This window comes from Falco rusticolus, chromosome 14, assembly GCF_015220075.1.
Source record: "Falco rusticolus isolate bFalRus1 chromosome 14, bFalRus1.pri, whole genome shotgun sequence".
NCBI lineage: Eukaryota > Metazoa > Chordata > Aves > Falconiformes > Falconidae > Falco > Falco rusticolus.
In genome coordinates this window covers 15295783-15416104 of record NC_051200.1, presented here as the reverse complement: position 1 = coordinate 15416104, position 120322 = coordinate 15295783, and the positions used below count along the sequence as shown (strand labels likewise).

At 46.2% G+C, this 120322-nt stretch overlaps 3 protein-coding genes, 3 long non-coding RNA genes and 1 other non-coding gene across 12 annotated transcripts; 5 read left to right on the top strand and 2 right to left on the bottom strand.

Moving 5' to 3' along the window:
- Window positions 1-677: 677 nt before the first annotated feature.
- On the bottom strand, window positions 678-10750 carry LOC119157404. The gene is made up of 2 exons (XR_005107526.1): window positions 10574-10750; window positions 678-3528 (listed from the first exon to the last, which is right to left on the bottom strand). It is a non-coding gene; the product is annotated as an uncharacterized LOC119157404 (long non-coding RNA).
- Window positions 10751-10805: 55 nt separating this feature from the next.
- Window positions 10806-25594, top strand: MOSPD1 (motile sperm domain containing 1). Of its 2 annotated transcripts, XM_037407705.1 has the most exons (7): window positions 10806-10937; window positions 16235-16491; window positions 16672-16747; window positions 19960-20186; window positions 22135-22296; window positions 22873-22976; window positions 24487-25594. In XM_037407705.1, the coding sequence occupies exons 2-6, from the start codon at window positions 16338-16340 to the stop codon at window positions 22950-22952; spliced, it is 699 nt and encodes a 232-aa protein (XP_037263602.1). In that variant the 5' UTR covers window positions 10806-10937; window positions 16235-16337; the 3' UTR covers window positions 22953-22976; window positions 24487-25594. The 2 variants fall into 2 exon arrangements, with proteins under 2 accessions (XP_037263602.1, XP_037263604.1); XM_037407707.1 differs by lacking the exon at window positions 22873-22976.
- A 6698-nt stretch (window positions 25595-32292) lies between these two features.
- Window positions 32293-49336, bottom strand: LOC119157155 (protein FAM122A-like). Of its 3 annotated transcripts, XR_005107410.1 has the most exons (11): window positions 48912-49336; window positions 45467-45545; window positions 40731-40787; window positions 38648-38691; window positions 38514-38568; window positions 38001-38093; window positions 37392-37480; window positions 36668-36732; window positions 35607-35703; window positions 34977-35045; window positions 34358-34439 (listed from the first exon to the last, which is right to left on the bottom strand). XR_005107410.1 is itself a non-coding variant. In XM_037407704.1 (10 exons), the coding sequence occupies exons 1-10, from the start codon at window positions 49025-49027 to the stop codon at window positions 34283-34285; spliced, it is 849 nt and encodes a 282-aa protein (XP_037263601.1). In that variant the 5' UTR covers window positions 49028-49336; the 3' UTR covers window positions 32293-34282. The 3 variants fall into 3 exon arrangements, 2 of the variants coding, with proteins under 2 accessions (XP_037263601.1, XP_037263600.1); XM_037407704.1 differs by lacking the exon at window positions 34977-35045 and having other exon boundaries at window positions 32293-34439; window positions 36668-36729; XM_037407703.1 differs by lacking the exon at window positions 34977-35045 and having other exon boundaries at window positions 32293-34439; window positions 48912-49335.
- A 3117-nt stretch (window positions 49337-52453) lies between these two features.
- LOC119157318 (protein FAM122B-like) lies at window positions 52454-63880 on the top strand. 3 transcript variants are annotated; one of them, XM_037408129.1, is made up of 10 exons: window positions 52454-52929; window positions 53328-53406; window positions 54751-54807; window positions 55186-55229; window positions 55310-55364; window positions 55591-55692; window positions 56955-57043; window positions 57612-57676; window positions 60115-60211; window positions 61317-63880. In XM_037408129.1, the coding sequence occupies exons 1-10, from the start codon at window positions 52814-52816 to the stop codon at window positions 61465-61467; spliced, it is 855 nt and encodes a 284-aa protein (XP_037264026.1). In that variant the 5' UTR covers window positions 52454-52813; the 3' UTR covers window positions 61468-63880. The 3 variants fall into 3 exon arrangements, with proteins under 3 accessions (XP_037264026.1, XP_037264025.1, XP_037264027.1); XM_037408128.1 differs by having other exon boundaries at window positions 52694-52929; window positions 57615-57676; XM_037408130.1 differs by having other exon boundaries at window positions 52694-52929; window positions 57598-57676; window positions 61317-61430.
- Window positions 61089-61234, top strand: LOC119157585. Its single transcript, XR_005107585.1, has one exon. It is a non-coding gene; the product is annotated as a small nucleolar RNA U109 (small nucleolar RNA).
- Window positions 63881-109207: 45327 nt separating the features above from the next.
- Window positions 109208-114612, top strand: LOC119157539. Its single transcript, XR_005107559.1, has 3 exons — window positions 109208-109287; window positions 110894-111055; window positions 113437-114612. It is a non-coding gene; the product is annotated as an uncharacterized LOC119157539 (long non-coding RNA).
- A 39-nt stretch (window positions 114613-114651) lies between these two features.
- Window positions 114652-116195, top strand: LOC119157545. The gene is made up of 2 exons (XR_005107561.1): window positions 114652-115074; window positions 115293-116195. It is a non-coding gene; the product is annotated as an uncharacterized LOC119157545 (long non-coding RNA).
- The last annotated feature ends 4127 nt before the right edge of the window (window positions 116196-120322 follow it).

Sequence of the window (120322 nt, the reverse complement as noted above, 5' to 3'; positions counted from 1 at the left end):
TTTCAAAGCCTTTCTTGAAACACTACAGAGAGCTGCCTGTGTGCAAACATTATACTCAGCTGCTCCTTTTCCCAGTAGATAGGCAAAAGAGTGCTATCTAATTTCATAGGCCTGGTCTACACTATGCCTTCTGTCTCAAAATGGAGCGTTTCCCCTAATATTATTAAAATAAAGCAAACCTATCTACAAAATGGGACTTTTTGCGGACAATGAACTTCAGGGGTTTGCTAACTGTTCTTTCCTACTGAGGTTTATTTTCTCATCATAGCCTAATCATTAGTTTTACAGAGGTACAGAATACACACAGCTCAGCAAGGCAGCTGGCAGTGGCCACATCCTGCCTCCTGCCAAAATCCACTTATGAGGATCTAAACAAGCTTGGTAAAAATCCTCATTTTGTGATTGCTCTCCAACCAAGAAAGCAGCCAGGAATGATTCTGTCACCACCAGGTCTTCCCACACACCCTGCTTTCATCTTAATTTTTATTCATAGGATCATGCACGTTTCCTATGACATGGGCTGGAAGTTGCTTCTGTTGCATTTCCAAAAGGCACTGGAGGATTTCAGCATCAGTCACTGTCTCACACAGGACATAAAACAAATTTTAACAGACGATAGTGGAAAAAATCCTGAACCAAGACCTAGCACAACAAATATACAGAGAAACTCAGTCCTCCCTCTGAAAACACTGTTGTTTATTGCTGCCAAGGTCAATGAAAACTATACGCAATCTGCTTTAGCAAACCCATCAGATTTACATATACCGATAGTCTGCATTGTTAGTTCTGAAGATATTTGATAAACAGTTAAAATTGGAAGTAGGCAGGCCTCAAAAACAGCAGCTGAACAAAAACTCAGTGGGCTTGAACAGCATCGAGGCCAACCTGCTGTTTCAACAACACATTCCCTTTCCTTTTCAGTCTTGGGAGGGAGAAACATGTCAATTTTCAGAGAAATCAGTGAAGAAAATACCAATTTCTGGCCTCAAAGGCCAGGGACTATTTGTTACTCCCTTAAGGGGACCCAAACTTTATCCAGTGGCTTAAGCCATCCCAGATGTCCACCCCAAAATCCTGCAGAGCAAGGAAAGAAGGTCCAGTTAAACCCAACTACTGCCAGACTAAAAACAGCTCTCCAGATGAGCCCAGATCTGGTTTAGCATCATAACAAAGTCAAACACTTCTACCTAACCATAGTTACAGGCTTGTCATGCAGTTCTAGTACTAATTAAATTATTAGTTTGTGTGAAAGTCAGGCCTTTTGTATCTCAGCAAAATTTAAAGTGGAGCATAAACAACCAGCAAGACTGAAAAACTGTGACACTTCCCTATTACTTGTGTACTTGCCAATATTTTGGTTTAGTGACAAATATTAATCCCAACTGTTAATAGTCCTCTAAACTAACTTACATCCAACATGCCTCACATGGAGTGTTTTATTCTCATTCACTGAGGGAGAAATCAAAGTCCAATCAGTAGGAGCCAAAAGCACTTCTGTCACTGAAAATCACCTTGACTGCTGTGTACCTCCTTTTCTTCACCAGTAGACATAATTTTGACTATTAGTTACAAGTTTGAGGGGTTTTGGAAAAATTTTACACTTCCTGCCTTTTTAATTTAAATTAGGTGACATTTGCAGTCTGGTCTTCAGCAACTTACACAGGGCAATTCAGGGAATATAAGGCAGAAATGAGAGCAGGACCTCTGTTTCCTTCCCTACAGCTGTGAGCTTTGACCACTTTTCAGTGCTGCCTCCCTTACTGAAATAGTAAAGTAAAAATGCAGGCAGTTCCAGTTTTCAGATTATATGATCCCAGCCTTCCTCTTTTGTTGTTGCTCATTCATCCTTTTTATGTAACTGTTGCCTTAGCTGTGAAAACCGTAAAGGTCAACTTGACACTAAACCGTATCCCTGGGAAGAGTTATCAAAGTTGTGGACAAAACATAAAAGGCTGCCACCTATTTTCTTGATTTTGGGGAGAAAGCATGTTGGTAACTTGTTCTGAACACAACTGTTCCAGAGAACTGCACTCTAAGTACTTCTGCAATGGAATTTACTCCCTAAGATTCTGTGTGCAATGGGGGGAAGCAGTAAATAAATGGCACAGTCTTGCTGATGACTGTATATAGGGCAGAAGTAAGATCAGATAGCAGATCTGTTGTTTTCAATGAAATCAGTGGTTCAGATTTTTATCTCACATTGCTATAATTTCAGTGGTATTAGTTTATTGACTTTTATGCTAATATAATCCACAGTATCCCAAATGTACACTGTTTCTCTTAGTCACAAATTTCTTGTGAGTGTAATAAGACTCCGGTGAATTTATCAGTATTACTACAAAAAGTACAAAGAAACTAACAATAAGAATACACCAAGTGCAGTATCTATGTTGTCTACACCGAACTGTGCTGTTAGCATTGTACTGGGGAAAGGAGCAACCCAAAGGCTGCAATAGGCCAGAAGTTTTACGAGGATCCGTGCTTCACGTACGCTGGAAACACCTTTCCCATCAAAATCCCACTTTTACTATAATTAAATGCTTCAAGCAATCAGTAATTTTGTCAAAATTTCATTTTAAGGGGAAAGGAAAAATTCTGAGAGCATCTGGTGTCTTGTTTCAATGTCTTCCCTTCAAAATAATTTTACTCTGTCATGTAGCATGGTGCCTATAAATACGGTGTATACCATACTCTAGTGCAATATATTCTAAATTAAAACAGACATTTCAATTTATCCATCATGCCTTTATTTTCTGAATGCTGCAATTTTACCCTAAATAACAAATTAAACTTCACAAAACCAGTGAAAAAGATCTTTCCTTCCAGCATTCATCATGGACTTTCCTGGTTTTTTCCATTCCTCTCTGGAGCAAGGTGGGTGCAGTCCTGCAAGGAGAACATGGCAGGAAGGCTGCTTTGGGGGCTCACTATCCATGAAGAGATTTGCAGCTCAGGCTCACGTCACCTCGCTCTCCCCACGCTCGCTCCCGAGCTGGCGCGCTGGTGTCTTGCTGGGCTGCGCTCATCGGGCAGAGCTGAGGAGGAGGTGAAAAGCAGCATGTGGAAATGCAGTGGGAAGCCGAAGCAGGCCGTGCCGATTGCAGCGGGAGAGCTTGCGACGGCCGCAGCATTGCGATGGCACAGCGGGCAGTTCCCACAGCAACCCGCTGCTCCCTGGCTCCTCTGCACAGGCAGCGCTGAGCTGGCAGAGCCTTGCTCTGAGCATGTCAGACAGTTTTGAAAGAAAGGTTACAAACTTCAAACAGACAGAGATTATGCTCCAGCAGGGCTGTAGCTAGGTATAATTCAGCGAACCTCTGCCACCCCCCACAAAAGACCCACCACTGCTGAGCTGAGCCATCCCGTCGGCTGCACTCAGGCTGCGTAGGCACTGCAGGTCTGCCACTGAACCCCAGGTTACACAGCATTCTCCTGCCAGTCCCAGAGGACGTGTGGGAGCTATCCTTGTCCCCTCTGACATTTTCCTGAGTTTCAAAAGGGTGGTTCATCTGATAGTTGGTCATCACACTGAAAAAAAGGAAATTAATTTTAAATAAATTTCGTAATGTTTGCATTTCAGAATAAATGTAAATTTGCACCAGAACAAAAAGCAATGTGGAATAAGGCTTTCAAATGTGTTGGTACAAGCTTGCACATGAGGCAGTCACAGATGATTGATATGATGACTGATACTATAATTTAGCTTTTTATGCAGTTTAAATGAGCATTCAATTCTGTACCCTTTAATCACAAAGTGGCATTTCATCTCATGAGTAGCCAGCTGTAGTTCGATAAAAGAAAGGCTACCCAACAGGAACAGGCAAAGTAGGCTGAGGCCTCAAAAAAACCCCAGATCAAAAACGTTATTTGAAAAATGAAATATTAATATGGGCAAGGCTTCCAACTAAATGTTTCCTTTGGTATTTGCTCAAGTGAATGTTATACCTCTAGTGGCAGTAGAAGTGAATTACTTAGCATAATGGCTATGGAAAATTCAGACTACAGTTAAATAGTTTCTACATCTTGGATATAGGTATGTACATACAAAAATGTATGTCATTTTTGAAAAATGAAATCTTAAATCCCCATGTTGGTAATTCACCTTCTCAGAGCCTGAAAGTCGAGCAAGAGACATAAGCAGGCCTTTCCAAGTTAAATACTGTAATTTGTCCAAATAAAATGACAGAATGCAGGCTCACACCCAGTATTCGGATGCGGCCATGGCTTCTGCTGAAGTTACCAGATATGTCCATTACCTCAAAGGAAAGTTTGTTATAAAAATGCTAATGCACAACTCGTCCCTGCAGGCACAGGGGAAGGCAAACTGCATGCTACAGCTGCAGAGGAGACACACTGCTCTGGAGAGGGAGGCACATGGCAAGACTGGTTTAGGCTGCGACAGTTGCGGAGTCTGTCTGTGGACAAGTATCTCCTCCCAAATCCAGCTGTGTTGACAGCAGAGTCCTCCCCCAGTGTGCCCAGAGGCTGCTGAGCATTGCCCTGCAATAGGTTACCGCCCCTCTGATCTGGATTTACTTGTTTGAACACTCCCTAACCTATTTCATTGAAAATCAGCTGGGCCAGCAAACTCTTATTACTTAAAATGTTAGGCCAGGGTTGCAGACACGTTTTCTTCCCTGCAAAGCAAGCTCCAGCTATTTCTATTCCCCCGATCTTTAGCTACACTTCGGCTCTGCACCCCCCACCCCATTGGTCTATGCACTATTTTATCTATTTTTATAAACCAAATTTGTTGGGGTTTGGGTTTTTTTAAGTTGGATTCCCCCATGCGTCTGATTCACTTAACTAAATGTTATGGTCTGTGCCAACCAACAACAGAGGAGATGGCATGGGGCTGGAAAAAATGGCCAGGAGGTCCCTATATCACATTTGTCTTCAGGATAGAGGTCTGCAGGAATCCATGGTCTGATACTTCCTAATCCCCCTCTGAATTTGGCTTTTGGTAAACTACATGACTCGAGACATTTTACAGTCGTCTCATCAACGATCTCAATCTCTTGTTAATGTCATACTCTCCAGATCCACCAGACTCAGTAGGATCTCTACAATCAAAGTTGTTTTTTTTTTTTTAGTCTGGGCCTTCATTTAAGTAATTCGGGATGTGGCTGTTGCCAAGTTGTACCGTCCCATACACAGTTCAGAATATGCCCAAGGCATGTTGCTTCTAATGCCTTGAGTCAAAGGTCACATAATACCAGATGGAGAAATAAACTCTAACCTCTAATTTGAGTGTGTGCAATTCAAGCGCAAGTAGGATCTGTGCTGACAGTGTCCTCTTCAAGTCAGTGCACGTATATTATCTGCACTGTAAACTTCTCAGTCGTTGGTGGCAGCAAAGCCCAAATCCAGACGTTTTTTGAATTTCCAGGTCACAGATCAACTCCAGCGTGCTCACCTCCCAGATCTCTATTCTGCAGTGTGTCTGCAACATACCAAAGGCTGCACGAACTAAGCATGAGACCATCTGCTTAGCAGCAACAACAGCTTCTTGGTTTTGACTCCCAGCCTTTTTAAATCCCTTGTCTTTGTCCTGCTGACCATTATAAGGAACGAGTTCAGCAGGAAGGACAAGTGGTTTCCAGAGTAATTCCCAGAAGAACTCCATGAGGGAGCCTGGAGCACGCCTTGGTGCCATGCTCAAGAAACAGAGCGTGCAATGTGGAGGGCCCTTCAGAGAGGGCCAGGATCAGAAAGAGAAGGACAAATGGTGCTTGTGGTCAGCTTTTAAAGACAAATCTAAATATCAGGGCAGGTATTTGCTAACACGATAGCAAAGCCATCAGTGAGGCTGCCCTGCCTCCCTCTGTACAGCTGCACAAAGACTTAATACATTGCACACGTAGAATGCTTGAGCAGCAGAGGTGCAAAATGGATTGTATTAAGTGAAGCTTTTAATAAGATTTTGATAACAGTGATTTTTATGTTAATCTCTAAAGAATTTGCTTTTGTAACATTTAACTGATAAGCATATAATCTAGTTTTAATTTAATCTCTGCAGGTGTTTCCCAATAGTAAATGTTAAAATTTTATTGCTTCCTTAGGCAGTAATAATAGGGAAAAATCTGTAAGGTTCCTAGCGTCCATTTGTATGCAGATAGCATCATATTTTATAATGGCTGTAAATCTGACAGGATAGCCTCTTACTTTTGAGATGACATTATAAATACGTGTCAACACTGAAGTAAACATTCAGAAGGAAAATGAAATAGAGATGTTATTAGAGGTCTAATGAAACAACCATAACTGCTTATTTATAAGAGATGTATATGCACATCCTTGAAAGAAGTAGAGCCCATGCTGGGTTTGCAGGTTTCCGATGAGCAGGACAATGGAGATTCTCAGCAGGGTCCTACAGACGATGCAGAAATAGATCCTACACTTCATAAAGACGATGACTGTCGATAAAACTCTAAATGTTTGCTCCCTCTGAGGTTTCTAAATGATTATAAATACCATGGTATGTCTAAGACTCAATTATGGCTTCTTTCATACAGCTTCACAGAGCAAAGCATAGGTCAGGAACTCCCACACGAAGAACCATGCGACACCCAGTACAAGGAACTGAACGCTGATACCTGTCTGAAGTATAAAGCATACTTTGGGCAAAATTCACTCAGCACAAGGCCCGAGAGGGACTTGAATGATCACTTAGATCTTACATCGGCCTTATTCTCAAGAATGAGCATGCATGAAACCTGCCCTTGTTTTACATTCAGTGTTTTAAAGACAGCTACAATTTAGGCTGTATTTTCGCCAAATCATTTTATCTGTTCTGCAGCAAATATGTCACTCTGGCATGCTGTGCTCACCGTGTCCATAGGTACATCTCAGGGACCCATCAGCACGGGCAGAGAGATAAGCTAAAGGACTTCTAAGGTGGAACTGGCTTGCCTCCAGCCATTGTGGAACATGGGCAGAGAGAGCTTTGAGCTGTCTTTACTCTCCTGTATAGGCATGCCCTGAAAGGGATTACACTTTAACAGAGGTCTAGGTATTTCCTCAACAGTGCTTAGATATGTGGCTCCCAAGGTCCACATTATTAGTCATAAAAACAAAGTCTAACCTCTGACACAAAAAACTGCATGCTAGTACATTTAAGTCCCTAGTGACACAAAATGGGAATACAGCATGCTGCCATTTGCAGGGGGGGAGGAATCTGAAAAGCTGCCATATAAGCAAGCAAAAAAAACCCCAACCAAACCTTACCGGTGAATTAAAGTTACTAGAACAGCTTGGACTATTTAGGCTGGGCAATTCTTGCTTCTGTTACAAGTCAGAATATGTATGCTGCTTTAAGGTGGCAGTTTGAAAGCAGTATTTTGTTTCTTTTGATAGTCTCTTAAAGTGAAAAAAAGATCTTTTATTATGAGGGTTTTATAAATAGGTATTAATTAGAAAGAAAACTCAGTTTTCTACAGAAAGACAAGACAAAAACAACACAACACGGGCGTGAATAGAAATGCAGATACCTCACTTCATTTCCTGAGTTACTTCAAAGTCAAAGAGGATCTGCCATGTTGTGCCATGGAGAAGGCAACCGTCAAGAAAAACAAAATATCCTAATAAGAGTATTGCCTATTAAGGATTAAATGCATTAAGAGCTATAGGTTAGATTCAGATATATAAAATGTTTAGGTCTCTCCTGTCTGCACACTAGTTCTTTTCCTGTCAGAGTTTGTAAAAATACAATTTATTTTGTGTATAAAGAATCTGAGGATTCTTTAAAGGAGGCCCCCTCATAAAGTGTTTGCAGTCAGCCTCTCCAGCTGCACAACTATCACACATGTGCCAATGTTACAGGCACACTGGGCTAGTGGTGACCACAGAACCCAAGTGCTGTACCCTCTGTACCTAAACACTACACAATCTCCTTAAGCCATGGCAGACAAAGTGGAACTTTTTGCTAATCAGGTGTGAAAATTACAGGAATCAGGCATAATGCTGTGTTTCTCACAACTTAAGAAAGTCTCCTCCATGATAAATGAGTTGAGAATCTCCCATATGAAGTATTTAAACAGATGGATAATCACCACAGCAACCAAAACCGACATAGTCATTCAGGAGCATTCTGTATCTACAGACTCCAGTCTCACGTTTCATGCTGCAAGGAGGCAGTATTTGATGTAACCGAAGACTAACCAATGCTTTTACGTAGCTTGCAGTGGTTTCTAAGGTAGGTAAAAAAGCAGAGGACCAAACATTAGCTACAGGAACAGAACTTTTTTACACCTCAGGTCCTACTTAAAGTGACCTCACAAACTTGTCGCAGATTCTCTACTGCATCGTCTATTTCTACTCCTTAGCATCTGTATTTCAGATTTCTTCATCCACATTTTCTCCTCCCGTCTTTTCTCTGCTCTAACAGCATCGTAACAAGGACTGCAACCTCAATCTGCCTCTGATCCTAGAAATCATTAATTATTTGGGCGAAATAAAGTAGCCCAACCAGGAGAAAGCAAAAGAAACAATAACCTAATGATAAAGGAGAAAACTTCCCACAGATCTGAGATACTACTAGTTACTGCCACCCATGGCAGTAGTCTCCATCTCCCACGTTGCAGATGAGCAGTCTACCCACAGTACACGGCATATGGACACACTCATACACATCCTCTCAACGATTTTTTTCATCCACCTAAAGCACCGAGCCTTGCTGGCATGGCAGTGAGAAGGGCAGTAGGTCTGTGCCAGGCCAGGCTTTGGGCATGCCCCAAAACCAAAAATCTCGGCACCAGTGAGTTTATCAAGCAGCTCTGTAATATTTTCACATACGTCAGTGCTGGTTAAATAGTGATGGCATATATGTAACTTTAGTAGTGTCTGGGATGGGGCATAAATCTCTCTCAAGGGCACATTATTGCACAATTGTCAGTGATGTGGGGTTTGTGCTCTCTGAAGCATCAGGCACTAGCAACAAGAACAGAAGAACACTGACTCCTACTTGTATGCACACAAACTTTAATTGGAGTTAACACAGGGCTTTTAAAATAACAAAATAACCTAAAACCAAGCTTCAGCAATAGGTAAGAGGAGACTGGCATGATTTCTGATTTTCAACAGGTGGCCAGTGGATGCAAACATTATTAAATGTGTGATAGATAAACCAAAGTTGAATCCTGGTAAATTTATAAAGGGAGACCTAAAACTTGTTTTCAGAGATTCTGAACTTTCTTTGTAAATGAGCTGGGTGAATTGGAAACCATCAGCTTAGCTAATTAACGTGCTTCTAAGTCTAGCCATTTTAAATTATGTTTTTTCTAATTTGATCATTCTGTTTATACAAATTTGAGTATCTCTGAAGCATGTTTATGTCTGCTGCTTCTCCCGAGACAGGTTTGCAAAATCAGCAACACCCTGCATTTGATTAATACTCAGTAAAAACAATAATCTTCTGAATGTATCCTGAAGGCTGATGTCTGATAAGTCTGTTTAAAACCAAGAATTCCAGTTTATTTATAAACATGTTAAACCCCATAAGCTGATTGACACTTGTCAAGAAACAAAATATTTTGCCAGTTTTCACTGCATGCATCTGCAGAAATTCTGACAAGATTGTTATTTCTATATATAACAATTTAACTGTAATATTATGTGATTTGTGGCTGTAAGACTGAAACTTAATAAACTATTAGCAACTACTAGATCTGCAGAAGTTTTTTTTCCTGATCTACTATCAGGAAAAAGGTGAGCACTAACACATCTTGGCTAAAGTGCAAAATGGATATTTTTTTTATTATTTAACATCTTACATTATTTTAAACAGACAAAATACATTACTTCCTGTCCTGGATTGTTTCATTATTTGTTTCACGATGTTATTGTGAAATACTAATGGCTGTTGTGTTTATTTCACCACTGAAGTGTGTTCATTTCACTGGTGGGTAAAGCCTGGTAAAGGGTCAAAGATTTTGCAATCCTGCTGACTGGATGGCTTAATATAAACCTTAATTATTCACCCAACATACAACAAAAGTATTTTGCTGCATTAATAATCGGAAAGTTGCAGATGATCTTAGGTGACCATTACGCTGCTGCGTGTTTTTTAGATTATACAGGGCTTAAAAGCCCAAGCGAGGAAAAAACCCAGCTCAAGGTGACAGGGGATATGCATAAAATGGGCTGAAGCCCAGTTTAACAAAAACACACCAGTAAGAAGACTACAGAAGAAAGGTAACAGAAAGAGGAACAGTTTAGAGACAACATGCCCCATTTAAGCTGTTCTGCTGTACGATCAGAGCATCACAAACACACGTCCCCCTTGTTTTATCCTGCGCTGAGGCTGACCCCCGCCGGGGGACGGGCAAGGGGCCGGGGAGCCCGCAGGCCAGGACCCACGGCAGCCCCACGGCCAGCGAGAGCGAAGAGCGGCCGGGAACCCTGAGGGAAGGGGCCAGCCCTCAGAAACCACTGGATGAGGGAAATTATTCCTAAAAGACACCGTCCCGCGCGACAGGCGCGCCGGGCCGGTTGCAGACCCCCCCACTTCCCGCCGCGGGGCCTCCCCTCGCTCTGCGGCCGGGGCAGCGCAGCGCAGCCCAGCCCGGCTGCTCACCCCTTCCCCGCGGCGCCGGGGCTCCCCGGAACGGCGGCGTGGCACGGCCCCAGACCGTGCTACCGGTTGGGGATGGAAGCAGCCGAGAAACGAGGCCCCGCCGCCAAGGGCAGCACCAGGCCCTGAGCGCCGCCCGCCCAGGCTGGCATGGCGGCGGCAGGGAGGGGGCAGTGACGGTGGCGGGCGAGGGGCGGGGCGCCGGCACATCTCGCGATAGCTGGCCGGCCGGCCGGCGGCGGACGGTAGCGGGTCCGCCGCGATCCCGGCAGCCATAGCGACGACGCTACCTGCAGTGACGGGAGCAGGCGGGGGGGGGCGGACAAAGGGGGCGCCGCGCGAGCCCGCAGCCAGCGGCCCCGGAGGGGTGAGTTCGGGCCCGCGGCGTCGGGCGACACCCCCGGGCTGGGGCGCGGGGCGGAGGAGCGGCACCCTGGGCGTGAGGCGGCGCCGGGCCCGGCAGCAGCGGCTCTGGCCGGCCGGGCCCCCCTCCCCTCCCCTTCCTTGCGGTGGGGAGCGCGGAGCTTTGCCCCGGCAGCTCCGGCCGTGCGGGCCGGGGTGGGGGCGCTGGTGGCGCCGCGGCCCTTCCCCTCGGCGGCGCCGTCGTGAGGAGGGAGGAGGGGGCGGCGGCCGCGCTGCCAGGCCCCGGCGCCGCCTGCCCGGCCTGGCCCCTCGCACCCGCGGCGGGGAGCGGGGCAGCAGGGCAGCGGGGTCCAGGCGCTCCCACCGGAGCCGGGGGGTGCGGGCCGGCCGGTGCGGGGCCGGGGCTCGCCGGAGCTGGCTCCGAGCTGCCGGTGGGGAACGGGGCGGGACGGGGCCGGTGCTGGCAGCGCGCTCGTCACGGGCAGGGCAGGCTGCGGGGAGAGGCCGTTAGCGCGCAGATACCTCAGCCTTTATCTCTGCTGCTCCTTGTTGGAAAACAAAGAGGGTCAATTAAGTGTGTGCGGTTATTGCTAGTTCCCCTGCCTTCGGCAGGTGCGCTGGGAGGGCCGGTCGGGGTGCCTTTCTTCTCCGCTCGCCGGGGAAAGGGGGGTTTGCTGTCAGTCTGTGGCACCTCGGCATTGGGGCAGAGTATTTGAGCCTGGCCTGGGATAGGGGGACAGGCCACGTAGCGCTAATGAGCACTAATACACGTTTAAAAACGAGTTGGGTTTAATGCATCAAACACGACCTGAAAGTGAGAAAACTGAGACTAAAGTAGGTGTGCCCTTGAAAGCCTTCCATAGGGTTCTGATCCGTTCTACTATACGGCTCAGAAGAAGCAACGCGTAGCTGTTATTTCATATTTCCCTGCTTTCACATGTCTCTTTAGTTGCATTTGAATAATGTTTTTTGCTACTGTCACCTTTTCAGTATCTGAAAAAGTAAAGGAAATAAGTAATGAGGTCCTGGTAAATTTTGCTGTCAGTATCAGCATGATTGATGCATGTTGTAGTCATCTGTGCTAATAGGTAACGCTTTGAGACTATTTCATTTTACAGCATACTGGAGACTGTTACTAATTACGTTTCCCATCACCCTGCAAAGAGGTAAACGGTAGCATATTTTGGCCCAGGCTTTGCAAAGTGTCAGAGTGGTTCTGCCAGTTTAAATGTGACTATCCGCCTACTTAAATGCTTTGCGGAATATGTGCCTTCATAGATTAGCAAATTGAGGTGAGGTTAACCAACTTGCTCAAGGTCATGGAGTGTCGGTGACAGAGTTAGCAAAAATGGAATCCAGCCATTCTGGCTCCTGGGTCTGTGCTCTAATCATTGGATGACTCTCCCAAATAATTGCAGGTAGTTTAAACATTGGTTTGCGTCAGTGCATGTTAAGGCCTTCAAAAACTTCTGGAGAAACAGAATGTTAATAGATCTGCTTTGGATTCTATGTCATATTTACACGTAGCTCAACTTGACATAGGAGGGAATTTTGAAGAAGGTTTTGGCTTGTTTTGTAAATATGCGCTCAAAAGGCATGAGTTTTATTGAGCAGATAGTGTAGAAGACCTTATTGGGTAGAATCAGAGGGTAGATCATGAGATCTAACAAAGATAGATTACACTGCAATGAGACAATTTTTAAAAGGAGGATGTGGAGGCTATGACTGTAAAGAGGTTATCTTCTGAATAAAGTGTTTACCAGATGACATTCTGTAGAGTTATTTGTAGTCATTAGGAAAAAAACCCAACCAACAAATGCACTCAGAAGCCATGGCGATAAGGCTGTTGGAAGTTACAATGGGAACAAAAAACTTCCTGACTTGATTTATTTTTTCAGCAGATACTTGTTAAGTAAAAACAAATCACAAATGGTGTTATTTCAGGTCCTAGAGAGAAGATACGTTTCACTTCATGTTTTTCTCTGTCAAGTTTAAATTTATGAGGAAAGGGATTTCAAAGGAAAAACTGGCAGATCTGTCCTATTGTGACACCAGCAGTATATATTTAGTAACTTCAGGGAGGAGAGATCCTTATTGTGCTAAAAAAAAAAATCAGTGACAATTGTTTGTCTGGACTTCAAAGAGCGTTGGAAAGCAAGCTGGCATTGTTCAGGTGTTGTACTTTGGCCCATGTCCAGTAACGAGCATTACATTTGACAGATTCCTGCACCTGCAGGGAGTTTCGTTGGCAGTACTAGGAGAAACCCATCTGTGCAGCGTAGGTCACAGAATCGAGACCACAGATCTCAGTTTTGTATGGGTTGGTTTGTGCTTACCTTTATGTTCTGCAAGTAATCACGGTGACTTGGCTACAAAATGCAGCGATTGTTGTGAGGATCTGCTGAGCTACAGCGCAGAAGAGCAGCAGCCAAGTTTCTTTTAAATGAACTGGCTGGGGTGCCAAAGGCAGCCAGCTGCGTAGCTTTATTCTGAACATGAGTGCTGCTTTAGGGTTCATCTGCGCAGAGAAGTTGTGATGAGACAGGCTTTCTCTGAAAGTCTTTGCAGTTTCTTGGTGATGAGTGCTGTATGAAAGGTATGCTGTTGTTAATACTAAACCGTCAAATCTTCCCAGCATATGTACAGTTTATAATGCAGTCTTTGGGAAGAGCGCTTCTGCTGATGTTACTTGGGGAGATATCCCAGCGCTGTGACTTTTAAGCCAAAGTGATGGTCTTAAAAAGGATGCTGGTTGCTTGCTTAGAAATCCAGACATTTATATCCTGAATGACGCTGCTGTGTCAGCAAACGTGTCTATTATAAGTCTGGGTTTGCCAGATTTTACTTTTGCCAGTTTGGGCGGTACCTTCTTATCCAGCCAAGTTAAATAAGAAAAGGAAGCAATAACGGGATATACTTTTTTAAGATTGGTGGCTTTCCGCCTGCAAGTTGTGGAATCCTGGAAGGTTTATGCACTGTGTTTTTAATGGCTGCATAAGAAAAATGAGCCTGTTGATAGGCTTTAGTGATCTATACCTCCACTGTTGTTGTGATTTGTGGGGTTTTGGACACCTAAACACCTGGCTGAGCTGAAGAAACTGGAGTTGTGATATGATGACAAGAATCGGAATGAAACATGTGCAGTTATTAAATAAAAAACTAAAGCATTGAAATAATATTATTATACAATTTTTTAAAAAAATATTACATATAGTCACTTAAATATATAGCAGTAGTTTGCTATTGGGTGTACAGTAGTTTAAAACACTTATTAGGAAAAAACCAACCTGTTAATTTCAAAGATTGCCTCTATTTCTATTGTGCATAATGTATGCAGTATAGATATGCATAAGGACCAAAGATTCTCACATATGCTTACTGTATACTGCAACGAGCTAACTTTTGGGGACCTCCCCCTTCAAAAAAAACCACCCAAAACCCAACAACAACAAAAAAAGACCCAAAACAGACACCTTCACCCATCTGCCTATGAGAAGTTTCAGAGTAAGTAATTTTGTATTGCTGTGAGCTGGCAGGCTTTCCACATTAGTTCTTCATATAGCCTTAACATATTTGAATGGAACAATGAATCTCACTTTGCAATAGTACATTAAGTTGTTAAAGTAATGATACGTACACTTGCTGCATGAAGTGATTCCAGAGTTTAATTCTTCTGAAACAAAAGGGATCCACCAAAATTCTAAGCAGCACTTGGAACCCAAGTGGCCACCTACAGAGCTTTTTTTTTAGACTCTTAATAAGGTAGCAGGACATCAACTTGGAACACTATCTTTGGGGATTTGTTTTCAGAATATTATTAGTAGCATTTCAGTGCAGTGGAAACAAACCTGTGCTCTGAAAAGAAACTGGATCTTGGGAAAAGACATTCCAGTGAGAGCCATGAATTTAAATTCTACAGGGATGATTTGCTATTTAAAAAAAAAACATGTAAATTTAGAAGCTTAGTTTGTGAGTAAGAATCAGAACCTGTAAATCTGAAGATATGACAGATATACTCAAGTAAACACCTAAACCTGTCTCATATTTCAAGGATGAAACACATAGCTGGTGCTTGGAAACATGAATATCATGATGTTTAGAATGCAAAAATAAGCATTTGGTTTTGATTGTTCACGATGAGGTTATTCACTGCTGGGAAGTCCGGAGACTACATTTCATAAGGTGCAACCAGATCAGTTTATTAGACGGGAGAAGAGCTGAAATGGACCTTGTTTTATAAAACTTCAATGGAGGTGGAAATGACAGCTGATGAGTCAGTAGGAACCTTTTGTTCTTCTAATATTTTCTACTATACAATAAAGTTAAACCTCAAAGGACACTTTCAGTTTGATAATTAACCTATAGGAGCTACAGTAAAATATGACGTTCTTTGGGGACAGATATGTAGCTGTTTCGCTTTGTTCTGTCTGTAGTGTGTAAAGTCAATGGTATGTGTGCTGAGGAGTCTGGCTTTAATTTTATTTTATGAATTACATTTGGGATTGTTGCTTAGTTGGGTCATGGGTTCTGGTTTAATTCTGGAATGTCACTCAAAATAAAACAAAACTGTAGGGATGGCAGAGGGAGAATTACAATGGTAATACTTTGGTTAGAGGCAGTGGTGGTAGAAGACCTGTCTTATTTTTTAATCAAATAGTAAATCCCAAATCTGTTTGGTGTTATTCATCCCAGTTACTTTTCAGTTGGTTGCCTGTAACTACCATGCAGTTGTAACAAGAGTTTAGTTTAAGCAAGGCGTGAGGGTGTTTCCCATTCTTTTGTTCTGAATCTCTGGGATTTGACATACCTCAGTGGCTGTGTGAGCAGATACCTAAGTTGTTACACCTCATCCGGGAAGGTCACCACTGCAGAAGGATTCCTGCCTAAGCAGTGACTACTGCTGCCTTACATCTTTGTGTTCCCTCATTTCTGCTCTGTTTCTTCTCGCGTGTTAGTGTCCTGAGGACAGGATGGGATATCTTTTTTGTTGTCGTTGTTTGGTTTGTGTTGCAAAGACCCAGCATAAGCAACCTTAGTTGTGGACTGGGACCCCAAAATGCTGCCGCAATACTTTGAAGAAGTGCTTATCCATTTATTTTATAGCAGTTTGTTAAATAGGTGGAAACTGGATGCAAAAATTTTTTCTATTTCCGTATTTTTCAAGGAACTTAAATAGAGGTGGATTCATAACCAGGCATCGCATTTTTGTATTTTCACACCTTTGTTGACTGCCTCAGTTTAGTATAGACTTATGGAAATAATCTTCTTGCCTTTTCTCTTTTTTCCCCTTTTTTCCTTTAGAATTGCCAAAATGCTTTGGAATTCTTAAACGATTCAAAAACTGAAGTCTCTGAGGATACAAAATCATAAGAACACAAGAAGCAGCAAGGAGGATTCAGTGCCAATGCAGCAACAAAAAAGACAGCCAGAGTTAGTGGAAGGAAATCTTCCTGTTTTTGTTTTTCCTACAGAACTTATATTTTATGCAGATGACCAGTCAACACACAAGCAGGTGTTGACTCTATATAACCCCTATGAGTTTGCCTTAAAATTCAAAGGTGGGTTTCTTAGGTTAAGTTCTATTTAAGGGTCAGTTGGTGCTCTTGAACAGTCCAATTATAATTCATGTAACAAATCATATTTGTGACAAAACCAAACTCGTGTCTTTACATGTATCTGTTGAAGTTGGTGAGGTATTAGTTCATGATTTGTTACCACAACTGTCCTTTTCGTTACAGTTCTTTGTACAACTCCAAATAAATACGCAGTGGTTGATGCTACTGGTGCAGTGAAGCCGCAGTGCTGTGTTGATATGTAAGTAAAAGTTGGTTGTCGGTGGTTTTTTTTCTAATGTAAAACATCTGATTATCATAATTTCTTTTATTATTTAAGAGGTAAATGACAGCACGCAGAGTATAAACTATGTTGGATAAAGATACAATATTTTCTTAATCTTCTGTGTTCTTGTGGCCATCTGGTCTTGGCTGTTCTTTCGCTCTAGGGCAGAGGTGTTACAATGTTGGAGGTAGTTCCTTCTTTAATTTGTCTTTAGGCAAAATAAAATGCTACTAAATGCACCTGTAGTATAGTATGTAAACCAGCAGTGAGAGTAATGTGAGCCTCTTCTGAGTACTTCTTTGTACAAGATAAATAACAAGAAAAGCAAGACCCCCAGGGTTGAGATTTCTTTGTGAGAAGTGTTTGTTTGCAGATTGGCAAAATGAAAATGTGCGCAGTCCTACTGAGCACATTTTCCTGGGCCACATTTAATAAAGGTACTTTTGTCTACCTTTCACCCTGGGTGCTGCACTCCCGTTCTTGGATCTCTCAGTCTCCCCTTTACTTGTTTCTCCTGTCAGGTCCCAACTCAGTAACAGAGAAAATAAGAAAGCCAGTTAAGTAACCACAGCAATGTACAGGGTCTGTAGGCTGTTATAATTCAATGTAGAGTAGGTATTTAGGCTAAAATAGACCAACTTTTTTCATCTTCCATTTGCCATGTTATTTCTGTGCTGATGTACAGATAAAGAAAGTATGAAGTACCTAAAAGTGCAGACTGAGCTTTCTGAATAGAAATTTGCAAACTGTAAAACACCTTCTGGAATCTGTAGCTAACAAATGGTCATATACAAAACACTCCACTGCTGAATGATCCGTCTTTTGTTAGATAAATAATGCAGTGCTTGGGAATGGCTCTTCCCTGTAGGCTGTTTTCCTTAGGTGTAATTTGGAAGATGCCAAGGACTCGCCAAATAAAAGGGAAGTTTAAAACGTGGAACTGAAAAGTTTAAATGGGCAGGGGCAACAATCCTAAAAATGGAACAAAACAGGTTAGAATATACCGGTGTATCAGTGAAGATTCCAGTCTTTAGCAGACATTTACACAAGCTTGATTACATGTGGTTAATTTTAAACAAATGTCTTTTGTTAAATAAAAAGATAAGACATATGCGTGTTTCCAAGGCAGTTTTTTTGTGTGGTAAAAACTCCCATCCCATTCCAACAGTTGCTGTCTAAGGGCAGTGTTTACTGCTAGGATATGAGCAGTACTATGCAAGTATGGCCATTTGCCAGATAAACAGATATTCTACAGAGCTTCCAATTATGCAATGGTCTCTAAAAAGTAACAGGAGAATGTATCTGTTTATAAGGGTCTGCAAAAAATATCTCTTTGCTTGGCAGCAGATGCATGTTCTCATAGCACAGTGTTATGTAAAGATTCTGTTTAGTTTGGTAGTTAGTGCCCTGGTACTAAGAGTAGAAACAAAAATTTAAAAGGAAGTGTTAAAGGAAGAAATAAAAGAGTTGAGTCTGCTGTTCTGATGTGCTGAGAGTTGTATGTATTAGGATTGGCAGGGGAGGAAGCCTTTTGTTTTAGTGAAGGCAGTTGCCCAGCCAACACCCAGCTTCCTGAAAGCCTGTCATAAGCACGCTCTTGCCTCTGAAGTGACTTAAAACTCTGTACATTCCTGCAGCCTTTTTGCTTGGGGGTTGACTTAGTCTCTGTTTCCTTGCTGAACAGTCTATTCAGACTAGATACTGGTTACAAACACTGGCTGTATTAATAATTGTAGGTATCTTGATGTGATACAGTTCCTTTAACTGAAGACTGAAACACAAAACGTGTTTCTTGAAGCGTTTAAATGTATATATTATCACAAAGTTAGGTTTCTTGAAGCAATTTTGAGACTACTATCCTGTATCACTAAGGGTAGAACCATTTTTTTTCCCCTCTTGAAGCCAAACTTCTTGAAGCCAAATCACTGATATGTAGGTATTTTTCTAACCTAAGATTGTTACCTTAGAAATTTAAAATAGCCTTTCACAGAAGTTTTCCACTTTGGAAAAATAATTAAAATCCATATTAACCCTAAGAGCTGATATGACTTCAGAACCTAAATGTTACAGCTTTTTAATACTAGATACGTATTTTCGAAATGAATCGTAAACGTAGAGATGAGGTAGTTGAGCAGAGCACTGCTTAGAGGTCTGTATTGCCTTTGATCAGTGCTATTTTAAAACCGTGCCTTTTGTAGGTCCAACATATAATTTTTCCCACAAAATGCCATAAAACTAGGAGGAGTGCAACAACTATCACCCTGTTTTACTGTTGAAGCCACCTTGGTCCATGTATTCAAAACAGTAGAGCGAGAGTGGTTGCTGGACAGTGAGAAGGTTTACCAAGAAAATAACTGACTCATAGCTATAACTCGGATGTCTACACTGCATTCTGAGTTGTGATTGCAGCTTGTGTAGCTACACCCGGTAGCTAGTCAAGTATCTGCAGCATCATGTATTTCAGTGACGGCTACAAAACATGCTCAAGGTAGCTAGATTGATGAGCAAAGCTGTGACGGCACAGAGCTCTGCTGTTGATATCCAGGTTTATTTCACCGAGGACAGATAAGAAATGTTTGTGTAGATACACAGGCGTCAACATGCTCTTAATGGTGGGCCTCTGACTGTAAAAATCCCTTTAAATCTAGCTGAATCCTGTCTGTAAAGTGAATGAGTTTTGCTTCTGAGAAAGTATAATTATAAAGCTTGGAGCCTGGTTTCCTCAAAAAGCTAGACTTGTGCCATCACCTATCCAAGTGGTTGGCAGTCCTACTTTCCTTCTTTCCTTCCCTGTCCAGTCCAGTCCCCCCATACCTTTTAAAATCATTGGCCAGCGTCAAACAACTTTGATAAAGGAGAAGGGGGGTTTCGTGCAATTTGGCAGCTAGGCCTCAGATCAAGGCAAAGGTGTGCCTGAGGTAAAGAATTAACTGTTCTTTTTGGCCAGCCAATTGGAGAATATAGATTTGGGAACCAGAACAGACGTAAGGAGGGAGGAGGGAGAAAGAAAGAAAGCAAGACCAAATCTTAAAGAACATTGAGTGATGGAGGAGGTAATGGGGATCTGGACTGTCGCAGTCTGTCTGGGTGGGGGGTCAGAGGGGAAACATTGGGCTGCAGGATGTAAATCCATAGGAGACATGCTTCTTGTTAGTTCCTCTGTTTGAAAATGCTGTTTTCCTCTGCAGTGTGATTCGTCACAGAGATGTTCGGGCTTCTTACTATGGTGTGATAGATAAATTCCGTCTACAAGTGTCTGAGCAGAGCCAGAGGAAGGCATTAGGGAAAAAGGAGATTATTGCTACTCTACTTCCGTCTGCAAAGGAACAGCAACAACAAAAGGAAGAGGAGGAAAAACGAATAAAAGAACACCTGGCTGAAAGTGTCTTTTTCGAGCAGACTTTGTGTCAACCAGGTAGCTGAAATCTTTTACCCCTCCTGTCTTCTGAATCGGTTATGAACAGCTCAAGTGACTAGAAAGACTAGATTAAAATAAACTGTAAAATAATTATTTTTACTTAGCTGTAAGACTGCTGTCTTTATCACTGGGGGATCCCAAGAACCCAAACTATGGCTGTGCTGCTTATGCTGGCTTGATTAATTAAGACCCTTTGCTGCCCCATGTTTACATGTCATACCTTGGAGAGTACCTCCTCTGTTCCTCTGGTGCAGAAGTTCTGTTACAGCCAGTGCGAATTTATCTGCAAAAGGTTGGTAGTTATTTTTTCCCCTGGGTTTTTTCAGAACATATGCCCCTTCTGAGTTTGTTCCAAACCCTTAATCCTCCATTTCCTGATGAGCAGGAAATAGTGCCAAAACATCTTCTAAAGTGCTCCTTGTTCTGAGCCATCTCCTTTGTCTGTCTCACAAGTACAGAAAAGCACAGTCGCTAGCTGAAAACTCTTTGCATCTTTCATATGTGAGGAAGTGAATCAACAGTCTTGGGGAAAACCTGGACCAAATTGTTAAACTGAAGTGGTAGAGGGAGATACAAAAAATACCAAGTTTTACCAGAACTGAATGTAAACTAATTCTTGACTTGACAGTCTACGTTCTTGTTACTTCTGCTGATTTATACTGTAATATTCTTGCCGCTGTTTTATTTTTCATGACAAGAACAAAATCAGTTCCAGAAAATAGATGAAACTGCTTGAGAGCGTTCCTCCTGTTAAAGCCAAACTGTTCCACTATGTTTATACATAGTTTGTTGACTGGTGAAACACCTTTTACTAAAAAAAAAAAAACCCCAAACCCTCAAGAACAGGTATTACTAGGCTACATGGTTAAAGCAAACCTACAAAGATCTCTGGGTTCAGGGAACAAAATGTACTATGATAGTTGTTCCGGTAAGAGGGTTTGAACTGTCCTGAACAATCTGATACTGGTCTTCATCCAGATGGTATTTCTCTGCTTAAAACCTTGTTGACTACACTGTATTGCTTGCTTACAGAAAAACAGTAAACAAAGCAACTACAGTCTTTGCATATAACCTGCAGCCTAAAAATAACAGATTTATGGAATTGAAATAGGACACATATTGCTAGTCACTGAGGATAGAAAAACTTTGTAAGAACATTGGCTAATTTCCAGTGGGTCTTAAGAATTTGGTTAGAGGTATTCAACTACCATGTTAACAGCTCTTTTCAAAGATTACAGTGTGCCTTTGAGCAGGTTCCAGCTATTAAACTGCAGTGCGATAAAAAGCATGAAGGACAGTTCATCTGTAGTTTGCAATTCCTTATTTTGGTGATACTTGACTGTCAAAGTGGTTCGTTCTCAGAGGTTTTAAAGTAAAATTCAAATATTACTGATTTGTGGCATGTAAACTGGTTCTGGCAGGTGCAGCCCTTAAATCCTCTAAAGAAATGAGGGGAACTCATCTGGCCCAAGAACCTGTGCTCTTGCTATAGCCAAGTTTTGTTCTGGAGGCGTAAGCAGTTGTCTGCCTGTGCAGCTCTTTAGGTGCTCTTTCCCAATTGATTACTAATCACTGAAGGGAAATGTCAAGGAGTGGAGTCAGGCCGCATGGTGAAACCTGAAGTGCAGCTGAAACATCCAGCTGTCATGAGTGTGTCTGTATAGCTGCTGGGCCTGGCTGGCTCTGTTCCCCCAGACGGGAGAGGTTTGGGAAGTCACGTAAAAACAATTCCCAGCATCACACCAGGCAGCAGCCTTCTCCACTGCAAAAGGCAGAAGCTTCAGAAGGGTGGCTTGAAGAGTTGTTTTCCACCCCCTCCAAACTCCAAAGGAAAAAGAAAATCTGAGGATATTGCAGCTCCATTGCACTGCAAGTATTTTTGCAGAATCTATAACACTTCTATTGGTTAGGTGTTCCTTACAGTTGGTACTGTCTTGTTTTTCAGAAAACAGAACTGCCTCGTCGGGACCTAGTTTACTAACAGTCTTCCTAGGAATAGTGTGTATTGCAGCACTAATGCTACCTACATTGGGGGAAATGGAATCCCTGGTGCCTCTCTACCTCCACTTAAGTGTGAATCAAAAGTTAGTAGCTGCTTATGTTTTAGGTAAGTATTTGGGATTTTGTAAATGTTTTCTTGCAACTTCTGTGATTTGGGAAACTTCTGTGTTTGCCAGTGGCTCCAGGAAACTTGATGGAGACAAAGCACCACGTTACATTCTGGTTTACATCTCCACTTATATTTTAACTTGCAGCCATAGTGACATCAGGGTAAATCAGTTATCGTAAGTGTTTTAGACTAGAGTTTAGTTGGTATTATATACAGGCCCCTACATGTTAATTTCACCTTCATTTGATGACTGGCCAACTGTAGTCATCTGCCAACAACACTGAATGGAATGTGCTCTTTCTTATTCTTATGTTGAAACAGAGAGTTACTCTCCTGCAGAACCTAGATCTCTTTTGTTTTGTTACTCTCTCCAACCCAGGTGAGCTGGCCTGAAAGGCTCCATTCACTACCTGCCTGATAAGCAGTTGAAATGTGTGGAAATAAGTTGTTGTAAACCCTAAGAGACCACTACCATCCACAGTTCTTCCTGATGTGTAACTTGCTCCTCAATTAGCAAACGTAGAGAAGTTGCACATTTTACTTGTTATGACTATTTTCCTGTAACTATTTCAGATTTGAAGAACAGTCACACTAAACTCAGTTCTCCTGTCCCACTACCTGGCAGAAATGAGGATTTAAAGGAAACGAGCTAGGCAGCTTCAAACTGATAGCTAGAGGTGAGGTAGTGATGGGAAAAGATGCAAGTTCTTGATGGTTAACACGCACACTCCCTTGACTGATTGACTCCTGCAAGTCAGTCTGCTGAAATGGTTTGAAAACTGACTTGTTGCTCTTTGCCTGAGCTGATGGTGATGTATTTTCAGATCAGGACCTTGCAGTAATCCTTGCTTGGTGTTTGTCTCTAGTTTTGGAGATTACTTCAGTTTCTGCTGGTGCCAGCTGTAGTATTAAGTCATTTGACTTCATACACTTGCAACAACTTAACCTGTTCCTCTGGTAGCAGCGGTTTTAGTGTTCATGAAAGATCATTCTGTGTGCAACTCTTGCAGAAAGCTGATTGCTCTTGAGAAGAAACCAACTGGGCACACTTGACAGTTGAGGAGTATTTGCTTTACAGACATGAGTCAAACCCTTTATTGCCGGAAAGCCCCTGTACAAGTGGTGTAGGCTGTCCTGTAGCACCTTCCAGAAGCCTCTGTTACTACTCTACAATGATTTAGATAATCCAAGCTAAGGCCTACAGCAGTTGTGGCAGTACTGATTGTCTAAGCTTAGATAAATACATATATATACATACACATATATAAAAAATTATATTAATCATAATATTTTAAATATATATAAAATAGCTAAGCTCTCTGCAGTGAAAGGCTGCTATATTGACGTCATCTGAGCCTGCAAGAAAGTTAGATTGCCTAAGAACAGATAAACTACTATTTTGGTGTTATGTAAGGTTGGAATTGAGGGAGCCCGAATGTTTTTCTGTATGCCTTCTTGCTTTCTGCCATGTAACTTATGGCTAAAGAACTTGCAGATTTGCACTGTATCAGCACATAATTAAAGTGAACTTTCAGCGAGTTATGAGTAGGTTTATTAGCCCCACATTTCCTGCTTTCATCTGTTTTTAATTGTTTTTAACCTCTATCAGAGCAGTTCTTTTTTTCTTCCTCCCTCTTTAAAGGTCGTCACAAAGGCTCTGTAGAAAGCTCCCTGTGCAGACTGACAAGGAAGCCTAACATCTTTGTCTAAAACTAATCTTTGATCAGTTATTCTGCACAGAGCAGGAACAAAAATGTCTTGGAGCCTTGAGCTAATCTGCCTTACTGATGATTCAGCATGCGAGTTACACTGCCCATAACTAGCCCCCACGAAAACGGGTGGCTTGTGTGCTAGCGTTACACTTACGTAAGTTAAAATCTTAACGTTAAGATTTTCCAGTAGTGAGATCAGTAATTGTCTGGAGTATTTATAGCTGCTTTGGCATTTAGTTACTAGATATACTGCCACTTCAGTGCAGTTTGGTTTGGTTTTTTTCCCCCCCTTTTTTACACAGTTTTTGACTACATCAACATTTGGAGCAATACTTCTAGTATTTAAGTGAAGCGTATATATAAACTCATTCTGCATGTATTTATGCACTGGCCTGTGACAGGGTAAACTGAATTTTAAATATTTTATTAAGTGAAATTAAAGCGTTGTGTTTAGTTCTTAATTCTTGTCTTTCAGGTCTCATCACCATGGTTATTTTGAGAACATGAGCAATGAGTTAATAGGATGTCAAACACCTTACTGTATATTCACATCATGAATGTGGACTGCCTTTTACTCCCATTTGGCTCATTAAGATGCTAGCAAAACTGTTCAGTGATTTAAGATACCTTCAGAAGTGTAATATATTTTAACTATGTATAATAAATGAAAGACTCAAAGCACTTTTCGGTGCTTCTGTAACAGACAGCTATGAAATGTTCAGTGATACCTGTGAAAATAATTTGAAAAACTTTTATATCTACGCCTACTGTAAAAAATCCTTATTAAAGCAACATTTGTTATTTTTAGTCTATGTTCACATCAGTGCGTGATCACTACAAAAGCAAACTGTCTTATGTAAAATGTTCATTTGGTTTGTGGTTGTACATGCTGAGGCTGGTGCATAACACTTCTGTATACATACCAGAAGGATGAGAGTCATGACTAATCATTGAAGAAAATTAAAAATTCCATCAGTGAAACTATGAAATAAACCATGAATTTTAGGTGAAGAATTAACTCTCAAAATTCCTTACTTCATTATTTCCGATGTAGCATTGAGTGCTCGTTTTCTTACCTGGGGAAGTAATTTCTGCAACAGCCATTTTGTATCACAACTGTAGACAATAAAACCAAGTTCTGTAATCAGATCCTTTCATTTCTTAGGGATGCATGCAATATGTGAATTAAGTGGCAGTAACAGAAGTTGCACTCACGCTGCACACTAACACAAAATTCACCATTTTTATGATTTTAGAGACCAAACTCAGTACAGCAACACAGGCATTCCTTGACACCATCCCTTCACCCCCAGCTAAGGTAGGGGATTTCCTTTGTATCAGAAACTCCTGCTCAAATGCCATTTTTAACTTTAGGTGAATATTTGTCTTGTTTCATATAGTAAGTATTTCCTTTCATTTGACATTTCACTGTCAAGATGTTAAGTTTAAAAATATTTCTGCTGAAGGGGCACTATTAATGCATTTGATTCATACATGCAAATCTTTGTTTATAAGAAGTCTATAATATGCTCTGATCTGTATAAAAAACACATTTTGGAAATTAAACCTCCTTTCCCCCTGCATGTTATGGGTCGCTTTTCTGCTTATATGTGGAAGTACAAAGAAACCATGCAGGTAACAGTGTTGCTTTAAAAAAAAAAAAAAAAAAAAAAGGTTGAATTCCAGTTGTTAATCACTACATTTTTTTCTTATATATAAGACAAGTAAGTTTTTAAAGGACAATAAAATGTTGCTTCAGCTTGATTCTCAGAAGAACCGAAATTGTGTCATCTATCAGTGTCAGATGATAAAGAAGAGTCAAACATTAACATGCATTAAAAAAAAAAAAAGTTATTAAGTGGTTTGAGAACGTTGTGTCCCAGAGCGGTGCTGCAGACACAGCACTTGCCTCCAAACACTGAGATCGTATTTTTTTTTTGGGTGACGGTGTTTTCCTACCACTGCGGAGCTGCATTCTTGTAGTTTCTCTGTTAGGTACCTACGCTGTCAGTTCTGGTTTCCACGAGGCCGTTGAACCTGCTGCTTCTTGAGGAAGGGGAGGGAGCTAAAACCACCCCATGGTACATCAGCCTGGCTGTTAACAAGATATGTATTCAAGTGATTTAAAAAAACCCTGAACCACGAAACACACCCAAACCCACCTTTTTTTGCCCCATATCCTAGAGTTCTAGTCATGGGCTAGGATCATGTTTTCCCAGGCACTTGCAGAAGTACAGAAGAGAGAGAAGCCCACGTGTAAGAACCCGGAGTTGCTACAACCAATCCTGACACCTGCAGCTGCCTTGGTCCTGCAGGACAGGGCACGCACCAGCCTTGAGCAGGGAGATTACAGCCAACAGAGACCCTGCCTGCCAGCATTCGGTCTCAAGGAAGTTAAGAGGTGATTGGTTTAGAGAAACATCTTGACCAAAGAAATTGGTAACAAAAAGTTATCGGCACCTAAAACATTGGACCATGTCTTTTCCAAGGGCATGCAAGGAGCAATACACCGATAAGAAAGATTAAATGCACAGTGTAACTCAGCAAATGCAGATAAAACTGGTGCTTGGGCAAAGTAAGCATGACAAATGTGAATTTTGACTTCTTTCTGCTCCAGGGAGATTACAGCACACTGTGTAATCACAGATTTATTCCAGTTTGGGGAGAATGAGACCTGAGGACAGTGTCGGTTCAGCACTGCAAGGGGAATATATCAAATCATGTTACGGTACGGGCACAGGGAGACAATTTTACCAGGTGGACATGGAAGATTTACAAGATAATTCTGATACATAATATGTATATATACACGCACACATCTCTAGTACTTCATAGGGTTATGGAGAACACCGAATGCCTTTGGAAATAAGACCTGAGACAGTGAATATGCCTCCTCTTAAAAACACCAGGAAAAACAGTTAAGCCTTCACGTCATTTCCCATTCCTGACTCTTTAAGACAAACAAAAGAGTCATTTCCTTGAAATGGAAAAGTATTTTCAGCAGACTGCTAGGAAGGCTTTAAGATCATCCAGCAGAAACAATTACCTTGTTTACCCAGCACTTGCTATGGCACCGGTATCTCAGGGGGGCAATGCCAGCAGGCAGGGGCTGGGACTGCTGCCGAGATCACCTTCACCAGGGTCACTCCGGGCAGCTGTGGGCTTGGTACGTGCTCTCATCTAGGTGTTTGCACTTGCCTGCCTCAGAAAACACTTGGACTTCCCTATTTTATCTAAAGGAGCAAATCACAGAACGCTTCAAACTGTAATAGACCCAATATAACTGTTTCAGAGCTCCAGGGATCATCAGTTTCCAAACTTTCTGATCATCAGTTCATTTCACAAGGGATGGCAGGGTATGGAGCCCCCCCAGGCTGGGGAGCGGGGGGGATCAGTCTCCCCTGGAGCTCACCTGCAGGCAGACCCGGTCCCTGCAAAGGGAAACGCTGAGCTGCTGCTGCCGCTGCTCAAGTGCCACAGGAAGGTAACCGAGGGGGCTGGCGGGGGCAACGGTCACCACGCGCCTTTAACCAGCTTTAACAGCAGCATCTGAGCTGCTTCTAGAGACACCCATGCACAGAGCCGTGCCTTCAGCAACGCAGCGGAGAAATCCTTCCTGGAATCAACTGGCTAAGAACTGTCAAAGCCAACTGTACAGTATTGCATTTTCTGTTCACACCTAAGTAGTATGTGATAACCAACAAGCCTCAACTGGAAAGAGGCTGCCAGATCAGTTTGGCAATAAATCACCGTATTTTAGCCCTCATTTGTCTGTATATGTAAAATACCTCGCTTTCCTCACAAATGCCAAGTTCCATCCTCCCTTTCCTTTGTCAGGAGCATGAATCTCGTGCTTCAGACCCACGTGCACTGGTATCTCATCCCACTGCTGGGGCCAGGCTACAGAAGGAAACTTGCCTGAGCCAGATCCAGGAATACTTTGTTTACAGGAAAAAAAGTTCTTGGGTGCCAAGCGATGCATGCTTCATAGGGCCCGTGGGGATCCAGGGCAACCTCAAAATTCAGGGACCAAGCTGTACGTGAGGTCTTAAACCCCAAACCTTAAATCACCTCCCTGCCAGGAGGGAGTTTGGGCTCTTGGGTCAGAGCAGCTCAGGTGCTTTCTTCACCCTCTGACCTTGTACGAGACCCTCCCGGGGGTCCTGTGAAACGGGGCACTTCCCTCCTCTCCGTAGTGCTATGGATGGCACCGTCTCCCACCGGAGTGGAGGAGAAGGAGACGAAGGTAACGGTGCTGGCGCTGGGCTCCAGGTTCCCTGCAGGCGTAGCTTGCTGCCCGAGGAAATGAAACTACGGCTGAACCTGCTGGAGGAGAGCGGAGGGCACTGCTGCCCGCAGCAGATCGCCTGCTCAGCACTGCCACATAAGCCAGAAAACCCGGGGAAGCATCGCCACGCAGCCCGGCAAAAACCATTTAAAGATAACACACGGATAAATGAAAGGAGCCTGGAGAACCTCTGTATCCACAAAAAACGAGTGCTGGAGGAATGAACACAGGCAGGCAACACCGTAACAAGTAAAGCCAAGTAAGGGGATACACTCATTTTTCGGGTCTATTTTTGTCTTCTACAGAAGCTCTCTTCTGTATGCTAACTAGCTGTTTACTTTGGATAACGAACTGTAGCTAATGCATATGAGCTCTTGAAAATTTGCAAAGCTTTAACCACGCTGACAATATAACGTGGCATTACGTGCAGGCAAAGGCAGGCACCTTGGTCCCTGAAACAGCAGAGACTCTGCAAAGGAATAATTTAGAGCACAACCATGACCACAGCAGCACAATCAAAGCAACAGAGGGTCTCCTGGCCCTGAGGAACAAGGCCCGCCTCGGTGACCAGCTCCCTGTGACACCTCAGTTGTGGAATATCAGCTCAGACACACGGAACTGCCGTCACCCTGATCCCTGCAGAACAGGAGATACCAAGGAACAAGATGCTTGATAAAACTCCTATCAAAGACAAGGAGTAAAAGAAAAACGAGTCTGTAACGGATCTTAAATCCACGTTAACGGTTTTTAAAAAAAACCAAACAGAAGAAGAATTAACAATACAATTTACAGTAGCAAAATAATGAAATATGAACAATAATGAAACGAGAGCATTCTTCTCCAGGAAACTGCAGATACTCTTGGTGGCTTTGAGGTATGAACAAGGTGGCATCAGACAAACAAGAAACCACCATCAAGAGATAAATAAAACTCTGCAGCAAGGCTCTGGAATCCCACATTCCATCAACATCACCAAAGCCATTAGCGCCTTTCCCTCAGGAATCTCCAAAATCAAACCTGACGGCTGAAGTGAACATGCTTCAAATGAAAGGATCCCGATTTACTTTTAGCAGGAAGTTTCTTTCAGCAATTTCAGTGCCACACAGCCCGATTTCAGCCAGCTTGAAAGACAACGCAGCACACTGTTTCGGTGCCACAAAACACCACGTACGATACACACATCACGCCTTTGATTTTTTCTCCACACAAGGGGAAAAAGCAAATCACGAGAACCATGTTTCCAGATTAGTACCTGCAGCAGAAAGTGCTCCTGCTTGAGCAGCTCTTCCTACTTAAGGTGGCATCCAGCAAAATTCTAAAGCTGACATCCAGCAAAATTCTAAACATTTACACACCATTATTAACCATGGAAGGAAGTCTTACATAGTGAGCATTTTCCAAGGCTCTTACAAAGCAAGTAAAAGAAGAAATTAAACAATCAGAAGAATTTAAAATTTGGTAAATGGCAGATTTGTCTGAGGAATCTTCATGAGATTCCTCCCCATGAGACTGGGGAAGCCTCACGGTTCCCTGGCACACAGGACAATGGGCACGAGGGCACGGAGAGCCCGTGTTTGCTTTTGGTTTGAATGCGCTCAGCTCCTCCCTCCTTGGAAATTTCTGTTCCCGAGCCAGTTACTGAAAGTCAGACAAGGTTATTCTCCTTCAGTTGTTTATTCCCCTCCCTCCTCTCTCATGCTTCTACCACAAAGCCCCGACAGGGGAAGCAATCTGCCTTTTGCTGCGTCTTTTAGGTGTAGGGCAGCTGCCTGGAGCCCGCTGTGACGAACGAAAGGCATCTCCGGACCGAGACCCAGGCTGGCTGGCAGCTGGCCTCAAGTTTATCATTAGGATGCTCGTACCAAATATAAACAAAATAGGAAGACTCTACTGTTACAGGTAAAGAAAAAACCAACAAACCATCATCCAAGACATACTTTTAGGGAACAGACTCCAAATAAAAAAACGTGAGGTGACAATTTTTCCATCTAGTTAGTGAAAAGGGCTCTTGCAAGCTCCCCTCTGTATCAGTAAGGTTTTAATTGTTGTACTGTAGCTGTAAACATTCATTTACATTTACAAATATTTTAACTTGGTGCTTCCAGGAGAAGAGGGATCAACTTAAACTCCGTCTGCCAGCTGGTGATGAGAAAGGTTGCTTAAAACAGGGTATGAAGAGCTCACACATTTTAATTACAGCTCCTGAAGCTCTCTATTTTAAGCAAACGAGTTACGACTCCGACATATGCACTAACGCAACAGCATAAAGTGAACATTTCTGAAACGCTAAAGAAATGCACAAGCTGTTCTGAGGCTGGAAAGTGGCTCCCGGAGCCCCAGAGGTCACTCCTGCCTTCAGTCACTTCCCTAGCAAACCCGCTCACCATAGCGGGGCCGGACTCACAAACACAGCACTAATATTAGAACCACAACACGCATTTATACATCACGGTATTTTGGTCTCACCAATACAACCCTTTGGAGACCTGTTTTGTTGGCACAGGCTGGAGATCACTTAGACTCAAGTTTTCTGAAGAAAGGTGAAAAGAACAAATTTAGGATTAAGTTCTTATGCTGATCTCGGGAGGATGTGGGCAGCCGTTCAGTTGAGTATTCGGATCGACTGGCTTGCTGGCGACACGCAGAAGACCCCAGCAAGTTAATCTGGCTGATGCACAGGCTCGTTTTTCCTGGCATTTGTACCTCTCTTCTAGCATGAAGTATCTATTCCTCTGCTAAATGCAGTAACCACCAAAGCGCTCATTCCAAAAATACAGTCCCCCGAGCACTGGCACGGTTATCGATGTTCCCTCAGCAAGTGTGTCATTCTGGAGAAGGTGGAAGGAAGAAAAACACCGATCAGTTGTCGAGGAAGACACACGGGCCCAAGACCTGGGTTAAATGCCAACAAACGCTACAGGATAGTTTTCAACCAGACCAGTCAAGTGCCGATCACAAGCACGACTGTGGCAGGGTGCCATCCGAGAGGAGTGGCAGAACCCCAGAAACAGCTGTATGCCCCGAAAGAGTCACAGAATAAAAAAAAAAAAATAAATTGTATGGTTATATATACTTATACTTTCAGAGATATGTACGTATATATAATCATAACACTTCCAATATGGCCTGAGACAAGAAAGCTGCCCATTTCTTCTCAGAGGAAGACAAAGGCATAGACACTTGTAACACAAACTCAGAGCAGTTAAGGAATGTGTTACGCAACAGTCCTGTAACCGTGACATCTAATCAAGCAATCAATCATGTGTAAATGGGGAATTAGCAAAATGGAGCTAGTACTAACAGTATGAGTTACCATGTGAGTACAGGGTTGATGATGCACTTTGTATAGCACCCTAACTCCCTGAATCCAGATATATTTTTTGAAGGGTAATATAGTTCCAGAATCTAGTATTTCATTTCAGTGGAAAAACCCCTGTACGTCTCCTGACTCCAGGACGCAAACCCACAGCTTCCCAATGACACGGATGGACAAGAAACCAAGGTGCCTTTTTCCACAAGTTCAAGGTGGTTTCTGCTTCGCAAAAGCAGGGGAAGGACCAACTGCAGACTTGTAACTGCTTCTCTCTCCCCCAACAGCATCAACTGCCCTGTTAAAGCAAGCCACAGAGACCCCCCATTTCTTCCCCAAGAGGTGAGAGCCCTGGTGCTGCCCACCAGCCAGCTGTAGCTTCTATCTTCCAAACTATCTCGCCACGACTTCCTCCAGGTATAAACTAGGGCCATGCTTAGCTACTAAAGGCTTCTGCAAATGTTTGGGTTTATTCTTCAATGTTCCCAGAGTTGTCACAGAACTTTAAGATAGCACTGCACTAGGAAAACAGAACAGTCTGCCGCAGGTTTTAAGGCCAACTTCAATGTAAACTAGACTGGGTGGAAGTGGGTTACAATAGATATTCCGATTTAAAAAGGAAAACATTTAATCACAGATGAAAACAAGAACGTGGTTACCTCTCTAACAAAGTGCAGAAACAGTAAAACACATTTATTTTTCCATTTATTGGCACTTATTTGAAAAATAGCATAAATATTCAACAGAAGAGAGACAAGTTGACCCACACGCAACTATTAAACTCCTCTACTGATGCACCTTTTAAAAAAGACTGGAAGAGACACCAGGAGGTTCAGTCTTAAAAAATAAGCAAGATTTAAAAAAAAAAAAAAAAAGTCTCGCCCTCACCACAAAATAGTGAATGCACAGCGACTCTTTGGCACATACCTGAAATAGCGAAGCAAACTATGCCATATTAGACAGAGCAAACAGACATTAAACACAAGCTTGTCCATCTGCCACAGGGATGAAGGACAGTCTGAATTTAAAAAGGAACTGCAATTGGGACGTTGACTATTACAATAACTTAAGAGGAATGAAATCATAACTAAACCGTGTCGTATCTTACTTGAACTGAGTAACACTATTAAAATACATTCTATTTTCTTTCTACGATAAGGACACACAGAAACTGGTCACCGGCCCTCAGGTCAGCAGGCCTTTGCCCTCCAAGTCATCCATTTCTAATTCTGATGACTGATGTCAATCAAAACTTCATCCATGTGAACCTTTCACAGCAGAGTTCAAAGTGAGCTTTTCTCCAACCTCAGGAAGTTTCTATACCTCTCTCAGTTCAATACACATTACAAAGATTCAGTGTTTAAAAATAAAACATTTTTCTTACTAACCGCTCTGAAGAGAAGGCTTAAAACCACATAGTACAGACACACACAGATGTACAAATGGGGACGCAGCTGGGGACACTCAATTGCTTAACAGGAGACAACCACCAAAATGAGGTTCCCACTGGAAAATCTGACACGTGGCTTATGGTGGGGTTTGCAGATTTCTCCTCCTGTCTGGGGAATTTCAGAGTTGAGCTCAGGATGCCTCAACGCACTGACTTTTCAAATACAGTAAAAGAATCCTGAAACATCTCAGATTACCAAATTCTAGGCTTCCGATCAGTGTCTGACATTTTCAACAGCAGAAATAACTTGATGCCACTGTTTGACGAAGTGGCATGAGACTAAACATAGATTAAACATGTTTGATCACCTCAGCCTGTAAAAAGGCATTCAAGATTCCTCACTGTATTTGTCCAACAGAAGTCATATGAGGATGAATACTGTCTGGTAAAATAAAGCACTTCTGAAGTACTAAATACTAAAGCCTCAGGATTTAACGTTTTATTCCAAACATTATTACTATTTTTCCCTATCAAAAGACCTTTAACAGAGCATCTACCACTCTAATACATCATCTAAATGGGGAAGAAAAAGAAAATAATACAAAAACCCAGAGGAGTGTTCCACACCTCATTTGAATTTAGTCACAATAGCAGTCATGATCATGAATAAAATCCAACATACAAATTTAAGTTGACAATTCACCAACTTGTTCTTTTGACACCTATTAGAACACAGATTTAACAGCCAATCAGAACACAAGAATCAATTCCGCCCCCCCCCGAAACTCCCCCTTTCATATGAGGAATAAAAACCATAAATATCTTACACTCAGGGAATAAAAAGAAATTAGTAAGCTGCTTCTTTAGTTTCAGACTGAGGACAAACGCCAAAGTTATCTGCTACTACATAAGCACCAGCTTATGTTAGTGAGGACACTGCCTGGTGGCTGTTGGAAAGCCAAGCCTTCCACAAGCAGAACATACACACATTCTGTACGTCACATTTTGTAACTTACGCCAACAAGACAATATCCATTATAAATCAACAGCTTGCTTACTGATGATAGCATGAAATACGTCTGCAATTCAAATGCTTACTGTATTTTAGTAAATGTCATACAAATCACTAGAAATGTGAATTCCTCCTCAAGGAACTATTCTGGAAGTTTTCTAGAAATAACATTTCTGGAAGTTCCTATGAGGAACAGAATCAGTTAAACACAACAGAAAGTCTTGTTGATATCCAGCTTGTTTCCTGGTGTCCATTAGCAGACTTCTGTTTCTCAATTAATAGGTAACTTAGCCATAAGATCTACTGGTAAAAAAGATCTGGAGTCCGATAGTGAGACTGGAGAGTCTGTGTTGGTGCCAACTTCAGCTGGTGAGTCACAGGAAGAGCCTGCACTGCTTCTGTTGTCATCAAGAGCATGTGACGACAGACTGAAAACAGAGTAACACGGAGATATGAGGAATGTAAGGTACTCTTTCTGATAAGTTTCAAATACTAGCTTCCATTCATTATAAAGCCATTTTAAAAAATGGTCGCCTTTGAAAAAACAGTAAAGCCCTATGGTTTGAAATAAATCTGCACCCTGCAGTTACTTCCAAACAGATAACATGATGCTAATTTCCTCCTTCAGCTCACACAGGAACGATGTACAGATTAGAAGCACCAGGCTGAGCAACCCATTGCAAGCTCTACCCCATCTCCTACAAGGTCCTGGGCTAGCATATATTCAGAGGCCTCTTTTGCCAGGAGAGCTGACGATAAACTGTATGCACTGGAGTTGTACTGTTCACTATGTATTTCACAGGACACAAAATTGTAACTACAGGTGATAATGATCAGTAATAGCATCGAAGTGTTTGTTTTTTTTTTTTAAATTACCATCTTCTAAACCAAGATGCAGCAACTGAACCTGCACTGCTGTGCCTGCTGTGGATAGGGTGTGCAAAAATGTGATGTCTTGAAAGTACCTTTAAAACACCTGTTTTACTGCTGCCACTGCAATGGGCTCAAAGCTCGTGCACAGCTATGTACATTAGCTGTAAGGCAAAAAGGACAGAAGTACCGTAAACAGCCCTGCCCTGACAGTTGTGTGAGCACTCCCTAGGTATTACTAACCTCGTGACTGAAATACTAAATCAAAATCTCTTACTATGCAAAATCATTATGATTTTTTAACCTAGTATTTTTTATCTCTTCCTCACAGAGAGGGTCAGACAGGCTAATTTTCCCATGCGACTAAGAGCAAGGAAAAAGAAAAAAGAAGAAAAACACCCCAATCTACCCACAAGTAATCAAACATGAATGCTAATGCAATTTGAAACTCAACTCCAAAAATTGCCAGCCATGAGGTATCTTTTCCTAAACAGGCCCAACTTCCACATGTGAAGCATGTTAACAATCAGTCCCAGAAATCATAAAATTGTAGCAAATATTACTCCCTGTTTACCGTGGTAATTTCAGTGCTGCAAAATTATGAGATATCTGTATTAAAAGAACAAAAAAACACCCCCCCCCCAACTTCAAGCATAATCATTGCGAGATGAAGAGACTTGTAATGCTTCTGATGAGATCAACACAATAAATAGCAGAGCATTTACCATCCCCCAAGGTCCACCTGATGTGAAACTTCAGGGGAAAGCATGTTGGTGGATCCTTGGAATAATCTTTTTGGATGATCTTCTATCTCTGTTACACCTTTGGTAAGAGATAAGGAGTGATAAAAATTACTACTCATTTAAACTAAAATCTACTTTCAATGTACTCTACAGAGTAAAGAGAATAGAGGTTCAAACTTATTACAATAGATGAGAGATTATTTTATATGTATAACATAGAAGTTTGATGCTGAAATTTTAAAGACTATTTCTTGGAAACATTTTACTCCAACCTTCAGTAAAGTTTAGTGACTTATGAACTGAGGTTTAGTTATCAGATATTTATTCTTCAGTAGCAAAGCAAAATCTTTTCGTTTCAGTTCATGCAGCGATCAGTTCACCGACTAGCTCCACCAACGCAGAGAAGCCGAGAATAAGGAAAGCTTGTCTTCCTCTTGCAATCAATAAAAACAAGGTTCAGGATTATCACTAAACTTACATATTGATTCCCAAATACTCTAGAAGAAGGGAGAATAAATATGTGCTTAAACTGGCTACGACAGAAATCTGATAAAAGTACTTTTAAAGTTTTCTCAGAGCCAGAAGTGTTCTGTTACAAAGGTGAGGCATGAACATATAAAAACAGATACAATAAAATTACCAGAAGTTAAACTTGAAGAAAAACGAAGGAAGATAAAGAAACACTTCCCGGTAAAGCTGTAAGGTGTCTACTAGGTCTCTGCATAAGCTTTTGGTTTTGAAGAGTGATTTTAAATCTATAGTACCTGTGTGCTTCAGTTAGCCAGGACTTTCAAAATTTTCTATTTGTTCAGTTAAATATACCAATAGTTGTATTTCTTGTTTTGTTAAGCAGGTTACATTAGCTTTATCAGACTGATATGAATACAGCAATGGAAAGGCATTTGAACAGAACAGCTATTCATTTTATGGAACGGTAAAAACTGATTTGTCTGCTTTATCCCTACCAACCATTATGTTTACTTGGTTATCTGTAACACCTTCTATTTCTAGTCACTCTGAAGCGCCAGCACCAAATACTGTACCTTTTCTTTTTATTGACCCAAGAACACTTGGTCGAATGCAGTTAATTGGACTCTGGCTTCTCCTGCTAAAAAGAAGGCATATGCTATACTGATATCACCACTAATAAAGGAAGACTGAAAACATGTAAAAAAATATACTCTGATAAACTACCAAGTGGAAAACATTAAGAAAATAGGCATTAAACCAGCTTATCCAAAATAAGTCCTTCCCACCCCCCTCCCGAAGACAGACGAGGAAGTATAGACCCTAACAGAAAAAGTTTAATCACATTATTTCACAGCTGGCGCAGTCTAAAAGCCACGTCTAGGCACTGACCAGATCTTAGTCGACAGGCTACTCTGCTGAGCTATTAGGGCCTAATAAAATTTAATTGTTTGCCCACGTCACTCAAAACAACATCCAATGCAGCTAAAACCAGAATCAGAAACAAACTGAATCTGTTTGCTTTGGTTTCATTTTCCCTTCAGAGTCAATTCAGTTACATAAATGTGATTAAGAACAATGTAGAAACTACACTGAGAAGACAGATGCCACGACGCAGTCCATTTTCCCAGTTTTATGACATGAGGATTTTTAGAGCACTGTAAAATCTAAAGTTTACATGAATATATAAAGTTTTATTTCTAATCACAAATACATTACGTATATAAATTTCTGGTATTTCAAAAGCCTACTGTGAACAAGCTATGCCAATTTGCTATTATTGACATGATTGGTACTTACCTTGAAAATCGCCTTGTTGGACTTGGGCTAGGACTTGGAGGTAATCCACTGCTACTCACCAAACTTTGCAAAGAGGGTGAGAAACATTGCTGAGAGTAAAACAGTTTGAGTTATTTATGTATAAACACTATCACACCCACATGGTAACAACTGATCCTTATGGCAGGTAAATAAGCAACCCATTAGCAATTTAAGCAACCAGTCAATACGGCTGGGTATACTGAGATACCACTTTTTGTTACTGAGCGTTAAAAAATGGGACAGGTTCATCTTCATGCAGAATACATGCAAATTGAAAAGGATTTATTTCGCAAAATAGGAACGTATGCCCCTTCCTCTTATTCCAACAGGAAGGCAAGTAAAGAGTAAGGTCTATTAACCACAGATTAACAGTTGAACAGTCTACAGAAATTCACATCCACAAGATCTGCAACTGCTAGCTGGTATTTTCTGTTTAGGGGTTTTAGGGGTTTTTTTTTTTGTTTACTCTCTAGTTTCTTGTTTGCAGCTGAGGTAGAAAGGAGCAGGTGGCTTAATCTTTTGCTACTAATTCAGTTGCATTATTTAGCACTACTCCAGTTAAAGCCATTATTCCCACATTTTGCTCACCTTGCCTATTCCTCTGGTAGGTGAGGGAGCTGGAGAAACTGGGACAAAGTCTACTTGCTTTGGTGATGATGATTTTTCAAAATCATTGTCGCTCTGTAAACAGTACATGTAAATAATCTTATGAGCAAGTACGGCAACATGAAAAGGACTGATTGGTGTGGAATTGAGTACAATTCCAAAGTTATCCTCCACCATGTTAACAATTTTTAGGTAGCCATTTATAAGCTTACACTTAACAACAACAACAAAAAAAGCAGAACATGGAAGAAAATTCAAACAGCCAGACATCCATGCAATTTTCTTTTGACACACCAGCCCAAGGAAACCACATGTATCCTTGAACAACGATAATTCTGGGCCTTGTTAGTGTGAAAAATTGTTGATCAAAAGCAGTGATATACTAACACCTTAATTGCAGGTCAAACTGTCAAAGAAAATATTGAGATGACAGAGTCTTTAGTGTCCTGATACTGATAATAGAAATACAAATTAAAGCACGAATGCATGCATTACCAGGCTCAAGCTCTCCTCCCATGAGTGGCTCATCTGCATTGCTACTTGCACTTCCCTATAAAGAAGAAAAGAAATTTATTGTCCTGGGCCCATAGAAGACTGCATTAAGTATTCTAGTTTGCCTTAATGCTTACCTTTCACGTACTGTTTCTCTGTTCATCAAATTCATTCCTTCTTCCTAAAATATTAGCAGATGAAAAATTAGATTTAAAAAAGTGCTTTGCTACAGCAAATCAGAAAAGCTCTAGTTTCATTTCACTTTGGTATGCAGAAAATTTAATTCAACTCAGTTAAGCAACAATAACCTTAAGCTCTCACTACACAAAAAGGAGCCAGGGGGAGAGGATGGGAAAGAGATATAGCAAAAGAGACCACTGCATAAAAAGTGCTTATGTGAGTTGTTATTTCTCAACCAGCTTTTTTATTTTCATTACTATCCAAGAGGTAGTTACAAAACTGAACAATGATATTATGAACCAAAAATTCTGCACACTCTAGAGTATCTTTATGCAGACTTGCATAATATTATTTCACAAAATGGAAACTGGTACAGATAATCCTCAAAAGCATGGCTGAATTCTTTACCTTATTCTAACTAACTAGACACTTGTCAGCATTTCATTTGCAATACAGTGCATTGTACACAATGAATTTGGGATTTAGTAGGTTTTTTTCTAAAGTACCCATAAAATATTACTAAAATGGATCAAAGGTGTAAAATTAAACTAAACATTAACACCAAGTTGAAGTACAAACTTGACTCAATCCCCTCGAGATAGATACCATTCCTTAAAACTAACTGAATGCTACCCAGTCTGTTGAGTGAATTAGCGTTCCCTAATTCAGACCAGTTCAAGAATAGAAGTTCAACTAAACATCTTCACAATCTTCATCATATGAAGAGTCTTACTACGTGTGATTATTGCTAAGATTTGAAAGACATCAGAAGTAAATCACACAGGTTCCCATCTCTGCAAGTATACAAGATATGGAATTTCAACTTGTGAATTTAATGATCAAACATAAATTAGAAAATATAATTGTTCACTTTATTAAATGTATGGAACAAGTATGAATACAGAAGTATTTTCCAAAAACTGAATTACCAACTTTACTTCATGTAATATAGCAGAGCCATAGGAGTTTATTCCCTTGCTCTCATCAAATTCACATATTAATCCTAAGCCTTTTTATGTTGATGAAACAGCTCTACAACTGACCCGAGTGCTCAAGTCTCTCTAAGCCAGTAAATAATTTACATAAAAGCAAGCAGTTATTTTCTTCAGGTTTATTATGCATACACCTCAAATACCTGAGGTGGGAAGCAGAAATGCCTTCCATCACTTCAGATGTCATACCCTGAAAATGCTGTCCAAAGTATTAAATCATTTTCTTAACTTTTCACCCTGTAAAAATCAAGCCTATCCATTGAAAACTAGCAAGCTAAAAAAAAATAAATAATACATATGTATAAAAAAATCAAGCCTCTCCAAGCCAATTTAATAAATATTCTACTGTCAAAAAGTGGACATATAAAATGGAGGAGCCACAAGAGTTTGAGCTTGTTGATTTTAAAACTTGACCCTTGAGACTGTGGTCTTTGTCTGGTAGCAGTGCTATTTAAGCCTACCCAGGTATTTGCTACACACCCCCCCTCCCTTCCTAAGTGTTTGCTCTGGTGCCCTTCCCCCTGTGCTCCTGCTGTGACAGCACAAATACAGTGATCTGGATAAGAAAATTATACAGATGAAAAATAGCCCAGCCAGAAGAGTCCAAACTATTTTTTAGCCAGAGTGCTTCCTTATCCAGTTCATTTTCTGGCTGCACAAAAGTCTTGTGGCAACACAAGTTAAGGAACACTTTGTTATTGGCCCTGAATATTTATGCTGGCGCTGCTGCCAAAAACTTGGTGAAACTACCCTAAGGGTTTACATTAAAGGCTTCCTTTCTAAAATGGCCATTTTAAGATTCCTCTTTCTCCTCAAATCTTCTTCTTACTATAAGATGTGTGCTAAATCATGAAATTTGCAACTCTGCAGACAAGATACAGCTTTTACTTTTGGGAACACCTTGAAGTGACAGACTGCTGCAGACTCTACTACAGTTTCAAAGTAAAATGTATAATAACCATTTGAAGGACTTACACGTTAACTGCAAATAAACCAACCACCTCTAAAAAATAAAAAAAAAATTTAAAAAATTAGAATCTGTGCTTGCCTGTTTGATTTGATGAAGACGGCTGCTAGGAATACGGATAGGAGATGATGGCACAAACTGCAAAACAAAGCCACATACAACTGAAACATGCTTAGAAACTACAGGAGAAGAGAGGGAAAGGTGCAGGAATGTTAGTAACCATGCTATAGTGCCATCCCAAATGAAAAAAACATTAACACCACCAAACCACTTATAACGCTCTCAGGATATATAAACTACATTAATTACTTACAAGGACATGATAATATATATTCCCATATTATACTGCTTTGTATGCTCACAGATGGTAATTGGTATCGGTTTGGCTTTCACTTCATTTCCAGGCAACCAGAAGTCACAGCCTTCTCTGCAGAATTAAGCTGTGTTCAACCAGCACACTGCCACTCTTAATATATACAGTCGCATAAATATTTTCATTTAAGTGATTCAGAATATTTTCATTTAAGTGATCCAGAGGACTCCCCAAAGATCCTTAAAAAATACAAACCCAAAACAACGCGTTGTGCAAAAAGGTTTCTGGATTGTTGTCTGCCTATAAACAAGTACTTGGACAGGTGAAAAAAAATCAGCTACTAGACAGCTAACAAAGAATTAAAGACCTTCTTTATGGTTTCTTAAAAGCTTCACCAATTGGGGTGAAAACAGAGAAGATGCCACTGAAAATGGTCTTCTGTTAATTCTGTCAGTTTTGCGTCAAGATCCCACTGGAATACTAGGATCCAAAACTGCACACTCAAACCCAAGTAATTAACAATTATTATTTTACCAAAATATAATTACCTTTCATATATTTTCCATCCCTCAAGTATCTGACTGTCATAACCCATTCAGGGATAAAAATGTCCAAGCTACAGCTTTGAACAGAGGTTTAACTTCTTTTCTGTAAGCTGACAACCCCTCCAAAAGACAAGATGTCTTTTTAAGTTGGATGTGCGTTCAGCAAGTAAGGTTTGTGCTATTACTAAGTGTTTATATACTTTATGCAGTATGAAGCTTCCTCCCTTCACAAAACAGCTCTTCATTATGCTAATGCTGGGAAACTAAGAAACATTCAGTTAACCATTTACTGCAACATCTTCACGGAGAACACAAAGATTTTGCGGCCTTACACAAAAGATTACGGTAAGTTATCACAGACTATTAATGCTTCATATATCCAGAATCCTCCCGCTAAAAAAACAAACATCAAGACATCACGCCCTTCCTCTCACAAAGGATACTAGCCTATGAGACTCACACAGAGGATGTCAAATGTATGTGCCAGAATTTAGTCGTCATAATATATACTACTGAAGTCTAGTAGCTATAATGTCTTGATTTGCTACTTCTCAAGTCCAGTTTAGGTCAGCTTTACTATTACATCAGGCTCCCCAAAATCCAGTGCACCTAAATAACAATTCCTCCAAGCTGTACCAGCCAACGTGGACCTTGAGTCGACCTCGATTCTCACACAGGGAAAAGGATTCAGACAACAGGACATTCCTGCCTATTCACTCTGTCACTCCACAGTAGAAATTTGTTCCACTCATTCTATTCTAATTTTATGACTGTGCTCTACATACTTTAAGGTTTAACATTAATAGAATATATATGAAACCCGTGGCTCACAGTGTAAAATAAAAATAATCAAAAGACAGTTAAGTGTTGTTTTGCAGGATCTAATGCACTGACTACACCCACTAACTCTGAGGATCCTACATCTCATCTCCAACAAGTAATCATCCTTATTTTGTCCGTGCTTAAAATTCACTTTTCCCCATTCATAGTCCTTTGATTTAATTCTCCTGAAAAGAAACCTCAGACTTTTTTGAACGGATACTTGCTAAAGCAGACCGAACCATTTGTTAAAATTACACTACCCAAATCCCCAGTGTTTTAAGTGAGCACAAAGTTTAATAAAAACCATCACAAACTATTAGACTGTCATATGGCAGAGAAACCCCTTCCCCAGTAGGTTAAACAATGTTTTCCACTGAAGGTAAAGTTTCAGAAGCGCCAGCCTGGCAGGCACCACTGCCAAGGTCCCCTGCCCCACGCGCCTCTGCCCTTCCTTCCACTGCCGCCCCTGCAGTGCTCCCTTGCTTCTGCCAACACAGGCATTTCTGGGGCTTCAAATAAACAAATAAATACATCAACCAACTTTTGCTGAAACAGTACCTAAACATCTAACCACAGGCTAAAACACTTTGCTTAAACAACAAACCAAAAACCCCAACCACACACAAAAAAACCACCCCAAAACCCCCAAAACATTTATTCACTAGAAGCCACTGATACCTTCTGGAAGGAAATCAACAGCAGACACTGAGCCCAGCTGACCCTTCCTCAGCAATTACATACAGTGTCAGAAACCTGGAGATTAAGTCCCAGCCAAAATGGCATAGCTGCCCCTGCAGTCATCATTACAAAAGAGCTGGAGTCTGAGACTTGGAGAAGCTACCCAAAAAAGAAAAGATTTTAGAATTCAGCTGAGCAACTGGGACAAGCACAATAGCCCTGAAGATGCAGTTAGATAGGATATAACCTTTAGTTATCAGAGTATTTTAGCAACTCCCATTGTTTCCATGACAGTGAACACAACCCAGATTATACAATTAATCATTTTTTTTTCCCCCAAGGTTTAACAAAACATAAAATTTTAGCTGTACTTATAATAACTAAATTAACAAAGTTTCAGTCACTTACTGAATCTTTTCACCTCTTTATTAGACCTTAACACTGCAATAAAACTTGAGTTAGTTTTCCTAAACACAAAAAAATTTTTTGAAGTACACTTTATCCCCTATTTATTGTAAAATCTAATTTACCAAATTAGATGTCATCTAGCTCCTTAGAATATCTCTTCAGATCATAAAACTACACTTACGTCTTTGCTACAGCAAGAATACCAAGTGAGGTTGCTTACAGTCCTTAATGCTGAAAGTTTAATTGTTTTCACAAAATCATTTATCTACAGATGATCCTGGTTTAAGACCACAGAAGGATGAGATAATCTCTACACTCTTTTCCAATTCCATCCTCCCTGACATTTTCAGGAGAACCATAAACTAGACCATAACCAAAGAAATATTTCAAAGTGGACCAGGCACTGATCTAGCAGTCAATGGAACACTTGATTTTTAGCGTAAGTAAAATAACTGTATTTTGTCAGCACCTGGTCAGCTTGGAGTGAAGAAAGTTAACTTTCAGGATGCTTTTTAATAATCTTAAAGTGAGGTGAAGGGTTAAGGACATCATCCCGTGAAGATGGGAACACTGGTTCAGTCCAGAAGGCTGCAGCTTCTGTTAGGGACAGCCAGCCAGAAGAGCCAGCCCATCAGTAAAATAGTTCCTGCTTCCCAGCAAGTTCCAGGCAATGCATCCTAAATTAGCATCTTTTTTGCCCAACAGTTGTGGATCTTCAAGAAGTAAACACAATAAACTGAGATTTCGCCTTTGTTTCTCCTTTCATCTGACCACAGGCATAAACAAATCTAACCTAAGCTGCCACTCTAAAAAAGTATATATAAAGAGACTGTTTAAGAAATCTTTACTGTAATACATTCTACCAGGTTTTATACCCTAGCAGGAGAAAGGCTTTTCCACCAGCCCTCCTAGACTTTGACATAACTGTTCTGGTTCTGATACAGATGCAAACCTTTACTGAAGTAGTTGTCCTGATTTTAAACCAGAATTTTAGCTAAAGGGCATCGGTCGAGAAAATAGGAGAGTAGTATTTTTCAACCAGTAACATGGGGCTAACAAATTACTTCTAAAGCATCTTCAAAAGGTAATTAAGAAACAGGATAATTGCTGTTAGCATTACAGGGACTTTGTTTCCCATACTTAAACTTGATACCCCTTGTCTCACACTCCAACATAGCTTAACTTTTCCAGAACATTAATAATCAACTGAATGTAGCTGGGTGTTATCCCACATCTACTGGCTTCTTAAGGCTGTCTTACGGGAAAAGTTACGTTTCTGGTTATACATATAAGTCTGACCAAAAATTCCTTTTAGGCAGGGGAAATAACTACCCTGTATACCCTAACCATTTAAGGGTTAGCAAACCACACTGTCTATGTGAACCTGTGCAGGTGTTCTAAATCAGTCAAAAGCACACCTTTCTACCACAATTTGTACAATACTAAACCAATACAGTATTTTGTCTGGGTTGCATCACCACGGGTCTAGATTATTATTTTAAAGACTCAGATTTTGGGAGCTGTAATAATAGAAATCAGAGAAAAGTTGAAATCACAAACGAGCATCTGTAAGAGATATGGAATCATTAATTCTGGAAGTCTCAAGATCCATGTTCTATCATCCAGTTCCATCTTATTGTATCAAATTGTTGATTACAACGGTCTATACAGTCACTACTATGCAGAAGACAAATTAAGATCAGAGCATCACTGTCTTTTTTTAAACATCAGAAATTATTAACACATTGATTACTGAACAATACATCCACATAATTAATTTTCTTTGCAAACTACCTTTCTTTATCTTAGAACATATGCTTGCATTTTATGAACAAAGTTATGGTCACAATGAAACGTAAGTACTCTCTAAGGCTAAATGGTCTATAAATAAAATTTCACTATAGCTACAGCATATTAATGTCACAGTCTAGAGCCTTGTTTCTGAAAACACGTGGTATTAGTTTCACAGACTACAATCTCATTTTCTTCTTTAATCCTGTATGCACACTTCTGCTTTGGACCTAATGTGGTTAGTCTAATAGTTTTCTTACCAGACTATGACGATTCATAACTGTGGTACTGTTCCTGCGGGTTCGCAAAACGTTAGCCTGGAACACCTGTGAATTATCACTGTGAAAAGAAACACTTGTCAAATGCAGAAGCCATCTCCCTCCTATCAAAAAGTACCTCTTAATATAAGCTCAGTTTCAAATGCTATGACCGCTACCATTTCAAGACAAAGCACTCGAGAGACAGATACATAAGAACTCTTCTAGCTTGTTGGCAGAGTGGAAACCAAACTGCTCTTCCCCCAAGTCCCAGCTACCTCAGTAAATGATTTTAATTAATCATACCGAGTCTTCAGAATAAAAGAAAAATTGTTAAGGCTAATCACTTCTGTGGGAATTTATTATGTTTGGAATGGCTGCAGCTTGCACATTGCTTCAAACGTCATTCAACAGAACAAATTTATAAATGTTACATAACTAGCAACTGAAACCACCATAGATAAAATAGAATTTAAAAAAATACAGTATCTCGGTAAGTCTTATCACTACAAACACTTAACAAGTTCTGAACTTTTTTCCAAGAGAGGTTAAACTAAACATACAGTCAAACCAGTTTTTAAAGCCCTAAGACTTTTGACCACAGTCAGGCTTCTAACCAGGAAGCAGCACATCCATTTAAAAACGCAGGATTAGCTATCTGATATAAAATGAGCTCCTTTCTCAAGGCAACTTTAGTTCTATTGCTTCCTAAAGCAAATTTCACTGGTCAACACCAGTGTAATCATCAACCATTGATCAGCATTTAATGAATGTGACTGCAGACATTCAGTTTTATGGTTGCTAGAATAAAAATTTTGAGCCACAATCCTACAATCCCCACGCCTAAAATTTACCAGCACAGGCCAAGAGATCCAAATATAAGATTGTAATTAGATCTAAATTACAAGAAGTCACTGGATTGCATCTTCTTGTTTCAGCTGCTAACTTGGGATGAATGAAAGCACTACACAAGTACAATTTCTTAAAACTAATCTGACCAACAGAATTACCTTGTTCTAAAGATTGATAATCATTATGCATTTTCAAGACACAACACTTTCCGAATCCTCCAGTTTAAAATGCACCAGTTAGACACATAAGTTTTAGATCACTTTTAGCTGGTTGTAAATAAACAACGCATACTGTGAAATAAAAGCCAACAGCAACTGGCATACGCACTGTGCCTTTCACCAAGAAGAATGCAAAAACTCTCTTTCTCCAAAACTTCCAGTACAAATGACCAGACACAATTTACAATTTTCAAAGAGGTTTTACTCAGTCTACACCCACAAGAGATCAAACAGTTGCCATTTGATAGAGGGTGGAACAGGTAAAATTTAAGGGAACCATGACATCATGTTTAGATATGAGATTTACTGGCTGAGGCCAACAGATAAAACTAACTTCTTTTTAGTGTAAGTGTACTGGTTGGTATACAAACGCAACACAAACAGTACATCCTGAAATCAGGGGTCTGAATCAAGAAAAGAGTTTGGAATGATTCTGTAACACATTACCATAGGCTGAGTTCAATATCCTGTGCTAACTAAAACAGAAGAGAAGGAGAGAAAAAGCTCTGCAGATATCCTTACCTTTAATCTCCCTTGCAAACACATCAGAGATGGTCAGATCTCAGACTTACCTTTCACAGAAAATCCTTACAATTCCTATTGAAAATCAATTTTATTTGGCATGAAAACAAGAGTCAGAAGTTCTGTGCAAGGTAACTTCAGTGATCTAAAATACTGCGCTTAAAAACGTTCTCTGGCTCTATGGTAACTCATTCTCCAAGCTCCTTACTAAACCTGTTAATGAAGACGTCAAAACAGGAGGCAAAGTAGAAAAAGCAAGCTGTTCAAGAGCAAGAGCTTTTCTTTCAGTTTACCCAACAAAACCATTCCGGGAAAAACTGAAGTTTCTTGCCAAGAGCTGCAACCTTGCAAAAACAGTATTCTGCTGGAAAATTCCTAATAAACAGGCAAACCCCCTGCAACCACCTCAAATTAGTTTAATGACATTTCAGTTTAATTTGTATAAAACCCTAATATATAGCGTATGCACAGTTTTGAGGCAAAAGCTGAGGCTTACCATTCTACCAGCCTGAACCCCGAATGAAACAATTTGTTTACAGCATGGTTATGGGATGCTTATTTTTTTTAAGGAGCAAAGGGTCTCACAGTCCATAAGAAACAACTTGTAAAAGGCTGAGAAACATCTCACCCCGTTTACAGATAGTTTACCTGGTCAGAAATCTCCCTGAGGAATAACTGCCACTCACAATACTTCTATACTGCATTAAAATGTAAACTAACAGTTGTTTTCTTACGATTGTGTAAAAGAACCACAATTATGTTTACTTAACATTAAGTCATGACTGAACAGGCAAGAATCAGTGTCTTCTCCGAACTGTTAACTCACCGTTAACCATTTTGGTACAGAAGATCTATGAGGTTTGTCACTTGATACCTAGTCCCTTACAGAAACACAAAGTTGAAGAAAAAACCTGAAGTATTTATCACGTATTATACTACATTTAATGAAGTTTATTGTCAATATGCTCTCCCAAACTGCAGACATACTACTAGCAGAAGCACAAGGACTACCTCAGATGGTAGCCACACCATGTAGCTGATGGGGGCACCTCCCAACTGCAGGACAGCCCAGAGGAGGCAAGAAATAGCACCCCGAGTTAGAAACTTACGGAAACACAAAACTATCCAAGAGACCATGCAGATCTGAGAGCGTTACCCCCTGCCCTTGCCTGGGACTGCCACTGCCTCTGCTCCATCAGCTGCAAGAAAGCTAAACCTGGAACGCATGGCAAACATCCAACCCCCCTGGCAGGTACCACCTGCCACAGGCCGATGGCAACAGCCTGGCAAAACTGCCTGCACCGCTCCTTGTGTTTCTCCCCAGGACAACTGACACGCTGTTTTACACTAAATGTAAAACTTTTTTCTCTCTCAAGGCGCCATGAAATGACCTTCAACGAATTCACCCGGCTGTTCTGAAGGCATTTACTGCAGTAAGCACACGCGGTGCAGAGGTATTTCGGGGTCAGACTTGAACCATGAGGGAAAACGGCAGGGTCGGTGCTTTAGCTACAGCAACGGCCACGGACCTGGCAACACGGCTGTGCGCTCCTCAGCTACACAGCACAGCCGGGTGACAACAAGCCAGGCGTTTTAACGAAGCTACAGCACCGCGGCCGCGGCGCCCTCGCAGCCCCGGGCACCGGGAGGGGCACCTCGCCGAAACGCCCCCGGCCCGGGCTGAGCCCCGCGTCTCCCTGCGGGACGCCGGTGAGGAGCTGCGGCGCCCAGCGGGGGGGCCGGGCAGACACGGGGCAGCCCGCGGGGCGGCGGCCAAGGCGGCCAAACCCCCCGGGCCGGGCCCAGGCGCCGCCGGGGCTGCGGGGCCGCCGCGGGCCGGGCCGCGCCGCGCTCACCTGAGCCCGTGGATGAGGGGGGCGCTGTTGGATCGCCTCAGGCCGCCCCCGTCGCTCGGGGCCGCGGCGCTCCCCGGCGGCAGCTCCAGGTCCAGCTCCATTTTCTCCTGAGCCATCGCGGCAGCGGCGGCTCCGGCTCCTCCCGCTCCGCCGCGATGCCCATTCACTGCCGGCGGCCGCCGCGGCTCCTCATGCCGCCGCTCCCCCCGGCCAGGCGCGGCGCGGCCGCCCCTACAGGCCCCGCGGGCGGCGCCGCAGGCAGAGTCCGGGGGCGCGCCGGGCCCGGCGAGGGGGGCGGCCCCAGCAGCGCCCCATGCCGCGGGCGGCCCCTTCCCCCACCCGCTCTCGCCGACAGACGAGCCGCGCCAGTGCCGCCGCCTCAGGGAACGGAGCGCCTCGGCCCGGAGACCCCCCCGCGGTCGCGCCGCGCGCATGCGCCACAGGAGCCCCCGCACGGCGGGGCCGCGGGGTAACGCGCCTGCGCCCTGCGCCCCCGCGGCGGCCGGGGCTGTGCGGGGCTCGGGGCGGCCGGCCGGGTGCGCGGGGGCCGCGCCCTTGGAGCTGCTGCTCCCGCCGAGCCGCGTCGGGCCAGGGCAACCACACGTCGCTGGGAGGCGGGCGGGAAAGGCAGAGCCCTCGCCGTGAGGTGAGGGGGCCCCGGGGCCGGCGCGGCTGCCGCAGAGGCACGGGGACCCTGTGCCACAGAAGGCATCTGTACCTTTTTTTTCCATACCATAGTTTCTGTGAAACCGAGTCTAAACGTTCGTGTAGAAAGCCATTCTGCCCTTGTCCACTTGCCATCTTATGGTCTATCACCATATACCCGTCCATCTAACTGTAGTTAAATCATTTTATCTAACCATAGCTAGGTATGTACAACTCGGATGTAAATATTTTAGGTGTCTAAAGTATATTCATTAGTACTGCCTTGCTGAGTGCTACAATGCTGACCTTTAAATATTGAACGCTGAGCATCTGGGTTAATACCTAACCATTGCTGCTTCTCAGAAATATGGTTGATTGCTCTTTGCAGGCCCAGATATCCCTTCGTCACCTCGTATTCCATGTGAGATTTTCAGACAGTCTCTAAGGACAAAAATAACTGGAGAGGAAAGGTAGATTGTAAGTAGCTAAAATCTTTTTTTGTGGGTCACATGCCTACCGAGGCTAATGGCATTTTGTAACTTTTGAGTGGCTGTGTTTATTTTACCCACAGGGATATTTCCCTGATACTGTCAAATATCTCCCGCATCATTGCCCACACCGTAACTTCATGCCTACCAGTCCCTCTGTACCACTGTACCCACCTATCTTCTCCTCCCAGCCTGTATTTCCCCGCTTTGCATCTCCATCCTTCACCTGTATTGTCCCAAGGCTCTGTTTAACATATACTCTCCTTTCTTAGTCCCTGTTGCCATGGTCATTTGCGCTGTTTCTCTAACTCGGCAATCTGTGATTTCATTTCCATCTTTCACCTCATTCTGTTCCATAGCACAACTCCCCCACATCCACATCCCTTTTTCTCTGCCTTTTTACCCTTCTTGGGCCTTTGAGGGTCACCTCGACAGTACTCACTTTCTCTTGTAGATATTATTCCTGTGAAGGTTCTCTTGGTTATAGTAAACCGTGGTTGGACAGTAGGCTGATGGTGTTGATGCCTGGCACTGAAAAATTTGAGTATACGAAGCAGATGTTTTTGAGCTCGCAGCCACATTTTGGATATTGTTGACTTTTTCCTTAACAGTATTCTGGTACATAGTACTTGAAGCTTTTTTCTGTCCGTAGCGGCAAAGACATAATATCACAACTCCACCATAATCACAAATAGCAAAATCCACATAGTTTGGTGATGTAATCAGATTCTGCAGGTGGCTTTTGTATTAGCAGAGCCAACATACATGCGAGTAGATTTCCGTTCAGAGCTAGATGCTTTGCTAGATACTGTCATTTTGAATTGCCTTTTGGGCACTCTCCAGCCATGGAGAGTGAAGCTGTGAAAGCTATTACAAGCTACAAAATGCTTGTGCTTAAGCATTAGACAAGGAAAATGGTGCGGGTTCCGTATTAAATGTGTGGTGTTGCTTTTAGGGAATAGTGGCAGAGGAGGTTGATTAACAGTGTTTTCCTTTTGTAGCAGCAGATCTTAATTTTCCAGTGAATCAGACTGATCATAATTCTTAGAAATCAAGCAAAAGAAAGTTTTAGATATTTACTCTCTTGATCTTTGCAGGAGATGGCAATTCTGTATCATTTCACAGGAAGGTGTCATTACTGGCTACAGTATATCACAGCATAAGCGGTGGTACAGGGCTGTGAAAGTTTTTTCTTTCTGCAGTAATACAAGGAATTTTCTCTCCAGGTTTTTCAATATAAATACGTAATTGAGAAATCTTGAAAATATTTGAAATGTAATCTTGTGGGTCTGTTAACTCATCTCAGGTACTTAATAGGTACAAAGTTCTTCATTAATAGTGTCAGTATAATGCAAGAAATGGGAGCATCAACAAAAAGTTGATGAGACATATACACTGTCTCTGAAGGTAGAAGAATGGAATATGCTCAAGTCAGTCTTGACTAACAAAAAATGCAAGGAGGTACCATAATATATAGCAAGCGATATATATATATCTGCAGTAGCTCTACTCGGCTATCTAGGAACATCACATCACCTTCAATGATTTTGTAGCAGCACAATAATTCATCTAGCCATGTTCCCATTTAAGAAAGGTGAAATGATTAAAAATCCTAACTTCTCTGTCTTAGCAGTCTCTGTACTTAGTGCGCTGGAAAAGGAATTGCTGTTTCCCAGGAGAAAATGAAAGACCTTTTAAAATTTGGTGCTGGGAAAGACCCTGAATAGCCCACGCATATAAGAGACAAATGTCTATGTTGTCGATGTTGCAACTGTCGTTATAGAAACATATTAGAGAATAAAAATCAGTAAGTACAAACTTAGATACTTTGACCACTTAGAATGGAATTGTAGAGGTCGATCTAAAAACCTAAATACTGCCAAGAACTAAAATCACATGTTTCTGAACAAATTTAATGCCAGATTTCTGAGAACAGAGCAGAGGCCGATGTCCTCGTTACAAACACAGTCTGTTCATTGGGTGGAAAAGACGCGTGATTTCATTGGGAGAGGGAGACCGTAACCCTAGGCAGGGTCGCAAAGCCCTCGCACGGCTGGCGCTGCGCCTCGCCAGGGCAAAACAAACCCGGCCCCGGACTGACCCGGTTAAGAACACACCGAGACATGTGCCCGCCGTCGGACCCGGCGCCACGCCCCGGCCACGCCCCCGCCCGACGCGACCCGACGTCCGGTGCTCATTGTCCCGTTTCAAACACACGCCCTGCCCCGCCAGCCAATCAGCGCGCGCTCCACGGCCGGAGGTTGTCGGGAGCCCACACGCCGCAGCGGCTGGGGCGCCGGCCCGATGCCGGCCTCGGGGGCATGCGCGGTGCCGGCGGGCGGGCTCAGGGCGCAGGCGCCGGGGAAGGCGGGCAGCGTTGCCTCCGCCCCGCGGTCCGCGCATGCGCGCTGCGCGGCGGCGGGCGCGGGGGGGTCTCCGGTCCGAGGCGCTCGCTCCCTCGCGGAGGCGGCGGCACCGGCGGCGCCACCGGTAGCGGAACCGCGCTCGGCGAGCTCGTCTGCCGGCGAGAGCGGGTGGGGGAAGGGGCTGCCCCCCGGGCCGCCCACGGCATGGGGCGCTGCTGGGGCCGCCCCCCTCGCCGGGCCCGGCGCGCCCCCGGACTCTGCCTGCGGCGCCGCCCGCGGGGCCTGTAGGGGCGGCCGCGCCGCGCCTGGCCGGGGGGAGCGGCGGCATGAGGAGCCGCGGCGGCCGCCGGCAGTGAATGGGCATCGCGGCGGAGCGGGAGGAGCCGGAGCCGCCGCTGCCGCGATGGCTCAGGAGAAAATGGAGCTGGACCTGGAGCTGCCGCCGGGGAGCGCCGCGGCCCCGAGCGACGGGGGCGGCCTGAGGCGATCCAACAGCGCCCCCCTCATCCACGGGCTCAGGTGAGCGCGGCGCGGCCCGGCCCGCGGCGGCCCCGCAGCCCCGGCGGCGCCTGGGCCCGGCCCGGGGGGCCTCGGCTGCCCGCCGGGCCCTGCGCTGGGGAAGCGCGCCCAACCCCGCTGCGGGCCCTGCCCGGCCCCCCCCCCGCTGGGGGCTGGAGGCCGCTGAACGTGCCCGTGGGTTCGGGGGGCGCTGGGGCCGGGCGGCGGGTTCCTTCGTGCCGCCGTCGGGCCGGTAGCGGGGAAGCGCCTGCCGGGTCCTGCAGGGCAGGCGGTGCTTCTGTGCGGGTAAAAAGGGCGTTTTCAGCGCCCTGGAGACGGGAGGCAGCGCTGGGTGGTTCAAGGAAAGCACACCTCACAGAGTTGTTCACAAAACTTTTTTTTTTTTTTTGCCCCTCCAGTGACAACTCCCAGGTTTTTCAGCCCTACGTGTTGCGAACGCGCAGGAACAGTACGACAGTTATGAGCCGTCACAGTATGGTGAGGAATCTGAAGCATGTTTTGTTTACACCCAACAAGAAATAATTGCGCTGGAGAAATGAAGTTAAACTTGATTTGTATTTGCACTGAACATCCTAGCAAGCTTCCAGGCTGCAGAATACGCGGTTTTTCCCCCGCCCTGCAACCTACAACAAAATAATTCTGGTGTATTAACTCTGTGTCCCCAAGAAGACAGCGGTGGCTTAAACTGTGTGTAATTCCCAGTATTAAGTTCAGCCTTAAAGTTAATTTGGACCCGACTGTGAGCTGGAAAATGCTGTCACAATTAAAAGTCGTGGAAGGGTGTTTTAAGCTGTTGTAAAAATGGAAGAGAGAGTCATTAGTCTTTGTTGACCTGTTTGTTCAACACTGTCACATTTTTTTTAAAGGCTGAATACTAAACATCAGAAAATGATTTAAAAAAGAGGAATTTATTTACTGAGTGATACTTTCTCTGTTACAGAAGTCTGGTAGTGTACAGTATTGCAGTTGTTTAACTTTTCAGAGATGTTACATTTGTTTTTTTCACCCTGGCCTTGTCACCTCAGGGATCTACATGCTCTTTTCCACTGAAATTTTTCTTTCTCGTCTGAGAGTAGTGTAGACTAGGTATTGCTTTTTTCAAAACCTGTAGAACTTAAAGTCCTGAAATGGGCTTCTTTTGTGTCTTCTATTATGTTCAGACTAAGCAAGATGAAATTTTAATTCCAGATCTTCTTCTATGAGATTTCTTAAAAATAAGGATGCAAAATTTTGGAGCTCAAGTCAGTAGGTGTTAAGAGTAGACACATGGGCATCTTGAGTGGGAACCGTTCGCACATTTGTATGTGATGGTAGCCAAAGTTCCAGAGGAATAGATGCATAAAATTGCATGCAATTAAACATTTGCAAAAGTAAAGTTTTAGGGATTGTTGTTCAAGGCTGAGCTGAAACACTGAGATTTCTACTCTGTAATAGCCAGCTGGCTGAGTAAGTTAGTACAGGAGTTTGTCATCTTACCCTAGGCAGTAGGGCATTGTATAATGTTTGTAGTTTCATTTATAATTATAATATCTCTCTTGTCTAAATGTCATATATAGCTGTTAGTATATTTGAGATGCTAAGCAGTATCTGCTTGCAAGTTTGAGATCCATGTCACTTACTGAGTGATAGAATGAATTCGTAAGTGGTAAAACAAGTCTTTTCTCTTGAAGGTCAATGTTTTCTTTTTGCAACATTGAGTCATCCACATGTAGTTGTACAGCTCATTTTTAATTCACTAAGAATGTATTTGATGGTAAATGGGATGTATGCAAGCTGTTGAGGTGTGATTTAATCACTGTAGTTGTCATTTTTTTTTTTCAGCTGTTGTCATCATCTCCTATTCGTATTCCTAGTAGCCGACTTCATCAGATCAGAAGGGTAAGTATAGTTTTTATCTGTATGTTTAGATACAGAGCGAAAAGTATTATATAATATTGAAGTACTTACATAATGGGAGTTTCTTTCCTATTGGGATTTTCAAGTACTAGAGGAAACAAATCTTTTTTTAAGACTTACTTTCAGTGAGATAGCATTCTTGCAAGGCTTATTGTTGTCAAGTTTAAACTACCTTGCATTTTTGAAGTCTTGTTTCATTCAAGAGAAATGGTGAGCTGGGCTGGTAGCAGTCTTTTCCTGGAGTGGTTCTGCTGTTCCTATTTCAATTCTAATGGCAAATTATTGAATCGCAAGGGTTATTCCAAGTATCGGTGATGAATCAAATGTTACAGGAAAACTTATGACATTTATCTCCTGCAGGAGGAAGGAGTGGATTTAATGAACAGAGAAACAGCACATGAAAGGTGAGTGTTACTGAAACAAGAGGATAAAATAGCCAGAGTTATCCTCTTTGTAGCTACTGATGGGGTTTTTTGTATTCTAGGGAAGTGCAAACAGCAATGCAGATAAGCCAGTCATGGGAGGAAAGCTTGAGCCTGGTAATCTCTTTATAGATGTTTCCTATTTAATTCTACTTTTACACTCAACTGACGAATTTAAGGGAAGGAGAGGAATTAACTGTGAAAATAATTTAAGAAGAACTTAAGTTCATCTGCTGTAGCTATTTTGTGCATTTGGTCTGGTCACTTTCCATTAAAAGGTTGTGCCTTGGATTCTAAGGTAATGTCCTGTGCCAGTGTTGAGTGTGAAACCTTGTATTTACAGAGTGACAATGACTTGGACAAGTCTGAGAAGTCTTCCTCTCCAAAGAGAATAGACTTCATTCCAGTTTCGCCTGCACCTTCACCTACAAGAGGAATAGGAAAGGTAGGATAAGTGAAATACCAAACTGAGAGAACATTTTAGAACTTTAGGCCCAGGTGAACCGTTGAAGACACACGTAACTTCACAAATTGTTTGGAAGTTTAAAAAAACCCAACCAAACAACAACAACAAACCCGAAACCCACTTTATATTGATTTCTGAGAATCAGATGCTTACCATCTTAGAGCTGCAGAGTTTAAGCAGTGTGTCTGTTCTGTCACACTGAGTGTTGTCAGTTGTTGATATCTGTGCAATGTTTGGACGGGTTAGGGTTCTGTTTCTAGGGAAGCTGGAAGAGGTTGTTAGAGTAATCAGATTAGCGCATGATCTCCAGCTGCTTAAGTTGGGGATGCTGGGGAAGAGGCGACAAAATGGCAGTGTATCATATGTAGATTAAGAGTGTAGGTAAAGACCAGAAGCTGCAAATCTGCGTGGTGAGGAGGATGGTAGTATGTCCATCAGGGAAAGGAAGGCATGAGCTCACTGTGAGGGGTGACTGGGGCATGCTGAACTTGCCCTAAAGGCTGATGGCAGATGCTGAAGAAGAGGAAGAGGTGGATCTTAAACTACTTTTTCCAGTGAGGATTGGAAAACTGAAATGTAGCATAGAGAAACTGGCAACAGTGTTTAAAGATTGGCTGCTGCATCTTGTTTCCTCCTCTTCTGTGGCCCTGCTTTTGTACTGCTACTGTTATATTGCATGCCTCTACTAGTATTGCTGCATGGAGCAGCCACATACTAGCGCTGGGTAAATGTGCTCCCAATATAACACTGTTGCTGACAGCTGGTCCAGTACCTTTGGAATCTGACTGTAAAGACTTGACAAACATTTTTGTGCTTAGCTATGGGCATTCGTGGCTAAGCTCAAATTAGCTGCAGAACTGCAGAGCTCAATACTCTGGAATTCTGTGTTAAATTTTCAGGTCAGATGTATTTTGAGTAAACTTGTTTGTATAATAAGTTCCTTGAAAGAAGTAAGTCCTGAGGACTGTACTGCTACAGAAACAACTGTCTTGTTTGGAAAACAGTGTGTATTTAAATTTCATATTTCTTGTGCATTTGAATTTTCAGTTAATCTGAGCGGTATTGCATTAACCAGTACATTTTTTGCAAGTTAGGTTGTAATGCTTCTAAGATTGAATTTGGTCATCTCTGCCTTATTCTGTTACTAGCTTTTTTTTAATGGGCTGTTTTGTTTGGAGGGTGGGGTGAAACACCTGAGTAAAAGGAAATTCTGAAGCGTCTTGATGTGACTTTTTCTGCAGCAATGTTTTTCACCATCATTGCAAATGTTTGTGAGCAGTAATGGATTACCTCCAAGCCCTATTCCCAGTCCAACAAGGCGATTCTCCAAGTAAGTGACATCTGCAAGTAACAGGTATACATTGTCTTAAATTCCAAGGCTAGCACTAAGTTTAGTTAAATCTGATGTTCAGGCATTTTAATGCCTTTAGAGACTTTAGTTTTACAATAGCTGAAGTATTACCACGTGAAAATGCTTTGAAAGTTCAGCCTTTACCAATGTTAGCTTTATGTGGGTGCTCTTTTACGGGCCTGTGTCTTTAAGCTAGACTTGGTAACTTGTGGGGAAATTTCTAGGTACTTCAAATGAACTTTAACTCTGTCAGCATATTAATTCTATATAGATGTTACACACAATTTAGAAACGAGGATGTGACGCAGTAAGGGAGGGAGAAAACCCTAGAAAGTTTACTGCAAATTTATGTGGCAGATAACAAGAGTACTGCCTATTAGAGCACGTTAGCTATGTATTTAGATTCCCTAAGCCTTCCAGTTGTGCAGGAATAGCTTTTAAAAAAGTGTGTTATATGATGTGGTGGTGGTGATTCGATGCTAGGTATGGTGGTGTTCAGACTTGGAACCTTTACAGGCCTGATTGTGTATCAGTATTCTCTCTCTAGCAGGAGGAGTCAAAGTCCAATCAACTGTATCAGGCCCAGTGTTCTTGGCCCCATTAAAAGAAAAGGTATGTGTATCTACATTATCAGGTGGTTTAATATGGATGTCGTTTTGCAGCTGCATATACTTCTCTCTTCCATACTTTTTTGTTGTTGTTCTGTAAATATAATGCACGTGTATCCCCAGTGAGTTGGAAATTGCCAGCCATAACTAAAAATACAATGTAAAGTAGCTAGTCTAAAACACAAGAATGAAAAACGTTAAAAGCAGCTACTGCTTGAAAGAGGCAAACTTTGAAATGAAAAGCTTCAAATTAAATGTTACGAATATTCGTAAGCCCTGACATTCCTAAGAGTACCACTGTATGGTGCACACCCTTCAGATCATCTTAGGAATGTTGCTTATCGTGCAGTATCTCTAAACTTAGTCGTGAATGTTTGTTTTTACTCTGAAAGTTCAGAAGGTGAGTGTTTAGAGAAATTGAATGGATCAGTGCCCTTTCCTCCTGAAAGGGGAAAACTGCATTCTTTCCTGGAAGTATTCCATATTAAGGATATTCGAATTGCATCCCAGAACAAGTCTCCATAGTAGGACCGTAGGACTGAGATATTTACAAGTGTGCCTCTAGCTATGCTTATTCTTTCTGAATATTTTTTTTAACTTGGGCATTCTTAACTGCACCAAAAGCATGCCCTTTTTTTTTTTTTACAAGACTTATATTTAGCCTTCAAGAAAAGCTACTGTTCGTTGGGGTTTTTTTAGGACTGCTTGTCCTGTCATATAAAAGAATGCTATCTAATTTATATTGTGTTAACAGGGGAGAGAGACCAGTTTTCTCATGGATGCCAATTCTGTCTTGGCTGTTACTGTCTATGAATTTTGGAGGCATTAAAAATTAAACAAAGAATTGAGCAAAATGGAAGTTTATCAAGCTCAATGATTAATAGGGAATAGGTATTCATACTGCATTGTTTTATGTTAAACATTGTACAATAGACTTTACACAGATTGTGTGAAAACAGGGTGGGTAAAGGGCAGGCTTTCCTTGTCCTATCCAAGTGCTCTTATGGAGCATCTTTTACAAAGTGGAGATAGGAGTTTGCCTTTTTTTACTTGAAATAACAAGGAATATTCAAAATGTTCCTTAATTGTAAAACATCTAATCCATTTAAATGAACCTAATTTCTTTTCCTAAATACATAATCCTGTTTTCTGAATTTTAGCAGTAGCATTATGGTTTATATTCTACTGATATTACATGGTAACAAATTGACACTGTAATATGTGGGGGGAAGAAAGCAATGTGTTGAATAACATTTCACTGCTCTAGGGAATTAATACTGGTGTGCACTGTGTTGTAGCAGTGCAGATTTGTCTTTGTGAAATTTCAAGTAGCAGAAGTTACCCAAGTTGTTGGTTTGGGTTTTCTTCATTTTTGTATAAGAAAGTGATCTTATAAATGTTTTTTGCCCATTCTGCTTGATAGTTAGTCTGCTTGCCTGTTAGTCCTACCCTTCAAAGAAGGGAATGTATCCCTGTGGGATAAAGAAATAGGACATTTTGTGGAGTTATCAGTCTTCTATAAAATGAGTGGTAGTATAATTCTCTTGCGTAACATATTATAGCAAACCAGTATGTATTGATGCTTAACCTCTGTCAGCTTTTCAAACTGATGCCACAACTGCTGTGAAGTGTAGGAAAAAGCCAGAACATTTATTTCCATTTCATACGTTTTTTGTTGCCAAACTAAAAATTAAAATATACTGTAGCTGAGAGGGTTTCCTTTTTTTTTTTTTTTAAGCTTGTTATTGGCAAGTTCATGATATTTCCAAATGTTTCTATTGTACAGAAGCTATTCATGAGCTAGCTCATTCTCAGGGCAGATTATACTAAACATATTATATGAATTCTCCCCATCACGTTTAATCTTTTAATGTCAGTAGGTGATTAGAGGTACAAAGATGGTCTGATCCTGACGAGTAAGTGGAAATGCATACACATGCCAAATCTAATCTTCTCAGCTTTTCTGTAAAAGTGTACATATGTATTGGAATTTGTTGTACACAGGAGGGTGAAACTGTGAACCCGTCCAGCATTCCTGTTTTCATAATCACTATGAATTTTAATCTCTGTATTTTGGATCATGTCAGTTGCCTCATCTCAGCTGCTTACTTAAAATTAAGTCATAGTAATTAGTTTGCTTTAGATTATTTTGTCTGATTGTAGTCCAAGTAGCAAGTGCCTAGTTTTATGTCTTTGAAATCATTGTAGTCCCTCAGATGCTGGTGAAGCATTAGTTAAATTAAGGACAGACTGGATGGTTAAACAACAGCTAGCGTCAAATTAATGACTTACCCAAGTGCTCGGTTGGCTGAATCAGAGGACTTACGTTACAAATGTAACCTTGCTCTGTTGTGGGACAAACCTCTCTTTTACAATAGACAAATATTAAATGGACATTCCAGAGACTCAAGTGAGTTTGATTATTTGCACTATTTTCCTTAGGTGAAATGGAAACTGAAAGTCAGCCAAAGAGACTTTTTCAAGGAACAACCAACATGCTTTCTCCAGATGTTACACATCTGACAGATCTCAGTTCATGGTAAAATATTTCATGTGCCCTGAAATACCAAGAACAGGGAATGTGCATTTATCACAATCTTTCTTGTTTTGTGGGGTTGTTTTTTTCCCAGAAAAAAATACATTTGCTGTTAGCTTGCATATGCATATTACTGGGAACTATTCCTGTGGTAGTGTAGTGTGACAATGTTCCTGCTCATTTGATTGATTCTTCCTGAGCAGATTCTAGCCTAGATTTTGTGTATCAAAGCTTTTCTACTTAATATTATTGTTACAAAACTCTGTTGGTTCATAAGCAAAGTTACTTTGCCTTAAAGATGCTTCATCGTTGCGGTGTGTTGTAGGCAGTGGTAATATAGTATCTGTGGTACTTACCTGAATATTCAGAAAATGTATGTTTGAGCAGTTACTGCAGTTAACTAGTTCATGTGGTTATATTCATGATTTTTTAGCGTTATAGTTTGTTTCCTTTCTGTACTAGGATCATAAAAAGCTGAATTGTCTTTTATGTCAAGAGACAGATACTAAGTGTTCTAAAATAACAACTCTGTTAATATAATTTCGATTTGCCTACAGACTTGAAACTGCCTAGAAATACTTTTTTTTTGGTGTTGCTTCTAGCTAAATTGCAAAAGCATCAAGTTATGTGCCCTCTGGAATCTTGTATCAAGACTTTAAAACGCAAACACAGGAATTCCTTACCTACAAAGGAAAAATAGGTTTCAAAATCTTGCTTTGAGTGGTGCAACGTTAAAGAACATACTAGCTAATTAACGACATCTTTGCTGCATTGCTGATTAGATTCTTATTATTCCTTTTCTATAACCTTTTAAAGTTACTTTTCTCATTAGTTGTCACCTCCTTTCTATGACTGATGAAAATCACAGTCGTAATTTATTCTGCATGTTAAAAAAATAAATAAATTCTGCTCCTTATTCCCATAAAGAGCATGAATATATATATAACATGCTACAGAAAACAAGGAGTCTTCAGGGCTGCCAGTCTTGCAGTAAAGACTGAGTGGTAGTATATGTCTCCTACATTTTCCCTACAAAAACGTAGGTGTGTTAGCTTTACACAAAGGCGTCATGCCCATGTTTCTAAATAACCTTTTCCTTTTTCCCCAGCCTCTCTTCAGATATTCTTGATGGGAGTAGCAGCAGTGTTGGCTCTTCCTCTGATTCACTGACTAAAGGCAGCATAACCACAGAGTCTCCAGTAACGTGCTCAAACTCATGCTCTTCATTCATTTTGATGGACGATCTCTCACCTAAGTGACTTAAGTTCTGAGTCAGTGTCTGGCTGTGCTGTTCCCTTACTGTACACTTGTACAGAGAAACGAACTCTGATCCTTGAACCATTAACACGAGGATTATTAAAAGGAAAAATTATTGTAACTGTAATCCTTGGCGACTTTCCAGTGATTTTGATTTATCCATTTAATGAACATTGTAGACCATATTAATGTCTGGTTTTGCAAATTTATTTTTTAAACAAGATGTCTGCTCAGATTATACTAACTTTCTGCTTTCAGGAACTTGCATACACTTTTTGAGTCTGAGAATAGGTATCTACCTATTAGTATTGCAATTTTTAGGAAAATATTTATATCATTATCGTGGTCACTATGTCTAGGGAAATAATTTGGTTTGGAAGGATTTGAAAATACTGATTTATTCTCTGGCACTTACACCACTGAGTAAAACTGTTCTCATTGCTTTTTTCAGTCACTAGCCTCAAATTCTCTTACGGAAGGGAGAAAAAACTTTAGTGCTGCTAGTCGTTTTTGTTACAGAAGACCACAGTGGTGTGGAAATCTCACACTCAGATTAAAAAAAAAAAAAAACCACAAAACCATCCCACAACAAAATTAACTAATGACTGGCACTTTTGCCATCAGTGAAGAAATAATAATGCTCTACGAACATGATGAAAACAGCTGCATAGTTCTCTCCCCAGATCCTTTATCCTACAGATTGTATGAAATAAGGTCAATATTCAGGAAGATTTGGCCAAGGAAAATTAATCCACGCCTTGATCTAAGACATACAGTGCAGATAACTAAGTTATTTAAACTACTGTGTAGGAGAACCGTGTATGGCGCCATCGATGTCTCCTGTGGCATTGAGGTCATAGGTATTTTTGTGCCTTAGGGGACATTGTTACAAAATTATGGAATGTAAACCAGAGGGGTGGGTGGGAAAAAGTCCTTTGTGTACAGCTTGTTTATAGAGTGCTTACCAGAATCTGTCGTCGATGCTGCTTTCCTTAGTGTTCCTTTCCAAGGTGTGTGCTCCGTTGCAAGGTGCTGTGGGCAGTGGCAACTCCGCTGTGACGCGGCAGCCAAAGTAATACCCTTTGCAGCTGCTGTGTGCGGTGTTTGTGTCTTTGTTGGTCATGAGCAGGGCAAACAGCTAAGCAAACATTGGATTTCTAAGGAGAGATTTAAAAGTTGGGATTGAATACGAACTCTGCAAATTGTTTGGCTAAGGAGTGATGTTTGAGCTATGAGTAGTCGATACAGTACCTTGGTCGGTCTGAGGTAAGACAATAGATATTTTACTTTTTAAAGACTTTAACGGGGCAAAATAAATCCGTTTGTAATCTACTGTGTTATGCTATTTATTATTTATAACTATGTAAAAAGTCTGTGGTGATGAATTATAGTATTTTTTTATGATTGAATAAGTTTTTTATGTTCAGTAATTGCTGGCTGGTTTGTATTTAATACGCAACATTGTCTGCCAGAATCATAAGCTTCCATTTTTGAATGTTTGTAACATAAATGCTTTTGTTACCTAAAAGTACAACTTCTGATCTTTCTGAAAGAAAATAGCACTGAATTTAAAGATTATGTGCTTTAAAAGTGAGCACAATCTCTGACAATACTGTCTGGCTAAAAAGGGGAGGAGGAGAACCATAGGTGGGGTTTTTTTTGTTGTTGTTCTGAAGAAGCTGTTGAGTTTCCAGAAGACGTGTACATACCAGATTATTTTTAAAAGTGTTTCCATTAAATTGCAAGAATTACCATAATGGGCCAACAGTGGCACTAGTATTTGTATTACCATTTTCACCTGTGGAGCATTAGTTCCCCACCTCAAATAAATGTGCATATTGTAAAATATTGTCCATTGGTGCCATTTTTAAATGAGCTCTACGGTATTGAATGTTAATTTTATTTGTATATGCACAGTGCTATTTCTTGAATTTTTGATGTCTTAAATCGCTTAATTATTTTTTTATTCATGCTTGTATCTTCTCTGCCTTCTCGATGCTAAAAGGCGGCTGCTTTTACAGTTGCAAAATATTGATAAACAGTATGTGATAAAATTCAACCTGTTACCTGTGCCCCAGTTTCATGATACTGTGCTTTTATTGGTACTGTGATTTAGAAATCTGAACAAGGGGTGGCAGAAGGGGGAAACCTATTGCATGCTTTCTTAAAACTGAGAAGAGCATAGCTATTGCTTATTTTTGGCTGACTTACCTGTACAATTGATGTATTCCAGATTTGTTTGTTAGTGGAGAGTCTTATATAAGTGCTGGCCTTTGTAAACATTAGAATGTAAGCTTCATAAAGCGAACGCACAAATGCTCACTCTTGTTACAGCATTTTTTTAGTGTTTGGGCTGTTCTTCACTCTTCAGAAGACATGGCTCTTTTTATAAAATATATACGTAATACACACGCATACACTGTGTCTGTTGTTTCAGAATGAATGTCACTGTGTAACGTAGTAGGTCCCACCGAGGACCACGTTCTGTTTCGCGCCCATAGCTGTAAGACCACTTGTTTATTGTAAAACTTAAGGTTTCTAAGACTGATAGCTGATACTTGCACTTAACTGCATGTGCGTTGCTGCTGCTTACAGACTCGATCCTTACGGCAATGTAAAGGCTAGTACAGCATACTCTGACTAAGACTGAAGTCGCGTTTCTGGGTTTGTCAACTGTCTTGTCTGTAACAAATTAGGTTCCAGGTTGGGGAAGAAGGCCAGCTGGTGCTGGTAGTCGGCTTTAATATGTAACTATTGACACACTTAACAACTGGGTTTTTTTATGATTTCACCAGACGGACTTGTGCTGAATTGCCATGATGAGTGTCTGAGAGCTCCTGTCTTCCCACCCCCTCTTTTTTTTTTTTTTTTTTTTTTTAATAATGAGGAAGTATTAATGCATATCTATGGCTGAGAATCACCAGTGGTGACTTACTTTTAATGTTGTAACTGTTGAGAAGAAAGTTAAAATACCAGCAAATACCAGCGTAATTCAAGCAGCATTTTAGACGGACTATTTTTAATATGTTAATTAGCACAGCGTTATGAAGTTGGTCTTTGTATGGTTCATTGACTAGCACTGCCTTTAGATCATATCCAAAGCACGCTGAATCCTCAATTCGTGGGCTTAAAATGCTGGAAGGATTTTACCAATGGTTTAGAAAAATGTGTGTGTCAGCTGTGGAACTCTCTATGTTTTGATAATATCAAGTGTTCTCAATCGGGAAATGGATCACAGTATGCATGTTTCATTCTCCTTCATTGAATTTCAAATTGGGGATCATGGGCCCGAAAGCCTGTATTCAAGGGGCTGTTTTTCTGACTGTATGTGATTAAATACTTTCTCCTACAATGGAAGTAATTAAACTGTCAGTGGGTGAGGATGTAAATCTGAGTCCTGCAGACTTTATTGGAAAACTCATTCTTGAAATGCACACGGAAAGCTATACTGTATAAAAACAGTGAAGTGGGATATTTTTTTTTTTAAAGTCATGATAAAAATAGAGCACTCATTTTAACAACTCAAAATGCTAAATGGAAAATTAAAATGCAAAATTTTAAATGTAAGACTTCAGCTTGGCACGTTTAGACAGAACCATGTTGGGAGCTGTACGCAGAGGTTAACTAGAGCAGGCTTAGGCAGATTTGGAGCTCTCGTATTCTGGTGGACAAACACAACAGACTAGCCTTGGGAAATTAATTTTTGTGAATATTCACATTCTTATCTGGAGACCCTGCTAATATATTGTGAGACAACAAAGACGAGAACTTGTTTTTCCTGGAGGAATTGCATCTGCATATAATCTTCTCGGTAACTTCATAATAAAAAAAGCTTTGCATTAATATGGGTTCAAATATTTCATGAAGTCATAGGACTGTTTCATTTGCTTTTTTGGAGTAAAGGCCAAGAAATATTTTTGGAGCTATACAAACTGCCTCTTGTAGTCCAAGGCTATTATATAAATGGCAACTGGCCATCGTAAGTGGCAAGGGACTTTGCCTACCATTCAACATTTCAGGCTCTCTTGAGATCTGTTAAGTAATCCTTAGCAAATTTGGTGATTGATGTAAGATGGGTCACTGAAGGTACCACATGACCCAGTGAGAAGGATGTAGTAACTAGCTCCTTTAACTATAAATTAGAATTTTAGCCCTGAATGTAGACCTAGCTTATCCAACTAATTTTCAAATGAAAAATGAGTTTTTTTCAAGCAACTGAGACTTTGATGAGGGTCTGCACTGTTCGGACTTGGAGGAAAAGACTCCTTGCTGGCAAGCCTAGGACAGTTTTGCTCAATCCATCCCCAGAAGAGCAAGCCATGCTTACCAGTCAAAATTAGAGTAGCAGCTCTCTCCATTTTGGCCGTCTTCGGGGAGGGCAGGGAGTTGGGGGTTGGGTCTCCTTCAGGGCTGATTATCTAATTCATGGCTAGGACCTTCGTCATCAGGCTGAAATCAAACGTAGATGTTGTTTTAGGGCAAGTCTGTTTTTTGAGGGAGTAAACAGGCTGCAGAGCTGGTTTAAGCATGACAGCCTGGGTTTGCTCCTGCTGTGGATGGAGAGTTCACGTAGGCAGGTTGTAGCGACTGGGCTGCGGGCTCGGCGCTGCCGTTCCCATAAATACAAATGCACACAACTTCCACTTTCAACTTGTTTGTGTACCTCAAGGCTATCCTTTTATTAGTGTACTGGGCACTTAACGGAAGTCTCTTGTTTCAATCCAAACCGTTTTGCATTAAAGCTGCTTTTTATTACTGGCTTTTAGATCTTAAAGCCTTTTGATATGGGGCCTATTGGGCTTTGGGTTTGAGTCTTGCCTCTGATTAGCATGCCAGGGCCAACATTTTCTTTTTAAACCTGGAGCGATTTGTTTTGTTCTTGCATTTTAAAGTTTGGGGATGCGGAGGAGGTAGGTTCTTGCCATTAATAAAGAATGCATGTTAGTTTTGGTGATTGCAAAAGCTGATGGGGTTTTAGAAGAAATAGGACCTGAAAACACAGAACAAAGAAATACTGATTTTTAGCAAACCAATTTGGCTGGTTTGATACGAGGCTTGATTTTTTTAAAGGCAGGCAAGAGTCTTTTGAACATATCATTGGTTAACAGCAGCAAAATCCAATATGCTTTCACCTTCAAACACTTCTCCTTACTGTAAAGGACCTACTACTGAAAGACCACAAGTTCTGCTCACCCCCAACGAAGAGGGCATGGTCTATCTCCGTCTCTGAAAAGTCTGCAGCAACAGTCCCCTGTGATTCCACAGGCCTGTCGGTGACATCAGACTGTCTAGCAGTTCCATTTCTGTCCAAAAAGCATAATTTTATACCATACGATAATGCTTATACCTTTAGTTTCCCTTATTTCTGAGGGCCATGAGATTTTTACATTTTATACAAATGCAATTATTATTTGCTGTTAATTACTGTAGGTTGACTGTCTTACTAAACAGCTGCAATAAAATTCCTGATGGACTTTGTGTGTCTCTCATTTTGGGGTATAATGTAGTTCTGGATTTTTGATTATTTTTCCGATAATGCAATGTGTATTTTCTGGAAAAATTATCCATTGTGTTTTAATTCTGCAAGGCATTTGGATATAGTTTATGCAGAAGTAACTCCTCTTTAACAACATGAGTCAAATGAATCTTGAAGACAATGACTTGCGTTTGTTTTTTCAGAAGTTGACTGGTTTAACCCTTGCATCACCTGAAGACAACTATATTCTGCTCAGTCCCCACATTTTTGAATGTTTACCAAAGTAAAGTAAGTTGGCAGAAGCGCCAGGCTGTTATTTGTATGGGGGTAGTTTATAAAGCAGATTATGAAAACCCTATTGTGCTTGAACAAAAAGATTTTCCTTGCCCCAAATAATTTGCAATTTAAATTTGTCATGAGAACTGTGATGGTTTATCAATGCGATGCATGGTCAACAATTTTTTCGGTATGAAAAAGTTAGGATCTGTAATATGCAGGTAGGAAGCAGGTTGTATCAAAAACTATGGGCCAAAGTAAAATAAAGAATGTAACTAAAGTTAATTAGTCCACAATCTAAATGTTGGATCTGACCTCTGACAAAGCAAACCCTTTGCTCTACAAGCTCCTAAAATTTTGAAGAAATTCAACTACTGCCATGAACTTGACAGCTCAGTCTCAACCCTAGCTACTTATGACCAGAACCTCCAAGAATTTGGAAGAGAAGTAAATGTGGAAGGTGGAGCTAGAATTAAAATGCCTGTGTGCCTATGATGTGTGAGTATTGGTTTGAAAAATGATGCAGCAAACAAAGTACAGTGAGTTGGGACAAACGTGCTTTAAATAAGAGCTGGGGATGTCCTACGTATAGTACGTGTAACATCCTGCTTGTGTGCAAGAACAGGCTGTGAAAGAAACAGCTTTGTGTGGGAGAAGCAACATCAAAGAGCCTGAAAGAACTAGTATTGTAATAGGAAACATTTGCCTTTTGAGGACTGTTACTGCTGCTGGTCACTTCTTTTTCTTTTTTTTTTTTTTTTTCTCTTTTGTCCCCTCATTCCCCCCCCGTATTAAAAGACAGCAGTGCAAGGCAGCATGGGTTGGGTGGGCCAGATGAGCAGCGAGGAGGGTTACAGAGGGATAGCTGAGTTTGTGTGGGCTTTAACAGCTTCCCTCCTGCCCCTTTGACGCTGAGTTTGCATCAGCCATGAAGATTATAGCTGCACTTGTTGGCCAACCAAAGCAAGGCTGGACGCTCAACTTCTTGTTGATACTGAACGGGATTGCCAGCTTCCATCAAATGCATCCTAGACACGGTGGGTGGGCAAAGCTTTTCATGGGGGGAGAGGGGAACTGAGGGTGTAGGAGATGTCCAAAAGATGCCCAAAAAGCTCTGGGAGCAGTGGGAGTGCATGGGGGACCTGGTGGGACAAGAGCCTGTAGACAGCACCGTAGCGGAGCAGGAGGAGGAATGTCACCAAGCAGGAAGGAGATGGCATGGCATGGCATGGCAGCAAGTGCATGCAGGGCGTGCAGGAATCACTGGTTTTCCTGCGCAGCGTCACTGGTTGCCTGTGTTGCCAGCAGAAGGCTCGTGCTGAGGGCGAAGGGCTGCGGCACAGCTGTACGCAGACAGCAAGCCAGCCATGCCACAGCCACGTCTTACGGCTCGTGCTTACTGGGGTTCATCAGGTGTTTTTGGAGAGTAGCTGAAGTTTTCCAGCCTTTGCACGAACAACAAGGAGCGCAGTGCATATAGGGCTTGGGATGAGCGTAAGTGCCGGCACAGGCGCGACACACATCTGGTTGGGTGCTTTGGACCAGATGTGGGATGTTAATGGGGATGTTAACGGGGATCTGGGTGACCACAGGATGGCGTCTCGTGGCTTGCAAAGCACAGAACGGTGTTTAACGAGCCCCGGTAACACTGGCCGAAGTGTGTCTGAACTGTTCATCCTGCGGCTCTTATTGCTAGAAATTTCTAATCTTTTCTTCCCTTTCGCTCACAGCGTAACCTCTTGCTTTCAAAGCAAGTGCGAACTTTCCAGAGCAAGGTTTGGACTTCATTGTACTAATAACGTTAATACTGATTTAAAAAAAAAAAAAAAAAAAAAAAAAAGGCGGATGCTCTTGGGTCCTAAGAATAACACAGTCCTGTGCTAGAGGAGACTTTGACCAAATTTCCTGACCACATGAAATGAATGAATAGGCCCCACTCACAGCAAGAGAGATTTTCTAGGGGTATATCGCATATCGGCTGTGTTCCCAGCCCCGTGAAGCCTTTCAGAAGCACGCTGTGGCACATTTCAGTTGATTTTAGGGAATTGCAGCGTACACGCCGGGTTTTCCCCCCGCGGTGCTGATGCTGCAGCGTTGCCATCCGATCGTCCGTGGGAAGCACCTTTCTGTTCCAGCTGGTGTGGGCTGTAGCAGAAATACCTGTGTCCTGGGGGATCCGCGGCGGCAGACCTGTGTCCTGGGGGATTTACGGTGGCAGACCTGTGTCCTGGGGGATTTACGGTGGCAGACTTGTGTCCTGGGGGATTTACGGTGGCTTCAGCTTCATGACCTGCAGCACAAGGGGAACATCTGCCTGTGCAGAGTGTCCAGCCACACAGCCCTGCTCCGCCGCTGTGTCCAGGTGGGTGCATGGGCAAGGCTGGCTAGAACGTGCCTTGGTGCCTGCTGCTGCTTTTGGACATACGTTGGGTTCTTTACTGAAACCCAAGATGCAAAAATAAGCAAGCGCCAGCCTTGGGCTGTGCATTGGAGAGCTGCCTGCAGGGTTACAGCATGGGTCTGGGGAGGTCCCACCGCTGCCCCTCTGGCTCTGTGCTCTAACCCAGCCCAGCAAGGAGGTCGGGGAAGATGGATGAGCCTGGTCTCCTTCACGGAGCACTTGGAGATCTCTACAGGGTGGGTGCTGTGCAAGGGCTGGGTGCTATCACCACCACCATTGCTGGGAATCCTGGTTTGGCCCCTGCAGCAGCCACTGGCCCTGTTGTGCCTGTGCTGCACATAGTTTTGACTGGAGCTGGGAGCGGTTTCTCTGCTCTTTCATAGTTTGCCTTCTCCTTCGCACGTCTCCAGCAGGAAGTGCAGATTCAGCAGGCATTGTGTGCCTCAGCAGCCTGCCAGCTGCCTCGCTGGAGCTAATTCACAATTCAAGTCACTCCTGATAAGTTTGCAAACAATGTGCAGTGATTTCTGAGCTAGATAGCAGCTGAGCCGAGCTCCTCCGTCTCCAGTCTGTCAGCTGAATGAAGCCGTGCATGTACTTCGTAAAGCTTGTGGGTCAAACCTGCTCATAACGTTTTGTGCTGCTGTGACGCTTCATAATTTTCTTATTTGTTTAGGAGTGTCATCATTATTATCAAAATTCTTTTAATAATTTAAGGCACAAAGGGGGCATATGGTTAGTGCTGGTTTAATACAAGCTAGGAATTGAACCCAGGACTTCAGACTTGCTGTTTCTTTGATCGCTGGATAATTCTCTTACCCCCTTTATAACACACTAAAGCAGCCTGGGAATAACTCCAGTGAAAACAAGAGCAACACTTTTTTTTAATGCTAACTTGATGTGGCAGCCACTGAAGGCGTGAGCTGCGGAGCCAGCCCGGAGGGAGCGACTCCGCACTCGTGGCTCATCAGCCCCGGCAGGAAACAGCGGGTCAAAGTTAGAAGGAACTTACTTAAAAGCTAAAGAGTGAGTGGTGCAACACGCACTGGGAGAAGGCATGGTTCGGTAGCCAGCAGGGTAGCTCGGGATTCTCAGTCTCAGTCCTTATTCCACTTGCTCTCTGCTGGTTCACATCTGTTTCACCAGAGAGGTGCCAAGGTGATGATCCATCAGGTAAGGATTCATAGGTGAGACTGCACAGCTCTCTCTGAAAAACGGAGCCGGCACAGAACCCACACTGTTTAATCTTCCTCGGTATGTTTTTACGAAACGAAATCCTCATGACTTTATATCTCAGCTTGGCAGATACTACTTTTTTCAGATGTTGTAAGGTCAGTAGTCGCAAGTGTAGCAGCCTAGATCTGCAGGATGGGTCCGACCGTTTCGTGCAAAAATTGGTACAATGCAGTGACAGAAGTAGGAATATCTATTGCTGCTGCCAGATGACAGCAGGGTTTGTTCATAGGTAAGCCTGGGGCAGCTCACCTGGGTGCACTTTCCAAAGGGCGTGGGGTCACATCATGGGCAGACTTAGGTTTTGAAGTGCATTTGTCACTGTGCCATACGATGGGTTGGGTTTTTTTCTACTCCTTCTTTAGTATTGGAATTGGAAATTCAAGTTGGAGAAATGTGAAAGCAATTGGGCCTAATCCATTCCTGTTGTTACTCCTTTTGTTTTCACTGGAGTTACTCCAAAGCTGAATTCAGCATATGATGAACAACTTGTTCTCCAAAGCTGGAACTTAGGGGAGAAGGTTTCAGGGATGATCACGCAACTCTGAGGCTCCTTCTCAAACAGCTGAAGCTCCCACAAGAGGGACAATATATGGTGAGTTCAGGTTATTGAATTTAGTACAACGTTCTAGTAATAAGCCCTCTAGTCATAATAAGACATTATTATCCATTAGAACAATTACTTGAATGAAACCCAACTGCTAGCTCACTTAGATTGGATGGAAAAATCCACGCTGTTGATCTCAATTCCAGTTCGCTGAAGAGATACTAACCACAAGCAAATGATAAATGGTTCTGAGCCTGCTAATCCTCTTCTCGCTTCCCTTTCCTCTCACCTCTTCTGGAGCCAGCTCCTCCAGGGTTGCCACTCAGGAAATGTTGCCTGCTTTTCAGGCGCTGATGATCTCGGCTGCAGCCCAGGAAAGGAAAGCCTCCAAAGAGGTTACAAACCTGTTTTGGTTAGATGGAAAAAGGAGATAAGCTATGGAGGAGCTGCACATTACCAGCTGGGGACTAGGTGGAGGTTGTTTGGGTTTGGGTTTTTGCGGGAAGGGGGATATTTCTGTTAAGGATGAGGATGAAACTCTTCACAGATCTGCGAGAATGAACCACTCTTCGCTGCTGGTGAATTCCTCCTGTGTTCCTGTGAGCTGTTGGAGGGGTCATGGCAGGCACAAGATCCCCATGGTAAAATTAAGCTTTTCTTTCTTGGAGAAATAACCATTACTGTCTCTCTGGCTCACTCCATTTCATTTACTTTCTAAATAACTCAGATCACAAAGGGCTCCAGGAGGGGTGCAGCGCTTGCAAAGAAAAGGCCTGGATGATTTTCTCCATTTAAGAAAGTCTTGTGAAAGTTGTGCTTCCTGCTCTTGCCCGGAGAAGAGGATTTATAACAGATGCTCCTGTAATCTTCACCGTGTGTGATTTGGAGGGTGGAGGATGCACCAAGCTTGCTGTGCTTGGGAGACCAGAGTAGCTTTCTGCTGAACAACGTGAGTCCTGTCTGACTAATGGAACATTTCTCTGTCCCAGAGCCCAGCTGACACCAAGGCAGGAGACCCCCTTCTCATACGAGCTCTCACACGTTGGGGCCTGTCTCCTCTGCAGCTCTGCTCAGGCAGCTTTCAGTGCCACAGCCACGGCATCCTTGGTCTTGCTGAGGCTGAGCACGTCTCTGTTACCCTTTGGATAACATCTTCCTCCTCCTCTACTTTGCTTCTGACCCAAGGAGTGTCTGCTAGCTGCTCTCCCTACTGCTGCTCCTCCCAGACCCTCTCTGTTTGCAGCAATCCAAGCTGCAGGTGGTACCACCACAGCCAGCTGCCCTGACTGCCAGGGGTGGCACCGAACATGCTAAGAATAGAAAAAGCATTATAGGAAGGGGCATTTACAGCATTTATCATTGCTAACTGGAAATAGAGCAAGCACTTCCCTAACATATTAGCTGATCCACAGGGTAAAATATTTTCTTCAACAGTTACATACTTAGTAAGCAGGGAGGAAGAGCCCTTCGCTTTTAAAACCAAAACAAAGCAACTTCCAGTCTTAGTTATTCCTCTCCACAACAGAAAATGCACCACTAATAAGCTGATCAGTGTAATGGTCAGTAAGATGCTGCTTTGCTTAGATCTGAGGAGGCTTTAGGGAGAAGGCAAAAAAATTAACATATTCCACACAGTTACTGACCTCAAGGCTCAGCGGAACAAACACCAGATAGCCAAGGAAAACAGAAAGAATAGTTAAAATCTTACAAACCACAGCGCAGAGGGATTATCACACCAAACTTTGGTTAAAGTTCACATAGTGAAGAGGATCTCTGTCTTCCAAGGAACTACAGCTCCTACTGTTTGTCAGGCATGATGGTCCAAGGCATAAGCACTTCCCTAACTTTACTTGGTCATCAAGAGCACTGTAATTTGGACCAAGACTTTTGGAAGGCTTCAACACTAAACCAAGCATTTTATCGCCCAGCTTAAGCACAGGAGAGGAGGGGGTCTATTTTCCCTTCTGTGGTTGTTTGTCTGCAAGGCACCCAAACACAATGTAAATGTCTGGATTTATACAACTTGGGTTTGATGGAGTTCAAAGGCGAGACCTGCTCAGCCTCCTGGTCGCAAACATCTGAGAGCCCAGCACGAGGTAAGACCTTAGGCTTGTGCCTCCAGCCCTGCTGCTCTCATACTTTTTCTCCTATTTGGGTTTTTGCTTCACTTCCCTTCAAGCATTTGGCTCTAGGAGCTGGGCATCTCATTTTTCACTTTGAACCTCTCTGTTCCTTCTAGCTGGGAGCTGCACATCCTAAGAGTTTGGAAACTAGAAGATTTATTAAAAAAAAAAAAAAAAAAAAAAGTTGTCAAAACTACATTGTCTTAATTCCTGGAGGAGATGGATTGTAACTCATGTTCTTGAATACTGTCGTTAGGTGTTTGGCCCATTTCTCCTGTAAGCTAAATATTATTTTTTTTGCCCTAGAAGTATTTGCCTAAGGACTTTCTTCTATTCCCAGGTTAGCAGCAACGCCTGTGGAAAAAGACTAACTGCTTCTTTAAAAACTGAATCAAATCTGGATGGACGACATAGATAAGCAACCTGGTGTGGAGGGTTGGTGGGGGTGTTCTGGATGGCTTATTCCCCCTCAAGTGACACAATCCCACACTATACTTGTTTAATTCAGACATAAAATATCCTGAAACAGGGAAGCTTGGGTTCTGGGTTCAGCTGTGAGAGCTGAATATCACTTTCCAGAGGGGTGTCTGTGCCCCTCCTTGAACAAAACCACCATTCAAGGCCATCAAGGCACCAGGTTTCTGTGATGCTGTCCTTGAGCCCCACCAATGCTCCCTGTCCCTGGGGGGCTGTGACCAGCCGGTTTGGGGGCTGTTTGTCAGACACGGCTGCAGAGGCTGCTGGAAAAGAACACATCCAGAGGTGCACCTCTGGGCCAGGCCCTGGCAAGTGCTGTGGGTTTCCCCCCCCCCGCCTTGAACTTTGCTGAAATGCATGGCCATACTTCAGGACCTTCAAGGACTGTTTCTCTAATCTCCCCAGAAGGATTACTGCTGCTGGAAATCATGAGGGCTTGGACTAGCTATCAACTTTATCAGGAAAGCTTTCCGGCCAAGCTAGTAAGAGCTTTGCTAAGCGGGAATCTTGGGTTGAAGCTGCTCTTCTCATATTTCACAGATGGCCTCAATGAATGATTTACTAGGAGAGTAAAAGATTAGCCAGATTCCTCCAACGGCATCTTGAGTCGTATAAAGCACTGGGTTTTATTGGGGCCTAGGCGATTCCTAATTCTTTAGCCTTGTTCGACTGTTTTACAGTGACTAATTGCCCCGCGATCTCTTCCCTGGGAATCAGGTGTCTCCTGGTGAGGAACCCAGGCTCCTCGCACGAGCCTGAACAGCCGCGCCAGCAAAGGCTTCCCCATAGGGTCAGGTACCTGAAGACCACAAGACATCATGTCTCTAGTTGTATTTTATCGGAGAGGTTAGTATGCCTCTGGGAGGGAGATGGTAAAGGGAATACTTGAAACACGCATTGAGGCATTTCCATAAAACCATCAAAAGCTTTGCAGCATCTTCCTATGGAGAAGAGCCATTGCTGGAGAGTTCACGCAAGCAGTGGTTTGGGTATGGCAAACCCCCTTGCTTTAATGTTGTAGCTGGTCTCCAGAGCTTGGGTGAGCTCTTCTGTGGGGAAGGAGATTACCCCATGTTTGCCTGTTACGGAGTTTCTCACGTTTTTCTCTTTTCCACTTGGCAGCCAGAGCTCCGTCTCTGACTCTCTATGGCAATTCCTACAGAGTTTGGCTGTTTTGAAGGACTGCAGTACTGATTTAGACATCCAAATTGGAAAAGCAGGGTTTAAAGTGGACCTACTTTTTCCTTTAGTGAAGCTTGTTAAAGATCTTCATTAAATTATTTACCCGTGGTCTCACAAGATCAACAGATCTTTGCATTTAATCATTTGCATGACTTCCATTGTGTCCAATGAATAAAAAACCATTCGTAAGATAGCTAAAGGGCTTGCAGGGATGGGTTGCCCATCACTATCGATACACGAAGTGTACACGCCGTAAAGCAGCACGGGCATGTGCTGATCTCATGTAAACAGGCTTTGGTTTATAGCAGTCAGAGATGAGAGCTCTGAGACTCACCGGGGGAATCAACCCCTAGCAGAAATGTTTAAAATATTTGAGGTTTAGCCAAGAGGCTAAGAAAAGCGGGGTTTGTTTCTTCCTTTTCCTCTGCTGTGATCTCCTCACATACAACACTAAAAGCTACGTAAGAAACGGGGATGAGAAGAAACAGCCCTGTCGGTCTTGTCCCCAAGGTGTCAAAAGAGGTCGAAGATGCTCAGTCTGCCCCAGAAGTACAGGGATAATGGAATTTGCTACTTCTCTGATTTTTGCATCACCATTTATATGTATAAATTGGGGCTGAACCTACTGCCCAGCGGTCCCTTTTGGTTGAGCCTATGGCGTAAACAGAAGCAGCCCCCAGGGTCCCCTTGATAAAAGCCTTCCCACCGCAGTCCTTCAAGGCTGAAGTTTTGCCACAAGCGATAGCTGGGTAAGGGAAGCGTTATAAAAGCCCAGGAACGCAAAATTCTCTCTTTTTCTCAGTGAAGGTAGAAATAAAACGTGTGTGCGAGTTTCCAGGATAAAACATAATCTACCATCCATTGTGTCTGGTATAAATGAACTGTGCGTTGGCATCTGTTGTATGTACAATTTTTCAAGCATATCAGTTAGCAGAGGAGATCCTGCATCATTTCTTTTGAAACCACTATGTCCTCCCCATAACGCAATTGACCTGCAGGAACAAAATATTACAATTAAACACCACTTTAAAAGCAAATGTGACCCTTTGATGTTTTTTTTTTAAAAAGACAGTATTTGTCAAGCCTATGTTTATGAGGACAGCACCAAATCTCGGAGGATTACTCACCACGGCAATTTTTGAGGGTATTAAGTCGCTCACCCAGCTTTTATCCATGGACTGCCAGACCAGGGGGATCCCTGGGGTTGCCTGGGTGTGATCTCCTGTCAGTGACCATCGAAGGTCTCAGAGCCCTGCAAGATCTCATCAAAGACTGTGCCTCCACTTCTCATTGCCAGGCAGATGGGGCTATCGATAAGGGTTTGAAAAGGCTCAGTCAAAAGATGGAGCAATTAACAGGAAGAATTCAGAATCAAGAGAAGAGACATAAATTTCCTTGATTTTTTGAATATCGCTCTCATTGTTTTTAGATGTACAGTCTTTTTGTCAGATGCACCAAATGGGCACCTGGGATCCTGACATCCTACCCCGAAAAGGTGTCAGGCTGTGATTCCAGCTGTTTTTTGCTGTGCATCCCACCATGTTTGTGTGTTGGGAAGTCTGTGCTGGCAGTGATGGGGCAGCTGTGCAATATACTGCCATAAAACGTTCCTCTTGCGACTCTGTCTTGCTTTTTATTCTGTTACTGCCAATGCAACAGCGGATCTGCTCCTGCAGAAAGGGCAGTTCTCTGCGTGCTGCCCTCAGCCACACAGAGCCTGAGGATACCCTCTTTCTAAAACCAAACAGGAATCAGGAAGATGTAATGAGCTAAAAAGGAAATGAAATTGCTAATGAATTTATGAGATTACTTGAAATGCTGATTTCTCATCAATTTTTTGTCTGCTTTGTCAGGGTCCCGTCTGAGCAGGACCAGGAGCGCACGAGGAGGGTTGCCCAGCCGCAGAGACAAGGCTAAGAAAGAAAACAGCTGTGATCCCTTTTTGGAGCATTTGTTCTTATTCATCCCCTTAGATGTATTCCAATGTAAATAAGCTTTCAGATCACTTTACAAAGTGATTGCTAAGCGGGACAGAGGAGAAGGTATGCTGTAATGTAGTAATTTCTGTCTTTTCTCTTTATTTTCCCGCTTGGTCATAGAAAGGAAATGTGGCTGGTTGTTAATTTGAAAGCATTTGTAGTGGTGATGGCATAATAGATATGAAAGTTCACAGACCTCTGGCAACTACTAATGCATTGAGGCTTTCAGATGAAAAAGTGAAAGCTGCCTGTGAAAGATTCCCACTGGTCATGAAAACCCCGCAATACCATGGGACAGCTGTTTGCCTGGGATGTGTATCTCGGATACAAGGAACCAGAACAGACACGTGTTCTGTTGTACAAAGACCGTAACCACAGAGACAGGTAAATCATTCTTTATAAGGAAAAAACATAATGCGGAATTAATGTTTTCTATAAAAGATGCTTTTCAGGTTTTGCTCACTATTCAACATAATCAAAAAAATGGCTTAAACCGCATAAATGATGGTCTTTTATATTCTAGTACTCTAGTAACTTCCTCTGGAGATGGATTTGGTGCTGCTGCAAGCGTGGCTGGATAGCTGGGGGGGGAGGGGGGGTGGCAAGGAGCTCTCCTGTGGTCGTACAAGAGCACAAAGGTGAAGCAGGTGGCAAAAGTTTCCTGGGAGATGCTGGGTCCAGAGTCTTTACTCAGGCCACTCTGTGCTTTGCCTTGTTCCACGTATCAAATAATTTATTGAGCTTTCATTTGAAAATCAGAATGAAAACAAAAAAAATCCAGGGCTGAAGCTTCACCAAGCAGCTGGAAACTAGGAAAAGCCAAGCTGTGATGCAAAGGTAATGCAAATTTCACGCAAAGGGTGAGCTCCTGGTTGTCTTGGTGTGCTTTTCTTTTTCATGTGGCATCTTTGCCACGGCTTCAGACACAGCATTAGGCTGATGTGTGGCCAGGTTGCTTGGGAGGCCATCACACAAAGGTCTTTTAACAAAACAGAGCTGCTGCCATGAAGTTCAGGGAGGAGAAATCAGCCCCCCCTGAGCAATCTGTGAGCTTCCCTGTTGGTATATTTTTAGTGATGAATCTTTTTAGTTTGTTCTGTGTCAGGAAGGTCTGCACTGAGCTTCGTGCTGTGCCATGCTGCGCTGGTACATCACAAGGGCAAAGCACATCTGCGTGGAAGAGTTTATCTACGATGAATTCCCCTAACTTTGGAGATCCAAAGATTTCCTCCCAGCCTTCCTTCTTCTCTCCACTTTTTGTTATTGCCGCAAATGAGTAAGACAGCAAACCTTGTAAATAAGGGATGACAAAAATATGCAAATAAAATGGCAAGATTAGCCGGACCGTGGACTCGGTGTGTGCAGGCATATGAAAGTGAAAGGATATTGAAGGAAGCTTTCAAAACTTTGTTTCTTCGCCAGAGCTCAATCTCCAGACGCTAATTTAGCTGTACTAGTAATGCATTTCAGTGTGTTCCTGTGCTAAGCAATATATTCCCTACAGAGCAGCTCTGAGGCAGCTGTTAGCTACGGGCTTTCCGCAGGCTGAGGTCTCTGGGTCAGAAACACTCTGTCTTCCACCAGCACATCCCCCTGAACTGCTCCACGCACCGGGGATCTGTCTTCAGGCAAGGTGAGTGCCAGGTTCCAAAGTGCTTTAGCTCAGGTGGCAACACAGAGGCTAAGGTCGGCTCAAACTACTTGTGCTCCTACCGGAGAAAGCCATCGTGCCGGGAGGCTTGGCACGGTCCCTTGTCGCATCTCAGCTGAAAATAGCACCAACTTTGCCGCAAGGAGCCATGCTTGGCTGCTGCACGCTCACTGCAGTTTGCATAAGCTGCTGCTCCCATGCATTCAAACACAGGCGCCTGATTTTCTTTAAGGTGGTGCAAGGTCTTCCTTTTCCAGCCTCTTCAGGCATGGATTTGTGTAAGTGCACCCCGCGGCTTGCACAGGGTCTGTGGCAGGATGAGGCGCCAGGGCTGAAGTGGCACAATCTTGACTTTGTTGCTGCTAAAGACAGAGATTATTTTTAATGTCACAGTTATTGTCTTGGGCAACCTTCACCTCACCAGTGCATAATTTCAGAATGCTTTAAATTAAGTCTGGAGGCTAAAAGTGTGTTAGTCATTGCCCATACGTCTTAGGGGAAGCAGGGCTCTCTAAAGTTATTGTTAGCATTAGGCATCTGGTTTATGTTTATAATGATTTATTCAATGATGGGAGACAGGTAAGGACCCATCGTGGAAGACAAACTAGAAAAGATTGGGTTTTTCAAAGCTCTGAAGCCATTGTTAAATCAAAGTTGTCTGACTTCAAAAGGAGTATATAACTTGATTAGATCCTTCAAACAATGTATAATCATCACAAAGTTGGCAGATATTACTAGAGGCAGTTGGTAGCACAGCCTGCTCTGGGGGTTTCTTGTCTCTTCGAAGTGCAAGATCCTGCTCTTATGTCATGACTCTGGCTTTTTCTTTTTTTTTTTGAGAAAATTTCAGCCAAGTACTTCAACTGCCTGCAAGAGCCAGGGCAGAGAAGAATACATTGTTTTTTCAGTGTTAGAATAATTCAGGAAATCCTTTCTTTGGAAAGATCTAATGCTTCCATACTTTGAAACAGGGACTTAAAATCCAATGGGGGAAGATAGGCTTTGTGTTAAAGACGGGCGCGTTGCCATTGCCATAAGGATCTGACCACGGTTGTTTCAGTTTTATGAGCCTCTGAGAATGTCTAGTTTGTGTATGTGCAGAAGGGCTTTGCAAGAGCTTAGCTAAGATTAGAGAAGAGTCTCTGCTCGTGTCTCCCTGTGCCTGGCCCTCACCAGCCTGCGTGACTGGTGGAATTGGTCTTTCCTGGTAAGGACAAGCTCTCATCGAGACCAGGATGGTGGGAGGGAGAAGAGAAAGCCCATCCACCGCAGCTCCCAGCATGCTGGAGCAGAGATGGGGACTGTGCCTGGAAGCAGGAGCCGGTGGGACAGGGCATGTTGGGGAAGGGTAGGCTGAGGGGTGACGGATCCGTGCCTGTTTGATCCTCTCTCCCCAGCCTGAGGGGGCATTGCCTTCCCCTCCTGCCAGAAAGCGTGGGTGGCTCACAAGCCATAATCCTCACTGCCTCCAGGCGTGGATGCAGGCGGAGGGTGACACAGTGATGCTGCAGCCACCCCAGGCCATGGGTACCCTGCCAAGGGGGAGCAGGGCAGCCCCAGGCACTCAGCGCTCAGCGGGACATAGGCAAAAGCTGCATCTGGAGATCCGAGCTCAGCTCTTCCTCCAGCTGCACGGACCTTTGCTCATTCACCCACTTTTTTGGATAAAAGACGCTGTCCCGGGTTGCAGCTGATGCGCTCGGCAGGTTGGGTTCTCCACAGTGGTGATCTCAAGCGGTTGGGCAGGAGCTTCTCGATATTCCTTCTGCAGCACAGAGCAGATAAATCGTTGTTGCTGCTCTGTCCTCTGCCTTGCTTGAGGGCAGCCACCTTCCCGCTGCAGGGACGTGGTGAAAGGACGCGTGGGGCTGGGTAGCCAGAGCTGGCAGCTGCCGGAGCAGGCTGGAGATTTCCAGTGCCTGCACTTTTCCTACAGGATGAAAACCAGGTCTGCACAACTAGAACTGCACACAGGCATGTATTCATTGGTGGTTTTTTGTTGTTGGTTTTTTTTTCCTTTTTCCAAAACACACTTTGACCCAAGGGATGACCCAGCTGGGGTTTAGCAACCTGCTAAGGAAGGAGTTCAGTGAAATGCTGTGGATTTTGGGGCAATACACTGTTCATGGAGAACTTTACAGGGCTCTGCTGTAAATACAGCACACCTATCCCACAGGGTTCAGCCAGCCCTGGGCAGTGTCACCTCCTGCCATGCTGCTCAGGAGGCTGCAGCAATGTGCCCTCCCCATGGAGCCAGGTTGTTGGGGGTGACCAACATCTGTCAGAGCTGTAGCCACCCCAAATTGGAAATAAATATCCCACATTTTGCATCGGTACCATTCACCTGGCACAAACCCTACCTGCACCGCCCGGCCTGTTGCTCTTTGTCCTGGTCAAAGCGCCATCTGACAGACCCCCCTGGGTTGGGGAGGAGCACAGTGGGAACAGCACACCCCGAAGGGCTCCAAGTGATGCAAACGTGGTGTCACACGTATGGGGCAAGGACCAAACTTGACGCTCGGCGTGGGAAGTTTGTGGAACTGCTGGAAGAAAGCCATCAGCCCGCGTCTGCTGGAGTTAGAAAAATGTCCCAGCGCTGGATCCACCCAACTCAGCTAGAGCAGGGCTGCTTGGCCAGATGACAGGCCTGGCTCTCTCTCCAAAGTGGACGAGTGCCAAAGGGGATTTTTAATTTCCAGATGCTTTTAAAATAAAAATAAAGACTCTGCTGTAAACTGGCTTTGAATGGACGCCTCTCCTTCAGCCAAATAGTTGACTGATAGGGGCTAGATGACTGGGCAATAAAACCTTTCATTGCAATCTGGTGCATGGCGAGCGCTGGCGAGCCCCGTGCCGAGCCAGCAGCCCAGCTGTGTCTCCCCGCACAGCCCGTGCTCCCCACCGTGGCGCGGGCGGCCGCGCTCCCGGGGCCCCCTGTCTCCAGATAAAAATCTTTATGCGCGTCTTGATTGCTGTTTTCTTCTTTTGGAGGGAGAGGGAAATGCTCTGGGAGAAGGCAGTTGACAATAGCAGACAGGGAATTAGAAGGTTTGGGGGGAACGATGTCCTGAATGTGCTGCGAGGTGCTGCTGGGAGCCAGGCAGGCTGGTGACAGGGTGACATTGCAGGACCCCTGGCTGTACACCTGGCTTCGGATCTGGCCACAGACACATCTCTAAGCCAGCCCTGGGTGAATCCCTCTACAAGCAACTTAAACCTGGCAGCTGCCAATCAGCATAATGAGACTTGGTGAATTAATTTCCAGTGTCTGTATGGGGGTAGCTCCTGGGGCAGCCACCCAGCTCTGCGCCAGGGCCCTGGCAGCTGGGGCAATTCCTCCGCAGCCCCCCACAATGCACATTTTACCTGCACGCCAGGCATTCAGGCATCCCAAGCCTGCACAGAGGGCTGTTTGACGGCTTTTTCACATAACCTCATGCCTAGAGTGCAGCTGGAGGCTGCTTTGTGAACGCAGCCTGAGGTGTACGCTACGGCTATAGGACCCTAAGGGAGATGGCTCCCAGCTCCGTGCAGGTGATGGCCAGGAAGGGCTGTGCTGGGGAGGGGGATGCCCGAGGCTGGCTCTGTGGGCACAGGACCCGGCTGCTCGCCCACTCACCTCCTGCTGCCAGGCATCACCTCCCCGAACCGGAGCTTGCTCCCTCCCTGGCAGCACTGCCAGTTGCTTTATCAGCATAGATCTTGATTAATTCCTTACCACTGCAGGCATGATTGCCTTTTCTGGCTGGCTGGGTTTCTCTGCGCCGTGTTTTATCCCATTCCCAGCACCGAGCAGGCACAGACGGGAGCCAAGCAAGGCGAGGGCAGTGGAGCTGGAGCCCGCATGGGGAGTGGGGTGATGCAGGGTGACACAGGGACGACCCAGGGCTGGAGCCCACATGCAAGTCCAGGCGCTGCTGCCCAGCAGCTGCCCTTGGAAAAAAAAAAGCTGGTTTGGGCTGTTTGCACTCCCTGTGTCCAGCTGCAGCAGGCAGGGAGTGAGGATGGGCTTGTCATGGGTAACACCAGGGCTGTTTCAGCAGGGCTGCGGCTATCTGGGCTTGCAGGTGGCCATAAGAAAACAGAGCAAACGGGCACGTCCCCTGCTGTCCTGGTGCTCACCGTTACCAGCAGAAATGCCTGCGATGGACACCTTCTCTTGCCCATCTCACTGACCCAGAGAAGGATACACGGCTGTTGGTGATGGCCTTTGGGGGACAGAGCCAGCCCAGTGACCCAGCAGGATCACCAAGGACCAGTCCATCCCTCCGTCCCTCTTGTAGATATTTTTTTTTCTTGTTAATCTACTTGCATAGGGGCAGCTTTTGCAATCCTGTCTCCATCTAACTCCTTTTATTCTGCATTTCTTATGGTGATTTTTATCCAGAGCCAAGGCGAGCTCCTGTGCTTGATGCCTGGGAGGGGGTCTGTTCATACCTGGATGGGGTCATAGCAGAAGAGCACATCACCTTGCTTCTCACCACCACCATCTGTTAGACAGCCTGGGGTCACTGCAGCCCGGGCAGGCACCAGCCACATTTTTCCCCCTGGAGAGCAGGGAGACACAAGGAATCACTGCAGATATTTTCTCCAGCAGCATCAGCATCAGCATTTTTGGTGTCTCTGTGGCATCTCTATTTGGCATCACCTTTCTGAGGGCCAAGGTGTTTGCATGTTCCTGGTGTGACCCAGGACACATGTCCACAGCCATGCAGCCCTTTGTTGAGCAGACACCCAGCCAGGAGCCATCCCTGAACATCCTCCCACCTGGCAAAATGGGGTTTTACCCCTCTCCCATGGGCAAATCTGTGCAGCTATGCCAGGAAGCCACAAGTTTTAGAGGCATCTTTTCACATGTGGAGGAAGGCAGGGGTTGAAGGGAGCACACCTGGGGTGCAAGGTCCCTGCCCTCCCCTCCTGCAGTGAAGGTGATGCCGGGGTGTGCATCACCTCTGCCTCGCAGCATCCTCCGCGGCTCCTCCACCCATACATTGTGCAGCTGACATGGGGGGTTTCTAATCCTTGCTCCTGTTTCGAATGTCTTTCGATTCCTCGTGGCATCTCACAAAAGACTGAATGGGCAGCAAGCATAAAGGCAAAATAATCCTTACGCTGAGAATGCCTTTGAGGAGTCCTGACCTGCCTCTGCAGGCATCTGCTGGCGTGGGGGATGTCACGCAGCTCTCAAAGTTTTGAAGATGGGAGACAGGATCCTGCCTAAAATATTTGCATCCAGATTAGACTCTCAAATGCCACGTTACTAATTTCTTCCTGACTTGACATGCCTGGCCATTGGGCAAAAACCACAACAAATTTGCCTTTTTGTCTGGTTTATTAATTACATCTCCTGTTACTCTACACTCTGGCCTCAACCGATTCATTTGTGATTCTCCTGAGATAAGCATACTGTAACAGCAGAAAGTAGCACATAATCATTTAACATATGAATGCTGTCAAACAGTTTAATCAAATCTGAAATTGCCCGCCTTTGTGCCCTGTGCTAACTCGTTGTGACTGCAGAAAGTGAGCCAGGCTCGCCTAGACAAAGAGCAATTGCAGCCCCGTTCTTTGTCTACTCTCTTTGCATAATTTCCTGAACCCTGCCCTGTTCCACCTGCTCACTAATGTTAAGCTTATTTATGGATAATTTATATGCAGCCCACTGCAAATGCACGCTGGCAAGGATTTTTTTGGTGGAGCTATGGGAACAAGCCTCTTGCCATGCACGTTCCCCTCCAGTTTTTAAGACCCAAAGCCTGAACCTTCATCAGCACTTCCTGAGCCTTCCCCAAAACACCAACATGCAAAAGCACCGAGTGCTCCGGTCCTCACGTTGGCACCACCCCCCGGGCTGCTGGAAATTCAAATGCTCTTTTTGGGGGATGGGGATTAAGTCAGAAATCTTTTTTGGTTTTTGAACAAAGATGCCGATGGGATGGCTCGGTGGGATGCTCACCACTCCAGCTTGCTGGCCACGTCGAGCACAGGGTGTTTCTGCGGTGCTTGTAACCCTGACCTTGGGGCTCTGGGAGGAAGCACGCGGTTCCTGGAAAGCATTGTTCCTGTGTTTGTTTGTTCCGCGTCCTCCCAGCAGCCGCTGGGAAGAAGCAGAATAAAGGGCAGTGGTATGGGAGCCAGCTCCCACAGAGGAGACCCGGGCAGGCAAACAGGACCGTGTGCCCTGGCTGAGCCCCTGCCACCCTTCCTGGGCACAGCCTGGGTGAGCATCCCGGCCCGCACGGCCAAGCCGGCACATCTCCTGCCGGTGAGCAAATGCCTGGGTGAGTGTTGATGACATCCACTGGCCCCCAAGGCTCGTCTGCAAGGAGAACAGGCAGAGCTTTGCTGATGGAGGGTCTCAGGTACAAGCCCAGTGCAGCTGCAAAGCCGAAGTGGTGCTGCCGCATTCGGAGGAGCGTTCTTCCTCTCCCGGACCACCTCTCCAGGTGTGCCAGGTTTGATCCATCACACTTTGAAACCTGAATGCAACCTCAGGGCCAGCTGGGCTGATGGTGGTTGTGTTGCAGGAAAGCCCCTGCCCCGGCTCTCTCCATGCACGAATTTCTTCAAGGTGCCCCTCGCCCTCCTGGGATGCCGTGGGGGGGGGGCTCCCAGCGGCTGCCCTCTTTGGGCACCCCGTGCCTGGGGGCTGGGGGGGCAGCCGCTCCCGTTCACCTGGAGCCGAGTGAGCCCCCACAGCCGCCCCACGGGGAGCAGCTCTTTCAGGCCAGCAGCAATCAGAAGCAGGACTGCCGAGCCAGAGATGAAGAGGTGTTCCCCGGCCCCTCTGCCCCGCTGCAGGGATGGCTAGAAATAACTTGTGTGGTCTCTGGGAGGGCCTGAGCTGCCTGTGCCAGGGCTGCTGCGAGCCCCGGGTCTCCTGGGAACACTCCAGCCTGCGGTCAGCAGGACTGTCCCTGGCCAGAAGGTGCTGGCCACCCTCAGAGCAGCCCTGCCAGCGCAGGTCAGCCCCGGGCTGGCGGCTGCAGCCGGACGTGCTCGTTAGCAACTGTCTTTGCAATTAAGCCCACTGGTCCCATCAGCATCTGTGGGAGCAAGGCTTGCCCCAGGATGGCTGCAGTGGGGTGAGGGAGGCAGCCCGGAGAGGGATGCTCGCCCAGCAGCCACTGTGTGACACTGCCTGCCAGGGCTGATGCTGGGGCACAGGAAAGCTCTTTTCCACACCAAAATCCCCCAATATGACTCAAGCAAACAGCTAAACCAGGTGTGGACAGTGCTGTCAGGTGGAGCATTTCAGACACCAGGGGGTTTCCTGCAAGGGAGAGCCCAGCAGAGGCCCCTCCACCCACTGAGCACTATTTCCCACCAGTTCCCAGGTTTTCTGTTGAAGAACCATTTGGTGCTTTTCAACAATCTCTTCAGCCATCCCCCCAAAAAGCTGGCTCGGTGACATGTCCTGCACCTTGAATGCCAATCACTTCTGCACACAAGGTTTTACAGCCCAGCGAGGAGCCCTGCAAGCAGCAGCATCGGTCCCTGCCGGGGACCAGACACCCCACCGTGCCCCCCACCCCTCAAGGCACCTCTTTTTGCCCACAGGCTGCAGGGTGAGAGCGGCCAGCCAGGACACAACTCCAGTGCCTGCCCGAGCCGGGGAGTATCAGCACATCTTGGCACACAGAGTGATGCATTGTACCAAAAATAGGGCTCCCCCATTGTATTGTTACGCAAACATGTTCTGTGAGTAAATCAAACTCCTTGGGATTTTCCAAGCCAACTGCCTTGGATTTCTCGGGGTCATTTCACCCCAGCTGCTGGGAGGGCTGCCGGGCACACTGAGAGCACAAATCAGCTCCAGGGAAGGGTGGCCTGGAGGGGTTCTCCCAGTTTGCTCACCTGCCTCTGTGGGCAGAGGCAATGCCATGGGTCCCACCGACCTGCTGCTGAGGAAACACAAGTTTCTGTTTCTGCCGCCAGCATGAGCAGGGCTGCTGGCCACCCCACACACATGCACCTCCTTCTGGACCCCCAGGCATTCCCGCGACCACCCCAGGAGCTTCAACATAGCCCTGCACCAGCTCTGCCAATGCTGCACCTCCTGGGACACTTACTCCAGGTCAGCAGAGCCAAAAGAAAAAAAACCCAGCCTGTCTGCTGAGCGAAAGGTCCAGGAGGAGGAAAAATAAACACAGGAAAAGCCACAACATTCAAGAACATCACTGGATACTTAAATGATGCCAAGGTCCTTAAAATCTGCTTGTGTTTGCAGAAATGCTTCAGAAATGGCACGAATTTTTCATGAAGTAAAATATTAGCAAGCAACATAGCATCACAGATAGTATCAGTTTCTGGCATTCATGACAGCCGCCAAGCTCCCAGGTTCCCAAATGACAGTCATACCCATTGAGAGATGGGGAAACCGAGGCACAAGTGTATGCTGCAGCTTTTCCCACCAGGCTGGCAGCATGAGGGAACTGTCCCCTCCTACTTCACCCCTATCCCAACCCATTCCATCCCATCTCAGCTCAAGCCACCCCACCCCATACCAACCTATTCCATCCCATCCCACACTATCCCTCTCAATCCCATCTCATCTCATCTCATCTCACCTCATCCCCCTGACCCCGTAACCAACATATTTCACCCCATCCCATGGCTCTCCATCTTCTGGCCACATTGCACAACACAGTACCATGTTGAGGACCCTCAGGGATGTCCCGCACCCACTCCAGATGCTGCACCAGTGCCAAGGGAAGGACCCACAGCAGCTTTTGTGTGCTGCAGAGCTCTGCAAGGAAAGCCTGGGCTTCATCCAATGCAGCACAGCTCCTGTTGAGTATGCACCGAAAAATTCTGCTTTCCAGTGCAAAAAAGAGCTTCTTCATGGTCTTTTTTTGAGTAGGGCATGAATGGGAGTATGGGGGAACTGGGAAGGACTCTTGTTCCCAGTAGTTGCTGGCCTGACATGGACAAATGACTCCTTAAAATATTGCAAAGACTAATAAAAGTATTACTGATAAAAGGCAAGAAGCTGGGAAAACAGACTAGACTGGACTATTTTTAGAAGCAGTGGCATCTGGACAGCATGAGAATTGCTCCATACAAATTTAGTGCAGCTGATGTTTGAACAAAAAGTTTGCTGGCTAAGCTGAAATCACCCAGCACAGCCACCTAGAGAAACAGTGACCGGCACAAATCAGCAGCTCCAGCACAGGCAAGAAGAACCTGCAGCCAAACATCACTCAGGGCCACCTAAAACAGTGACACAAGGCAGCTCCCACCCAGCAGCCAGGCTGAGGTTTTGCTGTGAGGCTGCTCATGGTGGCAGGTGGGGACAGTTCCTGTGTCCCTTGGCAGACATGCCCCACTGTGGTGCCACCATCGCAGCAGTTGTGCTGGTGCCCAGCTGCTCTGCTCCAGGTGGATTTGGAGGGGAAGGCTGTGCAAAGCTTGTGGCCTAACAAACACTGTCACCATGTGAAATAGTCAAACTATTTAAAAACCAGGTGCTGGTGACTCCTGACCCCAGACATTTTTGCCTGCCTGCATTTCTGCAGCAGCCGGACTTGGAAGAGGGAGAAGCCCTGCAAATCCAGTGCCATGCTCCCCGGTAAGGGGACATATCCATCTCCCATCCAGAGAGCCATTTATGCTGCTGAAGGAAACCAGACGTTTCCTAGGGTGTATTTCCCCTCCACCCATGCAAGGAATGAATCTCTCTCGTATTGTTGCTGACAGATCCCTCTCACTTTTATCTAGCAATTATTTGGATTTGACATCAGTCTCTGACTGACTCCAGGTGTGACTGAGGGGATGCTGGCCTGAATCAGTGACGTCTGAAGAACAAGTGACACACTCCCCTGCTGCAGACTTGTCCCTGGACAAAGTCCAGGGCAAGGGTTGAGGAACACAGGGAGACCCAGCTGGGCATGGCTGGTAGGTGAGCAGCTCCAGGGGCTGCAGACCCCCAGTTTGCAGGGCAGCAGGATGGCTAGTGCAGTTGTCCCCTGAAGCGTATGGGACTGAGAACTGTGGGGGCTGGATGAAGCCCAGGACCCTTTAGCTGCCCATCCTAAACCCAGACATCAGCCTGGACGCCCGTGTACCCCAAGAAGTGGGATGGTCCCTGAACGATCTGGCAGAAAAGTCCTTCAATAAACCTGCACTGTCAGAGCTGATGTCAGAGGTCTGGGGGACAGCAGATTTGCTACTGTGACCTGTTCATGGGTGCTGGGCCCTGACTCGATGCATCCCCATCCCCACCAGCTCCATCACCTCCCTGCATCCCGGCCTGCCTGACCCATCTCCTTCCCCATTCCTGTGGGACATGGCTTTCAGGGCTCTTACCCTGCCCTCCCTTCCTCGCTGAACACAGAAGCCCCTACAGCACTGCTCTCCGTACGGCTGTGTATACAGAGACTGGTCCCAGTCCCGGCAGGGAAGGTGCAGGGGCTGCCTGCAGACCCCAGGCCGGGAACAGTGTGCCACCGAGCCAGGGGTGAGAGGGAACCCAGCCCTCCGGTTACAGCGAAGGCTGCAGAGATGCTCCCGATGGCTGCACTGTGATAGCCGTAATGAAAAAGCGCTCGAGTTAAACCCCTGCCATCTGCCTTTGTTTTGCTAACCCACTTCTCTGGTTGAAGCTGGCAGCTCGAGACTTGGCTGGCTATGGACTCTTTCCAAAGGTTGTTGAAGGCAGTATGAATCATCTTGCCACAGCCGAGGGCTCCCAAGGCAATTTCTTCATGGAAAAAGCTCTGGCTGAGTCCTAGACACGACACTTGGACAAGGACCGGGCAGTTGTATGCAGCCAGGAGCCCCTTGGAGCCAGCGCACCCAGGTCTGCAGCCCACCGGCAGCAGAAGGGGCAGGCACGGGGAGAGGAAACCGGGAACCAGGTGGGGGGGATTTGGGCATAAAACATCCTTTGTATAGCCCGGACATGTGGTGGCAGCAGCATCCCCAAGAGACCCAACAAGTCCCTGTCCCCTCGCTTGGTGACAGAAAGGGGAGACAGAGCAAAGCCGGCACTCCCCTTCCCCACGTTGCATTTGCTGTGGTTCCTGTTATTCATTGTTTGTATTTGGACAACCACCGAGTACTGGTGAAAACACTCGGAGCCCAGACTCACAGCGTCTCATATATTTCAACACCAATGATTATTCATCCAAAAACCTCAGACCGGAGTGTGGTATTCATTACTTGCTACTCTTCAGTCTCCTGTTTAAAATGTTCCCAGTCCAGGCGCAGGAGCAGCTGCCCTGTGCCCAGGCAGCCAGGCACACGAGCGCGCACGGCAGAGCTCACCGGCAGCAGCCTGGCAGAAAGCACTGTCCAGAGCTCCCGGAGCACCCAGCGTGGGAAGGCACCCCTGCTCAGAAACCCTTCTGTTGCCCCAAAGGAGACTCTGATTCCTACACATCACCCCTGTCTCCATTGGCAAAGATTATAAAAGAGTATTTATTCTCTATCTTCTTCTGTTTACCCTGGAGGACATAATTGTGTCCCAGGGTCAGCAGTCCAATAATTCCTGTCCCTGCACTCTGGGACCCCATGAGCGGGAGGGATGTTATCCCAAGGAGATAGCTCCAGCCACCGTGGAAAGCCCCTGAGGAGGGGTTGCCTCCTGCAGCCAGGTGAGGGAGGACGGGCTGGCTGGGAGCCCAACGTGGAGCTGGTTTGGGGGTCAGGGCTGCTCTGCTGAGTAGGAAGTCAAAGCATTTTCCTGCACTTCCCTGCCTGCACATGGGGGCAGAGCGTGAAAAGGGTTGATGTCCCATGGTGTGCTTCTTTTAGACCCCTGTTTTTTCCTACATACCCTTTGCAAAGGCAGAGCTGCCACCACGCAGATGTGACATGCACTGGCAGCACCAGGAGATGCACACGAGAGCAACCACCCTGCATGTCGTTCACAGGCCTCCAGCATCCCTGCACACAGCTTGCTCCCACGCTGATCCAGCTCTGCAGGTCTGGTAGAAGGGACTTGCCACCCGGCAGCTGCACACAGTGCTGGTAGCTCAACGGAGCCTGAATAGAGAAATAAAGGCAGCAGATGCCCGTCCTGGTGCAGACCCCACCAGAGGATGCCCTGAAGAACCCTTTGTAGGTAAGGCTGTCGGATCTGCCACCTGCCCTGATTTCCACCCTGGCGGATGCAGCGTGCGGTGAGGAGCCATGCCACCCGCCCGCCTTGGGCCACTCGTGGTGGCAATGCTTAGTCAGTTCCCAAGAGCACGTTTGGGCTCTGAGTGGAGGGAGCAGCAACCCAGCTGAAATGTTACACTAAAAATAGCCCAGTGTCTGGGTGGAAGCACGCTGTGGTTAGCCGGCAGTTTCACATCCCTGAGAAAGCCTGCACCGAGCAGGGTCCCTTTGCTCCCGTTATTGTCCACTTTCCCCCTCTCCCTCTAGAGACACCCTGGGGATTAACCAGCAAATAAATGGCTTTACACGGGACAACAATGGCTTCTGTGATCAATCTTCATGAAATGTGGTTTGGTAGCTCTGCAAGAATCAAGCCAGCTGCCAATATGGCCCAGAATATGTGAGAGGCTGCGACGGGGCCGTGGGGATGGAGAGGCGAAACACCAGGGCCAAGGAGCAGAGCCCTCGGGGCCATCACAGAAATGGGGCCACCTGGGATGAAGCCAGGGACAGGCGGCCCCAGGGAGCTGCAGGGTTGCTTGGCTCTGTGGATGCTGCTGGGGGAAGAAAAGCAAGAAAAGATGAGTTTAGGAAAGTGCTGATGAGAGAAGCCCGTCTCAGGGCACTCAATTTTAGCAAAGCATCAGGCTACTGAGTTGGTGGGTGCTTGTTCAGGAGCTTCTGTAACTCACCCTGATTTGACTTGGCTGGTTTAGGTTTTCATGAAACCCCTTTCCTGACTCACAAAAGCTAAACTCCAGATTACCCAGAGTTTGCTGCTGCAGCTACTGATGTTGAGTCACGATGCTCGGGCTTAGGGCTGACATCTGCACTGGACCTCACCCATGTGGCTTCTCCATACAGAACACCACAGCTTTTCACTGTCCAAAGGGAAAACAAAGATCAAGGTGATGCAAAGTAACACAGACTGTTTGCCTGATTTCCCATCCGTTTCCCATCTGGGCAGCCTCGGTCTCTGCTGGTACCTGTTAGCCTCCACCTGGGAGCCCTCCTGCCCCACCAGTGCTCGGTGTTGGACCGGTCCCAGTCTGCCTCTCCCAACACCCCAAGCAGCATCCTTGGAGCTGCCTGCAAAGCCCTCATTCCTGAATTCATGCAAAGAAACACGAAGGAGGTGGATAAAGATTTCATAAGTAGGGGTTCAGGTGTTTCCTACCTTTCCAGCACCTGCCATAGAAATATTACCTGGTACAAAGGAGGGGATTCTGCATGCCGCCAAAGGTTGGGCACCCACCCAGCAGACATGTCTGCAGTTTCGGCATCCCTTGGATCAGAGACTACTGTTTCCTAGGGATGGTGCCTCGCTGTCACAAAATATTATTGCTGGTGGAAAAAGAAGTTTGTTGCTCACTCAAGAAAAATAAATCCTTGACCCTTTAGAAGACCTGTGCAGTAGTGGCGCCTTTCACTCCTTGTGAAAGTGTGTGGGTGGGAAAATAGTCTGCGCTGACTTTTCTGCCAGCTATGTGAGCTGTACGAGATGTACAGCCTTTCAATAGATGGCTGATAATGCTCAGCTACTCCTCTGCTCACAGCCTGTAAGCCCCCAAAGAAACACTGACTGCAAGCATGGAATTAGAGTCTCCCACTCATTATTTGAGAAGGATGTGCCTTTCACAGCCAAGTGGCCTCTATTTGCTTGGGGGGAAACATGTGCTTATCTCTTATTTATGTGATTTATTTCTTGAGGTTAATGCATCAAATTGGCCTGCTCCCAAGCTCTCAGTAAAGTCTCAGTTTTCATGGGACTATGCCGAACCACGCAAAGTTTCGCTGCTTGTTTTATGAAACTGAGAGGAGGATTTTTATCTCAATCGTAAAGCAGAATTTGGGGATTCTGCAGATGTAAGGCAGCCAGCATTGTTTTGATCTGCAAGCAAATGATAGCCCTCTCTGAGTTCAAGGAGGGCTATTAAATCAGCCCTGTGGAGATAGAGCAAACAAAACCAGACAGAGCCAAGGAGTCAAGGGGGGGATGTTCCTATTCATGTAAGAAGCCACGAAAGCAAAGCAAGGGAGGCAAGTTAATGATCAACTCATCCGGGGTGTTTACTGTTACATGCCACTGGGGTAAACAGAGCCATGTCACCCCTCCAGCCCACTCTTGTTTATAAATATATAATAACATTTACAGCAGAGCTGGCTGGACCCCCCTGGGTCTGGGCTGGAGAAGCCAGAAGGGTCTCATCTCCCACTTCTGCATGGGACAAGCCCTACTTCTAGAGCTCTGCTGCTGCAAATGCACCTTCCAGCTCTGCATTTGCATCTGCCCGTGCCAGGAAGGCATGAGCCCATCTCCCAGTGCAGCCCCTTGGAGATGCCCCGTTGGAGATGCTCTGGCAACTGCTTTCCCACCCTTTACGCGCGGATATTTGAAGCTGTCCCTTTGCATTGCTGGGTTCAGAGCAGCAGGTCCCAGAGCCCTGTTGGTGCTTTACAACAGCCTGAGCACATACAGCAACCAACAGGCTCAAGTTCATGGGAGCCAACCTGCCACGATGACAGCCAGAGCACGGGCTTGAACTCATTTGTTGCTATTGACTGCAATGCATAGTTATCCTTCAAAGAAATAGCATTTCACCTACATAAAAAAAAGTTCTTATAAATCCTGTATACATATATACATATAAAGTTCCTGTAAATGCTATAAAGTTCCTGTGAATGCTACTATTCAGTGAGACCAAATGGAGGAAACAGAACAGCAAACAAATACCAGGTGATCCATTCACTGCAGCTGACAACTTAGTGCAGTTTTTTTGTCCCAGATTCATTGATCACCACCGACAAATCTTAATGATCTATTTTTCAGGCTTCTGCCCTAGCTCCTGGTGCTGTCCTGGTTTTCAGTCAGCAGAAAAGGTACAGCATGCAGGGAGTTTGAAATGGGACCCTCCACCAGGCCACGCCACGCAGGGTTTGCCTGCGCGCAAATTCACATCAGCTTAAAGACACTGATGCAACCTCCTGTACAGACACAATCGTGGTGGTTTAGAGCAGGCACTTTTTGTGGCTTACTTAAAACCCACCACCAAACAATTTACACTGGACATATTCTAGCTTAGAGTAAGACATACTGGTGCTCATACAGGTTTTTTCCCACCTTAAGTGCTGTGTCTGTAGTTTAATCAGTGCAATTCCGTTTGTGTCCTTAGCTCCGTATCACATACGAAAGAATGCATTCAATCTAAATTACATTTCTATGAACAGTTGCTGATTTTTATTATTATTTTGTTAAATAATTCTGTTGACAAATTTTTGCCAGAAATTGTGTAGAAGGCAAGAAGTTCTGGTTCTGTAAATGGTCAGTGTAAATATCAGGGATTATTCATCCTCATTTTCATTACTAAAACCATAGTCCCATAACGATGGAAAGGAACACTGTGGGAATAAATGGGTTTACATGGGAATACGTTTGCAGAAGGTTTTTGTTCACAGTGTGCACAGCCTTGACAAACACACCTCCCCATTTGCACCTGTCCCCTGAGGGGGACTTGCAGAGCCCTTAATAAAATTAAAAATAAGCCAAACGGGCATCAGTGAGTGGTATGTTTCTCAGAGGGAAGCAGTTCTGGGCTGCTTGATGTTCCTGGCCTATAGAAAGCAAATAATGCCCCCGCTGGCATGGATGCTGGTTCCTGTCATCACACTGCTGGCGTTTCAGGCTTATATCAAGATTAGCACAGGATAAATACTGGGAAAATGTAATCACTAATCATTATGCAATGAAAATGAAAATGCCAAACTTTGCACAGAACCTTATTCACAACAAATTATACAACCAGCTGTAATCAAGGTCATTTCAATCTGAAAGCATTTTCCATTGAAATCCACAACAATATTCAGGCCCGTTCATTGCCCAACAGCGAGGAAAGCCACAATTGTTCTTGCGCGTCTGATGCCCCGGAGTGGCGGGGCCGGGCCCCTCGAGGATGCACCCACCAGAGCCCTCTCACCCACCGAGGAGCCGCCGAGGAAACCAGCACAGCCTGCACATCTCAGCCTTTTTATCTCGAATGTCAGACCCAAGCATGACTCACGCATTTCCAAAACTGCCATTCCCTCCTGCCGGTGTTAGCTTGGTCCCTTTCCCCCATAGCAGCTTCGGGCAGATGCATGCGCTTTGGTCTGCAGCTTGTGTTTTAAGCCGAGGAGGTCCTTGGGTCACTCCTGCTTCATGGACCTCTTGCATGGTGTCACCTGCACCCACACCTCAGGGACCAGCCCCTGGGATCAGGAGCTGGGCATCGGTGCTGGGGCAAGCCGGACCCTGCCTGGCTCTGCGCTGCCAGAGCTCGACAGGCCTCTGGGAAATTTGGCTGGGGGCTCAGACTTTGCAACAGGGGTTTATCCATGCTGTTGCCTAAGCTGGAGAGAGCGCAGGGTTTCCAGAGGAACACCTGCAGCGAGCACAGGGAAGCTGCTGCTGAGGGGTCACAGGCAGGGAGGGGTATGCTCTGAAACCCATTGCTCGGCACATGGAGGACCGCATGAGATGGTTTTGTAGTTAAGGCCCCAGAGACTCGAGCTCAGCCACTGTGAGCCTCTGAGCAGAGCTCTGCATCTCCCTGCTTGCATTTCCCATCCGCACAATGGGACAATAACCCCTCCTCAGCACCCAGCCGCCAGCGGACAGTCCCCTACAGCAGCTGCGACACGGACCCACTGTCCTGCTATGAAAGGCAGCTGAAAATGTAAAAATGCTGGCTATGCTTTCCTAAATCAATGCTGAAGCTTTGCTAGAAAAGACCTAGCAGTTCTCCCCGCAACAGCACCAGAAGTAACTGTGCAAACTCCTGGCGTGATTTAATTCCTTTTCGGAGTGACTAACACCTCTATTATTCCCATCTGACCTCGGCAGACATCCTGCCATGGCATTGTGTTAAACTCTGCCAGCGAGAAGATAACCGGGCCTAAAATTAACCATCCAGCACGTTTTTAAATATTAGCACAGGCGAGGAGTGAATTCCTCCCGGGTGGAATTCACCTCTTGAACAAGCAAGAAAACCAGCCCTCAGTACTGTCCCTCCAGCAGTGGCGTGCTGGAAATAAATTATTTGTCTTTTACTTTGTGAGCCCCTGTGGTAGCCTGCTTTATCGCCCAGCCCAGGTGGAGCCTGTGGGTGCAGGAGCTTGCCTTGCTGCTGCTGCGCTGGGCATAGGGTGCTGAGGAGGCTCCAGCCCGGGCATCACATTGCAAATGCAGCCAGAGACATATTTGATGAGACAGGAAGGCTGCAGGCCCTAAACACCAGGGCAGATACCTTCCAGGGAAATAAACTGGTGTAAACTGGAGCCTCGGGGTAGCTTTGGCCCTGGAGAAAAAAGCGTTTGCAGCAAGAAAGGCAGCGCCAAGCCGCAGCGGGGCTGTCCCTGGGTCCTTGGGCCTAGAATCGGGTGGTGGCTCTGCTTTCATTCAAATATCATTTTCCATCAAAATAACCCCTGAACTTTGCCACAGCGTCTTTTTCACAGCAAACTTCAAAAGCGAGTCGGGTCTCAGAGGTGCTGAAAGCTTCTCCGCACGGCCCGGAGGGCAGCATGGCTCTTGGGGGGCAGCACGTCCCCGCTGCCTTGCCCCGGCCCCCGCTGCTCACTCCAGCAAGCCTGCGGCGGAGGACTCAATTTGGGGGACAAAAAAATCTGAACTGAAACGTGACCTGAAGCACCTGCCGTGTCGCCGCAGAGCTCCGCCATGCCATGCCTGCACAGGCTGCGTCCTCAGCACGGGGTCTGTTATCTCCGCTGGCTCCACCCGATAACGTGGCTTGGGGGGCTGCTGATGGAGACCCCGAGCCGCGGTGGCTGCCGGCAGCCCTCTGCTTTCCCTCTGTGGATCCCCCCAGCGCTCGCTGACCCCTGGGCAGCCCGGCGGTTCCGGGATGGGGCGGCAGGTGCCCTTGCCCACCGGGCAGAGCAGCCGTGGGGCCCACACTGCCACCACACCAGCGCACACCAGTGCGCACCAGCGCACACCAGTACGCACCAGCGCAGCCGCAGCCCTCGGGCCCGCTGCACCCAGGTGGGATTTTTGCGCTCTTGCGCTCCCTCTGCTGGTCCTTAGCCCGGCACGGCCGGCACCGCTCCGGCACTGCTCGGACACCGCACCGCACTGCACCGCTCCGCACCGCACCGGCACCGGCCCGCACACTGCCACGCCCGCCCCGCCCCGCCGCGCCCGGACACCCGCCCCAGCACGCCCCGCCTCCGCATCGCACCGGCACGGCACGGCACGGCAACCGCACCGCACCACGCCGAGCCCACCCGGACACGGCCCCAGCACCGCACAGCGCCCGCACTGCCCGGATACCACCCGGCCCGCCCCGCCTTGTCTGGCCCCGCCCACCCCCGCCCCAACCCCAGGCCGCCATGCCCTTCCCGGCCCCGCCTTGCCCGGCCCCGCCAGCCCCGCCCCACCCCACCCGGCCCCACCCTGCCCCGCCCCGCCTTGCTCGGGCCCCGCCCAGCCCAGCCAGCCCTGCCCCACCCGGCCCACCCTGCCCCACCCCACCTTGCCCGGGCCCGCCCAGCCCCGCCCAGCCCACCCCGGCCCCACCCTGCCCCGCCCCGCCCCACCCTGCCCAGACACCGCCCTGCCCTTGGGGCACCGCTCAGCCCGGAGCACAGCAGCGCCCCGGGCAGTCCCCAGCCAGGAGGGCCGCGGGCGAGGGCGCTGGGGGCTGCACCAAGCAGGGCACTGCGGGGTCCAGGCGGGACCCGCACACCCTTGGAACAGCACGAACACCTCCCCCACAATAACAGCTTTAAAAAATGTGACACTGCAGCACGTGGCTGTGATGGAGACTGCACAAGCTGGACGGGTACCGCAGGGGTCACTTTATTGATCGTCACACAGAGGGGACACCAGCTTTGTCAACCCATTTTTGCCAAATCCTCTGCGCGGCTTTTTGCACCAACGCCTCCCCAGCTTGCACTGCTTGTGCAACCCGTGTGACGCGCCACCACCGTCAGCGGTGACCTGCCTCACTCGGACCTTGCCAGCACAGCCACCAACATGCCACCAGCAGGGAAGGAGGCCACAGGCTGCAGCCTTCAGCGGCCACCAGCCACCGTCCTGCTGAAGGTGCCGGGGGGGCACGCAGTGGGGCTGGGGTGCGGGGGGTGGCGGCGGGCCGTGCTCCACGGCTCTACGTGGCACTCCTGCCCTCGCTGCCTTGGCCAGACTTGCCAGCTTTATTAGAAAGCTGGTTGCTGTTTCAAGGCTGCTTTCTGGCGGTTATGGCCGACCAGGGACGGAGGGGGGGGGGCTGCGCTCCACACGGTGCAAGTGACAGCTGCCAAGGCGCCTTCCCTGAGGCTCCATGAAAGCCCCGTTATGGCTCAGGCTGCCTCATCCCAGCCAAACATCTCGGAGGGTGACCCGGTGCAGGAGGCTGCCGCGCAGCCAGCCCCCTCGGCTCAAAGCCCCTTGTCCCCATCCCTGCCGATGCGGCAGTGTCCGGCTGCCCCCTTCGCCGCCATGGTTCTGTCATGCTCCTGCCGTTCCTGGGACTTGGAGAGGAGCCACTGCCTAGCAAAGGAGGTGAAATACCTGCCCCGAGCGAGCAGAAAGCCTGGCTGTGCCCAGGAGCCGCCCAGCGCGATGGGGAGCTTCAAGGCGGGGGGGGGGAGTAGGAAGAGGATGTAAATTGACCACCACCACCACAAAAAGTGCCGTTACCCTTCCACCAGCCTCCTCCTCCTCCCCAGCACTGCCACCGCGCCCCGGGAAGCCACAGTAACCCACTGTGCATCACCAACCACGGGGGCTGTGCCAGACTGCACCCAGCCTTTGCCCCCACCACCCCAAAATCTGGGTGGCCCCATGCAGGGTCCAAGCCTTCGCTGGGGGCAGCGAGCAGCCCGGCACCTCCCGACGGTGCGTGCTGGTGTTCGGGCTGTGCGGACTTGGCGTTTCAGAGCTGCTTTCCAGAGTGAACAATAAATCTTTAAAACAAGTGTGGGGTTCTCAGAAAGCTGCTGAATTCAATGGCTGAGCCCTGCAACAAAGCCTCTTCCTGAGCGCGGTGGCTTCTTGCCCACCTCCCTCCCCGGGGGGACGGCAGAGGCGGCAGAGGAGGTGAGGGCTGGCTCAAGTTTGTAAACTGCGGCTGCTGGAGAAAACAAAACCTGTCCAGAAGTTTTGGTAGGTGCTGATGCCTTCTGCTGACGTGGCTGCTCCCCAGAGGTGACCGGCACCATGAGCTGTTGCTTTTCCCCAGCCCCAAGTCACCTGCCTTGCTCTGGGGCACCCTGTTGAAGCCCCCTCGGGGGGAGCTGCCAGCGCTTCTGCCAACACCAGCTGCAAGTGGTGGGTGATGCCCCACAGACATTTCTTCTCATGCAGAGCTCACAGGTGGTTTCTGTGCATCACGACACTTTTCCATCTAATCACCGCCCCACATTCCAAGTCTCTCTTAGGTGTCCTGCTCTGCCTTGGCACCACTGGCAGGGGACAGCTGCCCGCCAGTGTGGGCACCCACCCACAATCCCTGAGCCGTGCCATTGAAAGGAACCAGCTGCTTCTGTGTTTTGGAGATCATCCTTGCATGCAAGGAGGTGAAATTCCGCATCCGACTGACCATCGCAGAGCCATAGCAGGCTGGGTGGGCACCGCTGGGGTCCCACACCATGGGGCATTCTCCAGGCAAAGTGTCATCATCGACCCTTTTGCTTTGCACAACTCATGAGGCAAAATGTTTTCCCGAGAGAAATCGCTCATCTTTCAAAACAGATCCCTCTGTTTTCTGGGAGCACTTTTGTGGATGCAGACAAACGGTTAAACACATGTAGCTGTCTCCCGTGTGAACTTTCCTTGGTGTCACCAACAGATGATATCCTTTCAATGCATGAAACCACAAAGTTGAAGTAAGTGAAAGTGTAGAAGAACGAGGGCTCAGATGGTGAAACCTTCCTTAACCACAGGCTGATAAAATGAAACAGTAAAAGTTTTTCCATGGTTGAGAATAGCCCTGTTATCTCTCAGGGAGGCAGCAAACCCTCCTCTCCAAGGAGCAGGCAAGTCGATAGTGCCAGGCCAGGCAGCCCTGGCATGCGTGTGCTCAGGGAGAAACGCTACAATATATTGCCATATACCGAGAGACACAAATAAACTCCATTACTGTTGTTAATTCTGCAGCGAAATTGTTTTTCCGAATCTTCCCCAAACCAGATGTGGAAATATTTAGCTACCTCTGCACTCCTCCAGCCCCGAGCCTGAACAAAGCGTTTCAAAGCAGATGAGAGGCAGGGGGAGGTGGAAACCGTGACTGGTTTCAGCGAAACTCATGGATTTCTCAATTCATGGTATCATTTACTGACATCATGAAACTAATTTGGGCTTTTTCTTCTGTCTCTTTACAGTTAGGTATTTTCCCCAAGAGGCTGAAATTTCTCTTTCTTTCAAACAAAATTGGGTTTCTTTCCTGTAAGGAGTACAGAAACGTAGATTCTGTTCCCAGAAGCAAGATTCAGAAATCGTTATTCTTTTTATTAGAATATTTTATTAGACGTAGTCAGTGCAAAAGACTAAACTAAAAGGCAGCAGCTCCAACAGACCATCTCATCACCAGCTCTCCCAAATCACATATCGGACTGGAAGACAAAGAGGAGGTTGCCTTGCTTCCCTCCTTGCCTTCACCCCATGAATTACACAGCCCTGCTCCTCCGGAGGTTTCCATGTCTCCTGCCTCCTGGGCGTGCTCCCGTGGAGCCAGGATGCTCAGGACCATGCGACGCACATGTCTGCGATGGGGTTGCTGGAAAGGCTGAGCAGGGCTGACCTAACCCTGGGTGAGGAGCTGGCTGCCCTGGGGGCACACGCTTTGCAGAGGGTATGTAGCTATCCGGGAAGGAAATAGCCAAGCTGGCCATGCCAGGCAGCCACAGGATGGGTGACGTGATGGCAGGCGAGATTTGGTGTGGGTGACAGGGAGCCAGGCTCGCAGGAGGAGCAGCCCCAGCGCCTTTGTCCTTGCCTGAGGCCGGGCGTTTGCACTGCAGGAGGGCATGAGGAGCACTTGCCTCCGGGGCAAAGCGGCGTGTTGTAGGCTGCTCTGTGCATCCCCCTGGGCAGGGTCCCCGCGCTGGGTGCCGAGCTGCACCGTTCCCAACCATGCAGGCAGGGAAGGTGCATCAGCAGCTGCCCCCCTGGAAGCTGATGCTGCCATGTGGTCACGGCTCACCCAGCGCCCTCCCAGACTGCAACCGGGGTGCAGACACCCACCTTTGTGCCTTGCCCACTGCCTGCCCGGCCAGCAAACTGGCCTCTAACACAGAGATCCTTCTGCAAACCATTGCGGCAGCAACCCCACAGCTGATGGGAGCATGGCCTCAGCTTTGAAGAGCTTGATTTTCCTTCTCCAAGGAGAGATCTTCCTGCCCCTTCCATTAAAAGGCACTTATTATTTCTGGCGGGTTTCAGCATCCACTGAAATAAATAATATCGGGCGAACTCAGACACGGTACGTGCTTTTTAAATTGTGCAGCTCACAAGGTGAACGGGCACTCTGCTGTATGCAGTGCTTAGACATAGGCGTGCATTTCTGCAGCAGCTCTGCTCCATCCTGTCACACCTGGCTGTGTCCCCCCGACCTGCAGGCAGCCTGGGGTCCCTGCCCATGCCCCCCCTCGCTACCTGCCCACCCTTCTCCCACTCCCGAGAGCGAGAGCAACGTGTTATCGCACCCCTTTGACTTGACATTTCACGAAGGCGAAAATGAATGAAAGATGAGCACTGAGAGCAGAGAGAAGCACTAATTTAGGAAAAGTACTAATTAAACATATTCTGGGTGGTCTCATTTTGGCGTTCCGCCTTTTGGGTTAGACTGGTTTTGCTGCTGCTTCCCTCTCTCCCACGTTTTCTCCTCTCTCGCCTTTCCCAGTGCATTTGCTACCCCCACTGGGGATTTCCGCGGTGGCTGTCGCAAAGCCCCGCTGGCTGCCCCTTGCTCGGGTGCAGGGCAGGAGTTTTACCTCCATGTCCCCGGCTGCACCGCGTCCTTCCCTGGCACGCAGAGCCCCCGCTGCCCGCAGCCCTACACACGAGCCAGGGCAGGTCACCCATACAGAGACACACAGGCACCGCGAGCCCCAGAACAACTGCAGCTTTCAAGTGACAGATGTCCACCGATGATGTTAAACATATGCATATGTATACTATTCCCTGCAAATAATGCTACAGTTTGCAGTTTAGATGGAAGGAAAGCATAGTAATAATAAAGCTAATACTAGATTTCACTGGAATTGGGCCAGACATGGCAGGTAAATGTCTGGCCTCCTGTCCCAAATGACACTGTTTTAAGTGCATTTGCAAAGCAGTGCGTGGTGCAATCAATCCCTACACTGCATGCAGGTTTTGGCCTCCCACACATGCAACTTCTCCTCTTTGCACCTTGGACAACACAAGAAATACAATTTGAAGCCTGTTTTGGCCGTTGTTTCTGCATTGTGCATTGCTGAATTAACTCCTGGTGCAAGCCTGCAGTTTTTGCACAGAAGTCAGACCCCTGTGTGGCTTTGAATTCCAGGTTCACCCCTCGAGCCTCCCTGCAAGTTGGAGGCACCATGAGACAGAAAGCTCTGGAAAAAGGGAAAATGCAAACAAAGTGACTCCGCATGAGCTCTGCGAGCGTTGACATTAGGGCATAAGCAATGCTTCTTCATCCTCTTTCTCTGAGTGGAAAACACTCTGTTGTACAATAGGTGTAACTCAGTGTACTGAGTAATTCAGGGTAAAAAGCATGTTTAAAGGTATATTGTGCCCTGCCCATCTAGAAACATAATTTATGTTCACCCTCAGGAGCCATGCTCATCTTCCTGTTAAAACCCTGCTAACAGGGGAACTGGTGCACGGTCAGCTTGCACACTCGGTGCCGTGATTTCCTCTTCCCACCCTGGAACACAGGGCTAGCAGCTGGGATCGGGTGCCTCGGCACACAGCGGCTATCCCTACTCCAAGCTGCCTTGTTAGAAAGCAACACTTCTCTTTGGGAAAATGAGTGTCACCAACAAAAACCAGGATGGGGATTTTCAAAAGGAACGAAGACCTCTATGGGAGCTGGGTCCTCCAAAAGGCCCTTGAGTTAAACTTCCCCCAGGTGGGGGTGCGAGAGCCCCCAGAGAAAATGGGGTGGTCATGGGCTGGGGGGCCACAGATCTGCTGCGTGACCCTTCCCAAAGCCTTTCCACTCCTTCCCAGGGTGGGAAACCAGGGACACGCCAGCAGGCAGAGTGCTTGGGACTGACCTGCCAGGCTCCCGCCAGCATTTGGACCCTTACTCCTGTCCTCCACAAGCCCAGCCTGAATTTTGAAAGCAAATCTCTCTGGATTTTGATCTGGAAGGGCAGCGATCACAGCCCAACGCCCAGCATGGGAATGAGCTCCCTACAAACAGCAAAGGGCAAGGTGCTCCTCAGGAAAATCCCAGTGAGAGGCTTAAAACACCGCCGTGAGAGCACGGTGCTAGTGTGCAGGCAGGGGATGCTCAGAAGCCTCCCCAGCTCTCTCCTGGGGCTCCTGGCCTGGCAATGGACCTGCTTGCTTTGGAAATGGAGCTGGATCTCCTGGGAGCACCTGCCCAGGAGCAGTCCATGGGGCAACCAGCAACTCAGAGAACCCTGTTTTCCTGCTGGCTTGTCGGATGTCAGCTACCAGAGATGCACAGCTTCACTGCTTGGGTTTTCTTTTCACCAGTTCTAGGAGCTAGCCTTTAGGAATTAATACATCTTCCAGGTAAAAAGCCAGGAGCTAGAACGTCTTTCCTTGGAGGAGGGCCAAAGCATCTAAAGACAACCACCAACACACCATTTCACAGACTCCTCGCATGTCTAAGGAATGCCTCCGGGGGCTATTGCCTTGAATTGTACAAAATAACTCTTGGACGATATAATTTAATACTACGTGTCATATGGCAGAGGTCCACGGGATGGCCAAGGAGCATGATACAAAAAATATTCAGCTGGAAATATCAGTTTTTCTACTGTATCAGCATAACAAAGACTTTTGCAAATGTCTGATGTTGGGACTGGTTTGTATTGCAAATGTCCCTGTATAATCTACAGCTCTATTAAATAACACATTATCCTATCATGACATTTTGCTTTGCCAGGAGAGCACAATATTTATATGTACGTGCCCACAATACTGCATTTCTGACACAATACAGTATTAATGACAAATTGCAAGTTTGGTAACGTCAGAAGAAGTTTTAAACCTATTGGCTTAAGGGAAGCAAGACAAGCTTGTTTAGACACAGAAAAATCGCAACAGCAAAGTCATCATAAGCTGTTTGCATAAATATTGATCTTCAAAATTGTTCACAGCATTGCACTCAGAAACTGCAGAGCTGCTATAATCGGTAATTTCTCAGTGCTATTTCAAATGCATGAGAGTTGCATTACTTTCAAGATGCAAGTGGCTCTTCACTCCCAGCTCAGCCCATCCACCGATGGCAGAAGACATCTCCGTAGCCAATGTGCTGGTGGTTATCCTACAGAAAGCCATGCCTCTGCTCCTTGCAGCAAGAGAAAAAAAAGTGTAGTGCTCCAGCCCTTTTCGGAGTGACCTTCATAGGCAACTCCCCTCCCACCCCTCCGAGCTCTGCTTTTTTGTATCCTGCCTCCAACCCTTCTCATGCTGCATCAAAAAACCTCCGCAGCAGTTTCGGGTCGTGTCTCATGCAGCAGCATCTTCCCCTCTGCCCTCCTCTCCTTTCTGTGCTTGCTGTATTTGATGCATCCATGGGGAAAGGTCACACTCCAGACCCCAAAGGGCTAGAAATATCCAGGGAAATGGGTCTGAGCTGCCCCCGGGCTCTGCACAGGCCCAGGTTGCAGCAGCAGCACTGAGGGTTTGCCTAGGACAGGCTGGAGCATCTCACTCTTCCCCAGCCTGAATTAAGTTGGAATAATTTACAGGCAATTTTCTATCAAGATGTCGGCCGCACTATCAACCCGCCCCCTCCACTGCACATAATCAAAATATTTTGATAACCGAAAAATGTCAGGCAATACAGCAAATTTTGCAGTAAATAAATAGAGCAAATAACTGCAAAGAAAAACAAGGAGGGGAGGAGTGGGGAGCTGGTGCCTCTGCAGAAGGCTTCCATCCCTGAACAACAAAAAGATCCTTTAAAATTAGTTTCAACAAAAATAGTTACTTTTGACAAAAATAACCCTCCTTTAGCGGGAAGAGGAGGCTGACGGTAGGGAATCTTACGCTGCTGATTCACACCTCCCTGCTTTGGCAGGCCAGTGCTCCCTCCCAGCGCGCGGCACAGCCCCCAGCACACCGGCGGGGCAGCCCGGCCGAGGCCAAGCCGCTCTTCGCAGCAGACAAGTAGCGATTAGATGGATCGCCTGGCAAACGAGCCCTCAGCGAGATACCAAACACATACCAAATATGTGTGACAAATTGCAATGACAAGGTTGCGCTGGCAGGCTGGATGGCGGGTAGTGAAATCCCTGTCCAGACAGTGCTACGCTCCGGGCGCTCTTTGAGCCAAGGGAAGGCAGGGGATGGTGCCAAAAACCCATCGGCACGGCCACCACACCCGTTTTCCACATGGCAGCGAGTGGCCGAGGCTGCTACAAACACCGATGGCGCCCAGGAAGGCCAGGCTGGGACTGCCACACCATGTGCAGACCTGGGGGAACTGCAAAATGCCAGGGCCAGCGCACAAGGTCAGATGAAGGAGAGTCATACAGAAAGCGAGCACAGAACCGCCCCTCCGGTCTGGTCGCAAGGGACCGAAGCGCTGGAGGAAGGGTTAGTGCAGAAGCCAGAGCTCCAGATGGGCAGTTTACTGCACCGCGTGGGGTAATGCAAGAAATAAAAAGCACGGCTCCCCGCTCTGCACATCAGGAACCATGGGGTGCTGTGGCCACACACCCCCACACTTGCTCCTCGCCACCATCCGCGCTCCCCGTGCCCCGCACAGCCCCTGCAGACACAGGGACCCACCTTCCCATGCCAAACCCCCGTGTCGGGCTGCAGTTTGGGGCTGGCCAGACACTCGTCCAGAAGCAGCCGCAGTTTATTAGCGCAGTGGCTGTGGGAAGTTTCCAGGCTGGGCAGGATGCTCTGGCAGCGCCTGTGGGGGGGGTGTGGAGCAGGGTCCGCACAAGGCTCTCACTGCAACACGAAAGCAAGGGCAGCGCAGCAATGCAGCTCTCACACCCAGGGGCTACTTTTGAAGAGACATCTCTCTTCAGCCATTTGTCCCCTCTGATGTCCCCTGTCCCACAAATGGCACTCCTCACAGGGCACATAACCGCCCAGCTTTTTGCTTTATTCTCTTTCCCCTTGCAGATGGTGAAGGTGAGCCTGGCATTTGGGCTGGACAAAGAGAATTGGTGTCTTCAAAGAAAGTTTCTTACCTTTGCCACCAGCCTAGAGCACAGAAGGAGTAGCCGTGGCTCATCCCTGCTACAAGGGGCAGAAGCATTTCAGCAGGCCACATTTAATGTGTGTAGTGCGGGGATGTTTGTTTTTTAACCGGTTCCATAGCTGCCATCTCTGCAAGGCACCACATTTTGACTATTTGACAAGCCCCAACCTGGCCAGGTGTCTGCAAGCCGCAGGCGAGGGAAAGCCAGCGGGCCTTGGCACTGCTCACTACCTTCTCAGAGCAAAGCAGCGATGCACCGAGAGCCGGAGCAAAGCAGCGATGCACCGAGAGCCGGCGGGCTGTGGTGGAGCAGCACCCAGGCAGGGGCCCTGGCAGGTGTGTCCGTGGGAAGGCAGCACAGGGGGGAAAGCAGCAAACAGCTTCCCTGGGGTATTTTGGGCTTTCTGCTTTCAGCCCAAGCGATGTGGGGCGCATCTCTGCTCGAGGAAGGTGGCCGTAAAGCATCCATCTGCAAAAATACCCCAGCAAACACAATCCCTCGCCCTCCCCCACGGTTTCTGCAAGCAGCATTCATTCCTTGCTCTCGCTGTAGATCCGGCATGCCGAGTCCTTTCTCCCCAAGAGTATTCTCCCTTTACAAAGCAAGATCATAAAGCAGTGACATAATCCAAGCTTGGCAAACACTTCTGCTGATGTTAAGCCAGTGCCTTTCGTGGTTCTCACTGCAGCTTTTGAGTCCACGATATAGATGGCGCAACCGCCTGATTAAATGTGCAGGAGCCTCCCAAGATACCATTTCATTTGAAACGCTGACATTTATATTTGACATTCCAATAAGTGTGGGGCTTTTTTTTTTTTTTTTTAATTAGTTCTCGCAAGGGTGCGGGTCAGACACAGCTACACAATGAAGTTCTCCATCGAATAGGTATGATTCAAACAGATGACTCCTGGCCAGACTTCCTAACCCATCTACCTTGCAGTGAAGCCTCGAAGCCAAATTAATTAGAGGCCACCCACAAGCAGATGTGAGAGGTGTAGGTGAATCTCTTTGCCCATTCATTTCCCACCACATCTGCTGAGATCTCGATGTACACGTTCAGGGTGAGTGGGAGGGCTCTGGTGCTAAATAAATGACCCGATTCCTTTTGTCTTGGCACCAAAATGCAGCCAGCCAGTGAGGCCGAGTAGTAAACAATAGTAGTAACGCAGAAAAAAAAAAAACAAAACCCAAAAAAGAACAGAAAAGAAAAGAAAAAAAAAAGCATATAAGATGCCTCAATGAAGAGGTGTGATTGTTGGCAAAACGTGTCCTGTTTGAGTTTATGGGATGTACAGGGCCTTTTTATTAGGGATACTTTTTGCTATTAGTGTAATAAAAAAGGACCAATTGTTTCTGCCATCTGAGAAAACTCTTGGAACAGGCAGAAATCCAGGAATAATTAAGAAAATAATAGTGCACACCCAACAAGAAAAACATTATTTGTTTAAAGATGAAGTCCCTCCAGAATACTTGGTAGTGATTGCATTTCTTTCAAAAGGGGGGGGAAAAACCCTGCTAAATGAAAAGCAGCAGCCATCAGCTAGTTTCTAAGATCTCGAGTGGAAAAAGCGCAGGGCTGTAATACCCTTCAGTGGTAAGACTTTTTCCGTTTTACCGCTCTTATCAGCCTTCGCAAGTTGCAAAATAATAGTGTTTTGCCCTTACATGTTTCCATCAAAGGATCAGAAGCGCTTCACAAAGCAGAATTAATTGAGCTTCACTTCTCACCTGTAAGAACAGAGCAATTATTTAGCAACAGGGTTTGGGAGTTTTTTGCCGTTTGGGGTGGGGGTAGAAGTAAAAATTGCAACAGGAAGGTTGCAAACCCACTGAGACAACAGGAGACTTCTTGGCTTTGTCCATTCCTGATGATGGATGAGATAAGCCTTGAAGTTTGTGACCTTCAGATCCACGTTCTCCCTTTGGAAGGGACCGCTTTGCCCCAGCATCGCTCCTCCTCAGGCCTCAGCTTGCCAGGCTCCCACTGGCACGCAGCACCAGCCTCCCAAACTCTCCAGATTAAAACATTTTCAGAAAACCCGTGTCTCCAAACCACCCGCCTTCCCTGCCAGTGCGCCGTGGTGCCATCCCGCACCCAGATGGGCAGCGTGGGTGACGAATCCTGTTCCTGTCACTCCCGGGTGGCTCGGGGACAGGTTGTAAAGCTGTGCCAGTCATGCACGGGAGCATGGCGGGGCATGGGGAACGGGGAGTGGGGAACGGGGAGCTGGGAACGTCTCCGGAGCCGGTGGGTCGGGGAGGGGAAGGCTGCGAATGGCTGCTGGTGGAGAACCCCAGCATCACGGTAGTGGAGGGGGGGAAAGCCCCAGCTATAAACCTCGCCCCGATGCCCCGTGCCGTGCACGGACGGAGCCACACGTCGAACAGTGAGAAATAACTTTTGCTCAAGCAGCGCTGGGAAAGCCTCATCCCTCCTCCGGCTGGTTTGCAAGAGGCTGGGAACGGCGGCGGGACGAGGCGCGGGGGCACAGCCCGTCTGCGGGCAGGACCGGGCCCCCCACCCGTCCCGTGCGGCTCGGCTGGTTTATATACATTTACCCCCACCCGCAGAGAGGGCTCCCCGCGGGCAGCCCCCCGCCGGCCCGCTGCGCGGCACCGGAGCCCGGGGCAGGTGAACCCAGCTCGGTGCGACCCGCCGGGCTGCCCCCCGCCGGCCAGCCCGCACACCCACGCGGGAACGCGCCCACGGGAGTTGGGCGGGGGGCGGGGGGGGGCGCCCTTGCCGCTCCATCCCACCCAGGCCGGTCCCGGGACGCGCCCGCCCGGCTCCCGGCGGGAGCATCGCCCCGGCCCGCCCGGCTGCGCCCGCCCCGCCCGGCCCGGCCCGGCCCGCCCCGTCGGGCGGCGCTGCCCCGCCCCCGCTCCCAGCAGCCCTTGCAGCCGCCTACAATGAAATTTGCGAAGTTTTTTCGGTTTCGGCGCCATTTTCGAGTGGACTCGGAGGTGAGGAGGGAGGGCGGGCAGGGCGGCGGGGCCGGGGCGCCGCGGGGGGCCGACCGCCGCCCCCCCTTCCCTCTGCCCCCCGCGGGCGGGACGGCGCGGCTCGGCTCGGCACGGCGGGGGGGGGGGGCGGCTGGACCGGGCGCGCTGCGCTGCCCGGGGGGGGGGGGGGGGGTGGCGGCACGGCGCGGCCCCCTCCCGCTGCCCACCCCCCCGCTCCGCCGTGGGCGGGGCCGCGCCGCTCCCGTTGCGGAGGAGGGGGGGGGAGGCGGGACACGGGCCCGGGAGAAACTTGTGGCGGGGGAAGGGAAAAAACTCCGAAAAAACTTTCCCGGCGCGGGGGGGGAGCGGCGGCACCGCCAGCGCCCCCCGCCCGCCCGGCCGGCGCCGCACAAAGGCGGCCCCGGGCGGGGGTCGCGGCCCCGGGGGGGCGGCCCCGGGGGGCGGCCCGTGACGCAGCGGGCAGTGACAGCGGGGGCGGCCGGGCCGGGGGCGGGGGGGCGGGGCGGGGGCCCCCGCCGGACCGTTAGGGCGGGAGCGGCGCCTTTCCCCGCGCAGCGGCGGGGGCCGGTTCCCACGTGGGTGCGGGGCGCCCCGCCGAGCTGCTCCCCCGCCCCCCCTTCCCCGGGCGCCTTTCCCTCGCGGGGATTTTATTATTAATAATTTTAATATTTTTTTTTCCTGGCGTGGCGGGGCGCCGCGGCCGCCCCCCGCAGGTGTGGCTGGGCCTTGGCGGGGGGGGTGTGTGGGGTGGGATTTGCCCGTTTTTATGTTTTTTTAAAGAAACCCCGGGGGCTGCGCCCCCGCTGCGCTGCCGTCGGGCCTGCGCCCCTCCCCAGCTCCCGCCGCCAGAGCGGGCGCACGGGGGAAAGTAGTTTAATACCTTTAAAAAAAATAAAATACTCGTATAACCAAAAAATACTTCGATGAAATAATTAAAATGATTAAAAAAAAAAAAATTGGCACCCAGCTTTTGCTAATTTTTTTTTTTTTTCCCCTTGCTGGTTACTCCTTTGTACAGGAAATTTGAATATCCTGGCAAAGGCAGGCTTCCAAGCTGCGCTCCGGCAGCCGCAGGGACGGGGGCAACGCACGCCGCCGGTTTTTTTTCCTTTTTAATTGATCCCAAAGACGATATTATTCCCACATGCGCATCAGGTACAGCAAGACTTTTTTTTTTTTTTTACATTTAGAGAGCGAGTTTGCCCAAGGTTAAAACATCAGTTGCTACCCCCCGCACCCCTCAACAACAAAAAAAAATATTGTGCTTGTGTGTTGTATGGTGTGGACGTGTGTAGGTGAGGGACCTTCTGCCAAGTTTCATCATCTTCTGCTCTGGAGGAGCCCAAAGAAAGTCTCGTTGCTCACCAGCAACTGCAAAAGTCTGTATTTAGTTAATCCACTTTGGTGGGAAATACAGTAAAACTGAACTGCTAATGCAATAAATATTTATGAAATATAAGAGGGAAGCTTTAACGCTTCAGGCGAACTGACCCAAATATTAAAAAAAAACAAAACAAAACTAAAAATGCTTCTTATGTTCTGAATTATTGTTCATCTGACAAAAAAAAATTAATTTTTTTCTGTTCTTAACAAATAAACTTTGTAGGAATCAGGCTTCCAGATCTGTCCCTTGTTTAAAACTGGATGAGATGACAATGCAAAAAAATGGAAGTAACAAGAAGCATCATACTTTTCTTCTCAGCAGTGTTGAGAAAAAACTGTGGATCCTGGAATTTTACTGTGGATTTTACTGGTTTTCTGGAGTACTGTAAGTTGGAAGTTTTATCCCGCAGGCCTTTGCGAGCGCCAGTAGCTCTCCCTTGTGTTAACAGCCTCGCCTAGAGAGATACAGTTGATCCTGCTGGAAACAGGATCGGGGTCGAGTTTCACATCAAGTGAAGTTAACGAATTAATTTTTTGCATTATTTGAATTTGCCCTTTGTGGCTGCAGTTTGGTTTCGGGTGTTCTGCCCCACCTCGGTGCGCGTCCACATCGTGTGGTTTTCATGCGCGAAAGGTACGCTGGGCTAAAATTAAAACGCAGCTCGAATACACTGTTATTTATATGAAATACGTGTTGCATCTCTGACCTTTTTCTGGATAAATTAGTGAGAAAAAATTATTTTTAGTAAAGAGGATGAGAAGCTGTCTGCTGTCGTATGACTTTGACCTGTGAGCAGGGAGAAAAATAATATTTTGTGCCACCCGGGAGGAAGCCTTAGCGGGCTGAGACGGGTGTCAGGGCGATGTCTGCGTGCTGCGTGACGCCGAGGGGATGCACTGTAGATGCCCGTGCAAATGAAAGTAACTTGCCTGCGTGCAGTTCCCACGTCGGACCGTTCGTGCTCGTTCAGTCATTTCTCTTTACGCAGCCCTCGCTCGCCTTCATCAGCCCTGCGAGGCCAGTCGTATCGGAAATGTAATAGCTGGAACCATTTGGTGGCTGTCGATCAAGCATCGGGTCTGATTCCAGCTATTAGCCACATCTGTAAATATTAATACGTGACTTCTGTTGAAATTTCATTGTTCAAAGGGAGGCAGGAATGAAGATGGTGTGATTTTTCAGACTGGGGCAGATACAAAGTGTTTCAGTGCTGCTACTCACGCCCTTATTTTTTGTTTTGGTACTGTAACTGTGTCTCACTAATTAATGCCTGGGACATCTGTAACAAGATGATTTATTTTACTCTTTTTGTAAAATAGTAAATGCTGCTTTTTTTTTTTTCCCCTCCCCCCCTTTTTTTTTTTTAATTCTTCTTTCAAATGAGAACAATGACTTCAGGATTTGTGCGTGTCTCCTGAAAAACTGTTCGATAGCAGAGTTGACGGGGTTTTTTTCCCTTGTGCTTTATATAGAGAGGAAATGCTTAATATTTACTTGATTTTGAGCTTACCTAGCCCAGAAGTGTGCGAGTCAGTGAATTCTCTGTATGCAAATCTGGCCTGTCACGGGCTCCTGTATTTATTTCCTTTCCTTTCCCATGGCGCTCTTTCTCACTTTTTTTTTTTCTCCTTTTTTTTTTTCTTTTTCTTTTTTTTTTTCTGGTTACACTGTCAGTGAGGAGGAGGGACTAGGTTGTGTTTTAAGGGAACCCTGTATTTCAGCGTTAATTTGGCTTGGTTTTGTGCGTGTGTTGGGGCTTGGGGCAGGGGCTGGGTGGGTGTTTTTTACTTAATTGCCCAGTATACTTTGGCAAGCAGAAGTTGCATTGTTTTGTGAACTCCACTAATGGATTTTTCTGTGTTCAAATTCCCCAGTTATTTGGGGGATTTAATTAAACCTCCGTAGGTGGCTGGCTGACGTAGATGACAGGTAGAAGTCTCGATTTCTAGAAACAGCTGGTGTACGCGCCGCGGGCGTGGAACCTGTGCAGCAGAAGAGCTGTTGTGATGCTTTGGCCTCGAGGTGCAGCTTTTGGGGTGGTTCTCTTGACATCTGGGGCTACCAGCACAGCAGGTCACTCCTGGCTGTGGTGGGGTGCTGCTCCAAGGTTGGGGTGCTTCTGGGGTGCTGCCTCCTCCCATTAGCCCCTCTGCATCTTACCTGCGCATCCTAGGCATGGCTTGTCACCTAAATCACCATAAATAAGGTGTTTCTTTTGCTTCTGGTCCTAGGCATGGTTTGTCACCAGAATCAGTGTAAACAAGGTGTTTCCTTTAGGACCAGTAACTGATTCTGGCTGCTGCTGGTTTAACCCCTTCGGGGAGAGGAGGTGGGCTTGCTGCTGGCTTTCCCACTCAGCCCTGGAGCTGCCACTAGTTTCGCCCGGCAGGAGCCGTGCCATCCTGCCTTGCTGTGCAGCACCTGGGTGACCAGTTGGGGTTACCAGTGTGCCCTGGGTGCTGCCACCGAGCCGCACTCCTGGCAGCAGCGGTGCCGGTAGCCCTGGCTGCGGGAATGGGGAGAACAGGGAGAGAAGGGGTGCAGTCCCTCTTTCAGTGCCCCTTTGTAGTCAGCCCTATCTGGAGGTGAAAAGTTGATTTTTTTTATTTTTTTTTTTATTCCCCCCCCCTAATTTTAAGAATATTTGCACCCACTTGAGCCTTTGTGGTCTGGGCATGCCTGGGGAGGGGGACCGCTCTGAGGCTGCCCAACAGGCCAGCCCCCCTGCGAGTGCTTCGTCAACTCTTCTGTGTGTTGCTTTCCAGCTCCCGTTGAAGCAGCGACTGTCTGGTGTCCGGGGAGAGCCGGCGCAGGAGCCGATGCGCCTGCGGTCAGAGGTGAGTCAGGAAGGTAAGCTGGCGTGTCCCACCTGCTCCGAAATACCTGCCGCGCCTACGTCCCCCTGGGGAGGTGCAGGTTCCTCCTAAATGCATCTCCCTTCTTGGGCACCACAAGGCAACACCTCGGAGAGGTCGGGAGAAACTCAGATTGGCCCGTTCGGCTGGCAGCTTTCTGGTGTAACGCTGAGAATCCAAAGCACAAACTTAAGTTTGAAAGAAGCTGAAGTGCGAGATGGGGGTGATTCAAACACAGAGCTTTCTATTGCTTGAAATAATTATGGTGTCATGTCATAAACACGCATATTTTCTCAGATACGTATTTCAGTGCCTATCCCAAATTTCCACTTGCCCAGTACTTGGTGTGAATGTTGATTATTTTTTTTTTTTTTTTCTCTCCATGTGCTGGAGAATAGACTGGTGGAGGTGATCTGAGCCCTCGCTTTGCAAAGTCCTCCTTGCTAAAAAGAGCTCTTGTCCCCCTTGTTGAACTAGGCTAAAGGCTGGTTTATATATACATGTATAAAAACATTAATTAAAACATGAACCTCAAACACAATCAAAATGGATTCTAGAGCCAAGCTTGTTTGCTGTTACTTTTTTTTTTTTTTTTTTTTGAGTCACTTGAAGAGATGAAAGAAATAAGACTACGCAGGTACAGTCAAGTAAAAGATTGTTACAGAAATAATTAATGGTAAAATTATGTGTGGGGTTGTTTTGTTTTAGCTTGTACAGGTTTAACTTCCTCTGGGTGCTTGTTGGCTTTGCAGTAAGTAGCAGTTGCTCGTTAGAGAGTTGGAGCTGGTGCTGTTGGTATTGAGGACACTGAAGTGGTGAAAAAAATCTGCTTTTTTTGTTGGCAAATATTTGATTTAAAATCTGCAGTAATCTGGCATGGGTCATGAGAGCTTTTGAAATTCCTATTTTTAAGTTTGCTAAACAGGCAGGGACTAGGAGGAGGAGAAACTGGAACTTGGCGAGGTGGCGTGTTTAGCGCGAGGGGACGGCACAAGCATTTGAACTAATGGCATCATTTCTGACATTGTTCAGGTTTTTTTGTGATGCTGCTTTTTAAGAAAATGAATTGAAGGAAGTTGTCACATAACTGGGGGGGGGGGAGGGGAGGGGAGGGGGGCGGCGGGGGGAGTTGAAAGGAAACACAAAAAATGTCAGGCTATCTGCACGGCTCCTGCACAGCCCTCGCAGGCTGGCTTGTAAGTGCCTTCAGTAGTTGCATGCTTCAAAGCTCCTGCCTCCTTTCTGCCCTGCACTTGTTTTCTTCTCTGGTACAGGCAGGGGAGGCAATGGAGTGCCAGGGCATCTTTAATTTCTGGTCACATAAGGTTTGTCCATCCAAATAACTGAGCACATCATCTAGCCTTTCAAAAAATCAACGTTTTTCTTTTTTTAGATTTCTCAAAAGTCAAAATGAGCTGAATAAAAACATTTTAAGGAAGACTTAACAGGTTTGAACTATTGGAATTGGGATTTATTTATCTGAAATATTAACATTGCAACTCCTGGAAAGTCCTTGATGTTCAGCAGCCCCTAAGAGGAAAGTACAAGGTAATGTTTCCCCGCAGACTGTTTGGAAGGGTCAGGAAGGTCTGCGGGCTCCTTACAGTAGCAAAAGCAGCAGATCTGCTAGATTTGCAGTTCTGCAAGTGTAGATTTGCCAGGACCCAAATACGAAGTATGTTTTGGGGGTGGGGGAAACAGTTAATTTCTGATTTTGTTTCTGAAACTGGTTTGTTTGCACTGTGTAACTGCTTGTTCTCTTATAGTTACAGACTTTGTGATAGCACCCGTGAAGAAAAAAAAAAAAACAAACAAAAAAGTCCCATGGTGGTGGTAATGCATGCACGTTAAATGTCTTCATTGTAGAGTGTTCTTCAGTACCTTATATCATGGTTTAAAAAAAAAAAAAATATTCAAAATACCATTTGGAATGTCAACATTCAGTGGGCTTTGAGGAGATGTAGCAGCACATCATGGTTTGTAGGGACAAGGAGATACAGACCATTCTGGGCTGCCTCATTACCTCAAGGATAAGACAAGAAGGTGAGCTTCTGGTTATCATAGATGTGGAAGCTAACGCATTCCCATGTGTCCCTTTAGTTCAGGTGAACAGGTACGTGTAGATAAGTTCTGCCGGTGCTCGTATCTGCGCACACCCTTTGCAGCTGCTACAGATGCATTCCCTATGGGTCTGTGTGCATGTCTCGGCGGGGCTGGCCCTGCAGGCAGGGAGGACTTGCGGCTCCTTTTTGTTCTCCAGCATGGGCATGGCCGATGCTGGCTCGAGCACTGTGCCTTCAACTGGTGCCTTACCCCTCACCTCTTGCTCCTCGGTCCTTGCCCCGGCAAAGGATCGGCCAAGGTACTCTGTCGCCCTGTGTTTGGGGGTGGGGAGAAAGGAGGGGGGCTGGAAGCCGTGGCGAGGCGCTAGGATGGAGAGCTGTCAGCAGTGCTCTAGCAGCACGTAAATACTGGAGTTTGGGATTGCCTGTTGCTCTCCAGTATTGCATTGCTGCTTTAGTGAGGCTGGAAATCGGTCCCTGCCGCAGGAGCCGGGGCCCTGGCTCTCAGGGTGCGTCCCCAGCACCCCCCACGGTGCCTTCCACGCTGCTGCTGGGGGGCTCTCGTCTCCCACACTAATAAACCACTGCGGAGGCAGCAACGAACGAGGGCTTGGTGTCGTTAATGGGGGGGGGGGGGGGGCTGCACAGGGGTGGAGTGGGCAGAGGGTACTGCTGTGGCTGGGAGACTGGGATGGTGCTGAGCCCTTCCCAGCATCTGTGGGGAAGGGGGGTACATGGTGGTGGGCAGCAAAGGATGATGCTGCTTCCAGCAGCTGGGGAGGGGTTGGTTCAGCAGCATGGGAGCTTCCCAGGGGCGTGGGAAGGAGGGGCCCTGGGCCTGTGTCTGGGGTGCTCCTAGGGAAGCCCTGCCCTGGGATGGATCCCTTTTCCCCAGACCCAAGCAGCTCCCCATTGGGGCACCCAGGTAAGGCTCAGCCGGGGTGGGGGGCTGCCCATGGCCAGCACCCACACGGCACTTGCGTCATGGTGCAAAGAGGGTGGGGTGGGGTGGCTGGAGCACCGCAGGGTTTGCCTACAAAGTGGTGCAGTGGTGAGCTCCTCCGGAGCAAGCCCAGCCCCAAGGTGAATGGGTTTTTCCTTCGGCAGCCCTTGGCATCACGCCTCTTGCAGCTTCCCAGCTCTGGCAGGAGCAAGGAATGGACACAGGGACCACTCGGGCCTCGGGGGTGCTCCTGAGAAGGGTGGGGATGGTGGGTTCCTGGTGGAGCATCCATCCTCTGTGGTGGGAGTCAGGTTGCCTCTCCTGCCAGTGATGGTGTGTCACGAACAGCCCCAGTCCTGTGGTCTGTTGAGCGCTGGTGGCTGTGAATCCCGTAACATTTGGGGGTTTTCAACTATTTCTAGGAATTAATAAATCGCAGTCGATAGCTGTGGGACAGGGGAGGTGGGGGAGCATCCTTTTGCTGATGTACAGCCTACATCATTGCTCCTGGTCCACGCAGTGGCACTGGCAGGTGGGCACCAGGGACACCCCCACGGCACCTGAGCCTTTCTGGCACGGGAGGTGCGGGAGGCACGTGTGTGGGTAGGAGCAGCTTTTAAAAGCCTCTGCCCACCAACGGGTGGAAGTCACGATATTCAGATGCACGGCAAACCCGTTTCAAATCGGACATTGGTGTTCTTTCTTTCGCTTGCATCTGTAAAACAGTTCGTTCCCGCTTTCTGCAAGGCAAGCCCTTAATCACCATATAAAATACTGCTTTCCCTCAGGAAAACGCCGATAGCTTGGTTTGCAGGGAAATTGGTCAGTATAGTGATTAATTCTGTAATTCTGTACTTTTATTTTTACATCAAGGGGCGTGTGTGTGAGAAAGTTTTCTGTTGTCAGCATTTCTAGGTGGAGTGTTAAGAGTTAAAAATCAGGTTTATTCCTTTTTAGACTTTTCTGTTGTGATTACTTTGATTTTACTCAGCTAGAAAAAAGAGATTTCCACCTCATTCAAAACGGGAGAGTCTGGCTAAAACTGCTTTCAGGCTACAGTCCCCTGCCAGGATCAAAACAACTTGACATTAACAGGAGAGTAAAAGCACCGCAGAGTTTCCAGAGCAGCGGGCAAGAATAAAATTGAGGCTAAATCAAGCTAATAGGAAAAACGATCCCAGGGGAGCCAGGAAAGTGTCCCCGTGGAAGCGGCTGTGCTGTGGGCAAGCGGCACCAGCCGTGGGAGTGGTCCCTGCGCGGCTGGGGGTGAGGGATGCGGGGAGCTGGGAGGGGGATGTGGGGAGCTGGGAGGGGGCTGTGGGGAGCCGGGGGTGAGGGATGCAGGGAGCTGGGCGGGGGGATGTGGGGAGCCGGGGGTGAGGGGGGCGGGGAGCTGGGCGGGGGGATGTGGGGAGCCGGGGGTGAGGGATGCAGGGAGCTGGGCGGGGGGATGTGGGGAGCCGGGGGTGAAGGATGCGGGGAGCTGGGCGGGGGGATGTGGGGAGCAGGGGGTGAGGGATGCGGGGATGGAAGGCTGCGGGCACAGCGTGGGGCTGGGCACCTGCCCCGGCAGCACCGCGGTGCCCAACGGGCAGCCTCAGCTCCCCTCCACTGCTGCAGGTACCTTGTGAGCGCGCCTGCTCTGCTCCAGATATTTCAGGATATTGCCAGTTATTAATACAGAAAGCCCAGGGGGTAGGCATCCAGCTGCGCTTTTCTGTCTGAGAAGCTGGGGAAGCTCCTCTCATTTCTTTTTCTGTAAACGTAAAAGCTTGCCTTCGACGTGTTTGCAGGTTAGCTTCACTACTGCGTTTGAGCACAAACCAACTGAAAAAACCCCAACACGTGCCCTTGCGGAGCATCCCCGGTCCGACTGCGGTCACCCGGGGAGCCCTGGCGCGCCATGCATTGCTCTGTGCAGCACGTACAGAGCAGCATGGGCAAGCTTTTCTGTTCGTGTAGGATAAAGCAAGATGTATTTTTGCTGTTTAAATGTGAAGTCTGCTGCATCAGGAATGTATGTGACCCACTGTGGAGGAAAAGTCTTTGAACCTCCCCAGTAGTTTTTGGTGTGATTTTTAAGAACGGGCTGGCAGGCGGCAGCTCCCGCTGGAAGGTAAATACGTGCAGCACGGCATCGCACGGCTGCAGGGTTTAGCAGGGAGACACTAGACAAACTTACCAATCGCACATTTCTACACCAATCTTTTTTTTTTTTTTTTTTAATTTCACCCAGACCGAAACCCTCCCACACACTGAGACAGAGGTTATGTTACTCTGCTCACAGTACCAGGTACCTGCATTAGAGAGCTGGTGGTGCGGGAGCCAAATGAGGTGTTGCAGATTCCTGTAAACACTAAAAAAGCAACCCCAAACGCCACCTTATCTACCTTCAGTGCTTTCCTGCTCACCTCCTTTGATGCAAAAGGAATTTTTGGCAAAGGTTAGCAGCTCATTGTGGTATCCAGCATTATCTTGCTTTCCTTGCACTTCTTGCCCACCCACCTCATCTGCTTTTCCTCAGCTCACATCCAGTGTGCGCTGAGCCAGGGCTGACTGTTGTAGGTGCTTGTGCAGTGCCTTGCACAACAGCAGCTCCCAGTGCTAGCCGTTAATAAGTTCAGGTCTTGCTTTTGGTGCTGGGGAGAAGAAACACTTTCTATGCCCCGCTCTCTCTTTGCGCATGTAATTCTGGCTAAATAAGGTGACAAAGCGTGTACCCGCTTACCCTGCCGGCTTCAAGGGGAAGCGACCAGTATTGCCAATGCAAAGTTGCACAAGACAAAATCTCTGGGGTTAAATGTGGCAGGTGGCAGCCACATGGCAAAGGAGAAGCCAGGTCACCTGCTCCACCAGTAAGGGCTTGCTAAAGCAAGAGTGTGATGACCAGAGTAAACAATAGCTCTGGCACCCTGATGAATCGGTGGTTCTTGGCAACAAACTCACCACATGCAAGAAAAATACAAGTTCAAGTCTTTGCAATTCTGAAGCAAAGTGTTAGACATTACTCTCAGCAATTTCTCACGTAAAGGCATTCCTGTGTGCCGTTCAAGTAACGGACTACTGAAGGTTACTCAAAGTACAATTCAAGTAGAGCATATATTGATTTATAAACTGTCCAGAGGGTTCATGCCATATGCTCTGTAAGAGAAAACACTCACACTGAAAAGAAATGATGTGAGTGTGCAGGACCGCTAGGCAGGGTCCGATGGCAGGGAGGGGACTGGGGGGGGTGGGAGATGCAGCCAGACAAGACCAGGGGGGGTGTCTGGTTATCCTTTACTAGCAAGCACAAACAAGATGGTTTTCTCATTGCAAGTAAGGAGTTTTCACTGCAAGGGATATTTCTACCTCGTAATTTTGTATTCTGTGATTGCTATTGCGTGCTTTGCATTTTGTGAGTGGAAGGGAAAAAATGAGTGAGAAAGGGAATCGAGAAGAAAAGGTCTGATAATGGCACCTCAATGCACATTTGAGAGCACGGGCACACACCCACGCCCTCCTCCCCCCTGCCTCAGGGCTGGCTCTATCACATCCCAGCTTCTCAGGTGGGGAACAGGCAAGCGAAGCATCGGCACGGCCACGCCGGTGCTCCCCGGGCCCCACCGGTGACCCAGCAGAAAGCGCAGCAAAAGCGGCACGTTCCATCAATACCCAGAAAGCCTGTTCCCAGGGAAAAGGATTTTATCCCTCTCTGACCCGAGGGACAGCTGACCAGCACCCGGTGCCCATGGCAAGCGCTGCCCCAGCTGCTCCGCAGGCTGCTCCGTGCTCCCGGCCGCACATTGTG

Excerpts from the sequence above, each read along its gene's own strand:
- MOSPD1 (XM_037407705.1), top strand. The coding sequence starts at position 16,338 with ATGCAGCAACAAAAAAGACAGCCAGAGTTAGTGGAAGGAAATCTTCCT. Across the intron at positions 16,492-16,671 it reads GTTTGCCTTAAAATTCAAAG|TTCTTTGTACAACTCCAAAT; the intron begins GTGGGTTTCTTA and ends TTTTCGTTACAG. Across the intron at positions 16,748-19,959 it reads CCGCAGTGCTGTGTTGATAT|TGTGATTCGTCACAGAGATG; the intron begins GTAAGTAAAAGT and ends TTTCCTCTGCAG.
- LOC119157318 (XM_037408129.1), top strand. The coding sequence starts at position 52,814 with ATGGCTCAGGAGAAAATGGAGCTGGACCTGGAGCTGCCGCCGGGGAGC. Across the intron at positions 52,930-53,327 it reads CCCCTCATCCACGGGCTCAG|TGACAACTCCCAGGTTTTTC; the intron begins GTGAGCGCGGCG and ends TTGCCCCTCCAG. Across the intron at positions 54,808-55,185 it reads GACTTCATCAGATCAGAAGG|GAGGAAGGAGTGGATTTAAT; the intron begins GTAAGTATAGTT and ends TATCTCCTGCAG.
- LOC119157155 (XM_037407703.1), bottom strand. The coding sequence starts at position 49,027 with ATGGCTCAGGAGAAAATGGAGCTGGACCTGGAGCTGCCGCCGGGGAGC. Across the intron at positions 40,788-45,466 it reads TTATGAATCGTCATAGTCTG|TTTGTGCCATCATCTCCTAT; the intron begins GTAAGAAAACTA and ends TTTGTTTTGCAG. Across the intron at positions 35,704-36,667 it reads TGGGTCAATAAAAAGAAAAG|GTGTAACAGAGATAGAAGAT; the intron begins GTACAGTATTTG and ends CTCTTACCAAAG.